The sequence below is a fragment of the Pleurodeles waltl genome, chromosome 3_1, assembly GCF_031143425.1.
Source record: "Pleurodeles waltl isolate 20211129_DDA chromosome 3_1, aPleWal1.hap1.20221129, whole genome shotgun sequence".
NCBI lineage: Eukaryota > Metazoa > Chordata > Amphibia > Caudata > Salamandridae > Pleurodeles > Pleurodeles waltl.
This window is the reverse complement of record NC_090440.1, coordinates 1,900,731,050-1,900,875,228: the sequence shown is the minus strand read 5'-3', so window position 1 is coordinate 1,900,875,228 and position 144,179 is coordinate 1,900,731,050. Positions and strand designations below refer to the sequence as shown.

General features: G+C 45.6%; 1 protein-coding gene and 4 non-coding genes across 6 annotated transcripts; all 5 read left to right on the top strand.

The window, feature by feature from the left end:
• The first annotated feature begins 61,521 nt into the window (after window positions 1-61,521).
• Window positions 61,522-122,246, top strand: NOP58 (NOP58 ribonucleoprotein). Of its 2 annotated transcripts, none has more exons than XM_069226044.1 (15): window positions 61,522-61,805; window positions 67,873-67,949; window positions 68,725-68,777; window positions 69,421-69,545; window positions 70,473-70,609; window positions 78,905-78,969; window positions 80,221-80,355; window positions 89,963-90,108; window positions 91,176-91,302; window positions 96,108-96,271; window positions 102,557-102,691; window positions 102,928-102,989; window positions 117,965-118,113; window positions 118,865-118,977; window positions 121,916-122,246. In XM_069226044.1, exons 1-15 carry the CDS (start codon window positions 61,761-61,763, stop codon window positions 121,970-121,972), a joined length of 1,590 nt encoding a protein of 529 aa, XP_069082145.1. In that variant the 5' UTR covers window positions 61,522-61,760; the 3' UTR covers window positions 121,973-122,246. The 2 variants fall into 2 exon arrangements, with proteins under 2 accessions (XP_069082145.1, XP_069082144.1); XM_069226043.1 differs by having other exon boundaries at window positions 118,862-118,977; window positions 121,916-122,120.
• Window positions 69,005-69,091, top strand: LOC138286301 (small nucleolar RNA SNORD70). Its single transcript, XR_011201955.1, has one exon. It is a non-coding gene; the product is annotated as a small nucleolar RNA SNORD70 (small nucleolar RNA).
• LOC138286302 (small nucleolar RNA SNORD70) lies at window positions 78,709-78,799 on the top strand. Its single transcript, XR_011201956.1, has one exon. It is a non-coding gene; the product is annotated as a small nucleolar RNA SNORD70 (small nucleolar RNA).
• Window positions 79,942-80,025, top strand: LOC138286318 (small nucleolar RNA SNORD11B). Its single transcript, XR_011201965.1, has one exon. It is a non-coding gene; the product is annotated as a small nucleolar RNA SNORD11B (small nucleolar RNA).
• Window positions 90,168-90,245, top strand: LOC138286319 (small nucleolar RNA SNORD11B). Its single transcript, XR_011201966.1, has one exon. It is a non-coding gene; the product is annotated as a small nucleolar RNA SNORD11B (small nucleolar RNA).
• Window positions 122,247-144,179: the final 21,933 nt, after the last annotated feature.

Below are 144,179 nucleotides of genomic sequence, written 5' to 3'. Positions count from 1 at the left end.
CCAGGAATCTTCCCAGAAGCATTCAAGACAGGCTAGATCCTCACACTCTTAAAGTAGTCTACATTAGACAATACTAACTTTGCCATCTACCTCCCATTACTCACGCACCATTCATTGGCAAGATTATTGAAAAGGCAGTCTATGTTCGACTCCAAGATCACATCATTGATAACTGTCTCATGCAACTACCAGTCTGGCCTGAGATCATGCTCCTGGACAGACACCATCACCTCATACATCGTAGATGATGCCCCCTTGACCACAGATGAAGATGACCCCTGCCTCCAGATATTGTTGGACCTCTGAGCTGCCTTGGACAAAGTGAACCATCCCATCCTCATATGCAACCTGGAGTCTCAACTGGGATTCACTGGCAATGCCCTTCACTTGTTCTCCTCCTAGGTTTTCAATCAATACCATTTTTTTCACATTGGTACCTCAAGGTCACAGAAGATCCCTATCATCTGTGTTGTCCCCAGGATTCCATTCTGCCTCTTGCCATTTTCAACCTTTACATGGAGCCACTTGGTGTTTTACTCATAGATGCCGGCATATTTCAACAATATGCTAATGATACACACTTCTACTTGAATGTCTCCTGTGTTTCAGACAACCATCCCTGGATTCACCCTGGCTACCAACCTCACCCTCAAGGAACACACTGCCAAAAAGCACAAAGATAGCCAGTTACCAGCTCTTTCTTCTAAAGAAAGCAAAACTGTTTCTTTAAGAAAGCACCTTCAGAACTGCTGTTCAAGCCCTCATACTCTCACATGTGGATAGTGGAAATACTCTACTCCTTGGCCTCCAGACTCCACAATGACACCCCTTTGGGGCATTACACATGCAGCAGAACGTCTCATCCACAGTCTGAAGAAATATGGGGCCTGATTCTAACTTTGGAGGACGGTGTTAAACCGTCCCAAAAGTGGCGGATATACCACCTACCGTATTACGAGTCCATTATATCCTATGGAACTCGTAATACGGTAGGTGGTATATCCGCCACTTTTGGGACGGTTTAACACCGTCCTCCAAAGTTAGAATCAGGCCCATGGTCTCATGACCCCCCATCTTGATGGACCTCCATTGGCTCCCCTTCTGGTCTACACCATCTTCAAAACCAGCTGCATCATTTGCAAAGCCATCACAGCCTACAATCTCAGTTATCTTGCAGACAAGCTAACCATGTCTGGTGATTCTCAGTGCACCAGCAGCCAGGACACCATCAGACTGCAGACTAAAAAAATTCAAAAAGAAAAAACAAGATGTGGGCCACACTCATCTATGCACAAAGGATCTGGAACAACATCCTTGTGTCCATCAGGACCACTCCAAGATGATTGAATGTAGAAAATAGTTGAAGGCTCACCTCTTAAAAGAACTCATCACAGTGCACTGCCCGTCTACAAGTCAGCTTCCTCGCCTATTACCTTTGCACTTTATGTTTGTCTTTGACCATGTACAGTGATCCACTCCCTTTTAGTAGGTTTGTGCTCTAGAAGTGTACATACACAAATGCATAGTATGGCACAAGCAGCAATTACTTTCCCAGAGAAAACAACGTTATACATAAACAGCAATCCCAAAACAACACTGCCTTTAGAATGATAGTAGCAGTTTTTCTATGGCCAATCCAACTATGATTTGTGTAATTTCCTAAGCACCTCACATCAGACTTCATGCACATTCTCCTTTTGTCCATTAAAGCACCATGGCCCACTTCTTGTCTCATCCAGGTATTGTGCAGAAAAAGTAAACCCATACGGCTTCCTTCTCCAGTTGTATCTAATGACAGAACTGAGCTTGGTGTAGGGTTCAGTTTCTCCCTTCCTACCCCCTTGCACAAACAACTTACTCTGGCCTTCTAGCCCTTTCTAGGCTACATTCTGGCTATCGGGACAAATCTGAATGGACAGAAAAATAGCGACCGTGTGAAAGTCATATTTGAAGCACATAAAATGAAAATTCATTTTGACTAATGAGTTTTATTTTGCTTAAATAGGAATATGCCTTGGGGATTACTTTCTTATATATCGTCTAAATGAAATTATGGGCAAATAGGGTTTTGAAAACTACATGTGCAGACTGACTGCAGCTTTTCTTAAAAAAACATTTTGCCCATGTCATCCCATTTAGAATGTAAGCAGTTGGAGAGAGTACATGATTTAGACACTCAACATGTATGTCTAACTTCGACAGGGCACAGCAACGGGTGACAGACACAGTGCTATGATTTTAAAAAGAAAGAGGTCCAATTTTAGTTTAGAAATCCAAGTTTACACTGCAGTGTTACATAGCTGCTCCCCAGCTCATGTTGCACGGTTTGCTCCTAATGTAAGAGATTAAAACTTTCCCTGCAGGCTCACTTTCAGATTTTGAATTGTAAGCAATTTACGCTATTACAGCTGATGCTTAAAATGTCATATATGCCAGCTAAAGAGCAGAAACGTTTTTACGTTTTGGGGCAAGACACATGAATTTATTATTTCGTTGGTAGATCTGAGCTGCCCAGAAGTCAACACCACCATCTATTGAGTGTACACAAATATGCAGAATTCCAGGGGAAACATGGCCTAACAGATAGATTTCATAAACACATATGAAAAGGAGTATGTATCTCCAGCTGCTTACTCTAAAGGGGTGCAATTCATAACGATCATGAAGAGCACCTGCCCGGAGATAGGGTATACCAGAAAGGATAAACAGGTGAGAAGGGTAGCACAGTGTTTCTGTGCCAGGGATTTTCAACAAACCGGGAATGGCTGGTGTAAGACATTGGCTTGAAGTGAAGATGATGGGCAGCACAGCTCGTCATCCCCTGAAGGCTTAATTGACCTCAACATAAAGAGTACCGTATCCCTGCCTGTCAAGGTACAGCCAGCCCATTAATCACAAACTAATAATACTAGGAAGATGATTCCATCACTGAGATGTTTTGCCACCACACTCACTGAAAAGGCAGGAGTGTCTGCCCGCCGGCTACACTAACTGGAATGGAAGAGGAGTGCGGTAATATAACTGGCCGACCAGTGCTCATAACCTACTAGACACACCAATGAAATGCCAGGACCAGGTACTCATTAAAGGGCATGGGCAATGTTTCTGTTAAAGTCCAGTGTCCAACTGTGCAGGTTAGGTTTCAGCAGATGGTAGGGATCAGCTATGTACGATAGGAGGAACCTCTATATATGAAAGAACTATACCTTGGAAGTGGAGGAACTATACCATCCCATCTGATTACACCTAAGTCCTGGATTTAAGCCACAGAGGGTTGATCCTTATGTGAATGGAGATATGGAATAGTTGGTAACCCTGCAAACTGGTGTATGGTAATGAAAGACTAGAAGAATTGAGTTTCCTTTTCATTAATTCTACAATCAATTTGATTTATCTCATATAAATTAGAGTAATTTAATATGAACTACCTTAATTTCCTGTTCTCTTCACTTTAGGATGCCAACCAGCTACCAACACCCTCTGCACTCCACCTGAGAGGAACAAGTCTGTAACTGGAGACAACAGTGAATATGGTTGTAGTAGAAATGTACACTAAGGATAGATTTAAGCAATTGGCTTACAGTTTTTATTGTAACTGATTGAATTACTAATGATATTCTCATAACAATGGTTTAATAATGCATAATCTTCTCTAAACTACTAATGGCTGAAATACTTACACGTACTGTAACTTCAGATCTTATTACAGTCCTTAGGTTCTCCATTTTTCAGAGACTCGACTGTTAAAGGAGCACTATTGAACTGCATGTTAGGTGTACACATGAAATCAGAAGCTTTCAGGGCCATATTATAATCACCTAGATAGAACGGATTGCTAAACATTTTGAAAATAAAATGTTCAGTACTAAGGTGTCTGGTAAACGGCAAAAAAGTTGGCACTGAGCATTTTTGCAGAAAGCATTTCATCTCTGACAGAAGCAGCATTTTCGGCATGAAAAACGTGTAGCAATCCTGCAGGGATCTTAAATACAGTTAGTGGGTCATTATTTTAGGTCTCGCCTCAGACAGCGCTGCTGCAAGACATTTTGTTGTCTTTCATTGGGCTTACAGACTGCCAATAACAAACCATTGCTTCTCTTCATTGTCGCTCTCATTGACTTGCTTATAATTCTCCAGCTTCCATAGGCATTCCTATTTCTTCTTGTTCTTGTCCCTCCTCTGGAGAATAGATGTATACTGTATTCTTCCGCTTCTCGCTTTTTCAGACATTACTTTTTTATTTTTGCACTCTACAACAGTGCATGTGTTTTCCAGCTGTCTCCTTTATGTATCTCCCCCTCCATGTTACTCCTCATTACCCCCACCCACCCTCTATTGTTTGTGTGCTTACCCTAGGCCCTTCCAACCATCGTTCGTTGTCCAGGTGCTTCCCCCAGCCTCTCCCGCCCACCCTCCTTTGTCATTGTGCTGCTCCGTGTGCTTGCTCCAGCCACTCCAGCCCACTGCCAGATGTACAGCACGTGCTCCATTTCTGTGATCTCCCTAGAACATTTCCGACCCACCCTCAGCCCCGTCTCACCGTTGAAAGAGGACAGATGAGAGAGAACGAGGAGCACACGCTCAACATAATTTTGAAAAAGCGTTAATAAAAAAAACACATTAGCACTGGCCATATCATGGCAACTTTTTCAAACTATTTTTAGCCATGCTGCACAATGCCAGCAATGTTCATGCTGTACAGCGTGAACAAAAGCACCGGCAGAGCCAATAGGTCTCCAAGGTGAGACCTATTAGTTTTGGCAATGCTTGGTTTCAAAAGTAGCTTCATAGCATCGATGTCATATGCAGTTAATGTTTGAAGATAGCCAAGCATGTTGGTAGGTGATCTAATTGTCTGGCAAGATCAGTCTGCATCGGCATTTTTATAGTTGTTTCCAGAAGCGCATGTGAAGTTAGATGCTACAAAATTTAAATTACAATGCATCGTAAAGTGGTAGATCTTTGCTATGTAGTTTTGCCTTCCACAAATTTATTTCCTGAGTATTGTCACTGTTATAAAGTTACCTAGCGAGAAGCCCAAATATTTTCGTGGTTGAAGTTTTAACCATATGTGTCGACAAGCAATGGATCCTTTTATACCCTGGCCACAGAGGCTTCACTCTCCTCTCTTCAACCACATGCATCTGTCTGTACACTAAGGGCCAGTGGCTTGCTGGAGCCTGCTGTGATTCTATTGTGAAATGCTGAAAATACATTTGACTCTAAAAACACAGGCATTGGCATAGCCAATAGGTCTTGTGTAAGAGACAGCTATTGGCTTTGTCGATTTCTTTTTGCTATATTGAACAGCAGAGCGGTTGCTGTGCATCATGGCAAAAAAAAAAAAACACTCTGAAGCTGCCACCACTGACCGCGAGGGGCAGTGATCCATTTTCTTATTATGAGATTATTCTCTGCCTTCACAAAAATAGTTTAATTACCTTGGGGGTTATTACAACTTTGGAGGAGGTGTTAATCCGTCCCAAATGTGACGGATATACCACCAGCCGTATTACGAGTTCCATAGGATATAATGGACTCGTAATACGGCTGGTGGTATATCCGTCACTTTACCGTCACTTTTGGGACGGATTAACACCTCCTCCAAAGTTGTAATAACCCCCTTATGTCCAAACTGAAGTTTGTCGTTTTGGCCTAGCATGAAGACAGTGCAAAAAAGGCCATGTAAAGCTGGGTGTGCAGTCCCGTTTGCATCTTTGTAACACCTTGACACCCGTTGGCATGAGTTTTAGGTGCTATTTTTTGGCGGGACAGGAGGGGCAAGTAACGAAGAGGGAGATGGTGGGGAGTGAATGTGGCAAGCAACAACGGGGGAGGGGCAGACTGGACAAGTAACAATGCAGGATGAGGGTGGGGGACAGGGCAAGCAACAGTGCTGGAAGGGAGAGGGAGAAAGAGAGTGCAAGTTAAACGAAAAAGGGAGGTGAGGGTCAGTGGCGTTGTGAACAACCACTTTCACTGCTTAGCGTGGTGGTGTTGACATATAATTATTTATGATCCTATTCTATCCGCCTCTCTGCAGACAAAAGCTCTCAAAAACAAAGTAAGGGAAAAACATAATAGAGATCAGGAATGTAAAGCGAATCATGGTAAAATTGGCCCAAAAGGTGAAACGATGAGAGCAAGAGAGGGGAAGATGTGGCATAGGCGTAGCTTCAATTGGTGCAGCAGGTGAAGTGGTACCAGGGCCCAGAGCCCTGATTATTGCTATATTTTATAATACAAATAGCAGCTGGGGGCAATTTGTTACGCACATGTTACACTGATTATGCTACTGAGAGTGTGTGAGAGAGAAGGCTAGAAGAAAGAGTGAAATGAAGGACATATGAAAAGAAGAAATAAATTAACAAAAAAGGACAAGTTAAAAGCATAAAAAGATAAATGTAATTGTGAAAGGACTGATGGGTGGAAGTGTAAAACAACATTTGCATGGGTAGGTGAAAGAAAGAATGGCTGGAATGATATAAGGCTTGGTGAAAGAAAGTCTGGATGGATGGGTGAAATTATAAAAGGACAGTGCAAAGATGAATGAAAAGGAATGGATGTATGGAAAAGGATGGGTGTGTGTCTGGAAGTATGAATGGGAGAATAGAAGGCTGGATGAAAGAGTGCAGTGAGGAAAGGGTGTTTAGACAGTATGTTAAAGGAAGGAAGGAAGGATGGATGGAAGCATGAAAAGCTTAAAACATGTTGAGACAGATGTTGAAATAGATGGACGGAAGGTGGGTTGAAGGGAGCTTATCTAGCTTGGATGAAAGTGGGGGATAATTTAATTTTCTGTCTACTCCCTTGGTGAGGGTGCCTTGAGGGTTGTGGGGTGGTTACAGGTAAAGGGAGGTGAGAGTAACTTGAGGATGTGGGTGTGGGTAGAGGTAAAGGGGGATGAAAGTGATTGAGGGTTTGGTGGGAAGAGGTAAGGGAGTCAGGTTGACTTTAGGATGTGAGATAGGTAGAGGTAAAGGGAAGTGAGGGTGACTTGAGGGTTCGGGGCTGGGATGAGATAAAGGGAGGTGAAGGTGACTTGAAGGCTCAGGGATGGGTAGAGGAATGGGTGGTGAGGGTGACTTAGCTCAGGAATGGGTAAAGGTAAAAGGAGTGAGGGTGACTTTAGGGCTCAAGGTTGGAAGAAAAGGGAGGTGAGGGTGAATTGAGTTCTCAGGGGTGGTTAGAGGTAAAGAGAGGCGAGGGTGACATGAGGTCTAAAGGGTGGGTAGAGGTAAAGGGAGCGGAGGCTCACTTGAGGGCTCAGAGTGGGTATAGGTAAATAGAGGGTGACTTAAGGGCTCAGTTGGGTAGAGGTAAAGGGTGGCAAGGTTGACTTGAGGGCTCAGGGCTGGGTAGAGATAAAGGGAGGTGAGGGTGACTTGAGGACTCAAGAGTGAGTAGAAGTAAAGGGAGGTGAGGGTTTTAGGAAAGTGCCCCTTTTGGCATGGTTATCACCCACTTGTTGCCTGATGTTGATGCTAACTTGAATGAGTGTGTGCTGGGATCCTGCTGACCAGACCCCAGCACCAGTGTTCTTTCCCTAAACTGTACTATTGTTTCCACAATTGGCACACCCCTGGCACACAGCTAAGTCCCTTGTAAAAGGTACCAGTGGTACCAAGGGCTCTGTGGCCAGGGAGGATCCCTAAGGGCTGCAGCATGTATTATGCCACCCTAAGGGACCACTCACCAAACACATTCACACTGCCACTGCAGCTTGCGTGTGCTGGCGGGGAGAAAAAGGTAAAGTACACATGCCAAGCCTAACAATCACTGCCTGTGGCATAGATAAGTCACCCCTCTAGCAGGCATTACAGCCCTACGGCAGGGTGCACTATACCACAGGTGAGAACATTGCTGCATGAGCAATATGCCCTACAGTGTCTAAGTCCATTCTTAGACATTGTAATTGCAGTGTGGCCTTATTAAGAACATGGGCTGCAAGTTTGTCATTATGAACTCCACAGCTCCATGATGGCTTCAATGAACACTGAGAAGTTTGGTATTAAACTTCTCAGCGCAATAAACCCACACTGATGCCAGTGTGGTATTTATTGTAAAATGCACACACAGGGCATCTTAGAGATGGCCAACGTACTTCACCCAACCCTTTAGTGTAAGACTGCCCGGTCTGTGCCAGCCTGTCACTAACAAACACGTTTCTGACCCCATGAGGTGAGAGCCTTGGTACTCTCTGGAGTCAGGAACAAAGCCTGCTCTGGGTGGAGGTGCTTCACACAGAACTACAACACTCAAAGGCCCAGGCCTCCTGTTACAGTGCCCCGGACCCTCAAGCTAGTGGAGATGCCTGCCTCCGGACCAAGCCCCACTTTGGTGGCAGGTCCGGCGGAAAAATTAGGAAAAACAAGGAGGCATGACCACTGATGCTGGGACCACCCCTAAGGTGTCCAGAGATGGAGTGACTCCCCTCCTCGTAGAATCCTCCATTTTGCTTTGAAGTAAAGTAGCCAATAGGGATAGGAATGTGCCGACCCTCCCCAGAGGGAGTGGGCACAGGAAGGGTGTAGCCACCCTCAGGGACAGTAACCACTGGCTACTGCTGTCTGAGCCATGTAACTCTCCTAAATTTTATATTTAGGGGCACCCTGAACCTTGCTCTTCAGATTCCTGGCGACCTCAAGAAGAAGAAGGACTGAAGGACCGACCCCAGCAGTGAAGACTCCAGATGGCAATTGACTTGGCCCCAGCCCTACCAGCCTGTCTGTAGCTTCCAGACTCCTGCTACAAAAAGGTGACGCATCCTGCAGGACCAGAGACCTCTACAAACCCCCAGAGGACTGCCTGCCCACCAGAGGACCAAGAACTCCTGAGGACAGCGGCCCTGTCCACAAGAAATATCCAAGAATGACTCCAGAACTGCCACGGATTCGCGAGCCCTGCCCACTCTGCACCCGACGCCCACGGCTCAGGTCCACTAGTCCAGAGTAGGTCCCCAGGCAATTCCGACCACAAGTCCCCCTTGGGTTGACCCTTCCAGGCCAACACGATGATGCCTGCAGCCTAAATCCAGAGGACCCCCTCCTGACCGAGACCTGATCCGACGAAGATTCCTGACACTGAAAGGTACCCCTGCACCCACAGCTCCCTGGCTGTGGGAAATCCAACCGACGGTCCAGCAATGTCCAGCAAGCACCTCTCCTACTTGTCCAGCCTTTGGTTTTCCATAACCGACCCCTGAGACCCGACCTGAAGCATCTTCGTGACCACCGGGGTTTCCCCATTGAAAAGCATTGGCCGCCCAATGCTGTGTTTGCACCCTGCACCTGGCTGCCCCTATGCCGCTGAGGGTGTGTGTTTGGTGCTGACCTGTGCTCCCCTCCCCCCTCCCATGCTCATCTAAACCCCTCAGGTCTGTGCCCTGAAACCGCGGGTACTTACCTGCAACCTGTTTCTTTCCGAATGCCCTCAGTCTTCATAGGATTTAATTGAAAACCCAACTCCAACTTTGACCTCTGCATCCCGCCGGCCCTGTGTTGCTGGTGGTGCACCTTTGGGGTCAACTTAAACTTTGACCTGTGGATATCCTAACTGGGATCGAAAATTGAGTACTTACCTGTTAACAGTGCTAACACTTTTCTTGCACTAGGACTGTATTGGTTCCTATGAGAAATTGCACTGTCTACTTTTGAAATTGAAGTGTTACTTACTTGTAACCTGTTTTATCGGCAAAACCCAAACAAAGTGCATTTAATATATAAGCTTGATACAAACTTACAACTGTACTTACCTGCAACAAAGATTCTTTTGGTTCTAGAAATAAAGTAACAAAATATATTTTTCCCTATATAACAACATTGGTCTGGAGTTAGTCATTGAGTGTATGCCTCATTTCTTGACTGGGTGTGTGCAACAAATGCTTTGCACTGCCCTCTGATAACCCTAACTGCTCAACCACACTATCACAAAAGAGAGCATTAATATTATCCACCTTTGCCTCTTCGGGAATCCACTGTACTGCACAATATACCTCATTTTGATATAGTATATGCAGAGCCAGCTTCCTGCAAGGGTGACTGGTAGAGGTAAAGGGAAGTGAGGGTGACTTTGGGGTTCAGGGGTGGGCAGAGGTAAAAGGAGGTGAGGGTGACTTGATTAGATAATATGATATGGTACAGCCAGCAATTGTACAATATGATATGCTATGGTTTATGCTATGGTATACATGGTATTGGCTGTTATTGTATGGGTTGTTATATGACTTGATATTGTACAGTATTTTATAATATGGTATGAAAAGGTATGCAGTGTCATTGTATTGTATGATATTGCCTGTTACTGGACAGTATGTTATGGTATCAGTTGTTAGTGTATATTACGGTATGTTATGGTCTGTTATTCTGGAGTATGGTATGGTATTTCCTGGTCTGTTTTTCTACAGCATAGTATGGTGTGAGATGGTATGCATGTTATTGAGGCTCACAACCAATGAACTGCTAACAGCAAGCATTCACATGCATTTAGGCAAGCACCAATATCACCAACTGGTACAATTAAAAAATATATCAATTACTTTGGTTTTCTCACATTGAGTAAGAAGGCAGCATTACACGGAATGCAACCAGAAAGAGGATGTGTCATAAAAAAACGCACCCGTATTGAATACTGCAACATGTAAAATTACTCAAATTTAATAAATAGTGTTATACGGCTCAGAAAATACTGGCTGGAGAAAAGCACCTTACTGGATAGTGAAATTTTGAAAAATATGGAAAGTCAACAATGAGCACGGAGAGCGTCAGACTCAAGAGAAAAAAGCAAAAATGAAGGAACGTAAAACACCCACTCACAAAACAAAAGGAAGTGAAGCAACATGCTCAGACACACTCTCACCAATGAAAAAGAAGAAAACAAGACGGACACTGAAGCCAGCCAATGGTAAGTAATGGTTGGGCTAAAGCCCCTATTAAGAGGGTTTTTTTTTCTTCCGAAACACTAGATTTTCGGCTTTGGAGGGCTTTGTATGGGTGTACGAGGAGTTTTAAGTTAATCCTTTTCTCGACAGAAAGTCAGTGGAGGTCTCTTAGGTGATTGGAGATGTGTTTGCAGTGGGGAATGTCCAGGATGAGTCCGGTGGAGGCGTTTTTGATGTGCTATAGTTTCTTCAGGTTCTTCTGGGTGGTGCCGGCGTAGAGGGCTTTGCCACAGTTGAGTCTGCTGGTAACCAGGGTGTGGGTCACAGTTCTGCAGCAGTCCTTTGGGATCCATTTGTAGATCTTCTGGAGCAGTCGGAGAATATGAAAACAGGAGGATGCAACTGAGTTGACTTGGCGGGTCATCGTGAGCGATGAGTCCAGGATGAAGCGGAGGTTGAGTGCGTGGTCTGTAGGGGTGAGGGTGGATGGCCACCAGGAGTAATTCCAGGCTGATGTGGAGGGTCCCAGGATGAGGATCTCGATCTTGTCCGAGATTAGCTTGAGGCAGCTATCCTTCATCCAGACGGCGATGGCTTCCATCTCGTTGTGTAAATTCTTCTTGGCAGTTGTGGGGTTTCGGTCAGAGAGATGATCAGCTAGGTGTCGTTGGCGTAGGAGACGATGTTCAGCCCGTGGTTCCTGACAATGGATGCGAGCAGAACCATGTAGATGTTGAAGAGTGTGTGGCTCAGAGAGGAGCCCTGTGGAATTCTGCAGCTGATCTCCATATGTTCTGACAGGTAAGGTGGGAGTCTGACTCTCTGGGTTCTGCCAGACAGGAAGGAAAGAATCCATTGTAGGCCCTTTCTGCAGATGCCGACTGCATGGAGTCTGGAGCAGAGGGCGAGATGCGAAACCGGGTCGTAGGCAGCCGATAGGTCCAGTAGGATGAGGGCTGCAGTATGTCCGCAATCGAGGAGTGGGCGGATGCCATTTGTGGCAGCAAGGAGGGTGGTCTCCATGCTGTGGTTGCTCCTGAAACCTGACTGGGAGATGTCCAGGATGTTGTTGTCCTCAATGTGCTTTCAGAGCGGAGTGTTGATGGGCTTTTCGATGATCTTGGCTGGGAAAGGCAGCAGAGAGATGGGACGGTAATTCTTGAGGTCCAGAGGGTCGGCTGTGGGTTTCTTCAGGAGCCGGCAGATCTCGGCATGCTTCCAGTCCTCTCGGAAGGTGGCTGTATCTATGGAGCAGTTAAGGGTGTAGTGGAGCTCGGATGTGATGGAGTATTTGGTTTTGTCGAAACTGTGGTGAGGACAGGGGTCCTCCCGAGGGGCTCTGGAGTGGATGCTGCTCATGATGTTGCGGGTCTCGTCCATGGTGAGGGTGGTCCAGCAGTGCAGGATCTGTGATGGTTCAGGGGGTCGGAGGTGGGGGGGCTGTAGGCGGGCTCAGAGGGTCTTGTGGTCCGAAGCGGTCATATAGGTCTTTGATTTTCTGGTGGAAGAAGGTGGCTAGTCTGTCGCAGAGTTCTTGAGATGGAGTGATACTTGCTGTTTCTGATTGGGGTTTGGCAAACTCCTTGACCATGGTGAAGATCTCTTTTGTGTTGTGAGCGGGGCACTGATACGGTCCTGCAGGGCGGCTTTCCTGGTGTCCCTGATGAGGTGGTGGTGGGATTTGGTGGGAGCTCGGAAGGCCTTGAAGTCTTCCGGGGACTTGCTTTTTCTTCATTTTTTCTTAAGCCATCTGCAGGTGCACCTGGAGTGCGTGGGAGAACCAGCTGGCCTTCTTGAGGTGGTGTTTGGCAGAGGTCTTATGGAGAGGTGCTAGGGTGTTGGTGAATTTGGAGATCCATTTGTCAAGCTTAACGCAGCTTAAACCACTCACAGTCTGGGTTGAGCTTGTGGTCGAAATGCTGGTTCAAGGCCACAATGGCAGCATCAAAGTCCGTATCACTACCCGTGTTGGGTAGGTTTTCAAGCAGGTCATACAGTTCCCCCCCTCTGAAGTGAAGCAATAGGGACCTTTTCACTGTGTCATCCATTTCACAAGTGGCGCAGACGTAATGTTGCAGCCATCCAACCCAGAAGTGCCACCATTGTGCAGCAGTCGCCAGGTCCACTAGCTCACTGAACAGAGGCAATGCCGTGACCAACGAGTGGGCATAGGGAGCTGGTGGTGGTGGGGCTGGGTCTTGCTGCCGCTTGGACATCGTGCAAACTTCACCCCATGGGCAGGGGACTTCCCCAAGCTACAGGGCCTGGGCCACTGCACAAAGTAACACTATTTTGGGGTTTGACACTTGAGTCTTCTCTGCTGGCACTTATCTCTCAGCACACTGGGATGTCCAAAACACAGCTTCTCAGTCCCCTTGTCAGCCACCTTTCTGGTGGCCACCAATGTCCTGTCCCATACAGGCAAGATTCTGTGGACGCTCCTCCCTCACTGTGCATGCAAAGGGCTACTCACTACCTGCCACCTCAGGAGCACCTGCGTCAGGCCAGTCCCCAAACATGTTCTCGGGATATGTGCCGATCACCGACATCCAGCAGCAGGCAGTGCGGTGCACCCACACTGTGGGCGCCTGGCGTGATCAACGCTCTGATGGCCCAGTCCCTTTAAGAGAATGGAGTACGTAGCACTTTTAGGGAGTGTGCTGCACCCTGAACAACTGCTCGTCATTCAGGAATTCACACTCACTTCTGTTTCCCCGATTTCTGCCGTTCTGCGTTCCCTGCGGTGCCGCAGGCTCTCTCTTGCAAGTTCCCATTCTACTCCATTCTTCATCTTCGTCCCAGCCCTCCACTTACTAGCGGCCTTCTCGTCTGGCAGCGGGTCTGCTATCTCTTCATTTGCGTTCATCTCGTTCTGCAAGAAAGAAGATAAACATTGATAAGCTGGCACATTGTCTTCAAGGCGGTAAAGTGCTTATAGTGCTAGTATAATTATCTGATGTGCCTCTTGTGAAATCCTGGGAGTCCCTAAAAAACAAAAGAGAGTAGTCATGAACAAGACAATCATGGCTGAACATTAACTTGATGTGTTTCATTTCCTTAATGAACCTGACAATTAAGGTTCCATTAGGTAAATTTCCTGACTCAACTTCCTGTGCCTTGTTCTGGTCCCTGAAAGCAGTGTTTCTCTTCACTTCCAGCATTATATATGGGTAGGTGTAAAGGGTTTAGGCCTGTTTGTTACCTGTTTGTACAATTTAGACATTTTCTTTGAGGGATTTACATTGAAGCTCTTGTATTTGTAGATGCAGTCATCAGGAGCCAGACAGTGTCACAGTAATCTAGCAGAAGGGAGGAAGGACATTACATAATCATTAATTAGGCACTAATTCTGTTGCTTAAAGTTTAGAAACTGAGAAGAAGACAAGGCAGCACAGAAGTCCTCCAGTGGCAGTCCAGTGTCCATCAGCTCGTCCCTTTGTCCCAGTAGGCCAGGCTGGATCATCATTATCTGATCCGCCAGGCCTGCAGGGAAGTTGGGAACTTTCTTTGCATCCATTTCATTCCTGCAAAAACGGTAGGATGGCTGATCTAGCCCACATGATTGGTAATCTACAATATGGGACACAGTCATCAATTAGCACAGAGGTTGAAGCCCTAAAGCATAGATTCTCCGAAACGTTTTCCCTGGGGCCACAAATGATGGTCTGTGGTGAGCCAGAGGGCCGCATTGATGCTAGCAGGATGGGAGTGGGGCTTTGTGGGTGGTTAAATGGTGCATGATACTTTATTTGCTTCTTTTCCTTTACTCCAGTTAGCTTGTAAATAAAAGCTTACTCATTTGTTTAGTATATGTTTAAATGTTAATGATCTTTAAAGTAAACAGCAGCCCAATACTGCTGTTAATCCGGGGGCCGCATGTGAAGGTTAGGAGGGCCACAGGCCGTACTTTGAGTATCACTACTCTACAAGGTATAGTGAACACAACTCCAAACACAATAGGTGTACGCAATTTGCCGCAGCCGGACCCAGTCAGGGAGTTAGCACTCCCGAAATACAAATTAAGGTTCCGTCCACTATACCTCTGGCCCCCTCCTGATCGTTTTTCTGGAGATTCCACGAAATTTGCAACATTTATTAACGAGCGCTAATTGCTTTTTCTGTGTAAGTCTACTTATTCTTCTAGTGACCAAGCAGTGGTAGCTTTTATGGCATCATAGTTACGGGGCACAGCCGCAACTTGGTTGATACCTTTAATTGAAAGAGATGACCCATTATTGTATAACTACCCCGCCTTCAAGGCGGAACTAAAGAAGTTATATGACTGCAAAACATGCATCCAATTCGTGGATACGGAATTGCTTAACCTGAAACAAGGAAATAAGGACTTGTTAACCTATATAACCATGTTCAATAGATTGGTTGCAGAATCTGGTTGACCAGAGAGTAAAAGGAGTTCCTTACTTTATAAGGGACTTCGCGATGATCTAAAGGATCTCCTAGCCCAAGTGGTTGATCCCAAGGAAAATTGCGATGAATTACTAGATTTGGTAGTCAAGTTAGATCACCGATTATCAGAACGTCATCAGGATAAAGGTAGACCAGAAACTAAGGTAGTGATTTACCAAGATAAGAAGTCAGATGCAGAGAAAGGTGATGATTCTGAACTCATGCAGATTGGGAGCCAGAGAAGACCATTAAGTGACAAAGATCGACAAAGACACAGGGTGTTAAAACTCTGCTTATATTGTGGTAATAAGGGGCATTTCGTAAAAAGACGGTCCTATTAAACCCAAGAAATCTGGAGAATCAAGAAACTAGAGTGCCCGAAACCTAAGGAGGCAAGTGTTTCGGGTGAACAACACTATTTAGCCTAAAAAACCTTGGCTCAGACATCTGGTACACAACATAATCAGCAATTTTTTGTGACAGCTTACTTGCTTTGGGATGGGGGCTCAGTATGTTTCCAACTATTGATTGATTCGGGAGGCTACTGGGATTTTCATGGCTCAATTGTTCACTTCATTGTATCAAATTCCTATGGAGCCGAAAGATCAGATGGACAAAGTAAAACTGATTGATGGTAGTGCCTTGGAGTCAGGCCCTATTGCTCATTCCACAGTTACCAAGTGGCTTAACATACAGGACACTCACAAAGAAAAGATCAGGGTTGACTTGATCCAGGCTCCTCAGTTTCAGGCTATTTTACTGATATCATGGCTGGAAACTCACAACCCTGATATTGATTGGAACACTCGCACCACAGGCTTTCATACCATGTGTTGCAAAACTAATTGTCTTCATAAGTCTCCAAATCCTAGCCCTTAGCACATCGCACCACTGACACCAGGTGTTGACTGTTAGTTGACGTCTTTGATAAACAACAGGCAACGACTCTTCTACCATATCGTCCTTATGATTGTCAAATTAATCTGATTCCTGAAGCATGTATCCCATGTAGTAGGATCTATGTCTTGCATGAAAAAGAAAACATCCATCTCAAAGAATATCTAGCTAAAATGCTGTGCATTGGATTTATTAGACAGTCCTCGTCACCAATGTGGTGCCTGCTGCGACACAAACACACAGTTAGGCTGCAGGTACGGCACTGTGGCCAGAGGGGTAAACAGAGGCAGTATACTAGTGTAAGCAGAGTGACCTCGAACAGCCACTCTGCCCTTCATTTACCCCCTTGGACAGAGCCCAGCCCTTGGGGTGAGATGCAACAACAATGTATAGTAGCGGCAGGATAGCACTAGAGGTACTAATCAGGGGCAGCTTTTGCATTATGACTGCGGGATCCACCCCACTAGGGCAGTGAGAATCCACTCCACATCTCAATTTCGTCTGTCTGTCTCTATGAAGATATGTGTGTATGACATGGCATTATGTTGTGATATGGAAATTGTGCCTCACAGTCAGTACAAGGAAAGGCAAGGACAAGCAGGCAGATGCACACTTTCAGTAAGCTGCTGCACAAGTATGCATTAAATTTAGAAAAACTTCTGTAAGTAGGGATTATCTTTCACAAGCCCATCAGAGCTGTACATATGGAAGGACTGTAGTTAAATTCTAGCTGTGCTGACTGAATCCAGCCTCGGGTTAATGGCTGCAGCCCAGCGTAAAACCTATTCATCACTCACCTGCACCTCACTCTTCCCCATCTGTAACACGGTGGGATAAATTACCCCACACTGTGATAAATTGGAAAGGGTGGTGTCAAATGTTGTCAGCATGTAAAGGAGCCCAGTGATTGCTCTGTCAAGAAGAATTCTGTTGTGCTTTCTTGCCTTGCTTCAAATAGAGGCCTGAGCAGGTGTCATATTGAATCTAGATTCTGCATGTCTGTGAAGCAGGAACTGAGATTCCAGTGCGCTATCAGAGGAGATGAGGTATTTACATGGAAGAGCCCACAGTTTACCAAGGCATGCATTTTAATCTGCTGAGCAATAACATGTATAAACAATCTCACTTTTGCTTTTTTGTGTGTCTCTCTACCATCATTTCATTTCTTATTGCTAAACATCTCTCTTCAGTTTAACTCGCTGTTTCCCTTCCTTTTACTCTGACACCAAAAGATGCTCCTTTAGTGCCCTTTCTTCCTTACTTCACTCTTACCCTCTAGCTTTCAGGCAGAGCCGGCCTTTGCTAAAACAGCCACCTGTGCATGGGCGGAGAGAAATTGTTTTGCTTTTCACTAATGACCGAGCTGACAAAAATCTCTGGAATGCACTTCTTAATCCAAAGAAGACATTTATTATCTCACTATGCGAGGTTCCTAAAAGGAGATTAGCATGTTGAAAGCACATATTCAAAAATAGTCACAGCAATGAAAGGAAAACATACCAAAATGATTCTCCACTGCAATATACACAGCAATTAATGTATCTATATTATAATGCAAAGCAAATAATGAATTAAAAATGCATCACCGTAGGGCCTGTCAGGTGCTTCATCTTTCTGCTAAAGAGATCACTACTCTCACAGGAAAGATATCAGGCATCCGACGTCTAGAATCCTAATTGAGGCCACTGACACTCTCACTGTCGCACTGGGTCTTTTTGATATATCTTAAAAACCAAAGGAGCATTATGGAAATACCCCTCATTTTGCAATTCAAACATGCTGTCTAGTTTAGATATGCTTTGAAAATAACATGTTGAGGTGTGGCCACATTCCCAAGATGTCAAGTCAAAACAAGGCCATTCCCTGCCATCTGAGTACATCCTTATCAACCGAAGCCCATGATGAGAAAGCGCAAAAACAAGACAGACTGCAGTTTACAATGTGGTAAGTTACGGGCAGCCTTTAACATGGCAGTGTCTAATGCTACGATAAAGTCAATAGGCAGAATGAATCTAAGGCTAAACTGAATGCAAAATGTAGTCCGTAACTGGTGAACACTGAACAGCTAATCCAGGTGCAAAGTGGTACAACACAAAGCCAGTGGTCAAAACACATATTTCACTACAGAAATGTGGTGCCCTGGCTGATGGTAGTAAATTAATTAAATGAGGCAGCAAGGGGCCTCTTTTAGTGTTCACTGGCCAGTACCTGGATGAGCAGCGACTTGCCCCTGAACACAAACATCCATCGACCCCCCCACCCCCCACTCCCAGCTCACCTAAATGACTTATAGCTTAGCTGAATCACACAGATGAGGGTTTTATGGATGTGTGTCAGCCAGGGTAAGAGGGTGAGGGGAGGGCAAGGATTAGGGCTATGGGAGTGGGGAGGGGTTAAAAACATCACGCTGTACGATAATAAAGAAATAAAACCACATTAAACTGGCAAATCAGACAAAACAAACAGGCAGGGACTATAACAAGGCTAGAGCATGATGAGAAGACCCCTCAAAATATTGGTTCCCTGGGCCTGAGCCCAGCTCGCCCATGCTAAAAGCCAGCCCTACTTTCATGCATTTCTTTGTTTGCTACTCTCTTCTCTTTCAGGCTCTTTCTGTGTACTTTCAATCTGCCTCTCCTCTCTGCCTCCATTTATTTGCTGCACCCTCCTGTATTAACAGGTGGTTTGTCTCTGAATTGGAATTTTAAAAAAATCTAAAATTCAGCCAGCACCCACAATACATACTTCGATGACAAGCTGATAAAGTTTGCTCCAATTCGACACCTTCCTAAAACTCCAATTTGCTCCCTTTTACTTCCCATTCAGCATTCATGCACTGTCCAATCTTTCATAGATTCACCCACATCTACATCACCCTCCAAATAAGTGCTAAATCTTAATTGGCAATAAATGGATCGTCCTCTTAAATGCCCGACTCCATCCGAATTTTGAGGTAAGAGGTTGACAGGTGTGATACTAGAATTATTTTTTCAGCATAAAGACACAGCTGCTGTCAAATCAAAATCTGTATTCATTGAAACCATCATTAGACTGAGCCAGAACCCTGCACTAGATAGAGCTTCTTTTCCTAAAGCTCTTTTTCTGTTGTTCACATATGGTAATCAACAGCAGCGGTGTCAAGCCTGACCTAAAAAACATAACCCAGATTAGTTTTAATGGTGGCATTCCATCATCCACTGCAGTGTCTCCACTCAATCGTATTTATATATCCGTGAACTGCCCTGTTTTGGATGATAAATTATTTTTATTGTGTTCTTGTTTAATTATTGCAATAAAATATTACACCTATCTCCCTCGTCCTCATCCCAATCATTACAAAATGGGGGTTATGTCACCTAATGACAGGAACAAAAAGAGCAGAATACTTGAATTCCAGCCTCATACACCCAACCTGGGTGTCATAAAGTGGGTGGGTACTCTTGGCTCCCCTTGTTTTTGTTTCCTGTAATAGTTGGGGCTAGGATGCGAGAGTTCCCTCCAGGGATTGTGCTGTACTGGGCCTTTGCGTATCTCCCTTGCTGGACCTGGGGGTAAGAGCCTCCTTTGTGGGAGCAGAGTGCCCGTGAGGAGATTTTTCTGTCTCTCTCTCTCTCTCTCTCTCTCTCTTTCTCTCTCTGTCTCCCTCTCTCTCTTGGATGAATGCTTTTCTCTTGTCTCCTCCCGTGTGGTGGCCAGAGGACAATGCACAGCATTGCTGGAAGACGGAGGGAGTTCCTGCTTGCTGTCCTTGCATGCGAGTTGGGTTCTGTGCATGTGTTTTGGGCTGAGACGGCTCCACATAGGTAAGTCCTTTTCTTTTGGACACCAGTGCACCCTTTTTCTACTATATTTAAGGAACGCATGTAAGCGTTTCTTTCGTCTAGTGGTTGAAACTGCGTTTTTGCAGAGGGCCACACCCATAGAGGGTTTAAGGGTCCGGCGCATTAAAAAGCTGCTAAGGCCCTGCAACGGTTTGTCCCGAGGTCCAAGCAACAAGGGAGGGGTAGAAGTGACACCCCTGCCCCTACTTTTTGTGAGGGTGAGGGGTGAAGGGCAAGGCTGTCAAAAGTCAACGAAGTGACGCGAACGGCTGGCCAATGGGAGGCCGAGCGTGTTTTGACTTGTGCCCCCTGGGCACCATGCCCGTATAAAGTAGGGCTAATGAGGGGCCCAGCCACTGGTTTGGGCTGGGACGGTGCTGCTGGACTGCAAGACATAACAACATACCTGCTGCTGAAGTTGGAAGCGGGGAGCCAGGGTTGCAGAGGAGATTGCAGTCGCCTGCTGCATGTGAGGAGCCATCCAGCAGAGGACTTCTACCCAGGTGGTGGCAAGTACACCTAACAAAATAAAGACGGATGCACAGTTCCACAGTAAGTGTGGCTCCTCACTACCAATTCGGGGAGGAGTTATCTAGTCCCTGTAAATGTTCAAAATTGGGAACAAGAGCCCTCACTCACCTTTCAGTGACAAAATTCATCAACGGGCTTTGCTCTTCGTCAGGCCGGCACTGCAATGCCTGACGGGCCCCTCAGGGGGTTCTTTGCCAGAGATCTTTAGGACATCTTTGCCTGTGATGAGTGTGATAATGTGAGATTGGTGAGCCTAAACTGTTAAAATTGACTAGGAGAAACCAAATGGTAGATCTTTATTATAAATGTGGACAACTATCATCCGGTTACTCAACGGAAGATTGGGTTTGATTGTCATCTCTGAAGAAGGAGTTAATTAAGACAATATTACATAGTACAGTCATGACAGAATACCTGAGAGCTAACATTGCCCCTAACGGGCTGAGAGTTACTAATGTACCTCGGATTTATTTTTACAAGATCTACAGTTTAGGAATGATTGGGCAAAAATATCCTGGAAATGTACCAGCAATTGGCTAATCCTTATTATTAATACTTCCAAAAGACTGGCAGACTCCATTACCATACAAATCTCCATGATGGAGACCTCCATTAAGGCAACAATGCAAAGTTCCCAGTTTAAGTCCTGTTTGACAGAAATTAATTCAGAACTCAATGAAGCCAAAGAACATCTCACCCGTACAAAAGATTACTGAATTGCAGAAGGATATAAACAATTCAGCAGGGAGAAAGTGTATGCATACACTAAAGAGGACTACCACTTGGAAGGAGGGGCAGCGTCCTCAGATGAGTCGGGGAGTCTCCCCCCGGAAACCACGAACACACTATTGTAGCTCGAGTTCAGATGGCTGGAGTAGTGACGTGGAGAGGATGAAGAACACAAATTGCAAATATGCACAGATGAACATGGTACCTACGAGCCCGTACCCACAATTCCCCATGTGGCACCAACCTCTGTATCCTTTGCTCCAACCCCACCCACAAATACCTTTTAATCCTTTTTTAGGAAGAGGCCGGGGCACAGGCAGAGGAAGAAACAAAGGAAGAGGAAAGAATTTGTACTGGGAACCAGAAGTGACACAAATGATAACCAGCTGCAGCGGGGCAACATTAAAGAAGACTTAGTTATCAATCTGTCTGGCAAAACGTTGACCCCTACCGAACTGACTTTTTTGAATAAAGGTTTGAGCTTTGTCCCAACACCAAGAGAAAACTTGTTCCGACTTAACTGCAAAATGACTTCCCTATTTCGGAAGATTCGCCTACATTTTTTCTTTAAAGATCGCCCTACTATGGCCTTCACTGGTGACACCATTTTAAGGAACCCATCCACCTTCATGCCTTTTCCTGCATGGTATCCATTGAGGTTTTGACTTTCAAAAATGCAGTGTTGAGATATTAGACACTTACAACCTACACAGACATTCCAGAATCTATCTAAAATTGAAAAGCAGGCAATTCACTTGCTTTATCTGGATCCGGAGTTTACAATTAAACCTGCAGACAAAGGAGGAACCATAGTGATTCTGGACACAACATTTTATAGACAAGAATGCATGAGACTGTTGAGTGACACCTCCTACTATGAGCGCATAATGTCAAACCCTACACAACATTAACAACGCACCATCCAAGGTATGATAGAAGAGGCTGAAACAGCCGGATGGCTCACTCATCAAGAAACTAAATTTCTGGACACAAAGGAACCCCGGATCTCTTACTTTTACTGTCTCCCAAAAATACATAAAGGGGCCCCACCTCCAGGGCGCCCCACATTGTCAGATGTAGGGTCCATTCTTGAACCTATATCCAAATTTTGTAACTTCTTCCTTCATCCCATTGTACAACAGACATCAACTTTCCTTAAAGACACTAAGGATACTTTGATGTTGCTGGAACACATCAATGCTTGTGGCACCACTGATATTTTTATATGCCTTGATGTTGAGGCTCTTTATACCAACATGCCACAGGACGCCACTCTAGAATCACTTGAGGAGATACTTTCCTCCACAACATGGGTCCGTAAGACTCCAATCCGTTTTATTCTAGAATGTGACACTTTAGCTCTAAAAGAAAACTTTGAAGAGCAACTATAGCACCAGATACAGGGGACATCTATGTGGAGTACATTCACTCCCAGCTTAGCCTGTCTCTATATGTATGCTTTTGAAAAACATCACATCTTGGAACCCACACATCCTTTCTTTTCCGATATTTTACTATGGCGATGGTACATAGATGATATACTCATAGTTTGGAAGGGTGTAGGAAAGTAGCTTCTTTTGAGCCTGGTTACTCCCACTTTTGGCCTGTTTATCAGTGTGTTTGACTGTGTCTACTGGGATCCTGCTAATCAGGACCCCAATAGTTATGCTCTCTCCCTTAAATTATGGTTGTTGCATACTATTAACTCAGTATTTCACCCACAAATGGCATACTGGCGCCCCCTTATAAGACCCTAGAATATGGTACCTAGGTATCCAGGGCATTGGGGTTCCAGGAGATCACTATGGGCTGCCGCATATCTTTTGACACCCATAGGGAGACCATGCAAAGCCTTCTACATGTCTGCCATTGTAGCCTGTGTTAAAGGTGCATGCACCTTTTCACTGCCATTTACACTGCACCAGGGGCCAGATGTAGCAAAGGTTTTTACCCATTCTGTGTCTATGGGAAAAAGTGTTCGTACATATGGCCCCTGGTGACTTATAAGTCAGCCCTATAGGAGGCCCTGCAGCCCTGAGGGCAGGGTACAGAGTATCTGTGTGTGAGGGCCCCCCTGCACTAGCAAAGGTGCCCCCACGACCTCCAGGACCATTATCCCAGACTTCATGAGTGCGGGGACACCATTTAACACGTGTACTGGACATAGGTCCCTATCTATGTCCAGCTACATGATGGTAACTCCGAGCATAGGCATGTTTGGTATCAAACATGCTGGAATCATACCCCAGGGGTTTTTCAAGCATTAATTGTATGATTCCATGCACTCTGGAGACTCCTTCAAGGACCCCCTGTATTGCAATTCCAGCCTTCTGAGGTTTTCCAGGCAGCCCCAGCTGCTACCACCTCTCAGACAGATTTCTGCACTTCTGTTGCTTGAGCAGATCAAACCCATGAAGGCAGAACAAAAAATGTCCTTTGGGAGAGGGGTGTTACACACTGGCCCCTTGGAAATATGTGTTACAGGCTTGGGAGGGGTAGCCCCAAGCCACTGGAAATGCTTTGAAGGACACATTTGGTGCCTTCCTTGCATAATCCAGTCTACACCGGTTCAGGGACCCCGAGTCCCTGCTCTGGCGCCAAACTGGACAAAGGAAAGGGCAGTGACCATTCCCCGGTCCATCGCCACCCTAGGGGTGGTGCTCAGAGCCCCTCCAGAGGGCCCCTGGGTTTTGCCATCTTGGATTCCAAGTTGTCAGGGAACTCTGGGAGCATCTGAGTGGCCAGTGCCAGCGGGTGACGTCAGAGCACTCCCCTGATAGGTGCCTACCTGTTTAGCTGACCAATCCCTCTTTCAGGGCTATTTAGGGTCTCTCTCTTGGATGGTTCTTCAGATTCGGATTACAAGACTCCAGCAGGAATCCACTGCACCCTTTACTTTACCTTCTCACCGAAGAAACTGCATCTGGACACTCCAGGAACTCTACAAACTGCAACAAAGAAGCAAAGACGACTTATCCAAAATTATATCTTCAGCTCCTGCCAGCAACTGCAACTGTTTCCCGGTCGTGCATCCTCAGAGGACAGCCTGTCTTCAGCCTCCACCAGAAGAACAAAGGAATCTCCCTTGGAGTGAAGGAGTCACCCCCCTGCTTCAGCAGACACCTCTCTGCATCGACGACCGGCTGCGTGGATCCCCTCTTCTGACGAGTTGCGTGGATCTTGCATCACAGGTGGTGGATTGAAGTGGTCCAACAGTCCTGACGTCCAACTTTGGTGGAGGTAAGAGCTTGCCTCCCCACACAAGACAGTACCCTCGTGCACTATGTGTTTTGCAGTTGCCAAGGCTTGTTGGCATCCTTCCATGACGTTCTTCATGCATCGTGCAGCTCCGGCCCTCAGCACTCTATCCTGCAACGCACAGCTTCCTGAGTGGTTCTCCATTGGCTTGGGATCCTCTGTTGGAGTGCTGCGTGGGCCTCCTTTTGCACCTCCTTTGTCCCTGTGCTGTGGGACTCCTGTGCATGCTGCCTGGTCTTCTGTGGGCTCTCTGAGTTGCTGAGAGCCCTCTCTGGTTCCCCCTGTTGAGTAGGATCCACCAGTTCCCTCCTGGTCCCGGGCAGCATCATTTTCCGCTAACTGCGCGCTTTGCCTGTGACAAGGCTTGTTGGCGGAACCCAGCGACGCAAACCAGACTGCAATCTTCCATCCGGCATGGGACATCATCTGCACCAACCCGGAACCTGTATCCGTCTTCTTGGGTGCAGTACTGACTGTTGTTCTTCACCGGTAGTTCTTCTTTTGCACTTTCATCCAGGTTAGCAGGGGCCCCTGTTCTTCCTGGACTCTTCTGTGCTTCTTGGACTTGGTCCCCCTCTTCCACAGGTCTTCAGGGTCAGAAATCCACTGTTGGCATCTTGCAGACTCTTCTGGTTCTTGCATTATCTTCTTTCTCGTGTTTCTGTGTGTTCTAGGAAAGCTACTGTGATTTACTCCTGCTTTCCTGGGATCTGGGGTGAGTTCTATTACTTACCTTTGGTGTTTTCTAATACTCACAGCGCCCCTCTACACACTACACTTGCCTTTCGCATTCCACTTTCTTAGTATATGGTTTGTATTCCCCCCAGGCCCATTTCTAACTATTGTGATTTTCACTATTTGCACTGTTTTCAAACTGTTTTTACACCTGTTTTTGCATACTAGTGTATATAATGTGTGTATTGGTTACCTCCTAAGGGAGTATAGTCTCTATGGTATTTTTGGCATTTGTGTCACCAAAATAAAGTAGCTTTATTTTTGTAACACTGAGTATTTTCTTTCATGTGTGCTGTGTGACTACAGTGGTACTGCAGGAGCTTTGCATGTATCCTAGATAAGCCTTGGCTGCTCAGCTACAGCTACACCAAGAGAGCCTGGCTTCTTGCTGGTGTTGGTTGCTGCTTTCCTGAGATACATTCGGTTTGTCACCGTTTACTTGCCCTTTTGCCATCCTTGCTGGCGATCCGGCGATGCTTTTTTAGTTTCCTCCAGCTCCTCGCTTCCTTCTCGTTGGCCCCTGCTGGGCTCCCTGCTCTTGCTGCTGTCACTGGGATTTTACGGCGCTGTGTCAACCACTCTGCCCTCCTCTTATCTGGGCTAGCAGGGACTCTTTATTATGCGAAGCAGCTGCCTCTCTTTGCTGCCCTTATTACTTCTTCAATGTCTGGTTGAAGCCGATTGCTTTGTTCCGCTATCTTTACAGACAGGTTGCGTTACCTAGCCAAGATCTGCTTGTGTGAACTGTTTTGCGCCTTTGCTGTCCACCAACAAATGGGGGGCAGATGGACTGGGGGGGGGAGACAAGGCAGCGGCAAGTGATATGGGTACAGCCACACTGCCGGCGGCCAGAGCGAGTGTTAGCAAAGAAGTTTCACCCACAAGCACCACACAAACAGTACCCACTAAAGCATGGGTTAGCAAATCGGGAGCGGAGTCCAAGACAACAGGCTTATTGGAGGGGAACGCTGGGTCATTCATACATAGTAACGAGGGCCACAGTCTTAGCAAGCCTGATACCATTAGCTGTAAAAGAGCACATATGGCGCAAAGGATTTATAGACATCTTTGTGCTCCTGGAAATCCAAATTGAGGGATTATATCTTGCCACGTGCGACAAGAAAGAAGAGGATAGGAGAGAAAGGGCGCAGGTGAAGAAAAAGAGGAATTTTGATAATTGGCTGGATGCCTTCAGTATTTTGGCCTGCATGCCAGGCAAATGTTGAGGTTGGCGGGAAGTGGAGTTACCGGGGACAAGCAAGGCCCAGGAGGACTCAACCCAAGAAGGGAAGCCAGAGGGGACCCTCAGCGAAACAGAGAGCCCACAGCAGGAGGGCAGAAACCTGTCTGAAGGGTGGCAGCAGCTTGGGCTGCCTGGAAAAACCTGGGTAGAAGCAATGCTGGGGGCCCTCTAAGGAGCCCCCAGAGTGCATGGAATCATACTTCCAGTACTGGCAACAGTATTAGGGTATGATTCTGACATGTTTGACTACAAACATGCCCAGGTTCGGAGTTACCATTGTGTAGCTGGACATAGGTAGTGACCTATGTCCAGTACACGCATAAGATGGTGTCCCCGCACTCACGAAGTCCATGTAAATGGCACTGGAGTTTGTGGGGGCACCTCTGCTAGTGCAGGGGTGCCCTCACACCTAGGTACTTGCACCCTGCCATCTGGGCTAGGAGGGCCTACCATAGGGGTGACTTACAGTGACCTGGTGCAGTGACCTGTAGTGAAAAGGGTGCATGCGCCCTTTCATGCGGGCTGCAACGGCAGGCCTGCAGAACAATTTGCCTGGGCTCCCCATGGGTGGCATAATACATGCTGCACCCCATGGGGATCCCTGGTACTCCAATGCCCTGGGTACCTAGGTACCATGTTCTAGGGACTTACATGGGGCACCAGTGTGCCAATGTGGGGTGAAAATGGTACAAGTTACCGAGTTAGTAGGGAGAGAGCATAATCACTGGGGTCCTGGTTAGCAGCATCCCAGCGAAGACAGTCAAACACACTGACAACAGGCAGAAAATGGGGGTAACCATGCCAAGAAAGAGGGTACTTTCATCCATGGAGGTATTCTGGTCAACCTCTCGGTGCCCATGCGCTAGCTGGCTGACAAAAGAGTGAGCACTGGCTTATTTGGGGGAGCTGCCCGGGGACGTAAGCCCACTTGCAGAGTGGCAGTAAAAACAGGTGGCTAATGGAGCTTAAGGAGTTTGAAAAGCCACTGCGGGATGGCAGACCTGGTACTTACCTTGGAATGCCTCACGGCAGGGTAAGGCAGTCAGAGAGGGGAAGGGGAGCACAACACTGCACTCGAAGCCCAGCCAGCCTGTTGGCGGGGCACACGCATAATCCACAGTAGCGTGTTGGGCCTAAAATAAAGAGATGGTGGAATACCGCTCCCCCGCACAAACGGTGAAGCTCCAGCTCAAGGACCTCAGTTATCAGTGATAAACACCGGACAAAGGCATGCGCTAATTTGACTATTAATCATCATTAATGTGCTTGGTCATGTGATTTATGAGTTAATGATCTAATGGACTGATGTATGATTTGATTTATAACCACATGTCAGTGCGGCAGTTTGATTTATGACTTGATGGACCTAAATGCTTAAATGGTTTATGACTTGATTTGTGATTTATGACTTGATTTATGACCTGTTGGCAGTACAGTATTCCCTTGGTCTGTCACTAAGAAATATGGGGATTGTGATAAAAATGTAATAAAACTGTGGCCAGTAACTTTTTTTAAAAACTAATTGTAAACTGCATTAATGAATGAGAATGGCCATGTGCAAAGTTTATGCACTGGTGTGAGGTCAGTTGTCTGTTTTATGTGGCAATGGACAAGCATACATCTAAACAAAGGCTTATTTCCCCATCACCTTTTTTCCTCATCACATTCCGAGAGGCATTCTCCTTCTCCAAAATGCAGGAGACATAAGAAGGAGAGGAGGAGAAAAAGAAGAAGAAGACCAGGATTATCCTCAAAACTTTTGCAACCATTTAGGATTTGTAGGAAGTTGGCTCTGTATGTGCTATTTCAAAGTAAGGAATAGCATGCACAGAGTCCAAGGGTTCCCCTTAGAGGTAAAATAGTGGTAAAAATAGATAATACTAATGCTCTATTTTGTGGTAGTGTGGTTGAGCAGTAGGCTTATCCAAGGAGTAGTGTTAAGCATTTGTTGTACATACACATAGACAATAAATGAGGTACACACACTCAGAGACAAATCCAGCCAATAGGTTTTGTATAGAAAAATATATTTTCTTAGTTTATTTTAAGAACCACAGGTTCAAATTTAACATGTAATATCTTGTTTGAAAGGTATTGCAGGTAAGTACATTAGGAACTTTGAATCATTTCAATTGCATGTATACTTTTCAAGTTATTCACAAATAGCTATTTTAAAAGTGGACACTTAGTGCAATTTTCACAGTTCCTGGGGGAGGTAAGTTTTTGTTAGTTTTACCAGGTCAGTAAGACACTTACAGGGTTCAGTTCTTGGTCCAAGGTAGCCCACCGTTGGGGGTTCAGAGCAACCCCAAAGTTACCACACCAGCAGCTCAGGGCCGGTCAGGTGCAGAGTTCAAAGTGGTGCCCAAAACGCATAGGCTTCAATGGAGAGAAGGGGGTGCCCCGGTTCCAGTCTGCCAGCAGGTAAGTACCCGCGTCTTCGGAGGGCAGACCAGGGGGGTTTTGTAGGGCACCGGGGGGGACACAAGCCCACACAGAATTTTCACCCTCAGCGGCGCGGGGGCGGCCGGGTGCAGTGTTAGAACAAGCGTCGGGTTCGCAATGGAAGTCAATGAGAGATCAAGGGATCTCTTCAGCGCTGCAGGCAGGCAAGGGGGGGCTTCCTCGGGGAAACCTCCACTTGGGCAAGGGAGAGGGACTCCTGGGGGTCACTTCTGCAGTGAAAGTCCGGTCCTTCAGGTCCTGGGGGCTGCGGGTGCAGGGTCTTTTCCAGGCGTCGGGACTTAGGTTTCAGAGAGTCGCGGTCAGGTGAAGCCTCGGGATTCCCTCTGCAGGCGGCGCTGTGGGGGCTCAGGGGGGACAGGTTTTGGTACTCACAGTCGTAGAGTAGTCCGGGGGTCCTCCCTGAGGTGTTGGTTCTCCACCAGCCGAGTCGGGGTCGCCGGGTGCAGTGTTGCAAGTCTCACGCTTCTTGCGGGGAGTTGCAGGGGTCTTTAAAGCTGTTCCTTTGGATAAAGTTGCAGTCTTTTTGGAGCAGGTCCGCTGTCCTCGGGAGTTTCTGGTCGTCGTCGAAGCAGGGCAGTCCTCAGAGGATTCAGAGGTCGCTGGTCCCTTTGGAAGGCGTCGCTGGAGCAGAGTTCTTTGGAAGGCAAGAGACAGGCCGGTGAGTTTCTGGAGCCAAGGCAGTTGTTGTCTTCTGGTCTTCCTCTGCAGGGGTTTTTCAGCTAGGCAGTCCTTCTTCTTGTTGTTGCAGGAATCTACTTTTCTAGGGTTCAGGGTAGCCCTTAAATACTAAATTTAAGGGCGTGTTTAGGTCTGGGGGGTTAGTAGCCAATGGCTACTAGCCCTGAGGGTGGGTACACCCTCTTTGTGCCTCCTCCCAAGGGGAGGGGGTCACAATCCTAACCCTATTGGGGGAATCCTCCATCTGCAAGATGGAGGATTTCTAAAAGTTAGAGTCACCTCAGCTCAGGACACCTTAGGGGCTGTCCTGACTGGCCAGTGACTCCTCCTTGTTATTCTCATTATTTTCTCCGGCCTTGCCGCCAAAAGTGGGGTCCGGGGCCGGAGGGGGCGGGCAACTCCACTAGCTGGAGTGTCCTGCGGTGCTGTGACAAAGGGGTGAGCCTTTGAGGCTCACCGCCAGGTGTTACAGCTCCTGCCTGGGGGAGGTGTTAGCATCTCCACCCAGTGCAGGCTTTGTTACTGGCCTCAGAGTGACAAAGGCACTCTCCCCATGGGGCCAGCAACATGTCTCTAGTGTGTCAGGCTGCTGGAACCAGTCAGCCTACACAGATAGTCGGTTAAGTTTCAGGGGGCACCTCTAAGGTGCCCTCTGTGGTGTATTTTACAATAAAATGTACACTGGCATCAGTGTGCATTTATTGTGCTGAGAAGTTTGATACCAAACTTCCCAGTTTTCAGTGTAGCCATTATGGTGCTGTGGAGTTCGTGTAAAACAGACTCCCAGACCATATACTCTTATGGCTACCCTGCACTTACAATGTCTAAGGTTTTGCTTAGACACTGTAGGGGCACAGTGCTCATGCACTGGTACCCTCACCTATGGTATAGTGCAAACTGCCTTAGGGCTGTAAGGCCTGCTAGAGGGGTGTCTTACCTATACTGCATAGGCAGTGAGAGGCTGGCATGGCACCCTGAGGGGAGTGCCATGTCGACTTACTCATTTTGTTCTCACTAGCACACACAAGCTGGTAAGCAGTGTGTCTGTGCTGAGTGAGGGGTCTCTAGGGTGGCATAATACATGCTGCAGCCCTTAGAGACCTTCCCTGGCATCAGGGCCCTTGGTACCAGAGGTACCAGTTACAAGGGACTTATCTGGGTGCCAGGGTGTGCCAATTGTGGAATCAAAAGTACAGGTTAGGGAAAGAACACTGGTGCTGGGGCCTGGTTAGCAGGCCTCAGCACACTTTCAATTCAAAACATAGCATCAGCAAAGGCAAAAAGTCAGGGGGTAACCATGCCAAGGAGGCATTTCCTTACACAACCCCCCCCCAAACGAAAGAGGATGAGACTAACCTTTCCCAAGAGAGTCTTCATTTTCTAAGTGGAAGAACCTGGAAAGGCCATCTGCATTGGCATGGGCAGTCCCAGGTTTGTGTTCCACTATAAAGTCCATTCCCTGTAGGGAGATGGACCACCTCAACAGTTTTGGATTTTCACCTTTCATTTGCATCAGCCATTTGAGAGGTCTGTGGTCAGTTTGAACTAGGAAGTGAGTCCCAAAGAGGTATGGTCTCAGCTTCTTCAGGGACCAAACGACAGCAAAGGCCTCCCTCTCAATGGCACTCCAACGCTGCTCCCTGGGGAGTAACCTCCTGCTAATGAAAGCAACAGGCTGGTCAAGGCCATCATCATTTGTTTGGGACAAAACTGCCCCTATCCCATGTTCAGAGGCATCTGTCTGCACAATGAACTGCTTAGAATAATCTGGAGCTTTTAGAACTGGTGCTGAGCACATTGCTTGTTTCAGGGTGTCAAAGGCCTGTTGGCATTCCACAGTCCAGTTCACTTTCTTGGGCATTTTCTTGGAGGTGAGTTCAGTGAGGGCTGTCACAATGGATCCATATCCCTTCACAAACCTCCTGTAATACCCAGTCAAGCCAAGGAATGACCTGACTTGAGTCTGGGTTTTTGGAGATACCCAGTCCAGAATAGTCTGGATCTTGGGTTGGAGTGGCTGAACTTGGCCTCCACCTACAAGGTGGCCCAAGTAAACCACAGTTCCCTGCCCTATCTGGCATTTGGATGCCTTGATAGAGAGGCCTGCAGATTGCAGAGCCTTCAAGACCTTCTTCAGGTGGACCAGGTGATCCTGCCAGGTGGAGCTAAAGACAGCAATATCATCAAGATAAGCTGTGCTAAAGGCCTCCAAACCAGCAAGGACTTGATTCACCAACCTTTGGAAGGTGGCAGGGGCATTCTTTAAACCAAAGGGCATAACAGTAAACTGATAATGCCCATCAGGTGTGGAGAATGCTGTTTTCTCTTTTGCTCCAGGTGCCATTTTTATTTGCCAGTACCCTGCTGTCAAGTCAAAGGTACTTAAGAATTTGGCAGCACCTAATTTGTCTATGAGCTCATCAGCTCTAGGAATTGGATGAGCGTCTCTCTTGGTGACAGAGTTGAGCCCTCTGTAGTCCACACAAAACCTCATCTCTTTCTTTCCATCTTTGGTGTGAGGTTTGGGGACTAAGACCACTGGGCTAGCCCAGGGGCTGTCAGAGCGCTCAATTACTCCCAATTCCAGCATCTTGTGGACTTCCACCTTGATGCTTTCCTTAACATGGTCAGACTGTCTAAACATTTTGTTTTTGACAGGCATGCTGTCTCCTGTGTCCACATCATGGGTACACAGGTGTGTCTGACCAGGGGTTAGGGAGAAGAGTTCAGGAAACTGTTGTAGGACTCTCCTACAATCAGCTTGCTGTTGGCCAGAGAGGGTGTCTGAGTAGATCACTCCATCTACTGAGCCATCTTTTGGGTCTGATGACAGCAGATCAGGGAGAGGTTCACTCTCTGCCTCCTGATCCTCATCTGTTACCATCAACAGATTTACATCAGCCCTGTCATGGAAGAGCTTAAGGCGGTTCACATGGATCACCCTCTTGGGGCTCCTGCTTGTGCCCAGGTCCACCAGGTAGGTGACCTGACTCTTCCTTTCTAGCACTGGGTAAGGGCCACTCCATTTGTCCTGAAGTGCCCTGGGAGCCACAGGCTCCAGAACCCAGACTTTCTGCCCTGGTTGGAACTCAACCATTGCAGCCTTTTGGTCATACCAAAACTTCTGGAGCTGTTGGCTGGCCTCAAGGTTTTTGCTTGCCTTTTCCATGTACTCTGCCATTCTAGAGCGAAGGCCAAGTACATAGTCCACTATGTCCTGTTTAGGCTCATGAAGAGGTCTCTCCCAGCCTTCTTTAACAAGAGCAAGTGGTCCCCTTACAGGGTGACCAAACAGAAGTTCAAAGGGTGAGAATCCTACTCCCTTCTGTGGCACCTCTCTGTAAGCGAAAAGCAGACATGGCAAGAGGACATCCCATCTCCTTTTGAGCTTTTCTGGGAGCCCCATGATCATGCCTTTTAATGTCTTGTTGAATCTCTCAACTAAGCCATTAGTTTGTGGATGGTATGGTGTAGTGAATTTGTAAGTCACTCCACACTCATTCCACATGTGTTTTAGGTATGCTGACATGAAGTTGGTACCTCTGTCAGACACCACCTCCTTAGGGAAACCCACTCTGGTAAAGATACCAATGAGGGCCTTGGCTACTGCAGGGGCAGTAGTCGACCTAAGGGGAATAGCTTCAGGATACCTAGTAGCATGATCCACTACTACTAGGATGTACATATTTCCTGAGGCTGTGGGAGGTTCTAGTGGACCAACTATGTCCACACCCACTCTTTCAAAGGGGACCCCCACCACTGGAAGTGGAATGAGGGGGGCCTTTGGGTGCCCACCTGTCTTACCACTGGATTGACAGGTGGGGCAGGAGAGGCAAAACTCCTTAACCTTGTGGGACATATTGGGCCAGTAGAAGTGGTTGACTAACCTCTCCCACGTCTTGGTTTGTCCCAAATGCCCAGCAAGGGGAATATCATGGGCTAAGGTCAGAATAAACTCTCTGAACGACTGAGGCACTACCACTCTCCTAGTGGCACCAGGTTTGGGGTCTCTGGCCTCAGTGTACAGGAGTCCATCTTCCCAATAGACCCTATGTGTTCCATTTTTCTTGCCCTTGGACTCTTCAGCAGCTTGCTGCCTAAGGCCTTCAAGAGAGGGGCAGGTTTCTTGTCCCTTACACAGCTCCTCCCTTGAGGGTCCCCCTGGGCCTAAGAGCTCAACCTGATAAGGTTCAAGTTCCAAAGGCTCAGTTCCCTCAGAGGGCAGAACTTCTTCCTGAGAAGAGAGGTTCTCTTTTTCTGACTGTGTTGCAGTTGGTTTCCCAACTGACTTTCCTTTTCTCTTGGTAGGCTGGGCCATTTTTCCAGACTCCAGCTCTACTTTTTCACCCTGTGCCTTGCATTGTGCTCTTGTTTTTACACACACCAGTTCAAGGATACCCAGCATGGCTGCATGGGTTTTTAGTTCTACCTCAGCCCATGCTGAGGACTCCAGGTCATTTCCAAGCAGACAGTCTACTGGGATGTTTGAGGAGACCACCACCTGTTTCAGGCCATTGACCCCTCCCCATTCTAAAGTTACCATTGCCATGGGATGTGCTTTAGTCTGATTGTCAGCGTTGGTGACTGTATAGGTTTTTCCAGTCAGGTATTGGCCAGGGGAAACCAGTTTCTCTGTCACCATGGTGACACTGGCCCCTGTATCCCTCAGGCCCTCTACACTTGTCCCATTAATAAAGAGCTGCTGCCTGTATTTTTGCATGTTAGGCGGCCAGGCAGCTAGTGTGGCTAAATCCACCCCACCCTCAGAGACTAGAGTAGCTTCAGTGTGGACCCTGATTTGCTCTGGGCACACTGTTGATCCCACTTGGAGACTAGCCATTCCAGTGTTACCTGGATTGGAGTTTGGAGTGGAACCTTTCTTGGGACAGGCCTTGTCTCCAGTTTGGTGTCCAGGCTGATTACAGCTACGACACCAGGCCTTTTTGGGATCAAAGTTTTTACCCTTGTACCCAGGATTGTTTTGTGAAGAGGCTCTGGGCCCACCCTCCTGTGCAGGTTTTTGGGGGCCTGTAGAAGACTCTTTACTATTTTTATTTTTGGCTGTCTCACCACCTTTCCCCTGGGGAGGTTTTGTGACCCCTTTCTTTTGGTCACCCCCTGTGGAAGTTTTGGACACCCTAGTCTTGACCCAATGGTCCGCCTTCTTTCCCAATTCTTGGGGAGAAATTGGTCCTAGGTCTACCAGATGCTGATGCAGTTTGTCATTGAAACAATTACTTAACAGGTGTTCTTTCACAAATAAATTGTACAGCCCATCATAATTACTTACACCACTGCCTTGAATCCAACCATCTAGTGTTTTTACTGAGTAGTCTACAAAGTCAACCCAGGTCTGGCTCGAGGATTTTTGAGCCCCCCTGAATCTAATCCTATACTCCTCAGTGGAGAATCCAAAGCCCTCAATCAGGGTACCCTTCATGAGGTCATAAGATTCTGCATCTTTTCCAGAGAGTGTGAGGAGTCTATCCCTACACTTTCCTGTGAACATTTCCCAAAGGAGAGCACCCCAGTGGGATTTGTTCACTTTTCTGGTTACACAAGCCCTCTCAAAAGCTGTGAACCATTTGGTGATGCCATCACCATCTTCATATTTAGTTACAATCCCTTTAGGGATTTTCAACATGTCAGGAGAATCTCTGACCCTATTTATGTTGCTGCCACCATTGATGGGTCCTAGGCCCATCTCTTGTCTTTCCCTTTCTATGGCTAGGATCTGTCTTTCCAAAGCCAATCTTTTGGCCATCCTGGCTAACTGGATGTCCTCTTCACTGGAGTTATCGTCAGTGATTTCAGAGTTGTTGGTCCCTCCTGTGAGGGAACCAGCATCTCTGACTATTATTTGTGGAGTCAGGGCTTGAGAAGCCCTGTTCTCCCTAAGTAGGACTGGAGGGGGGGAATTTCCCTCCAAGTCACTATCTTCATCCTCTGTGTTGCCATCCTCAGAGGGGTTGGCTTTTTCAAACTCTGCCAAAAGCTCCTGGAGCTGTATTTTGGTAGGTTTGGAGCCTATTGCTATTTTCTTTAGTTTACAGAGTGACCTTAGCTCTCTCATCTGTAGATGGAGGTAAGGTGTGGTGTCGAGTTCCACCACATTCACATCTGTGCTAGACATTATGCTTCTAAAAGTTGGAATACTTTTTAAGAAACTAAACTGGTTCTAGAATCTAATTCAAACTTTTAACAAACTTTTAAACTCTAAAAGAAATGCTAAACAGGATCTAACACAAGGCCCTAGCAGGTCTTTTAAGAATTTAGAAAACTTTTCAAATTGCAAAAATCAATTTCTAATGACAATTTTGGAATTTGACGTGTGATCAGGTATTGGCTGAGTAGTCCAGCAAATGCAAAGTCTTGTACCCCACCGCTGATCCACCAATGTAGGAAGTTGGCTCTGTATGTGCTATTTCAAAGTAAGGAATAGCATGCACAGAGTCCAAGGGTTCCCCTTAGAGGTAAAATAGTGGTAAAAATAGATAATACTAATGCTCTATTTTGTGGTAGTGTGGTCGAGCAGTAGGCTTATCCAAGGAGTAGTGTTAAGCATTTGTTGTACATACACATAGACAATAAATGAGGTACACACACTCAGAGACAAATCCAGCCAATAGGTTTTGTATAGAAAAATATCTTTTCTTAGTTTATTTTAAGAACCACAGGTTCAAATTTAACATGTAATATCTTGTTTGAAAGGTATTGCAGGTAAGTACATTAGGAACTTTGAATCATTTCAATTGCATGTATACTTTTCAAGTTATTCACAAATAGCTATTTTAAAAGTGGACACAGTGCAATTTTCACAGTTCCTGGGGGAGGTAAGTTTTTGTTAGTTTTACCAGGTCAGTAAGACACTTACAGGGTTCAGTTCTTGGTCCAAGGTAGCCCACCGTTGGGGGTTCAGAGCAACCCCAAAGTTACCACACCAGCAGCTCAGGGCCGGTCAGGTGCAGAGTTCAAAGTGGTGCCCAAAACGCATAGGCTTCAATGGAGAGAAGGGGGTGCCCCGGTTCCAGTCTGCCAGCAGGTAAGTACCCGCGTCTTCGGAGGGCAGACCAGGGGGGTTTTGTAGGGCACCGGGGGGGACACAAGCCCACACAGAAATTTCACCCTCAGCGGCGCGGGGGCGGCCGGGTGCAGTGTTAGAACAAGCGTCGGGTTCGCAATGGAAGTCAATGAGAGATCAAGGGATCTCTTCAGCGCTGCAGGCAGGCAAGGGGGGGCTTCCTCGGGGAAACCTCCACTTGGGCAAGGGAGAGGGACTCCTGGGGGTCACTTCTGCAGTGAAAGTCCGGTCCTTCAGGTCCTGGGGGCTGCGGGTGCAGGGTCTTTTCCAGGCGTCGGGACTTAGGTTTCAGAGAGTCGCGGTCAGGGGAAGCCTCGGGATTCCCTCTGCAGGCGGCGCTGTGGGGGCTCAGGGGGGACAGGTTTTGGTACTCACAGTCGTAGAGTAGTCCGGGGGTCCTCCCTGAGGTGTTGGTTCTCCACCAGCCGAGTCGGGGTCGCCGGGTGCAGTGTTGCAAGTCTCACGCTTCTTGCGGGGAGTTGCAGGGGTCTTTAAAGCTGTTCCTTTGGATAAAGTTGCAGTCTTTTTGGAGCAGGTCCGCTGTCCTCGGGAGTTTCTGGTCGTCGTCGAAGCAGGGCAGTCCTCAGAGGATTCAGAGGTCGCTGGTCCCTTTGGAAGGCGTCGCTGGAGCAGAGTTCTTTGGAAGGCAAGAGACAGGCCGGTGAGTTTCTGGAGCCAAGGCAGTTGTTGTCTTCTGGTCTTCCTCTGCAGGGGTTTTTCAGCTAGGCAGTCCTTCTTCTTGTTGTTGCAGGAATCTACTTTTCTAGGGTTCAGGGTAGCCCTTAAATACTAAATTTAAGGGCGTGTTTAGGTCTGGGGGGTTAGTAGCCAATGGCTACTAGCCCTGAGGGTGGGTACACCCTCTTTGTGCCTCCTCCCAAGGGGAGGGGGTCACAATCCTAACCCTATTGGGGGAATCCTCCATCTGCAAGATGGAGGATTTCTAAAAGTTAGAGTCACCTCAGCTCAGGACACCTTAGGGGCTGTCCTGACTGGCCAGTGACTCCTCCTTGTTATTCTCATTATTTTCTCCGGCCTTGCCGCCAAAAGTGGGGTCCGGGGCCGGAGGGGGCGGGCAACTCCACTAGCTGGAGTGTCCTGCGGTGCTGTGACAAAGGGGTGAGCCTTTGAGGCTCACCGCCAGGTGTTACAGCTCCTGCCTGGGGGAGGTGTTAGCATCTCCACCCAGTGCAGGCTTTGTTACTGGCCTCAGAGTGACAAAGGCACTCTCCCCATGGGGCCAGCAACATGTCTCTAGTGTGGCAGGCTGCTGGAACCAGTCAGCCTACACAGATAGTCGGTTAAGTTTCAGGGGGCACCTCTAAGGTGCCCTCTGTGGTGTATTTTACAATAAAATGTACACTGGCATCAGTGTGCATTTATTGTGCTGAGAAGTTTGATACCAAACTTCCCAGTTTTCAGTGTAGCCATTATGGTGCTGTGGAGTTCGTGTAAAACAGACTCCCAGACCATATACTCTTATGGCTACCCTGCACTTACAATGTCTAAGGTTTTGCTTAGAAACTGTAGGGGCACAGTGCTCATGCACTGGTACCCTCACCTATGGTATAGTGCACCCTGCCTTAGGGCTGTAAGGCCTGCTAGAGGGGTGTCTTACCTATACTGCATAGGCAGTGAGAGGCTGGCATGGCACCCTGAGGGGAGTGCCATGTCGACTTACTCATTTTGTTCTCACTAGCACACACAAGCTGGTAAGCAGTGTGTCTGTGCTGAGTGAGGGGTCTCTAGGGTGGCATAATACATGCTGCAGCCCTTAGAGACCTTCCCTGGCATCAGGGCCCTTGGTACCAGAGGTACCAGTTACAAGGGACTTATCTGGGGGCCAGGGTGTGCCAATTGTGGAATCAAAAGTACAGGTTAGGGAAAGAACACTGGTGCTGGGGCCTGGTTAGCAGGCCTCAGCACACTTTCAATTCAAAACATAGCATCAGCAAAGGCAAAAAGTCAGGGGGTAACCATGCCAAGGAGGCATTTCCTTACACAACCCCCCCCCAAACGAAAGAGGATGAGACTAACCTTTCCCAAGAGAGTCTTCATTTTCTAAGTGGAAGAACCTGGAAAGGCCATCTGCATTGGCATGGGCAGTCCCAGGTCTGTGTTCCACTATAAAGTCCATTCCCTGTAGGGAGATGGACCACCTCAACAGTTTTGGATTTTCACCTTTCATTTGCATCAGCCATTTGAGAGGTCTGTGGTCAGTTTGAACTAGGAAGTGAGTCCCAAAGAGGTATGGTCTCAGCTTCTTCAGGGACCAAACCACAGCAAAGGCCTCCCTCTCAATGGCACTCCAACGCTGCTCCCTGGGGAGTAACCTCCTGCTAATGAAAGCAACAGGCTGGTCAAGGCCATCATCATTTGTTTGGGACAAAACTGCCCCTATCCCATGTTCAGAGGCATCTGTCTGCACAATGAACTGCTTAGAATAATCTGGAGCTTTTAGAGCTGGTGCTGAGCACATTGCTTGTTTCAGGGTGTCAAAGGCCTGTTGGCATTCCACAGTCCAGTTCACTTTCTTGGGCATTTTCTTGGAGGTGAGTTCAGTGAGGGCTGTCACAATGGATCCATATGCCTTCACAAACCTCCTGTAATACCCAGTCAAGCCAAGGAATGCCCTGACTTGAGTCTGGGTTTTTGGAGCTACCCAGTCCAGAATAGTCTGGATCTTGGGTTGGAGTGGCTGAACTTGGCCTCCACCTACAAGGTGGCCCAAGTAAACCACAGTTCCCTGCCCTATCTGGCATTTGGATGCCTTGATAGAGAGGCCTGCAGATTGCAGAGCCTTCAAGACCTTCTTCAGGTGGACCAGGTGATCCTGCCAGGTGGAGCTAAAGACAGCAATATCATCAAGATAAGCTGTGCTAAAGGCCTCCAAACCAGCAAGGACTTGATTCACCAACCTTTGGAAGGTGGCAGGGGCATTCTTTAAACCAAAGGGCATGACAGTAAACTGATAATGCCCATCAGGTGTGGAGAATGCTGTTTTCTCTTTTGCTCCAGGTGCCATTTTTATTTGCCAGTACCCTGCTGTCAAGTCAAAGGTACTTAAGAATTTGGCAGCACCTAATTTGTCTATGAGCTCATCAGCTCTAGGAATTGGATGGGCGTCTCTCTTGGTGACAGAGTTGAGCCCTCTGTAGTCCACACAAAACCTCATCTCTTTCTTTCCATCTTTGGTGTGAGGTTTGGGGACTAAGACCACTGGGCTAGCCCAGGGGCTGTCAGAGCGCTCAATTACTCCCAATTCCAGCATCTTGTGGACTTCCACCTTGATGCTTTCCTTAACATGGTCAGACTGTCTAAACATTTTGTTTTTGACAGGCATGCTGTCTCCTGTGTCCACATCATGGGTACACAGGTGTGTCTGACCAGGGGTTAGGGAGAAGAGTTCAGGAAACTGTTGTAGGACTCTCCTACAATCAGCTTGCTGTTGGCCAGAGAGGGTGTCTGAGTAGATCACTCCATCTACTGAGCCATCTTTTGGGTCTGATGACAGCAGATCAGGGAGAGGTTCACTCTCTGCCTCCTGATCCTCATCTGTTACCATCAACAGATTTACATCAGCCCTGTCATGGAAGAGCTTAAGGCGGTTCACATGGATCACCCTCTTGGGGCTCCTGCTTGTGCCCAGGTCCACCAGGTAGGTGACCTGACTCTTCCTTTCTAGCACTGGGTAAGGGCCACTCCATTTGTCCTGAAGTGCCCTGGGAGCCACAGGCTCCAGAACCCAGACTTTCTGCCCTGGTTGGAACTCAACCATTGCAGCCTTTTGGTCATACCAAAACTTCTGGAGCTGTTGGCTGGCCTCAAGGTTTTTGCTTGCCTTTTCCATGTACTCTGCCATTCTAGAGCGAAGGCCAAGTACATAGTCCACTATGTCCTGTTTAGGCTCATGAAGAGGTCTCTCCCAGCCTTCTTTAACAAGAGCAAGTGGTCCCCTTACAGGGTGACCAAACAGAAGTTCAAAGGGTGAGAATCCTACTCCCTTCTGTGGCACCTCTCTGTAAGCGAAAAACAGACATGGCAAGAGGACATCCCATCTCCTTTTGAGCTTTTCTGGGAGCCCCATGATCATGCCTTTTAATGTCTTGTTGAATCTCTCAACTAAGCCATTAGTTTGTGGATGGTATGGTGTAGTGAATTTGTAAGTCACTCCACACTCATTCCACATGTGTTTTAGGTATGCTGACATGAAGTTGGTACCTCTGTCAGACACCACCTCCTTAAGGAAACCCACTCTGGTAAAGATACCAATGAGGGCCTTGGCTACTGCAGGGGCAGTAGTCGACCTAAGGGGAATAGCTTCAGGATACCTAGTAGCATGATCCACTACTACTAGGATGTACATATTTCCTGAGGCTGTGGGAGGTTCTAGTGGACCAACTATGTCCACACCCACTCTTTCAAAGGGGACCCCCACCACTGAAAGTGGAATGAGGGGGGCCTTTGGGTGCCCACCTGTCTTACCACTGGATTGACAGGTGGGGCAGGAGAGGCAAAACTCCTTAACCTTGTGGGACATATTGGGCCAGTAGAAGTGGTTGACTAACCTCTCCCACGTCTTGGTTTGTCCCAAATGCCCAGCAAGGGGAATATCATGGGCTAAGGTCAGAATAAACTCTCTGAACGACTGAGGCACTACCACTCTCCTAGTGGCACCAGGTTTGGGGTCTCTGGCCTCAGTGTACAGGAGTCCATCTTCCCAATAGACCCTATGTGTTCCATTTTTCTTGCCCTTGGACTCTTCAGCAGCTTGCTGCCTAAGGCCTTCAAGAGAGGGACAGGTTTCTTGTCCCTTACACAGCTCCTCCCTTGAGGGTCCCCCTGGGCCTAAGAGCTCAACCTGATAAGGTTCAAGTTCCAAAGGCTCAGTTCCCTCAGAGGGCAGAACTTCTTCCTGAGAAGAGAGGTTCTCTTTTTCTGACTGTGTTGCAGTTGGTTTCCCAACTGACTTTCCTTTTCTCTTGGTAGGCTGGGCCATTTTTCCAGACTCCAGCTCTACTTTTTCACCCTGTGCCTTGCATTGTGCTCTTGTTTTTACACACACCAGTTCAGGGATACCCAGCATGGCTGCATGGGTTTTTAGTTCTACCTCAGCCCATGCTGAGGACTCCAGGTCATTTCCAAGCAGACAGTCTACTGGGATGTTTGAGGAGACCACCACCTGTTTCAGGCCATTGACCCCTCCCCATTCTAAAGTTACCATTGCCATGGGATGTGCTTTAGTCTGATTGTCAGCGTTGGTGACTGTATAGGTTTTTCCAGTCAGGTATTGGCCAGGGGAAACCAGTTTCTCTGTCACCATGGTGACACTGGCACCTGTATCCCTCAGGCCCTCTACACTTGTCCCATTAATAAAGAGCTGCTGCCTGTATTTTTGCATGTTAGGCGGCCAGGCAGCTAGTGTGGCTAAATCCACCCCACCCTCAGAGACTAGAGTAGCTTCAGTGTGGACCCTGATTTGCTCTGGGCACACTGTTGATCCCACTTGGAGACTAGCCATTCCAGTGTTACCTGGATTGGAGTTTGGAGTGGAACCTTTCTTGGGACAGGCCTTGTCTCCAGTTTGGTGTCCAGGCTGATTACAGCTACGACACCAGGCCTTTTTGGGATCAAAGTTTTTACCCTTGTACCCAGGATTGTTTTGTGAAGAGGCTCTGGGCCCACCCTCCTGTGCAGGTTTTTGGGGGCCTGTAGAAGACTCTTTACTATTTCTATTTTTGGCTGTCTCCCCACCTTTCCCCTGGGGAGGTTTTGTGACCCCTTTCTTTTGGTCACCCCCTGTGGAAGTTTTGGACACCCTAGTCTTGACCGAATGGTCCGCCTTCTTTCCCAATTCTTGGGGAGAAATTGGTCCTAGGTCTACCAGATGCTGATGCAGTTTGTCATTGAAACAATTACTTAACAGGTGTTCTTTCACAAATAAATTGTACAGCCCATCATAATTACTTACACCACTGCCTTGAATCCAACCATCTAGTGTTTTTACTGAGTAGTCTACAAAGTCAACCCAGGTCTGGCTCGAGGATTTTTGAGCCCCCCTGAATCTAATCCTATACTCCTCAGTGGAGAATCCAAAGCCCTCAATCAGGGTACCCTTCATGAGGTCATAAGATTCTGCATCTTTTCCAGAGAGTGTGAGGAGTCTATCCCTACACTTTCCTGTGAACATTTCCCAAAGGAGAGCACCCCAGTGGGATTTGTTCACTTTTCTGGTTACACAAGCCCTCTCAAAAGCTGTGAACCATTTGGTGATGTCATCACCATCTTCATATTTAGTTACAATCCCTTTAGGGATTTTCAACATGTCAGGAGAATCTCTGACCCTATTTATGTTGCTGCCACCATTGATGGGTCCTAGGCCCATCTCTTGTCTTTCCCTTTCTATGGCTAGGATCTGTCTTTCCAAAGCCAATCTTTTGGCCATCCTGGCTAACTGGATGTCCTCTTCACTGGAGTTATCGTCAGTGATTTCAGAGTTGTTGGTCCCTCCTGTGAGGGAACCAGCATCTCTGACTATTATTTGTGGAGTCAGGGCTTGAGAAGCCCTGTTCTCCCTAAGTAGGACTGGAGGGGGGGAATTTCCCTCCAAGTCACTATCTTCATCCTCTGTGTTGCCATCCTCAGAGGGGTTGGCTTTTTCAAACTCTGCCAAAAGCTCCTGGAGCTGTATTTTGGTAGGTTTGGAGCCTATTGCTATTTTCTTTAGTTTACAGAGTGACCTTAGCTCTCTCATCTGTAGATGGAGGTAAGGTGTGGTGTCGAGTTCCACCACATTCATATCTGTGCTAGACATTATGCTTCTAAAAGTTGGAATACTTTTTAAGAAACTAAACTGGTTCTAGAATCTAATTCAAACTTTTAACAAACTTTTAAACTCTAAAAGAAATGCTAAACAGGATCTAACACAAGGCCCTAGCAGGTCTTTTAAGAATTTAGAAAACTTTTCAAATTGCAAAAATCAATTTCTAATGACAATTTTGGAATTTGACGTGTGATCAGGTATTGGCTGAGAAGTCCAGCAAATGCAAAGTCTTGTACCCCACCGCTGATCCACCAATGTAGGAAGTTGGCTCTGTATGTGCTATTTCAAAGTAAGGAATAGCATGCACAGAGTCCAAGGGTTCCCCTTAGAGGTAAAATAGTGGTAAAAATAGATAATACTAATGCTCTATTTTGTGGTAGTGTGGTCGAGCAGTAGGCTTATCCAAGGAGTAGTGTTAAGCATTTGTTGTACATACACATAGACAATAAATGAGGTACACACACTCAGAGACAAATCCAGCCAATAGGTTTTGTATAGAAAAATATCTTTTCTTAGTTTATTTTAAGAACCACAGGTTCAAATTTAACATGTAATATCTTGTTTGAAAGGTATTGCAGGTAAGTACATTAGGAACTTTGAATCATTTCAATTGCATGTATACTTTTCAAGTTATTCACAAATAGCTATTTTAAAAGTGGACACAGTGCAATTTTCACAGTTCCTGGGGGAGGTAAGTTTTTGTTAGTTTTACCAGGTAAGTAAGACACTTACAGGGTTCAGTTCTTGGTCCAAGGTAGCCCACCGTTGGGGGTTCAGAGCAACCCCAAAGTTACCACACCAGCAGCTCAGGGCCGGTCAGGTGCAGAGTTCAAAGTGGTGCCCAAAACGCATAGGCTTCAATGGAGAGAAGGGGGTGCCCCGGTTCCAGTCTGCCAGCAGGTAAGTACCCGCGTCTTCGGAGGGCAGACCAGGGGGGTTTTGTAGGGCACCGGGGGGGACACAAGCCCACACAGAAATTTCACCCTCAGCGGCGCGGGGGCGGCCGGGTGCAGTGTTAGAACAAGCGTCGGGTTCGCAATGGAAGTCAATGAGAGATCAAGGGATCTCTTCAGCGCTGCAGGCAGGCAAGGGGGGGCTTCCTCGGGGAAACCTCCACTTGGGCAAGGGAGAGGGACTCCTGGGGGTCACTTCTGCAGTGAAAGTCCGGTCCTTCAGGTCCTCGGGGCTGGTGATCAGCGGTGGGGTACAAGACTTTGGGTCCTACATTGGTGGATCAGCGGTGGGGTACAAGACTTTGCATTTGCTGGACTACTCAGCCAGGCGTCGGGACTTAGGTTTCAGAGAGTCGCGGTCAGGGGAAGCCTCGGGATTCCCTCTGCAGGCGGCGCTGTGGGGGCTCAGGGGGGACAGGTTTTGGTACTCACAGTCGTAGAGTAGTCCGGGGGTCCTCCCTGAGGTGTTGGTTCTCCACCAGCCGAGTCGGGGTCGCCGGGTGCAGTGTTGCAAGTCTCACGCTTCTTGCGGGGAGTTGCAGGGGTCTTTAAAGCGGTTCCTTTGGATAAAGTTGCAGTCTTTTTGGAGCAGGTCCGCTGTCCTCGGGAGTTTCTTGTCGTCGTCGAAGCAGGGCAGTCCTCAGAGGATTCAGAGGTCGCTGGTCCCTTTGGAAGGCGTTGCTGGAGCAGAGTTCTTTGGAAGGCAGGAGACAGGCCGGTGAGTTTCTGGAGCCAAGGCAGTTGTTGTCTTCTGGTCTTCCTCTGCAGGGGTTTTTCAGCTAGGCAGTCCTTCTTCTTGTTGTTGCAGGAATCTACTTTTCTAGGGTTCAGGGTAGCCCTTAAATACTAAATTTAAGGGCGTGTTTAGGTCTGGGGGGTTAGTAGCCAATGGCTACTAGCCCTGAGGGTGGGTACACCCTCTTTGTGCCTCCTCCCAAGGGGAGGGGGTCACAATCCTAACCCTATTGGGGGAATCCTCCATCTGCAAGATGGAGGATTTCTAAAAGTTAGAGTCACCTCAGCTCAGGACACCTTAGGGGCTGTCCTGACTGGCCAGTGACTCCTCCTTGTTATTCTCATTATTTTCTCCGGCCTTGCCGCCAAAAGTGGGGTCTGGGGCCGGAGGGGGCGGGCAACTCCACTAGCTGGAGTGTCCTGCGGTGCTGTGACAAAGGGGTGAGCCTTTGAGGCTCACCGCCAGGTGTTACAGCTCCTGCCTGGGGGAGGTGTTAGCATCTCCACCCAGTGCAGGCTTTGTTACTGGCCTCAGAGTGACAAAGGCACTCTCCCCATGGGGCCAGCAACATGTCTCTAGTGTGGCAGGCTGCTGGAACCAGTCAGCCTACACAGATAGTCGGTTAAGTTTCAGGGGGCACCTCTAAGGTGCCCTCTGTGGTGTATTTTACAATAAAATGTACACTGGCATCAGTGTGCATTTATTGTGCTGAGAAGTTTGATACCAAACTTCCCAGTTTTCAGTGTAGCCATTATGGTGCTGTGGAGTTCGTGTAAAACAGACTCCCAGACCATATACTCTTATGGCTACCCTGCACTTACAATGTCTAAGGTTTTGCTTAGACACTGTAGGGGCACAGTGCTCATGCACTGGTACCCTCACCTATGGTATAGTTCACCCTGCCTTAGGGCTGTAAGGCCTGCTAGAGGGGTGTCTTACCTATACTGCATAGGCAGTGAGAGGCTGGCATGGCACCCTGAGGGGAGTGCCATGTCGACTTACTCATTTTGTTCTCACTAGCACACACAAGCTGGTAAGCAGTGTGTCTGTGCTGAGTGAGGGGTCTCTAGGGTGGCATAATACATGCTGCAGCCCTTAGAGACCTTCCCTGGCATCAGGGCCCTTGGTACCAGAGGTACCAGTTACAAGGGACTTATCTGGGTGCCAGGGTGTGCCAATTGTGGAATAAAAAGTACAGGTTAGGGAAAGAACACTGGTGCTGGGGCCTGGTTAGCAGGCCTCAGCACACTTTCAATTCAAAACATAGCATCAGCAAAGGCAAAAAGTCAGGGGGTAACCATGCCAAGGAGGCATTTCCTTACAGGATTCATCTGCTACCTCCATGAAGAAAAAGCCTGAAACAATTTCTGATACAGGAGACTGATACAGCAGATAAGCCTCCTAGTTCCAATATTTAAGAAGCAAGTACTTGTCTGCGGCTATATTAGTGGAATATTGCCCCATATTAGGGAAAACATCCTGCTTTTGAGAAGTAGTAAACGCCAGGTGGTGCTCTACTGTGGCAATTCCAAAAGTCTTCTAATGTGGGGTTAGTGATTCATCAATTCATCATGGAAATTGTACAACAAGAGGGGAAACATCATGATAGAATCATGTGACCCAGATTTATGAGCAAGATCTATCCTCTGGAGAACATGGACACAATGATGCAAGATAATGTTTATGTTGATGCTGTTGTGGCAAGTCTTGAAGACTGTTCATTCATGGCAGAAGAAAATATTCTGAAGGACCCACAGGTTAAAAGGACAACACTGCAATTAGGAAAGTTTTTTTTCCCCCAGGACCCATGCTTCAATTAGAGGAGGTTTTTATGGAGCTTTTACATTCCAGTCACTGATCATAAATTTCAAACATCTGTTTTCTGCTATTCAGAAAGTGTAAGGAAATGCCTCCTTGGCATGGTTACCCCCTGACTTTTTGCCTTTGCTGATGCCAAGTTATGATTTGAAAGTGTGCTGATGCCTGCTAACCAGGCCCCAGCACCAGTGTTCTTTCCCTAACCTGTACTTTCGTTTCCACAATTGGCACACCCTGGCATCCAGGTAAGTACCTTGTAACTGGTACCCCAGGTACCAAGGGCCCTGATGCCAGGGAAGGTCTCTAAGGGCTGCAGCATACCTTATGCCACCCTGGGGACCCCTCACTCAGCACAGACACACTGCTTGCCAGCTTGTGTGTGCTAGTGGGGATAAAATGACTAAGTCGACATGGCACTCCCCTCAGGGTGCCATGCCAACCTCACACTGCCTATAGGTATAGATAAGTCACCCCTCTAGCAGGCCTTGCAGCCCTAAGGCAGGGTGCACTACACCTTATGTGAGGGCATATGTGCATGAGCACTATGCCCCTACAGTGTCTAAGCAAAACCTTAGACATTGTAAGTGCAGGGTAGCCATAAGAGTATATGGTCTAGGAGTCTGTCATGCACGAACTCCACAGCACCATAATGGCTACACTGAAAACTGTGAAGTTTGGTATCAAACTTCTCAGCACAATAAATGCACACTGATGCCAGTGTACATTTTATTGTAACATACACCCCAGAGGGCATCTTAACCGACTACCAGTGTGGGCTGACTAGTTTTAGCAGCCTGCCACACACCAGACATGTTGCTGGCCACATGGGGAGGGTGCCTTTGTCACTCTGTGGCTATTAACAAAGCCTGTACTGGGTGGAGGTGCTTCTCACCTCCCCCTGCAGGAACTGTAACACCTGGCGGTGAGCCTCAAAGGCTCACCCCCTTTGTTACAGCACCCCAGGGCACTCCAGCTAGTGGAGTTGCCTGCCCCCTCCGGCCACGGCCCCACTTTTGGCGGCAAGGCCGGAGGAGATAATGAGAAAAACAAGGAGGAGTCACTGGCCAGTCAGGACAGCCCCTAAGGTGTCCTGAGCTGAGGTGACTCTGACTTTTAGAAATCCTCCATCTTGCAGATGGAGGATTCCCCCAATAGGAGTAGGGATGTGCCCCCCTCCCCTCAGGGAGAAGGCACAAAGAGGGTGTAGCCACCCTCAGGGTTAGTAGCATTGGCTACTAACCCCCCAGACCTAAACACAGCCCTAAATCGAGTATTTAGGGGCTCCAGAACACGGCAAGATAGATTCCTGCAACCTAAGACGAAGAAGGACTGCTGAACTGAAAAACCTGCAGAGAAGACAGAGACACCAACTGCTTTGGCCCCAGCTTCACCGGCCTGTCTCCCCACTTCAAAAAACTGCTCCAGTGACGCTTTCCACAGGGTCCAGCGACCTCTGAAGCCTCAGAGGACTACCCTGCATCTAAAAGGACCAAGAACTCCTGAGGACAGCGGCTCTGCTCCAAGAAAGAAGCATCTTTGCAACAAAGAAGCAACTTTGAAACAACACACGTTTCCCGCCGGAAGCGTGAGACTTTGCACTCTGCACCCGACGCCCCCGGCTCGACTTGTGGAGAACAAACACTACAGGGAGGACTCCCCGGTGACTGCGAGCCCGTGAGTAGCCAGCGTTGACCCCCCTGAGTCCCCACAGCGATGCCTGCAGAGGGAATCGAGAGGCTCCCCCTGACCACGACTGCCTGCTTCAAAGACCCGACGCCTGGTAAGGACACTGCACCCGCAGCCCCCAGGACATGAAGGATCCGACCTCCAGTGCAGGAGCGACCCCCAGGTGGCCCTCTCCCTTGCCCAGGTGGTGGCTACCCCGAGGAGCCCCCCCCCCTTGCCTCTCTGCATCGCTGAAGAGACCCCTTGGTCTCCCATTGGATTACATTGCGAACCCGATGCCTGTTTGCACACTGCACCCGGCCGCCCCGTGCCGCTGAGGGTGAACTTTTTGTGCGGACTTGTGTCCCCCCCGCTGCCCTACAAAAACCCCCCCTGGTCTGCCCTCCGAAGACGCGGGTACTTACCTGCTGGCAGACTGGAACCAGGGCACCCCCTTCTCCATTGAAGCCTATGCGTTTTGGGCACCACTTTGACCTCTGCACCTGACCGCCCCTGAGCGGCTGGTGTGGTAACTTTGGGGTTGCCCTGAACCCCCATTAGTGGGCTACCTTGGACCCAACTTTGAAACCTGTAGGTGGTTTACTTACCTTCAAAACTAACAAACACTTACCTCCCCCAGGAACTGTTGAAAATTGCACTGTCTAGTTTTAAAATAGCTATATGCCATTTGTGTGAAAACTGTATATGCTATTTTGCTAATTCAAAGTTCCTAAAGTTCCTAAGTGAAATACCTTTCATTTAAAGTATTACTTGTAAATCTTGAACCAGTGGTTCTTAAAATAAACTAAGAAAATATATTTTTCTATACAAAAACCTATTGGCCTGGAATTGTCTTTGAGTGTGTGTTCCTCATTTATTGCCTGTGTGTGTACAACAAATGCTTAACACCACCCTCTAATAAGCCTACTGCTCGACCACACTACCACAAAATAGAGCATTAGAATTATCTATTTTTGCCACTATCTTACCTCTAAGAGGAACCCTTGGACTCTGTGCATGCTATTTCTTACTTAGAAATAGTACATACAGAGCCAACTTCCTACAGAAAGAATTAGATTGCCTGCCTTTGTTGAAGGGTATGGAGTCTCATATAGAATTTCTATCTGGTATTTCATTTGAAGAGATAAAGTCAGCAGCTCTTGAAGGGGGAGTTTTCACAGCAGCCAGGAGGAATATGTACCTTAATGAATGGAACACTGACGCTGCTCAGACAGCAATGGCACAAAAAATGCCCTTTGAAGGTTCCAGATTACTTGGTGTTGAGCTAGAGAATAAAGTGCATATAATTTTCAAGGAAATTAAGCATTTCTCTAACTTCCACAGTCAACCTTCAAGGGATCTGAGTTCTTCAAGGTAAAATTCCTCATGTTGTCAACCATCTAGAAGGCAACAGAACCAGGAAAAACCTTCTAGGTCGCAAGGTAAATCATTTTCCTTTGAGTCCTATATAAAACACAAGCAGGACGCAGGTATGAAGAATCAGCGTTCGAGACTACGACGTAATGGATGACTCTTCATTAAGGGTCGGAGGGAGGACAGATTCAACAATTAATTTCTCAATGGAACTGATAACAACAGATTGGTGGGTTCTTGAAGTCATCAGGAAGGGGTGCCTGTAAGGAAATGCCTCCTTGGCATGGTTACCCCCTAACTTTTGCCTTTGCTGATGTCAAGTTTTGATTGAAAGTGTGCTGGGACCCTGCTAACCAGGCCCAAGCACCAGTGTTCTTTCCCTAAACTGTACCGTTGCTTCCACAATTGGCACAGCCCTGGCACTCAGATAAGTCCCTTTTAACTCGTACCCCTGGTACCAAGAGCCCTGATGCCAGAGAAGGTCTCTAAGGGCTGCAGCATGTCTTATGCCACCCTTTGGACCCCTCACTCAGCACATGCACACTGCCTCACAGCTTGTGTGTGCTGGTTGGGAGAAAATGACTAAGTCGACATGGCACCCCCTCAGAGTGCCATACCAACCTCACACTGCCTGTGGCATAGGTAGGTCACCCCTCTAGCAGGCCTTACAGCCCTAAAGCAGGGTGCACTATACCACAGGTGAGGGCATATGTGCATGAGCACTATGCCCCTACAGTGTCTAAGCAAAACCTTAGACATTGTAAGTGTAGGGTAGCCATAAGAGTATATGTTCGGGAGTTAGTCAAACACGAACTCCATAGTTCCATAATGGCTACACTGAAATCTGGGAAGTTTGGTATCAAACTTCTCAGCACAATAAATGCACACTGATGCCAGTGTGCAATTTATTGTAACATGCGCCCAGAGGGCATCTTAGAGATGGCCCGTGAATACCAATCCAACTTCTAGTGTGGGGCTGACCAGTTTCTGCCAGCCTGCCACAACCAGACGAGTTGCTGGCCACATTAGGAGAGTGCCTTTGTCACTCTGTGGCCAGGAACAAAGCCTGCACTGGGTAAAGGTAATTCACACCTCCCCCTGCAGGAACTGTAACACCTGGCGGTGAGCCTCCAAGGCTCACCCCCTTTTGTTACAGCACCACAGGGCATCCCAGCTAGTGGAGATGCCCGCCCCTCCGGCCACTGCCCCTACTTTTGGCGGCAAGGCTGGAGGAGATAATAAGAAAAACAAGGAGGAGTCACCCACCAGTCAGGACAGCCCCTAAGGTGCCCTCAGCTGAGGTTATCCCTGCCTTTAGAAATCCTCCATCTTAGTTTTGGAGGATTCCCCGATAGGATTAGGGATGTGCCCCCCTCCCCATAGGGAGGAGGCACAAAGAGGGTGTAGCCAGCCTCCAGGACAGTAGCCATTGGCTACTGCCCTCCCAGACCTAAACACACCCCTAAATTTAGTATTTAGGGACACCCAAGAACCCAGGAAATCAGATTCCTGCAACCTGAACCAAAGAAGAAGGACTGCTGACCTACAAGCCTGCTGAGATGATGGAAGACGACAACTGCTTTGGCCCCAGCCCTACCGGCCTGTCTCCTAAGTCGAAAACCTGCAATAAGTGACACATCCAACAGGGACCAGTGACCTCTAAAGCCTCAGAGGACTGTCCTGACCCCCAGGACCAAGAAACTCCCATGAGCAGAGGCTCTGCACAACATCCTGCAACAAACTTGCAACTTTTCTACAACTTTAAAGACTTCACATTTCCCGCCAGAAGCGTGAGACTTCACACTCTGCACACGATGCTCCCGGCTCGAGATCTAGAGAACCAACACCACAGGGAGGACTCCCCGGCGACTGCGACCCCGTGAATAGTCCGAGACGACCCCTCTGGACCCCCACAGCGACGCCTGCAGAGAGAATCCAGCGGCTCTCCCTGACCGCGACTGCCTGTAACAAGGGACCTGACGCCTGGACCAAGCACTGCACCCGCAGCCCCCAGGACCTAAAGGAACCGAACCTCAGTGCACCCCCAGCCGACCCTCTGCCTAGCCCAGGTGGTGGCTGTCTGAGAAGCCCCCCCTGTGCCTGCTTGCACCGCTAGAGTGACCTGCAGGTCCCTCCATTGTTTCCTACCTAAAACCTGACACCTGCTTTGAACACTCCACCAAGCCGCCCCTGTGCCGCTGAGGGTGTGTTTTCTGTGCCTACTTGTGCCCCCCCCCCCCAGTGTTCTACAACATCCCCCTGGTCTGTCCCCGAGGACGCGTGTACTTACCTGCTGGCAGACTGGAACCGGAGCACCCCTGTTCTCCATAGGCGCCTATGTGTTTTGGGCACCTCTTTCACATCTGCACTTGACCGGCCCTGAGCTGCTGGTGTGGTAACTTTGGGGTTGCCTTGAACCCCCAACAGTGGGCTGCCTATGCCCAGGAACTGAGCTTGTAAGTGTTTTACTTACCTCACAATCTAACCATTTCTTACCTCCCCCAGGAACTGTTGATTTTTGCACTGTCTACTTTTAAAATAGCTTTTTGCCATTTTAACAAAAACTGTATATGTTATTGCTCTAATTCAAAGTTCCTAACTTACCTGTGTGGAGTACCTTGCATTTTATGTATTTACTTCAAATCTTGAACTTGTGGTTCTAACAATAAATTAAGAAAATATATTTTTCTCTATAAAAACTATTGGCCTGGAGTTAAGTCTTTGAGTGTGTGTTCCTCATTTATTGCCTATGTGTGTACAACAAATGCTTAACACTACCCTCTGATAAGCCTACTGCTCGACCACCCTACCACAGAGGATTAGAATTATCTATTTTTGCCACTATCTTACCTCTAAGGGGAACCCTTTGACTCTGTGCACACTATTTCTTACTTTGAAATAATATATACAGAGCCAACTTCCTACAGTGCCTGACAGAGGTCTAGTCAGATCCAATTTACATTGGGACCATAAGTACTCCACTGCCTCCAACTCAAACATTAGGCCTTGCTGGAGGGACTTTTAGCTCTTCAGAATAAAGGAGCCGTAACTCCAGTCCCCATGAAGGAAGTGGGACAGAAGGTGTACTCACTTCTCTTTCTAGTTCCAAAGTCCTCAGGGGATTGGTTAACAATTGACATAAAAAACCTCAACAACTTTAACCAGACTTCAAAATGGAAACCCAGCAGAAAATAATTCCTCAATATCGGAAAATCATTTTCTTAAAACCTGGGATCTCATGGATGCTTACCTGCATATTACGATTACAAAATGTCATCACATGTTTTTGAGGTTTCTTGATAGAGGACCACCATTGGCAATTAAAGGTTCTCCCCTTGGCCCAAAAATCGACCCAAGATGTTTACGAAAATGATGGTTCCAGTGATTGCTCACCTACATCTCCTGGGGAGGCTTGTCTTCCCATACCTGGATGACTGGTTACTATTTGAATCAGATCTGGACCACATCTGGTTGTTTTGGGAACAAACCAAAGCAGCCATTTCTATTTTGGACCTTCTCATGAACATCCCCAAAGACCAGCTTTCTCCATCCAAGGATTTAGTGTTCATTGGGGGTTGGTTTAGGGTGGATCTGGGGAGAGAATTTCTTCCAGAAAAGAGGGTCTTCCTTCTTGAGTCTGTGATTCTTGATCTTCTATCAAAGAAATAAGCCCCTGCCAGGCTATTATTAGAAGTTCAGGATCACATAGCGAAACTGTTCATAGAGTTCAGTGGGTGAGACTTCATTGTCGACCTCTCCTATGAAATCTCAACAGTCACTAGCCTTCATCAAATCATTAGACACGATTGTTCCTATAGCTCCAGAAGTCAGACACAGCCTTCTATGGTGGTTAGATGTACGTAACCTTTCCAGTGGAGTGAAGATGCACCTAAATTCCACAGCCGTTTCAACTATGGATGAGAGCAGTCTTGAATGGGGAGCAACACTACTAAATAAAGCATGTCAATTCAAACGGTCAGTTTTGGAAAATCACAGTTCTTTGAATTGCAGAGAACTCATGGGCATATTCTTAGCCATGCAGTTTTTTATAGCACCTTCACCTCCACAAAAAATGTGCTAATCTAGACAGACAACACAGCTGCAGTCTCTCATACATATCATCAAGGGATCGCTTGTTCCAGGGCTCTCAATTTAAAAGCAGCCCTGTTAGACACCTCAGCAGAGAAGAACTTGTTAAGTCTGGCAGCTCTCCACATCAAAGGAACAGACAATGTGATAGCTGACTGCCTCAGCTGGAAGTTTCCATTCTCCCATGAGATTATAATGTCTACAATAACCTTTCAGAGGCTATGCAAACATTTCAGAAAACCTTATCTGGATGTGTTTGTAACAAGGGAGAATACTCACATTTGAAGATTCTGTTCAGATTTTCAGAGGAGTAAGCCTGGGCCGTGGACACTAATGTTGAGGTAGCTGAATCATCTTCTCTATGCCTTTCTACCCCTTTGCTGATACACAAGGTTCCCTCTCTCCTAGTTCCAGGAGGAGGAGGAAGATCTGATTTTTGTGGATCCTTAATAGCCCCAGGTACTTTCGAAGTCTCCTTTATCTTTTAAGATGCCTGCTCTGTCTTTCTGACTTCAACTCACTCTGTAAGTTTGGAGGTTGAGAGGCCAAATCCCCTAGCAAAGTGTCTATACTCATCTTTGTTGGAGGTAATTCAGAACTCTAGAAGGCCTTCCATATTAAAATCTTACTCAAGACAGTGGAAGTCTTTTGACACTTGGTGTTCCTCACACAATATTTCAGCCACTATTTGTGAGTTATCTGCTGTTCTGCACTTTTTTCTGGAAAGTTTTCATTTAAACCTCTTTCTTTTGATTCTGAAATCTCAAAGATTTGCTATAAAGGATTTCAGAGAATTTTTTTAAATGTCTTTTGTGGTGCATTTTCATTTCCAGACTTTTTAGGAACTTCTCTGTGGTAAGGTCTGTGGCTAATCCTGTCCTATTGCTTGGGATCTTCCTGCAGTTCTAAAGGGTATACTGTCGCACACTTTTGAGCCTTTGAACAGAGTACATTTAATATATCTATAGTTAAAGTTATTTTCTTGGTAGCTATTGCCTCACTTGGGAGGATTGATGAACGGAGGGCCTTAAGGTGTCATCCTCACTTTATCCAGTTTATAGAAGATGGACTCATTCTAAAACTTGATCCTATGTTTGTCTTTAAAGTTAATTCTGTATTTCATAGATCTCAAGAAATACTACTCCTTGCGTCTACCCTTCTTCCTCTAATGCAGAAGAATGTTTGTTGAACACACTGGATTTTAAAAGAGCTCTTTTGATTTATGTAGGCAGGTCTCAACAATACAGGGAAACTAGTTATTTGTTTTTTTAGGCAGTTTGTAAGGAGTAAGAAGGTGATTGCTAACACTCTCAACAAGTGGATTATATCTACCTTCCTGTTGGCTTTGCAAGACAATCCTGGAGATCTGCTGATTCAAGGGAGATCTGCAAGGGGGTTGGGTACTTCCATGGTAGAATTTCAGGAAACAATAATCCAGGAGATTTGTAGGATGATGTGAGGTTTATAAATGTACAAATGTAGTTGTGTTCTTTTGTGGAATGCATGGGTGGAACAGCATGTTGGGAGGGGAATATCAACAGTTGTTCCAGGGCAGCTGAAGGCTGAGGTGTTTCCAGTAAACTCTCATTTTGTACTTACCTTGTCTTGGATTTACTAGAGTGTAACCACCTTGTTGCCCTGGCGACCGGGAACCTTCTGGATTAAGGAAGGAACACCTCAGCATGGAGGGTGTGCTTTGTAGTCAGGTTGGACGCTTTGCAATAATTTCAAAGAAATTGGCCCTACAGTAGTGGGCGCTAATCTGGTCAGACAGAAAATAAACTACGCAACACATATCTATTTCGGCAGCATGTCCTTGCGCCACGTTTTGAGGCTCCTACTGTGCAGACGTGTAGTAAACCGCATTTGCATTCCATGGTTGGAAAACATGCTCAGAAGCTTTAAAACAAGCATTTGCAATGCAGTGGGTCTTGCGTTTACTCGGGTTAGAGCTACTAGTGTTGTAAATTCCTAACTGGACTTTTCTTGCCACATAAATTGAAAATGAAAAGTAAATCAGTTAACATAATAAGCAAGCCGATTCAAAGCGTCACGGCCGCCATGAGCATGAGCGCGAAGGAGAGACACAAAAAGAATAAGAAGTTAGCTCGCAGTCAAACGTACCGGCGAATGTGCAATTATCGATGTAACAGGGTCAATGGCCAAGGCAGTAACAAAACTGCCCCATGAAGGGATAAACGTAAAGCATTTATCAATGATAACAAAGGATTTTTGAAAGGCAAGCCCATGGACGAGTGACAGTGATGGGCATGCGGTGGGTGTGGTTAAAAGCCCACAGATAGATTTCAACAGGCCAGAGTGCTTGCACGCTCAACCTAAACAGATGCAGAGCCACACCGGGTATAGAGAAAATAAGTGCAACCTCATGTTGAAAACAAAAGCATGGTACATCTAGGCAGCCATTTTGAGTCTTTGGGAACAATCCCATAAACTATCAGAGAAATTGTGTTGGGGCGAGTTGACCGTAAGAGAAAGTTTCAAATTTTGACGCGTGCAGGACCAGCTGCACCAGTGCATAGTGTGGAGTCGTATAGAGTGGCATACACTATAGTGGCATAGAATACAGTGGACTGGTGCAGAGTGCAGTGGTGTAGAGTGATGCAGATTATAGTAGCATGGAGTGCAGTGGCACTGAATTCAGCAGCATACAATGCAGTGTCATGGAGTAGTGCAGAGTAGAATGGCGCCGAGTAAAGTGGTGCAGATTAGAGTAAAGTGGCATAGAGTGCAGTGGCGTAGAGTAGAGTGGCGAAGAGTGCATTGACACAGAGCAGAGTGGTACAGGGTAGAATAGAGAGGAGTAGAGTACAGTGGAGTAGAGTGGTGTGATGCACAGTGCAGTGATACACAGTGCAGTGGCATGGATAGGTGCGGAGTAGAGTGCAGTGGTGTGGAGTGGTAGAGAGTAGAGTGGAGTAGCGTAGAGTGGAGTATTGATGGTGTGGTAGCACACTGCCATTACAAACAACACATTTTCAATTGAAATGACCATTACATTTGCACAGACATACAGTTTTACTAATAAGACTATATAGCGGACATACGAAAATGTGTGAAAAAGAAAAGTAAACAAGTGCCCTTGGAAGACAGTGTCTGGCATTTGACCTTAGTCTTTAAATGCACAGCAAATGTGATAACATAAGAACTACATTTACAAAACCATTTACAGAAAATGACCACTTAGAAGGATTCAGCGAAGAATGTTTTGGCAAGCGAAAGACTGAATTCAAGCTCACCAGCCTAAAACAAATAAACCCAGCAAATGGAAAGCAACAAAATGTGAGTTACAACCCAGAAATCCAATGGCAAGCAACGGGCAGAATGGATTCCTAGATCAACTTTCTGAATGTTCCCAAGGTGTCTTTAGCAGACCAACCAGCTCTACTGCCTGGCAGGCTGCAACCTAAAAAAGTTGCATTTCAAATGTTGCAGGAATAATACAAAAATAAGGGAACAAAAGTGAGAAGTAAAAATACATTTCTCACAAGATAGTACTTAGATTAACAACCATTGTAATTATAATCCAAGCAATGTAGTGAAAGTTGATAGGTTGGATTTACTTATGAGATTCGATTCGTGCTTGCATCTTACTTTAGTTTCTAAAAGAACATATGAGATTTTTTTGTGAAAGTTATGCACCATGGATGTTTGTCCTGGGTGTATTGTGAGCAATCAATACAGACGTTGTGATGTTTTTTATAAATGTTTTGAGTTGGCTATTTAGGTCATCATAATGTGGAGAAGATGTCACACCTAAAGGTGAACTCACTGATACCAGAGTAAAGTTAAAAGAACCTGAGTCTAAGGAAGAAGTAAGTTTTGAATACTATGGGAGGTTAATGCAAAATGTAGCAGATAAATCTGTACATTTAAAAACTCTGCTTAAGAAAAGATTAGAATTTGAGTGAAATTTGGGGTGCCAAGATGAGTTTGACACATTGACAGAGGAACTGAAACATGCTCCAAATTTGCAAGCATATGTACAAATTGAAGAAACATTTATTATTACAGGTGATCCTGAAGAAATTACTCTGTGATTGACAGAGAACCTCTTGCTATCTTTTGGGCTTTGGAGAAGTTTAAGAACTGCGTGTGGGACACACCATTTAGAGTTTGTACTTGTCATAACCCCTTTATTGAAGTATTAGAACATGGGTTGTACTTTATTTCAACTGGGATTAGGAGATGGATGGTTGCCCTGCAAGAGTTCAATTTTAAAGTTGAATATGTACCTGGAGTTAATAATTTGTTAGCAGATTGTCTTTCTCAATTGTATCTGAACCAAATCAAGATAATATTCTTGATGAATTGGTAGAGGAAGAGTTTGATGTGTGTGAAATAACCTTGGGAGTTGTATTTGAAGAAGAATGGGAAAGTGAAATAGGAAAAGATCCTGAACTGCTGGAAGTTATAAAAGTTGTACTCATTAATAAATTTGACAAAGTGCAAAATTGTTGGTCTTTACTTAAAAATGAGTTATCTGTAGCTGGAGGTTTGTATTGAAGGAACCAGGTTAATTCCTCCTATAACTTTAAGGAGTAAACTTTTAGCACAGTCTCATATTGGACATATTTGTATAGCTACAAAGAAAGAAAGTCTGGGAGCTTATTTTTGGTTGCCTCGGATAGTTTTGGAGGTGGAGCGGGCTCTGAGGTAGTGTGTAGAATATGTGTGTGTATTGGCAAAATTCTAACTTCTCATCAGATGCTTATGATTTGCAGAATATTACCAAATCATCCTTGGGAAGACAATTGCTGTAGACATAGTTGAACCATCAAAAGGTGAACATCAAACACCTTATCTGTTAGTTTTAAAGGATTTACATTCAAGGTTTGTGGAAATTGCATATGTACGGCATATTTCATCTTCAAATGCCATTAAGTGTTGGATGAGGTGTTCAAGAAGGAAGGTTTCGCAAAATAAATTCAGTCGGACAATGGTCTGTGCAACTTTGTTCCAACAAGATAACAGTGTATTTTATTCTGTGTGGTATTCTACACAAAAAAAGGTACATTTATCATCCTGAAACTAATGGGGCAGTAGAGAGATATAATAAACATTAAAGGAGAGCATTCAGTTGTCCACGGCAAATTGTTAAAATTGGAAATCGGAGGTACAACAGAGAATTACTGCTTACTGCATGTCTCCCCATTCTTCTAAGGAGAAAACTCCATTTGGGCTTTTTAAAGGGAGATCACCTAATACAATCTTATGTCCTGGGTGGATGAATTGAGATAAAGGAGCGAAGTTTAATGGAATTGCCATTTGGAGAGATCATGAGATTAGCATGCAGGACAAAAGAAAGGAATACTTTGACTCAACAAAGAATGTTATACATGTACTTGTCTAAGTGGTACACTGGGTTAAAATAAGGGCACCTGCAGGTTGTGCAAGGTGGTGTAAGTTCACAAGCGTCCAAAAAGTTTTTAAAATCTTCAAGAATACAAATAAAACCACTGATGGAAGAATCTGGAATAATAGATGGGTTCCTTTTCTTTGTTTTTATTTGTCCAACTTTCAAGGAACTGGTTCATTGGACACAAATGAAATGTTGTTCCAGGAAACATTGATTCTTCCACAAATAATGGGATTGAATCATCTGTGGATTGTGGAATTGCCATCAGGAAAAGGCTCAGAATGTGTAAACGACCTGAGTATTTACCTGATTATGTTAGCAAATTATTATGTATGCTATAGTTTCAATGTAGTTACTTGTTTATTTGTTAAAACTGTAATTCTAACAGTGTTCATGTTTAATTATTATTAGAACATTGGAATGCTGGAGGCTCCATTGAAAATAATGGAGTGCTGCGGGCTTTTACTGGCCGGTAAAAGCCCGCAGCACCAACATTCCAATGTTCGCTTTGTTCACAGCAACAGCTGTGAACAAAGCCTCACGGAGCCCGAGGGGATTTAAATCCCCTCGGGCTCCGTGATTTTTTTTTTTTTTTTAATAGAACATTCTGCCCTGTGTGGCAGAATGTTCTAATAGCCTTAGAACCCGCCGTAGCGGGCTCTACCGGCTATTAAAGTCGGGGAGCGGGCCTTTAATAGCCGGTAGAGCCCGCTACGGCGGGTTCTAAGGCTATAGGAAGAAATGTGTGACATTTATAAATGTACCAATGTAGTAGCGTTCTATTGTGAAATGCCTGGGTGGAATGGAATATCGAGAGGGGAATATCAACAGTTGCTCCAGGGTTGTTGAAGGCTGAGGTGTTTCCAGTAAAGTCTCATTTTAAACATCTTGTTACGTACAGCTGCTCCATACATACCAACACTTTAGAAGAGAAAAGTGGGCGATTTTCATAAACGAATCGGGAGAATGTATTTCCACCACTGACTTCTATTGGGGCCCGAATCAGGTTACAGTTATGTATGGGATTTGCAAGGCTGGTGCTGCAGGATCGGATATCAGGTACGCAAATGTACGTTTTTTTTCTTTCTTACCTGTCAGGAGCATGGAAAAAGTGCTATGACAGACAAGCAAATGCCGCGCACTGGCCTGCAGGAGCAGGTTACCTGGCAGTGCATACTCCGAGATACAGAAGACCAGGCCATGTCAGCTGAACATCGCAGATGAATCAGGTTTATACATGCAGGGGGTGGGGGACTAGCCTTGAAATCGGCAGTCTCCTGCCTGAATCAGGAGGGTTGGCATGTATGCTACTTGGGCATCCAAACATAGTTTAATTTCACATTATCGCCTAAATAATGTCTTAAATTCACATCTGAGTTTATGACTGGTGTTTTGATCTCTACATTATAATTTAGTGAATTTTACACTTCTGTTTGGTGTTTTGGCATGTATTATATATAAATTGAAGTTGATAGTTCGTCAAAGGGCTACAACTTGGGTATACCTCACTATGTAATGACGAGAGACGTAGAGGTAATGCTTTGGTTATTCACCGGTAATTGCACTATTACTAGTGAAGGGTAAACTGTTACATAACCTAAATTTTGAGTTATCCGTTCCCCTGTCTTTGTGCTCCGTTCGCGCTACACAAATACCACGTGTATAGAAATATTCATATCCGACGATCAACTCACTTCGTTCTCATAATATCAATCGTCTGTGGTAATAGCACTCCGTAATAAAACGCTGCGTATCTCAGTTATATTGCTTTCTGTGCTGTTAGACTGTATGTCAGTGACGTTTGCCTGCCTACCTCCAACATGGCTACTGCGGGCCCGTGAGTTGAATTCTACGAGCGCGCACTACGTTTCAGCTACGACTCTTCGTTTGTTCGCATCGCACAAACAGCCCCTCCCGTGAGATTTCTGTGAGGACGTTGTCCGCGCTTGCCAAGTACATACGGAAGTGACGTGAGAGCTCTTTTTCGAGGTGCTGCTGGAGGAAGACGCACGCGGTCTCTGAGTGAGGAAGATAGTGAGTCGATTACGTGTTCAGAGCGGCGCGCGGGGCTAAAAGCCCCGGGCAGTGATCACAGTGGGTCTTACCTGTGCACCAGACGAAAGTTGACGTCCTCCGCAGGATACTGAGCGTTCCACGGACGCCCCGGTTCTCTTTGAACCCTCTCGGTGCTGTCTCCGCCATGTTGGTGCTATTCGAAACGGCGGCGGGGTACGCCATATTCAAGGTGAGGAAGGGGTGGGTGAGACAAGGAGGCATGCACACCGTGATTACCGGGAGCACCCAGCGCTCAGGAGCTGGTATGCAGCTTTTAAGACCGCCTCCTTCTCGAGTAGAAAAAAGCCAAAAGGCATACTACCTAACGTCCCGGTGCGCTATTTTTTTTCTAGCGCCACGTGTTTGTTTATTGCGGACAGGTCTGCTCTCTCTCTTCCCCCCCCCCCCAACCGCCCCTCCAAGTTTAGGAAAGGGCTGCGCTTAATGTTTCTGATATCTTGGAACTAAGTATTTAAGTATTTGAAGTAAATTCACTCAAAAGTCGGTCACAGGGTATTTGAACACGTGCCGAAAATGAGTGTTGGCTCTATTCGAATTAACGTAACTGGAGTGGGCCCATGTGTCCACGGAGGTTAGACCACATATTCAGGTGCCTAAACATAATTTTTTTTTTTTGTGTTACTATTTTCATATCATAGGGAGAGCAGACAGTTCATCACGTTGATATTCGATGTAACATATACATCTTTATTTTTCACAGCGGTATATTTCATTTTAGATGTGCCATATACGGCAAGACAGAAACATAAGTTCTTCCTCGTATTATATATGACAAAGTGTGTCCGGTCACCAGTGAGACTTGTATTTCAGCAACCATTGGTTACTCAGGAGATCTTTACACAGTGTATCAGTTCGTAGTTAATTTTCAATGTACAGGTTGTGAATGTCCTTGTAGTTGATATGTGCTTGGTTCAGAATGACGGGGAGAGTTGGACTCTGGTAAGTCTTTCTAAGGCCGTAAGATTTAAATTTGTTATCTTATATAATGTGTTTTCTGAGAATATTGGAGTTGGGCATTCCCCTTGGTGGTGTTGGAGCACGGTCCCCTTCTTCCAACTTCAGATTCAGATTGAAATAGGGGTGCCCCGGTTCCAGTCTGCCAGCAGGTAAGTACCCGTGTCTTCGGAGGGCAGACAGGTGTTTTGTAGGGCACCGGGGGGGGGGGGCACAGGCAGGCACAGAAAGTACACCCTCAACAGCACAGCGGCAGCCAGGTGCAAAGTGCAAACAAGCGTTTCTAATAGGAATCAATGGGGGGGGGTCTCTTCGGCGATGCAGGTACGGGGGGCTCCTTGGGGTAGCCACCACCTGGGCTAGGCAGAGAGTCACCTGGGGGGTCGCTCCTGCACTGGAGTTCCGTTCCTGGGGGGCTGCGGGTGCAGTGTGGTTTCCAGGTGTCCGGTTCCTTGAAGCAGGCAGTCACGGTTAAGGGGAGCCTCTGGGTTTCCTCTGCATGCGTCGCTGTGGGGGGTCAACTCTGGCTACTCACAGGCTCGCGGTTGCTGGGGAGTTCTCCCTGCAGTGTTGGTTTTCCGCAGGTTGAGCCGGGGGTGTCGGGTGCAGAGTGGAAAGTCTCATGCTTCCGTCAGGAAACGTGTTGTCTTTAAAAGTTGCTTCTTTGTTTCAAAAAGTTGCAGTTTCTTGAACAGGGCCGCTGTTCTCTGGAGCTTCTTGGTCCTTTAGATGCAAGGTAGTCCTCTGAGGCTTCAGAGGTTGCTGGACCCTGTTGGATGTGTCGCTGTTGCAGTTTTCTTCAAAGTAGGGAGACATGCCGGTGGGTCTGGGGTCAAATCAGTTGTCGTCTCCGTCTTCACTGCAGGGCTTCAGGTCAGCAGCCCTTCTTTAGGTTGCAGGAATCTAGTTTCCTAGGTTCTGGGGTGCCCCTAAATACTGAATTATGGGGTGTGTTTACGTCTGGGACGGCAGTATGGGAGGGGGCACATCCCTATTGGGGGGAATCTTCCAAAACCAAGATGGAGGAATTCTAAAGTCAGGGGTTAGCTCAGGGCACCTTAGGGGCTGTCCTGACTGGTGGGTGGTGACTCCTTGTTTTTCTCATTAAGGGCCATATGTACGAACACATTTTCCCATAGACACAGAATGGGTAAAATCCTTTGCTACATCTGGCCCTACCTCCCCTGGACTTGCCGCCAAAAGTGGGGGCTGTGGCCAGAGGGCGGGCATCTCCACTAGCTGGAGTGCCCTGGGGCATTGTAACACAAAGCCTGAGCCTTTGAGGCTCACTGCTAGGTGTTACAGTTCCTTCAGGGGGGAGCTGTGAAGCACCTCCACCCAGAGCAGGCTTTGTTTCTGGCCTCAGAGGGCACAAAGGCCTTCACCACATGGGGTCAGAAACTCCTCTCTCAGCAGCTGGCTGGCACAGACCAGTCAGTCCTGCAATGAAGGATTGGGTAAAATACAGGGGGGGGTGGGCAATCTCTAAGATGCCCTCTGTGTGAATTTTTTAAATAAATCCAACTCTGGCATCAGTGTGGGTTTATTATTCTGAGAAGTTTGATACCAAACTTCCCAGTATTCAGTGTAGCCACTATGGAGCTGTAGAGTCCGTTTTTGACAAACTCCCAGACCATATACTTAATATGGCCACACTGTACTTACAATGTCTAAGAATAGACTTCGACACTGTAGGGGCATATTGCTCACGCAGCTATGCCCTCACCTGTGGTATAGTGCACCCTGCCTTAGGGCTGTAAGGCCTGCTAGAGGGGTGACTTGCCTATGCCACAGGCAGTATTTTGTGGGCATGGCATCCTGAGGGGATGTGATGTCGACTTTGCCTTTTTCTCCCCACCAACACACACAATCTACAATGGCAGTGTGCATGTGTTAGGTGAGGGGCCCCTTAGGGTGGCACAACATATGCTGCAGCCCTTAAGGACCTTCCCTGGCCACAAGGCTCTTGGTACCACTGGTACCTTTTACAAGGGACTTATCTATGTGCCGGGGGTGTGCCAATTGTGGAAACAATGGTACATTTTAGGTGAAAGAACACTGGTGCTAGGGCCTGGTTAGAAAAAGCTAACGGATTGGCGTTTGCCACAGTTATCCAAGACAAAGCCTGCCTAGATCCAGAGCACCCCAGTAAGTAAACGAGCAAAGAGTAGAAATTGGGCAGTGGTATCCAAAGCCTTCAGGAAAGCTTTTGACTCTATACTCGGACACTTACTGCTTTGCTTACTAGAGCACGAGCTTCAAGTCCCACTTTTTACAATATCAGTGTTCAACTCTAGGCCATGGGCAAAGGTCAGTATGGACAGGGAGTTGTCCCTGGAGTTCACCAGTAAATGGGAGCATGCAACGCGGCAAAGATGTCCCTCCTTTTTGTCCTAGTGATGGAACCTCTGGCAGAAACGAGACACCTTGCTTATCGGTTTCAGTTGGTCAGGGAGGAGAGCCACAGAAGTCAGGGTCTCTTATGCTGATGTCGTAGCCTACATCGGTGAAGTATATGCAGAGGGGTCTGAATTAAAAGTAAACTGGACCTAAGCTACATACATTACTCTAGCCAGGGTGCACAGTGATAGTCCCACAAATACCAATTTGCAAGGGGTTGACCACCACTCTAAATACTTTGGCATGTGCATAGCACCCACCAGAGGGAAGGCATGGGCAATCAACGTTGCACCTATGGTCTCTTAAAATGTGATAGGACATGGACACTTACGAAAAACTCCCTCTGAATATATAGCAGGTTGGGGAGCACTTAAAATGATACCCGTACCACTAACTGCTATATACTCTACAAAACATACCCCTCACATTCTTCCATTCTTTACAGTCTGCTGTCGTGAAGTTCCTATCAACCTCAGATTACTTTCCACAAATTTGTGTTGAGTCCATGTGATGGGGTTTTGGGATCGCAGACAATTAAGCTATTGGGCTAGCCATATAGTGACAATCACTGATTGGGTGTTCGCTGATTGCACCGATTCAGCAATAGCTGCAGAGCTCCAGGCCCTTGAACAGTATAAAGTGTCCGACTTCATTTACACACCGCTTTACCATGCTGACCCCGAGTGACATTGACTTCGCTATCCTGTTGGCATCAGGTGTTGATGTGGATTGAGTGGCACAGTATGCAGACTAAGGAAACACTACTATGGATTGCAAGATGGCTCAGACACAAAGTAACCTTACGAGGTTTCAAGCCTAGTACAACTTTGGGGTCTCCAGACTAGGTGACCTGGGAGGGCAGCTCAGTGCGCATACTCCAGTATCTCAAGGATATGTATGAAATGCATAAGACTCAAAATGGTTCACAGCACCTTCTTCAGGGCATATATTTTGTAACCAAAATGTTTCAGAATCTGTGATTGCATCAGTGATTCAGGAAATATCTTATTTGATACACTACTGTCTTATGATTTGGCTTGACATTTCGCAAGGAGGTATTGTATCTAATAAGATTCTCTTCGTTTATGGAACGACTAATAAAACAGTCTCCATGCAGCCTTTAATTAATGGAAACCGATGCAGGCATTTGCAATGCAATGGGTCTTGCATTTGAGCTATTAGCGTTGTAAATTCCTCACTGGACTTTTCTTGCCACATACATTGAAAAGTAAAACAGTTGATATAAGCCAGCTGATTCAAAGCACCATGGCCGTCATGAGTATGACCGCAAAGTAGAAACAAAGAAAAAGCAGTCTGTAAGGCGGTACCAAAACCGCCACAAGGAGGGACAAACGTAAAGCATTTACATCGTCATTTTTGAAGGGCAAGCCCACAAACGAGTGAAAGTGATAGACTTGCAGTGGGTGTGGTTAAAAGCCCACAAAACTCATGACGGATCAAAGCGCTTGTGTGCTCGACCTAAAAACCCTTCTAGTGTATTGATAAAGAGTATCTACCAATGACAAAAAAGTGGGCACTCTAGAATACCAGAAAAGAGAGACGAGGATCTAATGCCTCTCAAGTAGAGGATTTTTATTAAAAGGGAGTTGCACCAAGTAACTCTAGACACTACAGTCCATGTCCTGGTATTCAAAGGAATGGGCTCCTATTAGCTGACCGATTCAAAGTACAATCATTACTGATATTTTCCTGAATCATATATGCAATAATGGATTTTGAGGACAACTGTTTTAAAATGTGTCCTGAGATGTGAACCATTTCGATTTCCACTGAAACGCTGCTTTGTCAGATTCTTTTAGATATTTTTTTTGTTTTAGTTTTTTAAACTGGTGCAATTGTTTTAAAATGGAGAATTAATAGTGCTTGAATATTGTGTGATGTCCTTTTTAACTAATGAATGTGGTTTTAACATTTATATGTTGTGTATATTTTTGTCTACATCATAATAAATTAAAATTATTAGAACTATGAGACAGCATGTGGTTTCCTAAAGGTGTTTATTGCTCCAAATGTATACTCCTTTGCATATGGCGGTGATGTGTCTAACGGAGGTATAAGCGATTAGCAAGCCCGATTGGGACATCGTTTTAGTTTTCGTTGTTAACCACCCTGGCCCTTTCGGCAGTTAAGGGTGATTTCTTTTTGTTTGATGGATTTCAAAGACGTACCACACACTACTGAACAACACTCCAGATCCCTTAATAGCACTAAGTGCAAGACATGGGATGATTGGGTGGAAGCTAGGATGGCCCACATTCTTCCCATACCGTAGGGAAATGTCCTATCAAACAGACGTAGTGGCGCATATTTGTGACACACTTTCTCTGTTGGTAGGAAGACCGGAGATACCGGAGTCCAAAATGTTGGGTTTGATGGACGACTTGGAAGGCTTGGGAATCACTAAATTGCAAAGTGTCAGTGGCTACCTTCTTGCAATAAAGAATCTAACGAGACACTGGAGAGCGAAGAATGCGTCCTATGTGAGTGGTTAAGTGGAATGGACTACTGCTGAACGACCTGTATAAATCTGAGCTGCCCTGAAAAACACAATACAATCTGGGGTTCCTGGACAGGCTCATTCAACAAACTTTACAATTTGACTGAAGAACATCAACCTTGTAATAGTACGGGAGAACGAGACTGGTTGTGTCAAACACAGTTAAAAAAAAAAAAAAAGTAGGAATTATTGTTCTGAGGATTGCTAGTTATAACGAGTTAATTCAGTTGCCGCCATGCAAAAAACATACTTCCAGATTCCCCCTGTGTTGGAACATTCAAGGTCTAATGTTAGTATTTATTGTATGTAACGTGCTCAGTCCCCCACTAATCCACACAAAAAGTAATTCCGCTCTTTTTGACAGGTAGTGGATGAGAGGAAATTGCAGGAAGTGGACAGTATATGGAAAGAATTTGAAACGCCTGAAAAAGCTAATAAAGTGTGAGTATTAAACTTCCTTTTTTCAGTTTCCCATGCTAACCCCATCATGCAGTTGACGCGTATCAGTGGTAGGTGGCTCTGTCTTCACTGTATGTATAGCCATTGTTGTGATGTGACACCTGCTTGTACGTTAAGCCGTTATCAGTCTTGGAAACGAAGTTTAAATCTAAGCAACCAGGAAAGGCGAGGCAAGCATCTTCCACGTGGCTTGACCACATATATTAAAAATTAATTGAATTGGGCGTTAGAAAATTAAAATGTAGCTTTTAAATAAAAAAAATAATGGAATGTCTTTATTCTCGGGTTTACCGTATACATACCGTGGAGCTTCTTGAAGCTCAACCTAATGGTACTGTACATTTGCCATTTAACGAGTCATTGGAAGGCGACTTCTCATTCGGGACCTAAGTTAACAGATGCTGTTTGTTAGCATGTTCTCATGGCCTTAGTCTGTAAAGTTTGTTTAATAGCAGGTGATTCAACCTCCATCGACACTTCAAGATTACAGTGCAAAAATGCCATTAGACTGCTTGTGCGGTGTACACAAAAGCAGACACGTAACTCAGATGCAGTAATCACTTAAAGTACAGCGCCTAACAGTCCTATAGTTACCATGTTGGGGTTAGGCAAGACTCCTCTGATACGCAGAACTTGCTGGTCGTTGTTAAGTCTACATACAAACAGACTGACAGCGGGCATTAATATGTAAAAATATTTGCGGTGAGGAAGGGGTTTTACCTGTCATTAAATTTGTTTTGCGGTTTTTATTTTTTAGAGTTAAACTGAAACATTTTGAAAAGTTCCAGGACACAACAGAGGCTCTAGCAGGTATGCATTGTAACACAAGTTTTCAGTTGTTTCCTACCTTTTGCAGGGCACTTTAACGCATGCAGACAGGCTCGGTATTTCCCCCTATTATTAATATATAAACATGGTTAAGTTTTACTTCGCGGGAGTCCACTGTGAGCTCATAATGCATTAAACTCGACCACATCACTGTGTACTTAGCCGAACACAAGAATGTGTATTAATTTACATTTACGTTATGAGCTCAGTTGTCTTGTCAATGATGTATACTTGTTGAAAATGAGTTCTAATGATTGAATTCAACATTTCGTCACTACCACTGAGACAAGACATAACGATAAGTACTTTTAACAGTGTTTGACTCTCCGTGCTACGCAGTCATTTTGCTATGGTTTTGCTTCATGATGAACGTGCCCACCTTGAGTAAGAAGCTCTATGAAAGAATAGGAAGGAGTTAATATTGCAACATTTCTCTTTGGCGAGAAATATGGACTGTTCTATAGAAGTAGTGTGTGGGTTTTTCCCCCCCACAAGTTTGCGGTCACTTTAAAATGGCTGACTTTGGTGCGTTGTTGATTTATTTTGGGGTGTTTCCTTTTATCATAACAGGTTGGGGTACGGGAGTAGAATGTAATTTCAGTTAGATATTGCTTTCTTTTCACAGCTTCCACTGCCCTGGTGGAAGGCAAGCTCGGCAAAAAGTTAAAGAAAGTTTTGAAGAAGATAGCGGCAAAGGAAGCTCACGAGCAGTTGGCGATAGCTGATGCAAAATTGGGAGGTGTCATCAAGGTAAATATTTGTTGTGCCCCAATGGGTGAAGCCGAATGGCTTCCTATTAAGTAGTGAAGTTTATATTTTGTGTCGACCAAACCCTCCGAGTCAGTCACACTGCAAAAACAATGGCTTGTCGGTATTCCCAGCAGCGAATTAATCTTCCCCGCTGCTTTTTCATGGATATGTAACGTAAAGGCACCAAACTGCACGCATGTTTATTGTTGCATTTCACACCCAACATGCAAAAAAGGATGAGTGCTGCCTCAGTAGAACAGATGTCGTTTTGTGGTCAGGACCATTATGCAATCAAAGGTTAAAGTCGAGTTGGATCGGACTGAAGGTTATAGATAGCTGGTGACATACTATTAGAATCGTGGGAGGTAGTGTTTTTGTGAAAGCTAAATTTGTAGTATTGACCTTGCTAATATTTTCAGGGGTTTTGTTGGAGAGAAACAGTCATCTTGAGGCAGGTTTTCTGCATGAGTGTGTCCCAAAAAAAAAGATAGGTGGGGTCAATCATTGATAGGCCTGTAGTAGTGCATATGTCGATGGACAAAGCGTTTATTTCTGCTTCGTGTGTTCAGGATGCGGTGGGAAGAGCAATCCCGGCAGTCTTGAGTACAGAAGGGAGTTTGGTGAATTTTAAAGTGTACACAATTTTAAAGGGTGCAGTGTATTACTGAAGGAGGATGATTCGATTAGTTCAGTGGGATAATGTTGGGGCTCCCTGATTAGGCTGCTTATCTTCCCCATCCAAATCCTTGTCCTTGGGAATTATTACAACTACTACTACTTCTCTTTGAAGAAGCTAATGGTGAGGAATCGTCCCCTTTCCCATTTGCAATCTTAAACTTTTTTTAAAATGTGAACTTTTTCTGCCCTGTTTGAAGCTCTTGTTTTAAATTAGTGAATGCGTTGATGCCTTGTTTTTCACTCTTGTAGGATAAATTGAACCTTAGCTGTATCCACAATGCCGTTGTTACCGAACTGATGCGAGGCATCCGTACTCAAATAGAAGGCCTACTAACTGGACTTCAGCCAAGGGAAATGGCAGCTATGTCGCTTGGACTGGCTCACAGGTGAGTTTTTTTTTTTTTTTTTTTTTTTTTTTTTTTTTTTTGTGTGTGTGCTTTAATAGTGCAGATTGGGTTGCATTTTTCTATGTAATTTTTCGTGCACGGTTATAGCATGTATCCACCACGTTCAGGTAGATTTCTGAGTGACAGTATTTTTTTTTTGTGAAATGCTGAAGCCTGAAAGAAAACTTAACTTTTAAGCATAAGCTGGGCTACCGGTACTCACACAGCGGTGCTTCTCACCAGTTGGACTGTTCTGGAGTCTGTTTTGCTCACCTAAATCTCAGGTGAGTATTTAAAAAGTCTGCCAATATACTGACGTCAGTATCCCGTCTTTAAAATACTCTATTCTCCTGCTGTACATAAGCACTTCAGCCCTGCCGTTAAAGGACGCCTCTTTCTGTGGCTAGATGTTCCCTTGCTGATGGTAACACAAGAAAACACATTTTCACTTTGTCAGTTGAAGTTGCTGCTTAAAGAGACTGCACAGTCACATCCGTTGAAATGGCAGCATGATACTGGTGCTGTCGCCATCAATACGTAAACCACAAGAGTGTGTGTGTGTGTGTGTATATGTATGTATATATGTTCGATGGCATGTGTAGCTGCAGATACACATGCTGTGCACAACCCGCCATCTAGTGTTGGGCTCGGAGTGTTGCAAGTTGTTTTTCTTCGAAGAAGTCTTTTCGAGTCACGAGATCGAGGGACTCATCCCCTTTTGGCTCCATTGCGCATGGGCGTCGACTCCATCTTAGATTGTTTTCTTTCCGCCCTCGGGTTCCACATGCTGTGCATATGGATTCTGACATGCCCTGTTGGGCTAGGAGTGTTACAAAATAAATATATATTTTTTTTAAATTACTGCTGGGTTCAATAAAATGAAGTATTTGTACTTCGTGATAGTAAAGTGAAAGCGGTTTCCATATATTTCTCCTCTGCCTTCTATTTTTTTTATTTTTTGAATAGTGTTTTGGATTACTTGTATGGTTTGCTGCCACCATTACTGCTTTTCTTAAACAGCAGTCAATTATTTTCCTAGATCTAATGTACAAATTCTTTTAAGGTTGAGCCATGTAGGCAGCACATGCGCTGTTTATTGCAAGACCTATTGTAGGCTTATCAAGAACATACAGGGGTTTAAAGCCAGACCTTGCTTACCATAATTTTGGCTTCTGTGTCTCATTTATCTGTTTCCTACTAGTGACTAAGTTTGCCAACCATATTTGGCCCTCCATGGAGCATTGCCCTTTTACCATGTTTTGATTGCCTGGCATCTGTGCTTCCACTGCTTGCTTTTCACGCTCAACTTTTTTTGTTTTGTTGGGGGGAGGTTAAGCTCTCCAGATGAGTACATATGTTCCAGCTGTCTCCCTTGTGTACTTCTCTCCTGCTGTTGCTCTGTCGCCTTTGTGCTATGTCCCCTCTCCTTCCATCTTGCACTGGTCCTCATTTACTTTAACCAGCTCCTGCCCCCCAGTAGCTGTCATGCCCCTCTGCACCCTCCACTTGCTGCCTTCCTGCTTTCCTCCACCTGCGCCTCCTGTTGACCCTGTGCCCTCTACTTTCTCATCCCTGGTTTGACCCCAACCGCTATTTGAATTAAGAAAAAAAAAATGCTTTTGTATCTTTTTTTAAAAAGTTTTTTAGTTATTGACCTAACTTTGATCGGTCAGTAAAATGACGAGCAAGAAAAAAGGCAGCCACTGTAATCCTAAAGAATGACACAGCTAGACGTGTCAAGGTGCTTAATTTTAAATCGTTAGCTTGCATGACTAAAAACCATTCGCACAGTCCGTATGTCCCATAGAGAAAATGTAACCAGCATTAGCAAAGCCAATATGTAAGTTAGATATGAAAATAAATATTTATTGTAGTTGACTGCACTGTGGGGAGCGAATGACATACTTGACCCTTTGCTCCGTTTTTTTTAAATTATATATATGTTCGGTGGCATGTGTAGCTGCAGATACACATGCTGTGCATAGTCCGCCGTCTGGTGTTGGGTCGGAGTGTTACAAGTTGTTTTTCTTCGAAGAAGTCTTTTCGAGTCACGAGACCCCTCCTACTTTGGTTCCATTGCGCATGGGCGTCGACTCCATGTTAGATTGTTTTTTTTCTGCCATCAGGTTCGGACGTGTTCCTTTTCGCTCCGTGTTTCGGGTCGGAAAGTTAGTCAGAATCAACGGAAAATTTGTCGGTATTGTTTCGTTCGGTATCGGGTTAGATTGGAATCAACACCGAATCTTGCAGAGCTCCGGTAGCCCTTCGGGGTAATTTCGATCCCCCGTCGGGGCCTGGTCGGCCCGACCGCGTGCAACATCGAGACTGATGGAACGGACCCCGTTCCGATTCTGTCCTAAATGCCACAGTAAATACCAACATTTGGTCTGTAACTTGTGCCTGTCACCCGAGCACAAAGAAAAAACGTGTGAGGCCTGTCGAGTGTTTCGGTCGAGAAAAACGCTCCGAGACCGAAGAGCCAGAAGGTTGCAGATGGCGTCCACGCCGACAGGACAACAACGGTTCGAGGAAGAGGGAGAAGAAACATTCTCCATCCACGAATCCGAAGAATTCGACGTCGAAGAAACCGTGAGTAAGACGTCGAAACAAGCATCACACAGAAAAAAGGACAAAGCCCAGGGGACGCCACTGCCGACAGGCCATGGCTCAACCCATAAAGTAGGTGACTGCCCATCGGCACCGAAAAAGGGCGAGCTGGTGCCGAGATCGTCCGACTCAGGTCGAGACACAGGCACACAGCAATCTCGGAACGAGATACTGCAGCAGAAAAGGGTCGACAACGAGACCGCGGCACCGAAGCTGCTCGGCACAGGGATAGCGGCACCGAAGATGGTCGACGCCAAGAAGGTACGACACCGAAAAAGAGGAAAATCTCTTCGGAGCCGAAAACAACAAAAGACACGGTTTCGGTGCCAAAACGCCCAGCAACCGAACCGAAAGCCAGTTCCTACTCAGAGGAACAATCACTGTCCTCCCAACTTCAAAAACACAGGTTTGAGGAGGAATTACAAACAACAGCTGTAGATCACACGCAAAAGCGGATCTTTATACAAAGTGGTACAGGGAAGATCAGCACCCTTCCCCCAATCAGAAGAAAAAGGAAACTAGATTTCCAACAACAAGAAAAAACACCACAAGCAAAAGTGGTGAAGAAGGTAACTCCACCACCGGCAACTCCTATATCACCGGCACAGACTCCGTCACAATCACCAGCTCATACCACCATGAGCCAAGATGACCAGGACGCATGGGATCTCTGACGCCCCAGTATCGGACAATAGCCCTGAGTCGTACCCCACTAAGCCCTCACCACCTGAGGACAGTACAGCGTATGCTCAGGTGGTAGCTAGGGCAGCAGAGTTTCATAGCGTATCGCTACATTCAGAGCCTATCAAGGATGACTTCCTTTTTAACACCCTGTCCTCCACCCATAGCAATTATCAAAGCCTTCCTATGCTCCCTGGAATGCTAAGGCACGCTAAACAAATCTTTAAGGAGCCAGTTAAAAGCAGAGCAATAACCCCAAGGGTGGAGAAGAAATACAAGGCACCACCCACAGACCCTGCTTTTATTACATCACAACTGACACCAGATTCAGTTGTCGTAGGAGCAGCTCGTAAAAGAGCCAACTCGCACACATCAGGCGACGCACCACCTCCAGACAAGGAGAGCCGAAAGTTTGATGCAGCCGGGAAAAGGGTTGCAGTACAAGCTGCAAATCAGTGGCGCATCGCCAAGTCGCAGGCACTCCTAGCGCGATATGACAGAGCCCATTGGGACGAGATGCAGCATCTCCTCGAGCACCTCCCCAAAGAATTCCAAAAACGGGCAAAACAAGTGGTTGAAGAGGGACAAAACATATCCAACAACCAAATCCGTTCTTCTATGGATGCAGCAGATACAGCTGCAAGAACTATAAATACTGCTGTAACGATAAGGAGGCACGCATGGCTGCGCACATCCGGCTTCAAACCTGAGATACAACAGGCAGTGCTCAATATGCCGTTCAATGAACAACAATTGTTTGGACCAGAAGTGGACACTGCAATTGAAAAATTAACGAAAGACACTGACACAGCTAAAGCCATGGGCGCACTCTATTCCCCGCAGGGCAGAGGCACATTTGGCACATTTTGCAAAACTACTTTCAGAGGAGGGTTTCGAGGTCAAGCCACACAAGCCAGCACCTCACAAACAACACCGTCTACCTACCAGGGACAGTATCAAAGGGGAGGCTTTCTGGGCCAATACAGAGGGGGCCAATTCCTAAGAAACCGGGGAAAATTTCAAGGGCCCAAAACCCCTCAAAACAAGCAGTGACTCACAAGTCACTCAACCCCTTCACACAACACCAGTAGGGGGAAGACTAAGCCAGTTCTACAAATCTTGGGAGGAGATAACAACAGACACGTGGGTCTTAGCAATTATCCAACATGGTTATTGCATAGAATTTCTCCAACTCCCTCCAAACGTCCCACCGAAAAAACACAAGATGTCCAAACAGCATATAGACCTTCTAGGACTAGAAGTTCAAGCATTACTGCAAAAAGACGCAATAGAATTAGTACCAAAAACACAAAAGAACACATGAGTTTACTCACTGTACTTTCTAATACCAAAAAAGGACAAAAGTCTGAGACCAATATTGGATCTCAGAACACTAAACACCTACATCAAATCAGACCACTTTCACATGGTCACGTTACAAGACGTAATACCACTACTGAAACAGCAAGACTACATGACAACGTTAAATCTAAAAGACGCGTATTTCCATATACCGATGCATCCCTCGCACAGGAAATACCTAAGGTTCGTATTCGAAGGAATACATTACCAATTCAAAGTGTTGCCATTCGGAATAACGACAGCACCAAGAGTCTTTACAAAATGTCTAGCAGTAGTAGCTGCACATATCAGGAGGCAGCAAATACACGTGTTCCCGTACCTAGACGATTGGTTAATCAAGACCAACTCGCTAACAAAGTGTTTACACCACACAGATTATGTTATACAAACCCTTTTCAAACTGGGTTTCTCCATCAACTATGCAAAGTCACACCTTTTGCCGTGTCAAACACAGCAATACTTAGGAGCGACAATCAACACAACAAAAGGGATAGCCACTCCAAGTCCACAAAGGGTTCAAAATTTTCACAAGGTGATACAAGCTATGTATCCAACACAAAAGATACACGCAAAGATGGTCTTAAAACTCCTAGGCATGATGTCCTCATGCATAGCCATTGTCCCAAACGCAAGATTGCACATGCGGCCCTTACAACAGTGCATAGCATCACAATGGTCACATGCACAGGGTCACCTTCTAGATCTGGTGTTGATAGACCGCCAAACATACATCTCGCTTCTATGGTGGAACAGTACAAATGTAAACAAAGGGCGGCCTTTCCAAGACCCTGTGCCACAATACGTGATAACAGATGCTTCCATGACAGGGTGGGGAGCACACCTCAATCAACACAGCATCCAAGGACAATGGGACGTACATCAAAGAAAGTTTCATATAAATCACCTAGAATTGTTAGCAGTATTTCTAGCGTTGAAAGCATTCCAACCAATGATAACCCACAAATACATTCTTGTCAAAACCGACAACATGACGACAATGTATTATTTAAACAAACAGGGGGGAACACACTCGACACAGTTGTGTCTCCTCACACAAAAAATATGGCATTGGGCAATTCACAACCACATTTGCCTAATAGCACAGTTTATTCCAGGGTTCCAGAACCAGCTAGCAGACAATCTCTCTCGGGATCACCAACAGGTCCACGAATGGGAAATTCACCCCCAAATCCTGAACACTTACTTCCAAATTTGGGGAACACCTCAAATAGATCTATTTGCAACAAAAGAAAACGCAAAATGCCAAAACTTCGCATCCAGGTACCCACACCGGCAATCTCAAGGCAATGCTCTATGGATGAATTGGTCAGGGATATTTGTGTACGCTTTTCCCCCTCTCCCTCTCCTTCCATATCTAGTAAACAGATTGAGTCAAAACAAACTCAAACTCATACTAATAGCACCAACATGGGCAAAACAACCTTGGTATACCACACTACTAGACCTGTCAGTAGTACCTCATGTCAAACTACCCAACAGGCCAGATCTGTTAACACAACACAAACAGATCAGGCATCCAAACCCAGCATCGCTGAATCTAGCAATTTGGCTCCTGAAATCCTAGAATTTTTGACACTAGAACCTCACACAAGAGTGTATGGAGGTCATAAAACAAGCTAGAAGGCCATCCACTAGACACTGCTATGCAAGTAAATGGAAAAGATTTGTTACTGCCATAATAATCAAGTCCAACCATTGCATGCATCTCCAAAAGATGTAGTAGGATATTTACTACATCTACAAAAATCAAATCTAGCTTTTAATTCCATAAAAATACATCTCGCAGCAATATCTGCTTACCTGCAGATTACTCATTCAACTTCCCTATTTAGAATACCGGTCATTAAAGCGTTTATGGAGGGCCTAAAGAGAATAATACCACCAAGGACACCACCTGTTCCTTCATGGAACCTCAACATTGTCTTGACAAGGCTCATGGGTCCACCTTTCGAACCCATGCATTCTTGTGAAATGCAATACTTAACGTGGAAAGTTGCATTTCTCATTGCCATTACATCTCTAAGAAGAGTAAGTGAAATTCAGGCATTTACTATACAAGAACCATTTATTCAAATACACAAAAATAAGGTAGTTCTAAGAACCAACCCAAAATTCTTACCAAAGGTCATCTCACCGTTCCACTTAAATCAAACAGTAGAATTGCCAGTGTTCTTTCCACAGCCAGACTCAATAGCTGAAAGAGCACTACATACATTAGACATCAAAAGAGCACTAATGTACTACATTGACAGAACAAAACTAATTAGGAAAACAAAACAACTATTTATTGCATTTCAAAAACCTCATACAGGAAATCCAATATCAAAACAAGGTATAGCTAGATGGATAGCTAGGTGCATCCAAGCCTGCTATCTTAAAGCAAAGAGACGGCTGCCTATTACACCAAAGGCACACTCAACCAGAAAGAAAGGTGCTACCATGGTCTTTCTAGGAAATATTCCAATGAACGAAATATGTAAGGCGGCAACATGGTCTACGCCTCACACATTTACTAAGCACTACTGTGTAGACGTGTTATCTGCACAACAAGCCACAGTAGGTCAAGCTGTACTAAGAACTTTATTTCAAACTACTTCCACTCCTACCGGCTGAACCACCGCTTTTGGGGAGATAACTGCTTACTAGACTATGCACAGCATGTGTATCTGCAGCTACACATGCCACCGAACGGAAAATGTCACTTACCCAGTGTACATCTGTTCGTGGCATTAGTCGCTGCAGATTCACATGCGCCCACCCGCCTCCCCGGGAGCCTGTAGCCGTTTGGAAGTAATCTTCAACATTTGTAAATATATTACTTTAACCTTCATTTTGTACATACTTAGTCATTCCATTTCATGGGCACTATTACTAACATACACAACTCCTACCTCACCCTCTGCGGGGAAAACAATCTAACATGGAGTCGACGCCCATGCGCAATGGAACCAAAGTAGGAGGAGTCCCTCGGTCTCGTGACTCGAAAAGACTTCTTCGAAGAAAAACAACTTGTAACACTCCGACCCAACACCAGACGGCGGACTATGCACAGCATGTGAATCTGCAGCGACTAATGCCACGAACGGATGTACACTGGGTAAGTGACATTTTCCTTATATATATATATATATATATATATATATATATATATATATATATACCGTTTTGGCATAGTTTTGCGATAACTTAAATGCAGCAGAGCATGTCGGCCATTTCCTATGGGTTTTGTGGAGTGCCCCTACTATGCCTAAATGCGGCCTATACGTTCCTCCTAGTTGCTTTTCTGAGTTGTTCCTGTCTTCAAATTGTTATATGCAGGATTTTTCTAGGTATGCAGAATATGGCAAATGTATTAAACTACAAGTCCCAGGTGATTGGTGGTAGTTCTAACTTCTGCTGCTTTCACTGAGAGAATACTTGGAGTTGCTACTCCTGTTGTCAATGATGGATACTTGTTGGACTGATGCATAATGATGTTTACTTACAACATTTCGTCACTACCACTGAGACAACAGAATGGAAGGCTACTATATGGTGTCTTTTGAGTTTTGTTCTGAGTGTTGGACTAAGTGCATCTTCCCGTGTTCCTGTTGTAGGAGTTAACACCTGTCTGTATGCTTGCAGCCTCTCCCGTTATAAGTTGAAGTTCAGCCCTGACAAAGTGGACACAATGATCGTTCAAGCAATCTGTAAGTACTCTAGGGTGGTGGTTTTGAATTTTATAATTTTAGGAAAGCATATTTCTTTGCGTATAGTCCGTTACCAAGGACTTTAATTATCTGTGCTTTAAGGAATTGTGTTTTAGTGAGTACTGGCTAATGTATACTTTTTCAGGCTAGAGGGTGAGAACTTTAACGTTGTGTTACTTATATTGTTTAGAGAACTGTTTCCAAGTACTCAAGCTGGCCTTCAATAAATGGCTCTCAGTAACTAGGATGAGCTATTGTCGGCAAATTACTGGTGGGACTTGCAAGCTCTGGCCAAAATAAGCATGACACAGATAAGTGTTTTGTTTTAAGCAGAAACATGTTATTGCATTTTAAAAAAGGCAACAGTGCTTAACTGCAACGTTTAAATATGTCTACACATATTTAAACATTGGCAACTTTATTTTTTTTAAAATTGTGAAATTCTGAGGGAGGGCAATAAATTATATTTTTCAATTGGGGGCACGGCATTAAAAAGTTTGGAGAGCACTGCTGTATGCTATTTGCAATTGAATGGGAGTTTGTTGTAGGAAACTAAAATAAGCATTTACATCTACTTGAAACCAGGTGGAGAGAATGGTTTCTTTGTCATGTAAATATTTTATTTTGCTAATCGTGGCAGGTAATTTTTTTCCTAGTTTTGTTATCAAGCCAGGAGCTACGTCATCGGGGCACATTTAAATTCCTCTGTTTTAAAATGGCACTTCAGATGTCCATAGACGAGATGTGGGCGTTTCCTGAAACTCAACCTCGCTCTGTATTAATTTGGAAAAATCTACTTTAATGAATTAACGTGTAGAATGCTCAGTACTTGTTTTTGGTTGATCACACAGCATACTGTATGTCTTATCTTGAGTGTTGGCCGTTTTACAGCAGTTTACAAATTGCAAGTCTTGCTGAATTTGGCTAGCTGTCCTGTAAAGTGAATGTTCTTTGGTGTGGCAGTGGTGCCATTGATAGCTGTGATGATGATCACATTGTTGCTTTCCTGAATGCAAACATGTGGGTGCACAGTCACTACCTCATCTGATGCTATCTTTGCTCACTTAAACCACAGGTGAACTATTGAGTTACTTCACTAGTTTTGCATAATGAACTGGTGTAATACGATTTGTTGAATAAACTTGTGTTGCGTTTTACTCTGCTTTCTACCCCTGACCTATTTAGTTTAAGTTACTTGGTACGTTGAAGTTGAACTGATATTTTGGTGTTGTCTTGTGTTGCATGATGTAGCCTTGCTGGATGATTTGGACAAAGAGCTGAACAACTACATAATGCGCTGCAGGGAATGGTATGGCTGGCATTTCCCTGAACTAGGCAAGATCATCACCGATAACTTAACATTCTGTAAATGTGTAAGACAAGTGGGTAAGTAGCGTCTTGTTTGAATGTACAGCAGTAATAGCATGTTGGCTTTTGTTGTTTAATTTGGTATATTAGAAAAAATGAGCATGGGGTGTTACATTTCATGTGGAATCAACAGCACTGACCTAGGCCATTCTCTATGTAGAGAGAGAAAATGTGTTTTCTGGGCTGGCTGTGGGGTCAACATTCAGTGTACTTGATGTTTAAACTTAAGATCTTTTTGTTTAAAAGGCAGTTACACAAGTAGTCAAATTGGAGGGGGTGGGTGCTACAGGTACTGGGAAGCAGTACGCACTAAAGATAAATGCTAAGATTGATTATCCTTTTGGCTGGAGGTCTCTCGAAATTCACAAGCTTCTTGTGATCTCCATGCCTAGGGTCATGTTTTATGGTCTCTGACATTGCACTTTTCTCTAACATGTAGTTCCTGAAGCTTTTCTTTTTGCAAGCGTTCCCTTTGTAGCCAAGAAGACGCAAATTCAAGCACAGTTATCCTTTTGTTCGATGGCATCTGTCGCTGTAGATACGCATGTTCTGCAATAGCTCGCCATCTGGTGTTGGGCCGGAGTGTTACAAGTTGTTTTTCTTCGAAGAAGTCTTTCGAGTCACGGGACCGAGTGACTCCTCCTTTTGTCTCCATTGCGCATGGGCGTCGACTCCATCTTCGATTGTTTTTTTTCCGCCATCGGGTTCGGACGTGTTCCTGTCGCTCCGAGTTTCGGAACGGAAAATTAGCTAATTTCGGAAGATTTTCGTCGGTATTGTTGCGTTCGGGATCGGCGTACTTAGATTCCACACCGCATCGAAGATCGAAGAGCTCCGGTGCCCTTCGGGGTAGTTTTTCGATCCTCCGTCGGGGCCTGGTCGGCCCGACCGCGTGCTGAAGAACGCCGATGGAACGGACCCCGTTCCGTTTCTGCCCCAAATGCCACAATAAATACCCTTACACAGACCAACACTTGGTCTGCAACCTGTGCCTGTCACCTGAGCACAGCGATGACACCTGCGAGGCCTGTCGTGCGTTCCGGTCCCGAAAAACACTCCGAGACCGTCGAGCCAGAAGACTTCAAATGGCGTCCGCACCGACAGCCCAACGGGAGTTCGAGGAACAGGAAGAAGAAGGTACCTTCTCGATCCAAGACTCAGACTCCGAAGGATTCGACGACACACAAACCGTGAGTAAGACGTCAAAAACCACACAAAGAAACATTTACAAGGCCCAGGGGACGCCACTGCCACCAGGCCATGGCTCGACCCATAAATTCGGTGACCGACCGTCCGCACCGAAAAAGGCCCAAACAGTGCCGAGATCGTCCGACTCCGGTCGAGACACCGGCACGCAGCCTTCTCGCGACCGAGAAAGTGCTGGAGACAAGCCTCGACACCGAGATGCCGGTGTGGACACGGCTCGACGCCGAGACAGCGGCACCGAAACAGATCGACGCCGAGAGGTTTCGGCACCGAAAAGGAAAAAAGTCACCTCGGAGCCGAAAAAACACGCAGACAAAGTTTCGACGCCGAAACAAACTGCAAGCGACCCAGCTTCAGGCTCTTATACAGAAGAGCACTCGCTAACCTCCCAAATGCAAAAGCATAGGTTTGAGGAAGAGCTACAAGCAACTGATGTGGACCATACGCAAAAGCGTATCTTCATTCAGCAGGGGACAGGAAAAATAAGCACCCTTCCCCCCATTAGGAGAAAGAGAAGGTTGGAGTTCCAAACGGAACAAGCACCACAACCAAAAGTGGTGAAAAGAGTTACACCACCACCCTCTCCTCCGCCCGTGATTAACGTTTCACCAGCACAAACTCCATCTCACTCCCCAGCTCACACCACCATGAGCCAGGGTGACCAAGATCAGGACGCATGGGACCTATACGACGCCCCAGTGTCAGATAACAGCCCGGAGGCATACCCTACAAAGCCATCTCCACCAGAAGACAGCACCGCGTACTCTCAGGTGGTGGCTAGAGCAGCACAATTTCATAACGTAAGTCTCCACTCAGAACAGGTCGAGGATGATTTCTTGTTCAACACACTCTCCTCCACCCACAGCTCCTACCAAAGCCTGCCTATGCTCCCTGGTATGCTCCGGCACGCAAAAGACATATTTAAGGAGCCGGTCAAAAGTAGGGCAATCACACCAAGGGTGGAAAAAAAGTATAAGCCGCCTCCTACGGACCCGGTTTTCATCACTACACAGCTGCCACCAGACTCTGTTGTTGTAGGAGCAGCTAGGAAAAGGGCCAACTCTCACACATCTGGAGATGCACCACCCCCAGATAAAGAAAGCCGCAAGTTCGATGCAGCTGGTAAGAGAGTCGCAGCACAAGCTGCAAACCAGTGGCGCATCGCGAACTCCCAGGCACTACTTGCGCGCTATGACAGAGCCCACTGGGACGAGATGCAACATCTCATTGAACATCTGCCCAAGGACTTCCAAAATAGGGCAAAACAAGTGGTTGAGGAGGGACAGACCATCTCCAACAACCAGATACGTTCCTCCATGGACGCTGCAGATACAGCTGCACGGACAATTAATACATCTGTAACTATCAGAAGGCATGCATGGCTCCGAATGTCTGGATTTAAACCAGAGATTCAACAAGCAGTTCTCAATATGCCTTTTAATGAAAAAGAACTGTTCGGTCCAGAAGTGGACACAGCGATTGAGAAGCTCAAAAAAGATACGGACACTGCCAAAGCCATGGGCGCACTCTACTCCCCGCAGAGCAGAGGGAATTACAGCACATTCCGTAAAACGCCCTTTCGAGGGGGTTTCGGGGTCAAAGCACACAAGCCAGCACCTCACAAGCAACACCGTCCACTTACAAGGGACAGTATAGAGGAGGTTTTCGGGGACAATATAGAGGAGGGCAATTCCCTAGAAATAGAGGGAGATTTCAAAGCCCCAAAACCCCTACTACTAAACAATGACTCACATGTCACTCACCCCCTCCACACAACACCAGTGGGGGGAAGAATAGGTCATTATTACAAAGCATGGGGGGAAATCACTACAGACACTTGGGTTCTAGCAATTATCCGACATGGTTATTGCATAGAATTTCTACAATTCCCTCCAAACATACCACCAAAAGCACAAAATTTCCTGGAGATAGAAGTGCAGGCACTATTGCAAAAGAATGCAATCGAATTAGCGCCAAACACACAAAATAAACACAGGAGTTTACTCACTGTACTTTCTGATACCAAAGAAGGACAAAACGCTGAGACCAATCCTAGACCTCAGAGTAGTGAACACTTTCATCAAATCAGACCACTTCCACATGGTCACACTACAAGAAGTATTGCCATTGCTAAAACTACACGACTACATGGCAACTTTAGACCTCAAGGATGCTTATTTCCATATACCAATACACCCATCGCACAGGAAATACCTAAGGTTTGTATTCAAAGGAATACATTACCAATTCAAGGTACTGCCTTTCGGATTAACAACCGCACCAAGAGTCTTTACCAAATGTCTAGCGGTAGTCGCTGCACACATAAGAAGGCAGCAAATACATGTGTTCCCATATTTGGACGACTGGCTAATCAAGGCCCATTCGTTCATACAGTGCTCAAATCACACAAATCAAATCATACAAACCCTCTTCAAACTCGGGTTCACCGTCAATTTCACAAAATCCAAAATTCTGCCACGCAAGGTACAACAATACCTAGGAGCCATAATAAACACATCAAAGGGAGTAGCCACTCCAAGTCCACAAAGAATTCAAAATTTCAACACCATCATACAACGCATGTATCCAACACAAAAGATACAGGCAAAGATGGTATTACAACTCCTAGGCATGATGTCATCATGCATAGCCATTGTCCCAAACGCAAGACTGCACATGAGGCCCTTACAACAATGCCTAGCATCACAGTGGTCTCAAGCACAGGGTCACCTTCTAGATCTGGTGTTAATAGACCGCCAAACTTACCTCTCGCTTCTGTGGTGGAACAACATAAATTTAAACAAGGGGCGGCCTTTCCAAGACCCAGTGCCACAATACGTAATAACAACAGATGCTTCCATGACAGGGTGGGGAGCACACCTCGATCAACACAGCATACAAGGACAATGGAACGTACATCAAACAAAACTGCATATCAATCACCTAGAACTTCTAGCAGTTTTTCAAGCACTAAAAGCTTTCCAACCAATAATAGTTCACAAATACATTCTCGTCAAAACAGACAACATGACAACAATGTATTATCTAAACAAGCAGGGAGGGACGCACTCCACGCAGTTAAGCCTGCTAGCACAAAAAATTTGGCATTGGGCAATTCACAACCAAATTCGCCTAATTGCACAGTTTATACCAGGGATACAAAATCAACTCGCAGACAATCTCTCTCGAGATCACCAACAGGTCCACGAATGGGAAATTCACCCCCAAATTCTGAACACTTATTTCAAACTCTGGGGAACACCTCAGATAGACTTGTTTGCGACAAGGGAGAACGCAAAATGCCAAAACTTCGCATCCAGGTACCCACACAAACAATCCCAAGGCAATGCCCTATGGATGAACTGGTCAGGGATATTTGCTTACGCTTTTCCTCCTCTCCCTCTCCTTCCTTACCTGGTAAACAAACTCAGTCAAAGCAAACTCAAACTCATATTGATAGCACCAACTTGGGCAAGGCAACCCTGGTACACAACGCTGCTAGACCTATCAGTGGTACCCTGCATCAAATTGCCCAACAGGCCAGATCTGTTGACACAGCACAACCAAAAGATCAGACACCCAGATCCAGCATCGCTGAATCTAGCAATCTGGCTCCTGAAATCCTAGAATTCGGGCACTTACAACTTACCCAAGAATGTATGGAAGTCATAAAACAAGCAAGAAGGCCATCCACCAGGCACTGCTATGCAAGTAAATGGAAAAGGTTTGTTTGCTACTGCCATATTAATCAAATACAACCATTACACACAACTCCAGAACATGTAGTGGGTTACTTGCTTCACTTACAAAAATCTAACCTAGCTTTCTCTTCCATTAAGATTCACCTTGCAGCAATATCTGCATACCTGCAGACTACCTATTCAACTTCCCTATATAAAATACCAGTCATTAAAGCATTCATGGAGGGCCTTAGGAGAATTATACCACCAAGAACACTACCTGTTCCTTCATGGAACCTAAATGTTGTCCTAACTAGACTTATGGGTCCACCTTTTGAACCCATGCACTCCTGCGACATACAGTTCCTAACCTGGAAGGTGGCATTTCTCATCGCCATTACTTCCCTAAGAAGAGTAAGCGAGATTCAGGCGTTTACTATACAGGAACCTTTTATACAACTACACAAAAATAAAGTTGTCCTAAGGACCAATCCTAAATTTTTGCCAAAGGTTATTTCACCGTTCCATCTAAATCAAACAGTGGAACTTCCAGTGTTCTTTCCACAGCCAGATACCGTAGCTGAAAGGGCACTACATACATTAGATGTCAAAAGAGCATTGATGTATTACATTGACAGAACAAAGAACATCAGAAAGACTAAACAACTCTTTATTGCATTTCAAAAACCTCATGCAGGAAACCCAATTTCAAAACAAGGTATAGCCAGATGGATAGTTAAATGCATCCAAATCTGCTACCTTAAAGCTAAACGACAGCTGCCCATTACACCAAGGGCACACTCAACCAGAAAGAAAGGTGCTACCATGGCCTTTCTAGGAAACATCCCAATGCAAGAAATATGTAAGGCAGCCACATGGTCTACGCCTCACACATTCACCAAGCACTACTGTGTAGACGTGTTATCCGCACAACAAGCCACAGTAGGTCAAGCCGTATTAAGGACATTATTTCAAACTACTTCCACTCCTACAGGCTGATCCACCGCTTTTGGGGAAATAACTGCTTACTAGTCTATGCAGAACATGCGTATCTACAGCGACAGATGCCATCGAACTGAAAATGTCACTTACCCAGTGTACATCTGTTCGTGGCATCAGTCGCAGTAGATTCGCATGTGCCCACCCGCCTCCCCGGGAGCCTGTAGCAGTTTGGAAGTTACCTTCAATTATTTATATATGTATCATCTCAACCTTAAATAGGTGCATACTTAGTCACTCCATTGCATGGGCACTATTACTACAATTCAACTCCTACCTCACCCTCTGCGGGGAAAAACAATCGAAGATGGAGTCGACGCCCATGCGCAATGGAGACAAAAGGAGGAGTCACTCGGTCCCGTGACTCGAAAGACTTCTTCGAAGAAAAACAACTTGTAACACTCCGGCCCAACACCAGATGGCGAGCTATTGCAGAACATGCGAATCTACTGCGACTGATGCCACGAACAGATGTACACTGGGTAAGTGACATTTTCATTCTCCTCTGTCTTGGTCTTCCCCCATCACAGCGAGCAGAGTTTCCTTTTTACTTTGATCAGCTCAGGTTACTCTCAGAACAGGGGTAGCCCTTTCCTGTAGCCGCATTTTTCAAGTTTTCATGGTTTGGTACCTGTGTATTTACACTTCTCCATCCAAATTCATTGTCTGTCTTGACTTTCCGTGGCTAACTGCGGAAGTAAGGCGATTGTGGATGTACTTTCAGTGAGCCCAAAGTGCAGCTTGATTTGGCATAATTTTGGTGTCTAAAATAGTCAATTCTAGTCTAGTGAAAGAAGTTAATGTAAGAAGGAAACCTGCATAGACATTTAGTGCCCCTCATCTCTCCACAACACCTCACATGTGTTTCATCCGTTATATTGGTTATAGCGCTACTCATACCAGTGTAGGTGTGTTTAGAGCACTTTACATCACACACCCATTATACAGAGACAATTAATTATACCGAGGACTACAAGTTATGAGTCACTTGTCATCCACAAGGCTAGGTTTTAAAAGTGCTTGGTCTGGAGAAGCACACGTTTAAGTATTTTTAAACACACGGGGTTTTGTTGACCTTATTAATAAGAGTGTATTTTTGCCCAAACAAACCCTTTTTAAACAACATTCGGATAATAACATACTGGGGAAAAATTATAAGATTCTGACCTATACAGTGCAGTTTTCATTCAGCTCTTTGACAGTCCATAGCTCATTGTGCTATATTATGACAGTGACTTATGAAATGCAAGCAACAAAAGGCTCTGTGACAAAAGCAGTAACCCACTGAGCTATCCACATAAAATACATTTCTGTGATCTGCATCTACGTTAATAATTTTACATTAAAACTCACTAAAGACAACTCCACAATCTCTCTGTTTTAGTTTAACATTTTTGCCAACCCTCTCCCCCACCCCCCAAAAAAAAGTCAGAGCCTTGGAACATCTGTGCTGGTTGCACCGCCCTAAAGCCAGCGCTGCTTGTAGTTACTGCCCGGCTGAATTGGGGGGCTAAGACAAGTGTCTGCACTCTGAAAGCAATTACTTGCGGCTTTAACTCACTAAACAGGTTATTTACTAACTTTTACAGTGCGGACGTTTGAACTTGACAGATTACCTACATGGAGGCGCATAAATAAAGAAATTTCTTTTGAGTGATGTTTCCTCATTTATTTCTTTAATTATATCGTCTCCAATATAGAAATCTGTGATCTAAGCCAGTACAGAAACACTGAAGTCCTGTCCTAAAACAGTCACCAACAATAGATTATCTTAGCTGCTTCTTTAAACTTGAATTGTTTTTCTAATATTATATCACCCAACCAGTTGTTAGTTATATTTGGTTCTCCGAAAGACAGTCCAGATCAGGGTAGGTTGTTACGTCTTAAATTTTGATTTTACAGCTTTATTGCTTAATTAGTATGTGGCACTGATAACTGAATTGGTTTAATGAAGAGCAGATTGTAATACTTGTCAGATTCATTTTGTAATGAGACTAGACAATTTCATGTTGTGGTATGCGAACATTGCTCAGTTATGCTGAGACAGCAAAGTTGTAGGAAATACAAAATGTTTGTTTTGGCATCTTGTTTTAAGAATTAATTTACTGCACACAACTTCAGCCCACTTATGGTGTTGCAATGTAGAGGGCACCAGGTCTGTGAAGAAGGTGACTTCAGACAGAGGTTGCTTTCATGAGTTGCATGGTGTAAGGTTTGTGATATTGAAGTTTGACCTTCCAGCTATAGACTTAGAAGCCGCATTTCTATTCGTCAAGCCCTACATTGGCAAAATCTTGCAGGCCCTACCACCTGCAATTTTAGTGCAGTGTTTTTCTGTTAGCTGTAGGAAGCTGGCTCTCTATGTAGTGCATTAAAATGCAGTACACTGTGCAGAGGGGTCCAGTGTATTCCCCCCCCAACACGATGTCGGGTGCCTAATGCTATCCAGTGGAGACTGTCTAAGGTAACTGTACTGGCTTTGACCGTCGGTGCCCACACTAGGAGTTAGGTTTTCAGGGGGCAACTCTAAGGTACCCTCTTAGTGCATGCATTATTTAAATTCACCACTGGAGTCGGTGAGGGTTTATTAATACAAGATGTTTGATACTGAGCATTGCTATTGTCAGCGAAGCCATCATGTAGCTGGGGAACTCGTGATGACCCGTGTCCAGCACATGTACTTAAATTGGCTTCACTGTTGACTTAATATGTCTGAGAATCGACAAAGACATAGCAGGGGCATATCTACTCATGCAGCTATTCCCTCACATGTAATATAATTAGTCTCTGCCTGGGGTGACCATGTCAAGAGGCACTTTCCTACCGTAGCAAATACTCTATTTACCCAAGGTACTTGCTTTTCATGGATATTTTGTTTTGGTAATTGGGTGAATCAACTAAATCCCAGACACTTATTGGTGATTCTTTATCCAATTAGCATCCTCAGGTGGATGGTCACCTTTCCTACAGTTCTTGTTAGCGCCTCAAGTTACTTAGAGAATCGGCAAAGTAGAGAAACGCACTCTTTTTGAATTTTGGAGGGCAGGTCCTGCTTCCCTACGAGGTACACAAAAGGTGGTTTCAAAAGGATTTACCTTGGTAAACCTTTAACAGTGACTATCAGGTACATCTGCTTATAGAGTGCCTGGCCTTCATATCTCAGTCTCTGAAAACCTTTAATTGTCATTGTTTTGTCTCATAGTAAGGAAATAGTTGCTGTCCTCTTGACAACGGTTCTAAATGTTGCTTTGTGTGTGGAATGGCTCCATTGATAGTAGTTTATTAATGAGCTTCAGTTTATTTTGGGGGTTCTATAAAAGTTAAACCCTATTCTGTGCCTGATCACTAAAGGTAATCTCTTGCTTCACACTTGACCTAAAAAAAAATATCCTCGGCATTTAGGGTCATATTGTCTCCCTGGAAATGCTTTTTCTGAGCCTTTTTAGAAAATATTTGTTTTGTAAAGAAGGGTCGGGCTCATTGGCTCAGTGATATGTGCTCTCTCTTCGTTGGGAGAAAAGTTGATGGAATCATCTCTCCCAGGAAGGAAATATTAAAATATTAAGTCATAAGTATGGTGAGTTGATTTATTATTTTTTTTTTTTTTTTGTTATTTTATTACTACCAATAAATATGTAACCCTACCTACGCAACTTTATACTTGTTTGTCGTCACATTTTAGTCCCACCTTATGTGTCTACTTTTGACCAGGGATTTTTTTATTAATTTTTCACTCGTAGGGGATAGAACAAACTTTGCCAGTTTTGACCTTTCTGAGATACTCCCCGAAGAGATAGAGGTTGAAGTAAAAGCTGCAGCTGAAATCTCTATGGGAACCGAAGTGTCAGAGGAGGATATCAGCAATATCTTGCATCTTTGTGACCAGGTCAGTATATATGTGATCGTTAACCTTCACGTTCATCTTTTTTTTTTTGTCATGTGCTATGACAGCTGTGATGATTCTTAAATTGCATTCTTGATAAAACATGAAGGTGCAAGTCACTACCTCATCTGATGCTGTCTAGGCTAATAGGTCATTAGTCCTGGGTGGCAACATCTGTTTAGCCCTCAAATGCGCTTAGATGTCTGTATTTGTAAAGTTATAATTTAGCTGTCGCTATAAAAACACACTGTGCATCCACAGTGGTACCAATATGGATCGGACAGCAATGTACGTTTAAGTTGTGTGCGTGTGTTTTTTTTAATATTTTTTTTATTTATTTATTTTATTTTATATATAACACTCCCTTAAAGAGTTTCTGGCGTGAGTAATGACTGTAGCCTAGCCAAAAGTTGTGTTCAAAGGTGTGTGAAGCTCAATTGCATGCCCGGCAGGCTTTGGTTTTTTACAGCCGAAAAATATTTAACATGGTGCATCGGTGTGTGTTTTGCCATATGCATTTTTCGTGGATTTGTGCTCTTTCAGCCTACATAAATAACTGCAAGATCGTCTAAGCAATCAATAAAAGCTCCGATGTCCTGCCTAGTGCTGTAGATGGTCAAATAGATTTCATCTAAATTATGTTCTTTAGGTTTCGGCCTCCGTATGCATTCTTCTCCCTAAAGAACATGATCCTCGAGAAGCCCACACACCCACCCCACCCCCATCAGGAGTGTCCTAACAATATTTGGACTAAATCGTGAGGGCAGATTAATTATATACCTTAGTTGAATTGGAAGCACGTGCTTTTCAAATTATTACTCCCTATTATTGTCCGGAAGTTTAAAAATCCTATAACATGTTAACTGTGAAATTAACCTTTTTAGTAGTAGTAAAATTGATAAAGTGAACGCATTTTTTTTGGGTGAGACCTCTCATTAAATCCTTCATTCCCAAAGAGTTTGTACCTAGTTGGTAATATGGTATTTAAGGGAGTTAACTCAACAATGTTATGGATAGTTTCTATTCGATGATGAGTATTGACTCGTTACTTGTCCGTCTTAATATTCCAGGTGATTGAAATTTCAGAATATCGTGCTCAACTGTACGATTACCTGAAAAACCGTATGATGGCTATTGCACCAAATCTTACTGTCATGGTGGGAGAGCTGGTCGGAGCCAGACTCATTGCTCACGCAGGTATGCTTTCTGTTTTTTTTACACTGCACTTGAGGGTTTGGATGTAGAATTGATATTGTGTACTGTGTGTCCTTGGAGAGGTTCATCTCTGTCTTTGTGCTTATCATAGGTGTGACTTTTGTTTCCCCTGCCAAAAGCACCTTGTAGGAAGTTGGCTCTGTATGTACTATTTCAAAGTAAGAAATAGCATGCACAGAGTCCAAGGGTTCCCCTTGGAGGTAAGATAGTGGCTGGCATGTCACCCTGAGGGGAGTGCCATGACGACAGTCATTTTCTCCCCACCAACACACACAAGCTGGCAAGCAGTGTGTATGTGCGGAGTGAGGGGTCCCCAGGGTGGCATAAGACATGCTGCAGCCCTTAGAGACCTTCTCTGGCATCAGGGCCCTTGGTACCAGGGGTACCAGTTACAAGGGACTTACCTGGATGCCAGGGTGTGCCAATTGTGAAGACAAAGGTATTTTCAAAATAGCTTGCCATTTTTGCCAAAACTGTACATGCTATCTTACCTCTAAGGGGACCCTTGGACTCTGTGCATGCTATTTCTTACTTTGAAATAGTACATACAGAGCCCACTTCCTACAGTACATATTAGTGTTTAGTTACCTCCAGTTAAGTTATTGCCTATACAGTATTTTGAGATTAGCGTTACCATAATAAAGTACCTTTATTTTTGTGACAGTGTCGTTCTTTCATGTGTGCAAGTGCTTTGTGGCTACAGTGGTATTGCATAAGCTCTGCATGTCTCCTAGGTAAGTCTTGACTGCTCATCCACAGCTACCTCTAGAGAGCCCTGTCTTCCTAGGCACAGACTACACCTCACTAATAGGGGATCCCATGACCTGGTATAAGGTGATAACACCACAGGTGCTCACCATACACCAGGTCAGCTTTCTATGCCTCCCCCCAAAAATCTGACATTAACCACACCACTTTTGCCACTTATCAGCTTAAAAAGAGGCTTGCTTTGTGATGAACAAGCCAATCAGTTAAGAATACCCACACAACAAGACTGTGCACTCTGCATTTTTCCCATTGGAAGCATTCAATTCTTCATTAAAAACCTTTGCTCATGTGGCATTACATTCTGAACCATTAATTATTTTCCCGGCAGCATGCTGTCAAAGTATGAAGCATCTGCATACAGATCCTTCAGTATTATTTACAAACATGACTGAGACCACTGCAATTAGCCCTTTTGCTGCTAGGCCATTTCCCCTAGAATGTTAAGCCCTTTTATGGCTATTTGGGGCAGTTCGCTCGTAGGCCTCCATGACTTTCCACCCCCCACATAAGTAATCCACTCCAAATTTGTGTCCTTTTTTTTTTTTCCCCCCAGGAACTTGGTATTTTTAAGGGTACCCAAGGTTTGTGGATAGGACTGAGAAAATAGGCAAACTGTAGCTAAATGTTTTTTTTGGGGGGGGGGGGGGGGGGGGGGGGGTCGGGGAGAAGAGTGCTCTGCACAAAAGTGCCCAGGGACCGGTCTGGCCAATCCCAAGGTAAGGCTGGAGGGTCTCAGGAACTTACTAGCACCGTTCATTCACTTCAACTGACTGGGGAGCTCAGGTTGAGTGGTGCTTTTAGGTATCTGGTTTATGTAGTCTGGGGCTCTCACGATTCTTGGGTGCCTGCTCGGGAGTAGCTCCACTAAGTGCTGGCAGTCCTGCTAGGCTTTTGGCAGCAGAGTAGCTGCGGGACAAGGCAACTTTGGTGCAATTGGCGAGGACAGTAGCCAGGGCAATAGGGTTAGGACCAAGTTAGTCGCTGGTCTTCAGGTTTGAGGCTCTTCGGTGTCCTGCTCTGGTGCTCCCCTAAATACAGCATTTAGGGGAGTTACAGGGAGTGAAGGGTAGTAGCCAATGGGATACTTACTCTTGGGATGACTATATACCCCAGCCTTCCTAATTCTGGTATCACCAAGATGGTGAAATTTTTCTACAATGGGGCACATATGGTGCTCTTATGGGTGTGTCGGACCGGAGCATAGCTCCTAATAGCATAGCTAATCTCCCACCTGTCCTGGTGCCAAATGGGCCTCGGGCAGGGGAAGGCATCCTGAAGGTCTGGCGGTTGCCAGGGTCACATATCAAAGGTGGCGGGACTTCAAAGTTCCTGACCTTGATATGCTAAATTACTAGCCATCCTGCTTATAGGAGCTGTGAACACCTTTCTCTGGAGCAGATATTGTTTCAGGCTCTCATCTGCAGTACCTCTGAAGTACCCTCTGGGTGCAAGTGTTAATAAAAACATCAATGGAATCAGTGTGGGATTACTAAGGGTGTCTGATACGAAACATCATAGGTTTTAGTGAAGCCATTACTTAGCAGGAAAGCTCCTTTTGACCACTGCCCAGTACATACCTTAGGAAGTCTTCCCTGTTCACTTGTAATGTCTTAAATTGATCTAGATATGCAGATATGTATTCACATGTAGTATAATGCACCCTGCTTTAGGTCTGTAATGCCTACTGTAGGGGCAGCTTACATAGTGCATGTAGTGTTTGCTGGCATGGCACACAAGATGTGTGCCATGTGGTGTTTTCACTTTTGTCTGCAGTATGTCACACAGTTTGCAATGGCAGCTTATACTAGTGTTGTGAGGGGTCCCTTAGGTGGCACAATACAAGCTGCAAGCCCTTAGGGCCCTCATTAGTACCCATGACCTAGGTACTAGGCATACCATTTCCTGAGCACCTATAGGAGTGCTAAAGGTATTGCCAACTGGGGTATAACTACAGTTAAGGAAAGATCTGGCACTGGAGACCTGGTTAGCAGAAACCTAGTTCACATCTGCCAACATTGCATCAAATACCAGGCAAAAAGAGGGGGTGAAAGTGTCTAGAGTGGGCACTTTCACACAGGCTCCAAAACACAACATGGACACATCACATTCTGTGAGTTTTTGAGCCTTCGCTTAGCCAGCACCTAGGGAAACCTAACAAACTCGCACATTTTTGAAAAATAGACACACATGGTATTCCATGGCAGGGTGACTTGCATGGCTCTTAAACAGAAGCCCCTTTCAAATATCACACTGACAAAAAAAAAAATTAAAAAGACAATTTATGTGATGAAAAGTTCTGGAGTCTGTACAGAGCCGGGAATGTCCTACCAGCTAGTATTCCTTTAAGTCTACCAATAAAAATGCTACCTCACTTGTAAGGGTAGGGCTGGTACCTGCAACAGGCAAAGGCCCGAAAAACACAAAATGGACGTACCACATTTTTTTCCTGTTAAAATTGACCCCTTTTTATTTTTTATTTTTTATGTAGAGGTTGGTGTTGGTCCTTAGCTCAGCCAACACCTAGGAAAACCTGTACATTTTTTAAAACTGGATACCCAGGGGAATCCAGATTGGGATGACTTGTGTAGTTCTCACTAAGTTTTCTTACCCAGGAGTCCATGCAAGCCTCAAACTTTGAATGACAATGTCTGCGTCATTTCCGTGATGGAAAGCGTTAATCTGTGGAGAGAACTTTTCAGTCGCATTGCTTTTTCTCCAAATAAAAAAGGTACTTTACTTGTGTGGGTAAGCCTAGTGCGCACAACAAGGGGCTAAAAATGCAATGTTAAGACATCAACATTTCCAGAAAGAAAAATTACCTTTTATGGCAATGGATGTTGGTACAGTTTTTTGGGCCAGGACTAAGCAGCCACCCAGGGAAATCCATCAGAGCCAGACAGTTCTGAAAACTAGACAACCATGGGAGTCCAGGTTAGTGAGCCACCCAAATTGTTCTCCAATTTAACTCCTCCTTAGAAAATGTTTGAAATGATCTACTTAGAAACCTGACCACACATTTTCTGTAGAATCTGGATCTGAAGGTATTGACCGGTGCTAAAATTATACAGTCATGGACCGGCCAATGGTCGGTTAGTACCTTGTTTTACTATTAGCATACACCCAAAAAATAAAGACTTTGTCAGCTCCCTGCTTTTTCCTATCTGTAATGATTTATGGGCAAGTGAAAGACCTTCATGTCTTTCTCGGGGAGACTAAAAATCTATTGTTACAAAGCATAACTCAAACAATTGAAGTGTAAAGGGCCTGCATATTTCAGACAGCTGACACCCAAGGATTGATTATGATCAGGGCCAGTCGATTTTAACAAAAATGTGTTCATTGTTCAAATGGATCAAGCGTTCTTCCAATTGTGGCGATCAGTGTTGCTGCGTAGAGGAGAGCTTTTATACAAAGGTAGACCAGTCATCTTTTAGTTGCTTATTTCTGTATTTGTATGCCAAACTGGTACTAATGAGGTGAAACTTCTGCGCAGTGCTAAAGAAAAATGACAATTATGAATTAATACTGTCACAAAATGTGACGCATTGGGTTGCATGATTTGCCTTTTCTTGCTGCATGATTTAGTCAACCCTGTCGCATAATTTGGGCTGTCCGTGCTGCGTAATTCCAGTTGCCAGATTGTGATCTACAAAAGGACTTGCATTGCTCGGTTTTCCCCAGTACTATTTAAAAAAAGTACCAAAATGTAACCCATTTTGTTGCTTAACCGTACATTTACATATGTTAAATAACCGTACTCACGTCATGGTAAGTGTAATGCTGTAGGCTTGTTTTCAGAAGCTAATAATGACCTATCTTAAATGAACAGGGCTTTAACAGCTCTTTTCCATTTACCAGTTTTTCACACGTTTAATTGGAGGTTTAGTGGCGTTAAGTGCGTTGTTCAAGCAGCATTATTTTTTTTCTTTTGCCAAATGCATATATTTAGGACATGTTTTTTTTACTATACTACTATTGGCAATGGTGTTTTAGGAGTTTAACAAGAACGTTTCCTTTAGGTTCTCTGCTCAACTTGGCTAAGCATCCAGCTTCCACTGTTCAGATACTTGGTGCTGAGAAAGCCCTCTTTAGAGCTCTGAAGACGAAAAAAGACACTCCAAAGTATGGCCTGATTTATCATGCATCCCTAGTCGGACAGTCAACCGCCAAGAACAAAGGAAAGGTGAGCGTAAAAGCGTGTATTTTCTTCCTATCCAACTTAATCTCTTCAGTAAGGCGCCCAGGTCAGCCCTGTATAGCGGGTTTTGGTTTTGAAATAACCCCTAAAGTCTGGATTGCCCATCATTAGTAATGTGTAAAATGCTTTGTGGCAATCACCTGCTTCTTGCTCTTTTTTGGTTAATCTTGTTGAGCTGCATAATTTGGTGTTAAAACAAATTTATGTAACTCCCCATGTTAGTAGTGGGATAGTGATGTCCTCTTATAAGTAATTTATTTGAGATCCATTGTTTTTGATAACTTTTGAATTTACTTTTGGGGTAGGTGTATGTATGTAAAAAGTCAGTTAAGAGCATTTCTTTCATATGTGCCTTTTATGCCATGGTGTTTGTCTTGTCTGAATGAGCATGCCACTTCAGTGTATTAAGGGTGTTTGATTGTTATGCTGCATTACGACTGGGCTGGTATCCCCTTTGTAAATTGTACTCGCTGTCATTGTTTTTTTTTTTTTTAATCGTGCATAAGTGAGTAGGTTTTAGGCCAGGACTTCTGAGCTTGGTCCCGTATCCTTCATCCACCGCACTGATTAGTAACTTGGGCTCTTGGTCAATGCTTTCCTCCTCACATATACTCAAATAAAGCTATCTTAAGTTCCTTACATTGTTAGTATGTTGAATGGTCAAGTTTTTTTTCCCTTCTGGACTAATAGAATAGTATCTACGAGGGGATTTCTACCCCATTGAATAACCCATTTTTAGGGGATTCAGAATATCGTCCACCTTCTCTAGCTTCAAAAAATGAAGGTTTTGTTTATTCTTTATTTCAAACAAAGTAAAATCTTGGTACTAAACTAGTGATAGTACATTTTTGTGTTCCTGAATTTTGACTTGCTCGGTGGTGGAAGGGCTTTGAGAATCTAGATCACAAAGCTGTCTCACTAGTACGACCTGCTTCAAGATTACCTGAAATTCCACAGATGCATTAAAACATGCCTATTTTCAGTCATGTTAGCGATATCTTACATTTCTGGCTTCTTCACTACTAATTGACAATGAAAGTGAACCTTTTTGTGCATACAGCACTATTCAGATACACAGTAATAAAATGAGGAGTTTTTTACCTTTCAGAATCTCTTGTAAAGAATCTTAAGTGGAGTTAGAGCTGACCCCTTACTTAACTATACGTACTAGTGGTTGACTCCCACGGCCAACAGGTTTCCTTTTCTTCCTATAGGTCAGCGCAGCCTCTTGCTTTTCTCCTGGGCTCTGAGTCTTGGTCCCTGCACCACGGGACTAAGTACATACTTTCTGTGGGCAGAATCCTTACACTAGCTGCAGGCTCCCTTCGCTCCAGCTCTCCTCTTTATCTATGTGTATTGAAAGGGAAGAGGGCGAATACTGCCTCAGAATGTGCGCATCTTCTCTTTTTCTCGACGCACAGCTACTCCTGAGCTGTGAATCGCGCAGGGCAAGCAGGCCTTGGCCTCTGTTGCTCAAAGCATCACCCTGCGTGGATCAAAAAATGCTGCTCCAATAAGCAACCTCCAAACGGATAAATTCAGAAAACAAGAACTATTTGAATATTCCTTTCCCCTAAAGAGGTGACTTAACATCTGACATGGTGAATGGTAATCATCTCATCAGGTCTCCTTAACACGCCACCAGCCTCTGAATCTGCTGTACATCGGTGCTTATATGGGTTAAGTTGTAACATTTCACAAGGACATTCTCTTTTTAAAAAAAAAAAAAAAGAGGAGAAAAAAGACACAAACCCACTCCTGATTAAAGCGGCAAAACGCAAAGCGCTTTAACAGTAAAAAAGAATAATCAAACTGAATTTGTATAGCGCTGCTAATCACCCAGTAGAGTGGCCAAGCTCTTCTGTCTTGGTAAAGGCAACATCAGTCACATTCCACCGCTGAGACAAGCCCGTGCTGGTGTTGGCAAGATTCTATATTTAAAATTAATTTCTATGAGGAGCAGATATTATGATGCTGCTACTAAGGGCTTCAAGAAAGGGGAGTGCTACACGAATAACAAACTGTCATCCTGACGAAATCACCATATGCACTAGTAAATCGGTTCAAACCTGGGAGAAGTTACAAATCTCTGAAGCAAAAAAAAAAAAAACTCTCAAAATGCTGATACGTCGTTGGCCATGCCACAGTGCTGTTTTTTCTTTTCGATTTTCCTTTTAAGCCATGTTGAACAGCAGCAAAAACATTGTAAATCTCGCTTAGGCCAGTGGTTGTTAGGGGTCAACTATGGAATCTAATCAGGACATTATGAATGAGCATGAGTTTGATTTCTTGGTTATTTACCATAACCAATGCACCCTGTGCACAAGATGCATTTGCCAAGAGTCCTGAAAGAAAGGTGCAGTCAAACAACGTAACTGTTACTACAGGCCAGCAGTTGAAGCTCTCCGTTTTGAGAATTGTTTCTAATCGATGCACTAAGCTCTCATTCTTCCTTCTTAACTCTTCTTCAAGGTGTCTTACTCTGTATGAACTGCACATTTGCCTTTCACAGTATAAAATAGAACTGTGACAGGAACTTCAGCTGTCCTAATTTCTTATGTGAACCATTTTGTAACTTCAGTCATAGACCTAACGACAATAATAAAGGCTCAATTATAGGAAGTGATGTAGTAATCATCAAGGCTACACTGAAGTAACAGGTGCATGGGCTTAAATAAGCCTTTTAAACTGCTGCTGCTTGCACAAAGCTGTGGTCAAAGGGTCCTACGCTTTAACATTTAAATTGCCTGCTGCTAGAACTATGTACAGCCTTGAAAATGCTCTGCATGATCTAGACAGCTTACCGAATTCATGGCCTGAAATATCTGTATATGTGAATCCATTTGTACAAGCCAGCCTGCTACCAAAGATGGGTGTTTGACGACAGCAGCAGAACTCTAGTGTTCCGTAATAAGATGCTGTAGCAGTGCTGCCCCTTGGAGTAAAATGAGCCCATTCCTTTGCACTAAGATCGTTACAGGTTTCAGTAGGAGCTGAAGATGTAAATTCTTGGCCAGGTTTTCTCACCCTAAAAACCAATCCGGAATGCTCCTTTGTGACAGAATTCCTCGAATTTTAAGATTGTCCAGGAAAAATTAGTCCATTTTGTATTGCCTCCTGGACAATCTGCAGAGTTTAGCATTGCTTCTTCACCTGAGCTCTCTGCAGAAGAATAATGAATCAGCCAGATTAAAAAAGCATGGAGCTGGAATGCAGCTGAGAGTTCTTAAGTACCTGTCAGTTCTTACCATAGTCTTACTTGTCTCCTAGCTTTCCTCACCAACCTTGCTTCTTCAAAACTGTGATGGTGCCAAGGAAGCAGAGTTAATAAATCCCCTTTTATAGATGCACGATTGACCTGATTTTACATGGTCTTCCATAATTGTACCTCACAAAAAGCCTTGATGCTTTAGTTCCTTAGGCCTAAAATTCCCTGTCTAAAGGTGTAATATCCGGTCTCCTGCTTGCTTCAGTTCACTCACCTAGGAAAAGCATGGGGGGGTGACCGTGGCAACATTTTCTGAACAAATGAATCCCCATCTTTGCACTATTCCACTGAATGTTGTAGTTACAAGGTAGTACAGTTTAAAATCTGGTAGTCCGACTCCTCCCAGGACACTGTCCAATTTTAACATTTGCAAGCTCATCCTACTCATTTTCCCTATCCAGAGTAATTTATAAATGGGTTATTTAATTTCTCAGAAGTAGCTTGCAGAAATGGACAAAAGTAATTTTGCAACACTGACACTGGGGTAAGAACACCATAATGGTCGTTACTATCTTTACTACAAATGGTAAGGAGAGCGTGCTCCAGAATTGGATTGCTCCTTCTAGGTCTTACATCGCTCTGCCTATATTGTATTATGTTGCTTTACTGTGGAGTGGGTAACCTGGATGCCCATATAATGAAAAGTATCAATTTCTCTTTTCCTTATCTCCTAAAGAGGTTGATCACTTTTACGGCTTAACCTCATCCAGTCTTTTTTTTTTTTATTGTGGTTTGTAGGCTACTGTTTCAAATTGATTGATCAGCCTCATATGATTCCGGTACTACTTAGTCTTCCAATATTTTCATTCGATCCATTGGAGTGTCACCTCCATTTCTTCACTGTCCTTATACGTGGGGTCCAATAGCATGGCTAGTATACTACCTTCCTATGTCATCTCCACAGCAAGGGTACCATCCTATTGTACCATAATCCTGCCTCGAGTTTTGGGAACGGTCCATTGTCTGGAGCATTGCACCTGTAGGCTGACCAGATGGATGGGCCAGCCCCTTTCGGTCGCATGTCTTGTGTGCAGGCTCTGGCCGCACTCTATCCAGCTCTGCAGCTCAATGTATGCCATTTCCACACATCATCTGGAGAGGTAAAGAAGTGAAATTGTCTCCTACATAATTCAGAGTTTTGCAGGAAACGCCAACATTTATTTTAAGTTAATTGATCTGAGTTTGCTTGTCAGTCCGATGTTCGCCTAGGTTCTGTACTCGGAGAATTAAACAGGAAAATTAGTATGCTTTTTTTAATCCGGATGTTTACCATCTTGCACCTAGAGTGCAGTGCTAAAGAATGTCTGTCCTTAACATTAAGGATTCTTGCTCTTATTGCCCTTGGTGTGGCGCCATGGAGTTCCTTAGCGCTATGAGCCCGTTCCACTATAAATATTGCTGGCGGTCCTGCCATTTCCAGCGAGCGCTTGATCCATCATTCAATATAATGTCCAGGTCCAATACACACTCTGTTCTGAAAACCCTACAAATCTCAAGGCACTACGACGGGAATGGCCTTCTGAGACTTCAGTGCAGCTGCCTAAAGCCCTGGACCTCGTCTGTCCCGGGCTCTCAACCGTGATTTGAGTTCTGCTATTTCTAGTCTCGGCAAACAAACAAGTGGAATTACTATCTATTTCCAGGGATATTTCATTAACCTTTTGGCGATCGTACCGCAAAAAGGTTACCTCAATGGATCTGCTGTGTATTATATTCTCCAGAGTTTGCCTAGTGTGCTCTATTGCTCGTAGGACTTGTGTTCCTCTTGGCTTACTCTAGGGCTGTTCAGTAATTTGGTTGCCTGTTGATCATGAACTGCTGCACCGTTTCGCCTTCCAGTTTACTCTGAATTCTCTTTTGTTAATTTGCTCTGAGCTGTCCCTCTCCTCACCTATGGCAGACACCCCACCCTTCTATTGTGGTCTGCCCATGCCTGTTGCAGGAGGATCTTCATTGTTTCTGTTGTCTAAGAGCCCACACTGGGGGGAGAGATATGTCTTTGGTAGGTGTCGCCCGGATTCAGGGCTTCCTACCTGTTCCACCGTCCTGTTGATCAGGGAATCATGCGCTTTATATCTGAGCACTGTTTCTAAATCTCTCCAAGGGCACTCCCAGGCCCTTGCCGATGGGTGACTCCCCAGCTGAACTCCGTTCTTTGAGAAAATCATTCCGAACCACCCAACCATGTTCCCCATTTTACCCCGCTTTCCCCTTTATGGCCGCTGCCCCCGGCTCCACAGAACTGCTCTTTAGTTCTTACAGGTTTCTGTCCTTCACCACCTGAGTTGCTGGTTATCGGACCGCTTAGCCTCTCTTGGCCTCTTGGAGAGTGCGCCCAGCTTACTGCATGCGATCTAACTCCAGTCAGTCGAGCTACAGCAGGAGCTCTTGCCATTTCACATCACTTCAGGGGTCCAGAGGGACCTCGAAAGAGCTCACTGCTAAAGTGTCCTGCTATTGCCATCTTGGCTTAGACTCCCCCCCCCACCCCCAGCCAATTTGGGTGTAGTGTGAGAAGTTTCTAGTGATTAGCAGATCGGTGAATGCTGTTAGACTGTCAGACTAACTTTGTACCTTTGCTTGAAGAAAAAGAAAAAACACCCTACAGATGTACAATTTTTTTTTTTTTTTTAAACCTCTTTTTTTAATATATGGCTGAAGTGAAGTGCACCTGATGGATGTCTCTTGGAGACCCAATTTTGATCCTGAAGAAAGTGCTTTGTGAAAACGGGCTAAAATTGGTAACCGTTGTCTCAATGGAGACCCTCAAATAATGTTCTTACATTGGACCGCCGCTTCTAGGACTATACCCTTAGAGGTGTTCACTGTTTTCTTTATTACCCAGCTTATTACAAAGGCAAAAGCTTTAGCTCAATGAGGATTACAACCATTTGACTTTAAATAATGTGTCCGATTTGTTGTCTAAAATGCACAGTGGTTTAATTTCAAGTTTCAGGCGTTCGGAGTTAGAAATTAATCTACTTTCCTATCCATGCAAACAGATTTCTCGCATGTTAGCATCAAAAACCTCCCTTGCCATCCGATACGACGCTCTGGGTGAGGACACCAATGCAGAAATGGGAATTGAAAACCGGGCAAAACTGGAACTTCGGCTACGACGCTTGGAAGATAAATCGGTATGTAAATTACTGTTCTGGTTTTAATCATGTAACTAGTACTTCCTTGAGTAGCAGCCATGTATTTCCTCATTCATTTTCAGCCACTGATCTGAAACAGTAGGCCTTTTCGTTTTTAGCTCTAATTGTTATCGCATTTGTGTTATGTTCGGCATGCTAGTATGACTGCTTCAGTTCATGTCATATAATTTTTATGATGAGTCATTTTTACACTTTGATATCTGCTTCTCCTATAGATAAAGAGAATAAGTGGCACAGGAAAAGCCTTGGCTAGAGCTGAAAAATACCAGTTCAAGAGGTGGGTTACTTTCCATATAGCAGAATTCAGTGTTCGATGGCATATGTTGCTGCAGATACACATGTTTGGCACAGTCCGCTGCCTGGTGTTGGGCTCGGAGTATTACAAGTTGTTTTTCTTCGAAGAAGTCTTTTTGGTCACGGGACCGAAGGACTCCTCCCTCCTCGGCTCCATTGCGCATGGGCGTCGACTCCATCTTAGATTGTTTTTTTCCGCTGTCGGGTTCGGACGTATTCCTTTTCGCTCCGTGTTTCGGTTCGGAAAGTTAGTCAGAATCTCGGAAGAAAGCGTCGGTATTGTTCCGTTCGGTATCGGGATAGTTGGGTACATCGACACCGATCATCGGAAGACTTTGGGGTAGTTTCGATCCCCCATCGGGGCCTGGTCGGCCCGACCGCGTGCGACATCGAAGCCGATGGAACGGACCCTGTAGGAAGTTGGCTCTGTATGTGCTATTTCAAAGTAAGGAATAGCATGCACAGAGTCCAAGGGTTCCCCTTAGAGGTAAAATAGTGGTAAAAATAGATAATACTAATGCTCTATTTTGTGGTAGTGTGGTCGAGCAGTAGGCTTATCCAAGGAGTAGTGTTAAGCATTTGTTGTACATACACATAGACAATAAATGAGGTACACACACTCAGAGACAAATCCAGCCAATAGGTTTTTATATAGAAAAATATATTTTCTTAGTTTATTTTAAGAACCACAGGTTCAAATTCTACATGTAATATCTCATTCGAAAGGTATTGCAGGTAAGTACTTTAGGAACTTCAAATCATCAAAATTGCATGTATACTTTTCAAGTTATTCACAAATAGCTGTTTCAAAAGTGGACACTTAGTGCAATTTTCACAGTTCCTAGGGGAGGTAAGTATTTGTTAGGTTAACCAGGTAAGTAAGACACTTACAGGGCTGAGTTCTTGGTCCAAGGTAGCCCACCGTTGGGGGTTCAGAGCAACCCCAAAGTCACCACACCAGCAGCTCAGGGCCGGTCAGGTGCAGAGTTCAAAGTGGTGCCCAAATCACATAGGCTAGAATGGAGAGAAGGGGGTGCCCCGGTTCCGGTCTGCTTGCAGGTAAGTACCCGCGTCTTCGGAGGGCAGACCAGAGGGGTTTTGTAGGGCACCGGGGGGGACACAAGTCCACACAGAAATTTCACCCTCAGCAGCGCGGGGGCGGCCGGGTGCAGTGTAGAAACAAGCGTCGGGTTTTCAATGTTAGTCTATGAGAGATCTCGGGATCTCTTCAGCGCTGCAGGCAGGCAAGGGGGGGATTCCTCGGGGAAACCTCCACTTGGGCAAGGGAGAGGGACTCCTGGGGGTCACTTCTCCAGTGAAAGTCCGGTCCTTCAGGTCCTGGGGGCTGCGGGTGCAGGGTCTCTCCCAGGCGTCGGGACTTTAGGTTCAAAGAGTCGCGGTCAGGGGAAGCCTCGGGATTCCCTCTGCAGGCGGCGCTGTGGGGGCTCAGGGGGGACAGGTTTTGGTACTCACAGTATCAGAGTAGTCCTGGGGTCCCTCCTGAGGTGTTGGATCGCCACCAGCCGAGTCGGGGTCGCCGGGTGCAGTGTTGCCAGTCTCACGCTTCTTGCGGGGAGCTTGCAGGGTTCTTTAAAGTTGCTGGAAACAAAGTTGCAGCTTTTCTTGGAGCAGGTCCGCTGTCCTCGGGAGTTTCTTGTCTTTTCGAAGCAGGGGCAGTCCTCAGAGGATGTCGAGGTCGCTGGTCCCTTTGGAAGGCGTCGCTGGAGCAGGATCTTTGGAAGGCAGGAGACAGGCCGGTGAGTTTCTGGAGCGGCCGGTGAGTTTCTGGAGCCAAGGCAGTTGTCGTCTTCTGGTCTTCCGCTGCAGGGGTTTTCAGCTGGGCAGTCCTTCTTCTTGTAGTTGCAGGAATCTAATTTTCTAGGGTTCAGGGTAGCCCTTAAATACTAAATTTAAGGGCGTGTTTAGGTCTGGGGGGTTAGTAGCCAATGGCTACTAGCCCTGAGGGTGGGTACACCCTCTTTGTGCCTCCTCCCAAGGGGAGGGGGTCACAATCCTAACCCTATTGGAGGAATCCTCCATCTGCAAGATGGAGGATTTCTAAAAGTTAGTCACCTCAGCTCAGGACACCTTAGGGGCTGTCCTGACTGGCCAGTGACTCCTCCTTGTTATTCTCATTATTTTCTCCGGCCTTGCCGCCAAAAGTGGGGCCTGGCCGGAGGGGGCGGGCAACTCCACTAGCTGGAGTGTCCTGCTGGGTTGGCACAAAGGAGGTGAGCCTTTGAGGCTCACCGCCAGGTGTGACAATTCCTGCCTGGGAGAGGTGTTAGCATCTCCACCCAGTGCAGGCTTTGTTACTGGCCTCAGAGTGACAAAGGCACTCTCCCCATGGGGCCAGCAACATGTCTCGGTTTGTGGCAGGCTGCTAAAACTAGTCAGCCTACACAGATAGTCGGTTAAGTTTCAGGGGGCACCTCTAAGGTGCCCTCTGTGGTGTATTTTACAATAAAATGTACACTGGCATCAGTGTGCATTTATTGTGCTGAGAAGTTTGATACCAAACTTCCCAGTTTTCAGTGTAGCCATTATGGTGCTGTGGAGTTCGTGTTTGACAGACTCCCAGACCATAGACTCTTATGGCTACCCTGCACTTACAATGTCCAAGGTTTTGTTTAGACACTGTAGGGGTGCCATGCTCATGCACTGGTACCCTCACCTATGGTATAGTGCACCCTGCCTTAGGGCTGTAAGGCCTGCTAGAGGGGTGTCTTACCTATACTGCATAGGCAGTGAGAGGCTGGCATGGCACCCTGAGGGGAGTGCCATGTCGACTTACTCGTTTTGTCCTCACTAGCACACACAAGCTGGCAAGCAGTGTGTCTGTGCTGAGTGAGAGGTCTCCAGGGTGGCATAAGACATGCTGCAGCCCTTAGAGACCTTCCTTGGCATCAGGGCCCTTGGTACTAGAAGTACCAGTTACAAGGGACTTATCTGGATGCCAGGGTCTGCCAATTGTGGATACAAAAGTACAGGTTAGGGAAAGAACACTGGTGCTGGGGCCTGGTTAGCAGGCCTCAGCACACTTTCAATTGTAAACATAGCATCAGCAAAGGCAAAAAGTCAGGGGGCAACCATGCCAAGGAGGCATTTCCTTACAGACCCCGTTTCGTTTCTGCCCAAAATGTCACAGTAAGTATCCTTATACAGATCAGCACTTGGTCTGTAACTTGTGCTTGTCCCCCGAGCACAAGGAGGATACCTGTGAAGCCTGTCGAGCCTTCTGGTCCAGAAAAACACTCCGGGACCGAAGAGCCAGGCGTCAACAAATGGCGTCCACGTCGACAAAACAACGTTTCGACGAGGAAGAGGAAACATTCTCGGTTCCGGAATCAGAATCCGGAGACTCCGACGTCGAACAACAGCAACAAACTGTGAGTAAGACGTCAAAGTAAATCCATCGACAAACCGAAAGCCCAGGGGACGCCACTGCCAACAGGCCATGGCTCGACCCATAAAGCAGGCGACCCGTCGAAGGCGTCGAAAAAGGGCACGCCCATAGCGAAGACACCCGACTCCGGTCGAGGGACCGCCATGGAGCAACCTCGGAGCCGAGAAAGCGGCTCCGAGAGACAAAAACAAGATACTGGCACCGAAAAACATCGGCACCGAGAATCCATGCCGAAAGGAACAAAAATTCTGTCGGTGCCGAAACCGAAAAAAGATTCTCTCTCGGCGCCGAAACATACCACACCTTCATCCTACTCAGAGGAACAAGGAATAAGTGGCCAAATGCACAGATTTGGACAAGAGCTCCAAAGTGTAGAATCGGACTACACACAAGAGACTGTACATCCAGCAAGACACAGGGAAGATATCAACCCTTCCCCCAATCATGAGGAAAAGAAGGATCTGACTTCCAAAGGATGACGCACAACCACAAGCCAAAGTGGTTAAAAAAGTCACGCCTCCGCCCTCTCCACCACAGGCATCGCCGGCACAAACACCGCCACAAATGCACTCACCAGCGCAAACTACCATAAGTCATGACGATCAGGATCAAGACGCTTGGGACCTGTATGACACCCCAGTGCCGGACAATGATCCCGAGTCATACCCCACAAAGCCGTCACCGCCAGAGGACAGTACCTCATACTCGCAACTGGTGGCTAGGGCAGCAGAATTCCACAATGTCCAACTGCATTCCGATCCTATAGAGGATGATTTTTTATTTAACACCCTCTCGGCTACACACAGCCAATATCAATGTCTCCCAATGCTACCAGGGATGTTACGGCACGCAAAACAAATTTTTGAAGAGCCCGTAAAATCAAGAGCCATCACCCCAAGGGTGGATAAGAAATACAAACCACCACCCACAGACCCAGTGTTTATTACTTCGCAGTTACCACCTGACTCCGTGGTAGTAGGGGCAGCTCGCAAGAGAGCAAATTCACATACATCTGGCGACGCCCCACCTCCGGTCAAAGAAAGCCGAAAATTTGATGCGGCAGGGAAAAGAGTAGCATCACAGGCAGCCAACCAGTGGCGCATCGCAAATTCACAAGCGCTGCTGGCCAGATATGACCGCGCACACTGGGACGAGATGCAACTTCTCGTAGACCATCTTCCCCAGGAATACCAAAAAAGGGCGCAGCAAATAGTGGAAGAGGGACAAACGATCTCAAACAATCAAATCCGCTCTTCACTAGACGCAGCCGATACTGCAGCAAGAACAGTCAACACTGCTGTCACCATAAGGAGACACGCTTGGCTGCGCACTTCAGGCTTCAAACCTGAAATCCAGCAGGCTGTCCTTAATATGCCCTTCAACGAGAAACAACTGTTTGGCTCTGAAGTGGATACAGCCATTGAAAAACTTAAAAAGGACACAGACACGGCCAAGGCCATGGGCGCGCACTACTCCCCGCAGAGCAGAGGCTCTTTCAGAAAAACTCCATTTAGAGGGGGGTTTCGTGGCCAACCCACAGACACCACCAGCCAACAAACAAGAACCACACCATATCAGGGTTCCTTCCAAAGGGGAGGTTTCAGGGGATATAGGTGGGGTCAATTCCCAAGGAGTAGGGGAAGATTCCAGACTCCAAAAACACCTCCACCTAAACAGTGACTTTCAAGTCACGCAACCCCTTCACTCAACACCAGTGGGGGGAAGACTAAGCCAATTCTACCAATCTTGGCAACAGATTACAACAGACAATTGGGTATTAGCAATAATCCAACATGGCTATTGCATAGAATTCCACAACTTCCCACCAAACATCCCCCCCAAAACACGCAAAATGTCACCACAACATTTAGAACTTTTAGGACTAGAAGTTCAAGCACTACTGCAAAAGGATGCAATAGAGTTAGTACCAGTACAACAAAAAAACACAGGAGTTTACTCCCTGTACTTTCTAATTCCAAAAAAAGACAAAACATTAAGACCAATATTAGATCTCAGGACACTAAATACCTACATCATATCGGACCATTTTCACATGGTCACACTACAAGACATCATTCCACTGCTCAAACAGCAAGATTACATGACCACATTAGACCTAAAGGATGCGTACTTTCATATACCAATACACCCTTCTCACAGAAAGTACCTACGGTTCGTATTCAAAGGAATACATTACCAATTCAAGGTGTTGCCATTCGGAATAACAACTGCACCAAGAGTGTTCACAAAATGTCTAGCAGTAGTAGCCGCACACATCAGGAGACAACAGATACATGTGTTCCCTTACCTAGACGATTGGCTAATCAAGACCAACACAGTAAAAAAATGCGCAAACGACACCACATTTGTCATACAAACCCTTCTCAAACTGGGGTTTTCCATCAACTATACAAAATCACACCTAGAACCGTGTCAAACACAACAATATCTAGGAGCAACCATCAACACATCAAAAGGAATTGCCACTCCAAGTCCACAAAGAGTGCAGGCATTCCACAAGGTAATAAGTGCTATGTTTCCAAACCAAAAGATACAAGCAAAATTTGTGCTAAAACTTCTAGGCATGATGTCATCATGCATAGCCATTGTCCCAAACGCAAGACTACACATGCGACCCTTACAACAGTGTCTAGCATCACAATGGTCACAGGCAAAGGGTCAACTTCAAAATCTGGTGTTGGTAGACCGCCAAACATACCTCTCGCTTCTATGGTGGTACCGCAAAAATTTAAACAAAGGGCGGACATTTCAGGACCCAGTGCCTCAATACGTTATAACAACAGATGCTTCCATGACAGGGTGGGGAGCACACCTCAATCACCACAGCATTCAAGGACAATGGGATATACACGAAACAAAATTTCATATCAATTACCTAGAACTGTTAGCAGTATTTCTAGCGTTAAAAGCCTTCCAACCCATAATAACACACAAATACATTCTTGTCAAAACAGACAACATGACAACAATGTATTATTTAAACAAACAAGGAGGAACGCACTCAACACAATTGTGCCTCCTAACACAAAAAATTTGGCAGTGGGCGATTCACAACAACATTCGCCTAATAGCACAATTTATTCCAGGAATACAAAACCAACTAGCAGACAACCTTTCGCGAGACCACCAACAAGTCCACGAATGGGAAATTCACCCCCAAGTTCAGAACAAGTACTTTCAAATTTGGGGAACACCCCAGATAGATTTGTTCGCAACAAAAGAAAACTCAAAATGCCAAAACTTCGCATCCAGGTACCCACACCGCGAATCACAAGGCAATGCTCTATGGATGAGTTGGTCAGGGATATTTGCGTACGCTTTTCCCCCTCTCCCTCTCCTTCCATATCTAGTAAACAAGTTGAGTCAAAACCAACTCAAACTCATACTGATAGCACCCACATGGGCAAGACAACCTTGGTATACAACTCTACTAGACCTTTCACTAGTACCGCATGTCAAACTACCCAACAGGCCAGATCTGTTACCACAACACAAACAACAGATCAGGCATCCAAACCCAGCATCATTGAATCTGGCAATTTGGCTCCCGAAATCCTAGAATTCGGACACTTAGACCTCACACAAGAATGCATGGAGGTCATAAAACAAGCTAGAAAACCTTCCACTAGACACTGCTATGCATCTAAGTGGAAAAGATTTGTTTACTACTGCCATGCCAATCAAATACAACCATTACATGCCTCTACTAAAGACATAGTAGGATACTTACTACATTTGCAAAAAAGCAAATCTCGCTTTTTCATCTATAAAAATACACCTCGCAGCAATATCTGCTTACCTACAAACTACTCATTCATCGTCTCTATTTAGAATACCAGTTATTAAAGCATTCATGGAAGGGCTAAAAAGAATTATACCACCAAGAACACCACCAGTTCCTTCATGGAATCTTAACATCGTCTTAACAAGACTCATGGGTCCACCTTTCGAACCCATGCATTCCTGTGAAATGCAATATCTAACCTGGAAGGTCGCATTTCTCATTGCAATCACATCCCTCAGAAGAGTAAGTGAAATACAGGCATTTACCATACAAGAACCATTTATTCAAATACACAACAATAAAATAGTTCTAAGAACACATCCAAAATTTCTGCCAAAAGTAATCTCACCATTCCATTTAAATCAAACAGTAGAATTGCCAGTGTTCTTCTCACAACCAAATTCTGTGGCTGAAAGGGCACTGCATACATTAGACATCAAAAGAGCACTAATGTATTACATTGACAGAACAAAGCTAATCAGGAAAACAAAACAACTGTTCATAGCTTTTCAAAAACCACACATAGGAAATCCAATCTCTAAACAAGGCATTGCTAGATGGATAGTCAGATGCATTCAAACATGCTATCTTAAAGCCAAAAGAGAATTGCCTATTACACCAAAGGCACACTCAACCAGAAAGAAAGGTGCTACAATGGCCTTTCTAGGAAACATTCCTATGAGCGAAATATGTAAGGCTGCAACCTGGTCTACGCCTCATACGTTTACTAAACACTACTGTGTAGACGTACTAAATGCACAAGCTACAGTGGGCCAAGCTGTACTAAGAACATTATTCCAAACTACTTCAACTCCTACAGGCTAAACCACCGCTTTTAGGGGAGGTAACTGCTTTATAGTCTATGCCAAACATGTGTATCTGCAGCAACATATGCCATCGAACTGAAAATGTCACTTACCCAGTGTACATCTGTTCGTGGCATTAGTCGCTGCAGATTCACATGTACCCTCCCACCTCCCCGGGAAGCCTGTAGCCGTTTAGAAGTAGATCCTAAATCTTAAACATCTGAACATTTGTAAATAATTATTAGAAACTCTTATCGTACATACATATTCACTCCATTGCATGGGCACTATTTATACCAAACAACTCCATCCTCACCCTCTGCGGGGAAAACAATCTAAGATGGAGTCGACGCCCATGCGCAATGGAGCAGAGGAGGGAGGAGTCCTTCGGTCCCGTGACCAAAAAGACTTCTTCGAAGAAAAACAACTTGTAATACTCCGAGCCCAACACCAGGCAGCGGACTGTGCCAAACATGTGAATCTGCAGCGACTAATGCCACGAACAGATGTACACTGGGTAAGTGACATTTTCATTACTGATCATTACATATGAAGTACAGCTTCAGATATTTCACATTGCTGTAGCCCAACAGTCTACTCGTGGAGAGTACGTTTTGTGTTAACCTTTATCTCTTTGTTTGAATTTGCCTTGTTTCGGTGGGTTGAGGGTTTCTGCAATTTTTTGTATTTTTTTTTTTTTCATAAGCATTTTCACTTTTCACAGAAATGGCCTCCTTATAATTAGTTTGTATTCGGTAAACCTGTTCATGGATTGTGCTACTTATGTCCTACCACCATTTTTTTTTAGGTCGAGCGCACAAGCGCTCTGGTCTGTTGTAATCTATCTGTGGGCTTCTAGCCACGCTCACTCGTTCATGGGCTTGCATTTCAAAAATCCATTATCATTGGTAAATGCCTTACGTTTGCCTCTCCTTTGGGCAGTTTTGTAACTGCCTTGACCATCGACCCTCTTACTTGGATAATTGCATGTTTGCCAATACGTTTGACTGCGAATAAACTTATTTTTCCTTTTGCGTCTCTCCTTCGTGCTCATGACACTTTGAAACGGCTTCTGTTTTAATTAACTTTCCAATTTATGTGGCAGGAAAAGTCCAGTTAGAAATTTACAACGCTAATAGCTCAAACTCGAGCAAGCACGAGGCCTATTGCACTGAAAATGCTTGTTTGTGTATTGATTACATTTTCACATGTATCTGAGCTACAGGTCTTTAATCCTGGCCACATTCCATCTCTTGCGCCCACTGTCTTCCAAACGGGGTCAGCCTTCTGCAATTCAACCTCGTTTTTGCAGTAAGAACAGTCTAGCCAAAAATGCCAGGCCAGTGAGACTGTAGGACTGTTAAAAGTAGGCTCGGGAGTGGGTTTTGTGCTTCGAGTTCTAAAGGACTCGAGGTTCACCTCATTATGGCCCAATAGCAGTTGATCTGGTCTGCACCTGCTCCAGACTCGACTCCCTCGTTGCACTCGACACACGAAATCTGCAGGTTGAGAGCAAGCCAGTGAATTCAAAGAAAATGTTAAGGAAATGCCACATTTGGGAATTGGGGGGGATGAAATTGGTTAAGGTATAGTAAGCATGTTTTGAATGATGAAATTGAATAGAACTGTAAAATGGATGTAGGAAGCTGGCCTGGTGTGTGGCGGGTACCCATGGTACTTACACCAGGTCCAGGTATCCCCTCTTAGTGAAGTGTAGGCAGTGTCTAGAAGCCGGCTCTCTAGAGGTACCTAAGAATGACCAGCCAAGGCTTATCTAGGAGACATGCAATACCACTCAGTTGTACAAAAATAAAGGGACTTTATTTTTGGAACAAATCACCAGAAAATACTAGACAGGCAACCCACCTATAGGAGGTAAGTAATACACTAAATATATACACTAGCAATCAGAAATAGGCTTAGAAAACAGTGCAAAAATTAATAACCAATAGTGACCCTAGGGGGAGCACAAACCATATACTTAAACGAAATGCGGACAAGGTACCCCCACCTAGGTAAGTAAACTGTGTAGAGGGAAGCTGGGGGTATTAGAAAACCACAAGGGTAAGTAACACTGCACCACCCCCCCCCCCCCCCCCGCCCCAGCGACCAGGAATGCAGGAGTAAAACACTGTATTTTCCCCCAAACTATCCAGAAGATTCCAGAAGATGGGGGGGGGGGGGAGAGGGGAGAGACACTCGAAGAAGACTACACTGAAGATGCAGGAGTTGGTCAATGGTGAACAACAGGTCAGCACTGCAGCCCAGAAGCCGGAGAAGAGTTCCTGATGGATGCAGATGATGTCCCACGTTGGAATGAAGATTGTAGACGGGTGTCAGTGCAGGAATTCCACCAACAAGCCTTGGCAAAGGCAAATTTGCGGCTGGAGGAAAAGTGCTGCCAAGGACCAGCAAGGCCCACGAGGGGAAGCCACAGGGGGACCCTCGGCATTGCAGAGACTCTGCAGAAGCAGCACCCCCAGAAGTCCCATCGGACGAGGACACAAGGTGCAAGAAGGAGCCCACGCCTCAGGAGAACCTCGGAGGAGGCCTGGATTTGCAGGAAGGGGTGCTGGGAAATGGAGCTGCACATCGCCTGAAGATCCTTTGGAGAAGACTCAAACAAGCCTTGGCAGCTGCAAGAGACACAGTGCACGGGGGTACTGTCCTGCGCGGGAAGGCAAAGGTTTACCTCTACCAAAGTTGGACAGCTGGCAGAGAGGCCCAAGAGGTCTACTCCGGACCACCACCTGGGATGCAGGATCCATGCTGCTCAGCAGGAGAGGGGGATCCATACAGCCAGTCATCGCTTGTAGATGCCTGCGGTTGCTGGGGTGTGACTCCTTCACTATAAGGGCAATTCCTTCTTGCGCAGGCTGAAGAGTTGCAGTCTTCTGAGGATGTATGGCAAGGGAACTGTTGCAAAGCTGGCAAGAACTCTGGATAAAAAAACAGTGCAGAGCGGGTTGGCTGCACCAACTCAAAGACCCATTGTAAGGAAATGGCTCCCTGTTGCGGTTACCCCCCACTTTTTGTCTGATACTGACTTGACTGAGGTGTGCTGAGACCCTGATAACCAGGCCCCAGCACCAGTGTTCTTTCACCTAAAATGTACCATTGTCTCCACAATTGGCACAACCCTGGCACCCAGGTAAGTCCCTTGTAACTGGTACCCCTGGTACCAAGGGCCCTGATGCCAGGGAAGGTCTCTAAGGGCTGCAGCATGTCTTATGCCACCCTAGGGACCCCTCACAGACACACTGCTTGCCAGCTTGTGTGTGCTGGTGGGGAGAAAATTACTAAGTTGACATGGCACTCCCCTCAGGGTACCATGCCAACCTCACACTGCCTGTGGCATAGGTAAGTCACCCCTCTAGCAGGCCTTACAGCCCTAAGGCAGGGTGCACTATACCACAGGTGAGGGCATAGGTGCATGAGCACTATGCCCCTACAGTGTCTAAAAAAAACCTTAGACATTGTAAGTGCAGGGTAGCCATAAGAGTATATGGTCTGGGAGTCTGTCAAAAACGAACTCCACAGCTCCATAATGACTACACTGAATACTGGGACATTTGGTATCAAACTTCTCAGAATAATAAACCCACACTGATGCCAGTGTTGGATTTATTAAAAAATGCACACAGAGGGCATCTTAGAGATTCCCCCTGTATTTTACCCAATTGTTCAGTGCATGACTGCTGCTGAGAGAAGAGTTTCTGACCCCAAGTGGTGAGAGCCTTTGTGCTCTCTGAGGACAGAAACAAAAGCCTGCTCTTGGTGGAGGTGCTTCACACCTCACCCCTGCAGGAACTGTAACACCTAGCGGTGAGCCTCAAAGGCTCAGGCTTCGTGTTACAATGCCCCAGGGCACTCCAGCTAGTGGAGATGCCCGCTCCCTGGACACAGCCCCCACTTCTGGTGGCAAGTCCAGGAGAGATGATGAGAAACAAGGAGGAGTCACTGGCCAGTCAGGACAGCCCCTAAGGTGTCCTGAGGTGACTCTGACTTTTAGAAATCCTCCATCTTGCAGATGGAATATTCCCCCAATAGGATTAGGTGTGTGCCCCCATACCCTCAGGGAGGAGGCACAAAGAGGGTGTAGCCATTGGCGCTTAACCCCCAGACCTAAACACACCCCTAAATCGAGTATTTAGGTGCTCCCAGAACACAGCAAGATAGAGTCCTGCAACCTAAGAAGAAGAAGGACTGCTAAGCTGAAAAACCCTGCAGAGAAGACGGAGACACCAACTGCTTTGGCCCCAGCTCTACCGGCCTGTCTCCCCACTTCTAAAGGCACTGCTCCAGCGACGCTTTCCACAGGGACCAGCGACCTCTGAATCCTCAGAGGACTGCCCTGCATCTAGAAGGACCAAGAACTCCAGAGGACAGCGGCTCTGGTCACCAAAGACTGCAACTTTGCAACAAAGAAGCAACTTTGAAACAACTCGTGTTTCCCGCCGGAAGCGTGAGACTTGGCACTCTGCAACCGACACCCCCGGCTCGACTTGTGGAGAACAATCACTTCAGGGAGGACTCCCCGGCGACTGCGTGACCGTGAGTAGCCACAGTTGTAGCATCCCCCCCCTGAGCCCCCACAGCGACGCCTGCAGAGGGAATCCCGAGGCTCCCCCTGACCGCGACTGCCTGCTTCTAAGAACCCGACGCCTGGTAAAGACACTGCACCCGCAGCCCCCAGGACCTGAAGGATCCGACCTCCAGTGCAGTGGTGGCCCTCTCCCTTGCCCAGGTGGTGGCTACCCCGAGGAGCCCTCCCACCCCCTCCCCACCCCCTTGCCTGCCTGCATCGCTGAAGAGACCAATTGGTCTACCATTGCTTTCTATTACAAAACAAACGCTTGTTTGCACACTGCACCCAGCTGCCCCGTGCCGCTGAGGGTCTACTTTCTGTGTGGACTTGTGTGTCCCCCCTCCCCCCCCCCCCCCCGGTGCCCTAAAAACCCCCCTGGTCTGCCCTCCGAAGACGCTGGTACTTACCTGCTGGCAGACTGGAACCGGGGCACCCCCTTCTCCATTGAAGCCTATGCGTTTTGGGCACCACTTTGACCTCTGCACCTGACCGGCCCTGAGCTGCTGGTGTGGTAACTTTGGGGTTGCTCTGAACCCCCCCACGGTGGGCTACCTTGGATCCAAACTTGAAAAACTAACAAACTCTTACTCCCCCTAGGAACTGTGAAAATTGCACTGTCTAGTTTTAAAATAGCTATATGTGATTGATGTGAAAAACTGTATATGCTATTTTGCTAATTCAAAGTTCCTAAAGTACCTACCTGCAATACCTTTCATTTGAAGTATTACATGTAAATCTTGAACCTGTCGTTCTTAAAATAAACTAAGAAAATATATTTTTCTATACAAAAACCTATTGGCCTGGAATTGTCTGAGTGTGTTCCTCATTTATTGCTTGTGTATGTACAACAAATGCTTAACACTACTCCTTTGATAATCCTACTGCTCGACCACACTACCACAAAATAGAGCATTAGTATTATCTCTTTTTGCCACTATCTTACCTCTAAGGGGAACCCTTGGACTCTGGGTGTAGGAAGTTGGCTCTGTATGCACTATTTCAAAGTAAGGAATAGTATGCACATTCAGACACTCATTCACCCATGTGTAGAATCACTAGGATCCTCACACCGACACTGGTTGTCTGAGTGGGTCTGTGAGTGGATGCGTGAGGGTGTTTGAGTAGGTGTGTGAAGGTCTGAGTGGGTGCATGGTGTGAGTGGATCGGTGTTGGGTGAGTGTGAGTGGCTCTGTCAGTAGCTGCATGAGTGTCTTGAGTGCTACCATGAGTAAATTAGTGTATGAATTTTTTTATTTTTTATTTTTGCCACTACGTCGCAATGTTACATGGGGAGGCCGCGCTGGGCATCGTGAATATCACACAGCGTAAACAATGTTTTTAAGGGTATAATGTGACCCTCCGACGATCCCTCTATCACTACTTCCTTTGGGGGAAGCTAGGGGGTGGGGGGGTCAGGGTATCTCCACCCTGACCCTTATGCCACTAATGTGTTTTTTTTTTTTTTTGCTTCTGCCCTGGGGACTGTGTCCCGTAACATAAAATGGTGGCTGCAACTTTCTTGTCCGGTTGCGGCCAGCCAATCGCAGCATTCCTGGTGATGCACGCTTTTGCGAATTTGCTGCAAAAACATCGTTGGATCTGTGGACCTAGATATACATATTAATTTTCCCTTTTAATATCTCAAACTACTTAACGGATTTACACCAAATAACCAAAAGCAGTCTGTGGAACATAATCTGGCTTTCTGCCAAATTTGGTGCAATTCCGTCCAGTGATTTGGGCTGTAGTCGTATTCAAAAATCCTATGGGAATTACCATGGGAAATGCACACTTGTTGTTTGTTTGTTTGTGTTTTATTTTTTATTTTTTTTTAACTCTGCCCCCACTTGACGGATCACCCCGAAACTTCCCATGCAAAACAATCATGGTAAACTTGGAATTTGCGTGAAGATTCTTTAAACGATGTCAGATATAGATAGGCAAGGCAAAAAATGCTTTTCCATTGAAAAGTTGTTCCTAACTATAATTACCTACTGGTGACCACCGGTAGGTAATGTGTATGTGTGTATATATATTATATAATAATGTGCGTGTGCATTTCGAGTAGCCCTGGAAATTTGAGTTCTGATACCTTCACAAACTGTTACTAGCAATAGACACTCTTTCCAAATCATAAGACGTGCTCATTTCAAAATATCTTGATTAGCATAAAACTTTTTTCTCAGTTTTTCCGAATTGCTTAAATAAGTTAGGTTCCCCCCTTGACATCGAGTGATACTATTATTTCACCTTAATAAGACACACCTGGGTAAAATACTGTTAGATTTTTCCAGTTTGGGCTTCATCATGTATATTTACCTATGCTGACTTGCTCTCCGTCTTTCCACTGCAGTGAAGTAAAAACGTACGATCCCTCTGGTGATTCGACACTGCCTTCAGTTCCAAAGAAACGCAAGTTTGAGGAAGTTGAAGCAGAAGAGGAGGAGCAACCCGTGGTTAAAGAGAAAAGAGCAAAAAAAGCTAAAATTGCAGAACCTACAGGTGTGTTCCACTTGCATAGTTACTTGTGCTCAAACCGTTTTTGATGGTAGTGAGTTTTTCTACGTGTTTAACGTTTGGATGAATTACTTACTAGGGTACCTGTACAGTACATCTAATAAATGAATCTTTATGAAGATATTAGTGCACAGCATGGTAGCAAATTGAAAAGACCGAATCTTGAGCATAAATCTTACTTTCCTCCATCTACACCAGTGATCCAGACCAGGGAGGCCAAATGTTAAAAATGCATGTTTGAGCAATCAATCTTGTGACTCTAGGGAGTTTTACACTAGAAAACTGATTTAAAATTATCATTGGTCCAAAATATGGAGGACTAAATATTGAATATTGAAAAAAAGTTACTTAATAACTTGGGTTTGAAAATGTTCTTATTAAAATGAAGTTCAAACGTGTTGTCAACCAGCTGTTGTACTTGGTTAAACCACGCTTGCCAAACACTTTTTCACCGATGTTGTCTGTCCTCATATAAGTGAAAAAGGTGTGCAAAGACTTAAAACTTTGTGTGAACAGTTGATCTAAGTGCCATACCTTTGGACTTAATCTGATCACTGATACACATTTCAAAATACTGAGAGACCTGTAATTCTAAAGTTTTTGACTCTAGTTTTCTTTATTTTATTCTTATAACGTTATAAGTCTTATGGTGGCATACATAACCTAATATTGTACCTACTTGCATTAAATGGCAGCCTTATTTAACTACTTATGTTGGAATATTTGTTTTCAGCAGAAATTCCAGAGGAGGAAGAGCACGTTGAGGAACTGCCAGTGAAAAAGAAAAAGAAAAAAGTAAAAGTAGAGGTTGTAGAAGAGGAAGAGCCCTCCACAAGTGCAGCAATTGAGGTCAGTTAATTTCTCTGTTCATAATCATTAAGATAATTTTGTGTTTTTTACGTGCCTTCAAAGTTCCTTGGTGGACTGTTTCATTGCATTAGCCATTGCTTGTTCGCATTGAACATTGTACCTCAGCTAGTAGGATACTGGAATCCTTGTAGTGCTCGGGCTACTTTAAAACTAAGTGAGTTTTTTGCTACATCAAGGGGTTCTCGTCACCTGGAAACTGACGCAAAATAGCCAATGGTTTTCGAATGTCAATAAACTCATTAGCAGCATAGGGCCATATTACAGGTTGCTCGTTATGTATTATTTATATTACTTGTTTGTTTTGGTTCTGTCAGTTTGAAAAAAGCGCTTTTATACAGACAGGGAAGTGTTTAGCGTAAAAAAAAAAGTGAACAATTTGTCTGTAGTGACGTGTTGCATCATTACTAATGTAGGGTTTAAAAAAAAGAGAAATATTGCAAGGGCCAGCAAACATTGGACTGGGCCCGATTGCAGTTAACTGCTCAGGATTTGGTTACTCTCTGTAAAAGGCTTCAGTACTATCATTATCGAAGTGCACTGTCCTGCTCCACGACTTACTAAATGATTCGAAAGAAATGATGCAGAGCTGAATGAAATCTGTATTTCATAGAAATATCTCATCTGAAAAAACTCTGAAATTTGCCATTTGATAGACTTTTAACCCCAGGTTCTTAAGTTTTTGAATATTCCCCTAGGTGTCGGGTTGGATACGGAACATTTTCAACAGTTCCCTTGTTGTTCGGTTCCGAAAGTGTGGTTTGGAGCTGTAAGTAGGTGCCACCCATGTGTCAGTTACTGCATTTCTGGTCCTGGTGACGTAGATCCTGAGCTAACACGTGTCTTTTTGAGACATATGGCTCGTCTTTTTCTCTTCATTATGCCTCTGTGGGACCTGAATTTGGTTCTTAAATTTTTCATGTTATCCCTTTGAACCTATGCACAGCTGCTTATCAGGACAGCCTTCCTCATCACCAGAACTTTAACACGGAAGGTGAGCAAGCTGTGAGCTGTCTGTCAGCCTGCCATGCACAGGGCCACTGGAATAATGTTGCAAGGGTGTACCAAATTGTGCGGCAGGGTTCACTAAATCTTGCGACACAGAATGGCAAATTGTGCAGCATGATTGCCACATTTTTTAAATATATTCTATAATAGTTTGTCATTTTTACACTACTTGGGCAAAGATTTCTCCTATTTATTTTATCAGTTTAGCCACCAACTGCAAAAATAGGCAACTGAAAGAGGATCTGTTAGCCTTCACGAAGGGTCTTCGTCTGCATGCGAACACGTTGCCACGTTTTTAGTAACTTGATTTGCTAGAGTGCCAATTTTTTTTTTTTTTTTTTTTTTTTTTTTAAATCTGCAGATTATGCAGCAGACTAATTATGCAGCAAATTCATAATTAAATGTAATAAAGCTGTGGCCACAGGATCCCATAATTTCAGTGGTTTTAGCCATATAGCATGTTCCACACAGACAAGCTAGGTTTCAGAACGCAAGCCTCCTTTTTTTTTTTTTATGAAAATGGGGATTACTTTTCGCGTTAGCAAAACATCACTGTCCTGTAGTTCTTCACTTCACTTCTCTGAGAAGAAACTCAATTGGTTCGATCCGAAAAGAGCCTTTCATTTTTTTACATCAGTTGTGCCAAAAATTACCATGTAGATGATCTGCCCTTTATTAGATACTCTGGAGCAAAGAAGGGCAAGGCATTGCAGAAGAGGGCCATATCTCGTTGGATCGTACTCTGCATTTAAAAAAAAAAAAGACAGTGGCATTAAAGCAATCTCCGAAGGGATCAAGTCCTCATTCCACCAGAGCTAAGGCAGCTACCATGGCATTGTCACACGGAGTGCCTATTCTGGACATTTGCCAGTCCGCTGCATGGGTGTCGCTCCATATTTCCAAGAAGCATGTCTGTGATACAGCAGATTATCAGTTCATTGTTCCGAAATCTGTAGCCAGCCACAAAAATGATACCACCCAGTGTTTCCACACTGAGAAAGTAATTATTAGTTGGAGTGGCTGAGAGACCTCACCTAGTAATGTTACTATTATGTATCCGGTCCTGGAAGGTTACTTCTAACTTCAACCTTGGCTTGTCTTGGGAAGCTGTGGCACAGAGTAGTCGGGCTTAACTCAAAGGTATGAGTGTAAACCGTTTCAGTGCAAAAAACGTCAATAAGTCAAATGTAACACAAGAATAATCTCACTCAAAAGTTGTAAAAAATAATATAAATTCACTGAGCCAGTAGACAACCAAGCCAATCAAATCGGATCAGGGGAACCGGAGGTGTGATTTTCAAGAGTTTGAGTTTTCTAGTGCAAGAAAAGTGCAAAGCGCCAGTCACGGGTATCTGGTCACGCTAGTCAATCATAAGTTAAGACTGCCCACGATCCAGCGTGGGTGGGCTTACAGAGACCAGGTTTGTCCTGGTGAAAAGTTTACCTTCTGTCATAGCCTCTCTTTTTAGACTGGTGGACTGGTGGAACACTTGGACTCAGGCTGTAGGCATCTGGTGCAGAAAGGACAGGGCTTGCGGATCTGGGGTTTCTTCTGCTTGGCATGCAGTCCTCTGGGGTTTTGTTGAGGTTGCATAGTTTTTTATTTATTATTTTTAAAAACAATGTTATCTATATGTGTAAGGAAAGGATTTGCCACATTTGGAAACCGGATGTACTTGTCATTTTTATACTTAAATTGTGATGCAATTTATATGCCTTCAACCTTAATTATCCTGCTGTTATACATTTATGATATATTTTTGAATTAATTAGTGATGTAACACAACTTTTTTATTTTAGATTTGAGCAATATTATTTTAGTTTTTTATAGTTTTAAGATATGGTTCTTTTGTGCTTTATCCTATTTGAAACTGAATAAAGATTGATATTTTGATTTATATTTTTTTTACAGCAACCAAAGAAGAAAAAGAAGAAAAAGAAGATCAAAGAAGAGTCTACAGAGGATTAATTGAAATATCTACTCTGGACTTAGTTCTTTAATCTTATACTCTGGACACTTTGTGAATTTCATCGCTGAATATCCTTGTAGAAAGTTCTGTATGGCATGAGAGATGTTGGAAAAAAGGGTTAAGATTATTCACCCTGAACTGAAGATCATGAACCTTATTTTTCTACTCGGACTAATGGAGATAACATTAATTGGAAGGAAGATCATTGCCAATTTCAGTTTCTTGTATTTTTATTATATAAATCTTATTAAAAAAAAAGTTACTTATTTTAAAGATTGGTTTACTTATTTAATTGAAGTAGTAAGAAGTTATTTTATGTCCTTGAGTGCTGAAACCATTGATTTGCTATTTTGTGCGGTTCACTTAAGCCTTCATGACTTAACCACAAAAGGCATTGAGTCTTTTTTTTTTTTTTTTTTGTGCAAAGCATCTTTTCCATCCTTTTAATTGGACAGCAGTGTCTTTTCCACTGCTTACATTTAGGGGACTACTTGTTTGTGGCTGTAGATACATGTGATGTGCATAATCCTGCCATTTAGTGTCCTGCCCGGATGTGTACAGTTTGTTTTTCTTTAAAGAGACTTTTGAGTCGCAAGGCATTGTGACTCCTCTTGCTGGTAATGTGCATCAACTCCATAATTTAAATGTTTTCTTCCTCCGTTGTGTTGAGACGTGTGCTCTGGTTTAACTCAGTTGTGGTGCACTCATGGTTTACATGGTTTTGCAGCATGAATCTTCTCTGGATTCACATGCTGTGTATTTCGCCATCTAGTGATTGGGACCGGAATTCTCCAAAGCAGTAGTCCTTTTTATTTTTCTACTTTATTTTTTAAGGGCCGACATGTAAGTGCACGCGTCTTTTGTGAGACTGTTGTGTACAGTAAAAGGCTTGGAGCCTGCCCGTTTACTTTTCTTTGCAGCTGCGTAATTCATCACTGCAGGCCAAGCATTTCTGTTCCCCTTTGTGGAGCAGCGACCAAGCACTGATCAATTCAACTTGTTTGCCTGTCTGCTACTCCATATGTGATTGAGATACCTTTTTGTCCTCTAACTTCTAGCGCCCTGCAAACAGAAGACTTGTGACTGGCAAAAACGTGCCCAGCAGGACAAACAAAATTGCAAAGACTTTTTATTTTATATAATTATTTCTTTTATTTTGCCAAGTTCTTTTCTTGCTTCGCACTAGTGTTTTCTTTCATCTTTGCTCGTGGGCGCTGTACTGAAAAGATGACGCTTAACTTAATCTAAATATTGCAAAGCAGCATTGATTTTGTGTGTAATTTATGTTTAAGCATTTCAGAATCATTCAGTCCAACCCGCCCTATTATAATCCACCCAACACCAATCCAAACCACTTGCCCCAATCCTCCCAACCAGTGTAACTTCTGAAACGCTTCAGCACATAATAGTCCAGTATACTCCAATCCACCCCACTACAATAAACTCCAGTTCACCCTACTCCTCCCAACCCACTCAATCTAATCTGCCCCAGTCCAATCAAAAACAATATCCCTGTCCAGTCTGCCTCACTCCAATCCATTTCTATCTGCCCCATTTGAATCCCCCCAAAAAATCTGCCCCGCTCCAATCTGGTGTAGGAAGTTGGCTCTGTATGCACTATTTCAAAGTAAGGAATAGTATGCACAGAGTCCAAGGGTTCCCCTTAGAGGTAAGATAGTGGCAAAAAGAGATAATACCTAATGCTCTATTTTTTGGTAGTGTGGTCGAGCAGTAGGCTTATCAAAGGAGTAGTGTTAAGCATTTGTTGTACACACAGGCAATAAATGAGGAACACACACTCCGACAATTCCAGGCCAATTGGTTTTTGTATAGAAAAATATATGTTCGATGGCATCTGTCGCTGTAGATACGCATGTTCTGCAATAGCTCGCCATCTGGTGTTGGGCCGGAGTGTTACAAGTTGTTTTTCTTCGAAGAAGTCTTTCGAGTCACGGGACCGAGTGACTCCTCCTTTTGTCTCCATTGCGCATGGGCGTCGACTCCATCCTCGATTGTTTTTTTTCCGCCATCGGGTTCGGACGTGTTCCTGTCGCTCCGAGTTTCGGAACAGAAAAAATAGTTAATTTCGGAAGATTTTCGTCGGTATTGTTGCGTTCGGGATCGGCATACTTAGATTCAACACCGCATCGAAGATCGAAGAGCTCCGGTGCCCTTCGGGGTAGTTTTTCGATCCTCCGTCGGGGCCTGGTCGGCCCGACCGCGTGCTGAAGAACGCCGATGGAACGGACCCCGTTCCGTTTCTGCCCCAAATGCCACAATAAATACCCCTACACAGACCAACACTTGGTCTGCAACCTGTGCCTGTCACCTGAGCACAGCGAAGACACCTGCGAGGCCTGTCGTGCGTTCCGGTCCCGAAAAACACTCCGAGACCGTCGAGCCAGAAGACTTCAAATGGCGTCCGCACCGACAGCCCGACGGGAGTTCGAGGAAGAGGAAGGTACCTTCTCGATCCAAGACTCAGACTCCGAAGGATTCGACGATACACAAACCGTGAGTAAGACGTCGAAAACCACACAAAGAAACATTTACAAGGCCCAGGGGACGCCACTGCCACCAGGCCATGGCTCAACCCATAAAATCGGTGACCGACCGTCGGCACCGAAAAAGGCCCAAACAGTGCCGAGATCGTCCGACTCCGGTCGAGACACCGGCACGCAGCCTTCTCGGGACCGAGAAAGTGCTGGAGACAAGCCTCGACACCGAGATGCCGGTGTGGACACGGCTCGACGCCGAGACAGCGGCACCGAAACAGATCGACGCCGAGAGGTTTCGGCCCCGAAAAGGAAAAAAGTCACCTCGGAGCCGAAAAAACACGCAGACAAAGTTTCGACGCCGAAACAAACTGCAAGCGACCCAGCTTCAGGCTCTTATACAGAAGAGCACTCGCTAACCTCCCAAATGCAGAAGCATAGGTTTGAGGAAGAGCTACAAGCAACTGATGCGGACCATACGCAAAAGCGTATCTTCATTCAGCAGGGGACAGGAAAAATAAGCACCCTTCCCCCCCATTAGGAGAAAGAGAAGGTTGGAGTTCCAGACGGAACAAGCACCACAACCAAAAGTGGTGAAAAGAGTTACACCACCACCCTCTCCTCCGCCCGTGATTAACGTTTCACCAGCACAAACGCCATCACACTCCCCAGCTCACACCACCATGAGCCAGGGTGACCAAGACCAGGACGCATGGGACCTATACGACGCCCCAGTGTCAGATAACAGCCCAGAGGCATACCCTACAAAACCATCTCCACCAGAAGACAGCACCGCGTACTCTCAGGTGGTGGCTAGAGCAGCACAATTTCACAACGTAAGCCTCCACTCAGAACAGGTCGAGGATGATTTCTTGTTCAACACACTCTCCTCCACCCACAGCTCCTACCAAAGCCTGCCTATGCTCCCTGGTATGCTCCGGCACGCAAAAGACATATTTAAGGACCCGGTCAAAAGTAGGGCAATCACACCAAGGGTGGAAAAAAAGTATAAGCCGCCTCCTACAGACCCGGCTTTCATCACAACACAGCTGCCGCCAGACTCTGTTGTTGTAGGAGCAGCTAGAAAAAGGGCCAACTCTCACACATCTGGAGATGCACCACCCCCAGATAAAGAAAGCCGCAAGTTTGATGCAGCTGGTAAGAGAGTCGCAGCACAAGCTGCAAACCAGTGGCGCATCGCGAACTCCCAGGCACTACTTGCGCGCTATGACAGAGCCCACTGGGACGAGATGCAACATCTCATTGAACATCTGCCCAAAGACTTCCAAAATAGGGCCAAACAAGTGGTTGAGGAGGGACAGGCCATCTCCAACAACCAGATCCGCTCCTCCATGGACGCTGCAGATACAGCTGCACGAACAATTAATACATCTGTAACTATCAGAAGGCATGCATGGCTCCGAACGTCTGGATTTAAACCAGAGATTCAACAAGCAGTTCTCAATATGCCTTTTAATGAAAAAGAACTGTTCGGTCCAGAAGTGGACACAGCGATTGAGAAACTCAAAAAAGATACGGACACTGCCAAAGCCATGGGCGCACTCTACTCCCCGCAGAGCAGAGGGAATTACAGCTCATTCCGTAAAACGCCCTTTCGAGGGGGGTTTCGGGGTCAAAGCACACAAGCCAGCACCTCACAAGCCACACCGTCCAGTTACCAAGGACAGTATAGAGGAGGTTTTCGGGGACAATATAGAGGAGGGCAATTCCCTAGAAATAGAGGAAGATTCCAAAGCCCCAAAACCCCTACTACTAAACAGTGACTCACATGTCACTCACCCCCTCCACTCAACACCAGTGGGGGGACGAATAGGTCATTATTACAGAGCATGGGAGAAAATCACTACAGACACTTGGGTTCTAGCAATTATCCAACATGGTTACTGCATAGAATTTCTACAGTTCCCTCCAAACATACCACCAAAAGCACAAAATTTAACAACACACCATTCCAATCTCCTAGAGATAGAAGTGCAGGCACTATTGCAAAAGAATGCAATCGAATTAGTGCCAAACACACAAATAAACACAGGAGTTTACTCACTGTACTTTCTGATACCAAAGAAGGACAAAACACTGAGACCAATCCTAGACCTCAGAGTAGTCAACACTTTCATCAAATCAGACCACTTCCACATGGTCACACTACAAGAAGTATTGCCATTGCTAAAGCTGCACGACTACATGGCAACTTTAGACCTCAAGGATGCTTATTTCCATATACCAATTCACCCATCGCACAGGAAATACCTAAGGTTTGTATTCAAAGGAATACATTACCAATTCAAGGTACTGCCTTTCGGATTAACAACCGCACCAAGAGTCTTTACCAAATGTCTAGCGGTAGTCGCTGCACACATCAGAAGGCAGCAAATACATGTGTTCCCATATCTAGACGACTGGCTAATCAAGGCCCATTCGTTAATAGAGTGCTCAAATCACACAAATCATATCATACAAACCCTCTTCAAACTAGGGTTCACCGTCAATTTCACAAAATCCAAAATTCGGCCACGCAAGGTACAACAATACCTGGGAGCCATAATAGACACATCAAAAGGAGTAGCCACTCCAAGTCCACAAAGAATTCAAAATTTCAACACCATCATACAACGCATGTATCCGACACAAAAGATACAAGCAAAGATGGTATTACAACTCCTAGGCATGATGTCATCATGCATAGCCATTGTCCCAAACGCAAGACTGCACATGAGGCCCTTACAACAATGCCTAGCATCACAGTGGTCTCAAGCACAGGGTCACCTTCTAGATCTGGTGTTAATAGACCGCCAAACTTACCTCTCGCTTCTGTGGTGGAACAACATAAATTTAAACAAGGGGCGGCCTTTCCAAGACCCAGTGCCACAATACGTAATAACAACAGATGCTTCCATGACAGGGTGGGGAGCACACCTCGATCAACACAGCATACAAGGACAATGGAACGTACAGCAAACAAAACTGCATATCAATCACCTAGAACTTCTTGCAGTTTTTCAAGCACTAAAAGCTTTCCAACCAATAATAGTTCACAAATACATTCTCGTCAAAACAGACAACATGACGACAATGTATTATCTAAACAAGCAGGGAGGGACGCACTCCACGCAGTTAAGCATGTTAGCACCAAAAATTTGGCATTGGGCAATTCACAACCAAATTCGCCTAATTGCACAGTTTATACCAGGGATACAAAATCAACTCGCAGACAATCTCTCTCGAGATCACCAACAGGTCCACGAATGGGAAATTCACCCCCAAATACTGAACACTTATTTCAAACTCTGGGGAACACCTCAGATAGACTTGTTTGCGACACGGGAGAACGCAAAATGCCAAAACTTCGCATCCAGATACCCACACAAACAATCCCAAGGCAATGCCCTATGGATGAACTGGTCAGGGATATTTGCTTACGCTTTTCCTCCTCTCCCTCTCCTTCCTTACCTGGTAAACAAACTCAGTCAAAGCAAACTCAAACTCATATTGATAGCACCAACTTGGGCAAGGCAACCCTGGTACACAACGCTGCTAGACCTATCAGTGGTACCCTGCATCAAATTGCCCAACAGGCCAGATCTGTTGACACAGCACAACCAAAAGATCAGACACCCAGATCCAGCATCGCTGAATCTAGCAATCTGGCTCCTGAAATCCTAGAATTCGGGCACTTACAACTTACCCAAGAATGTATGGAAGTCATAAAACAAGCAAGAAGGCCATCCACCAGGCACTGCTATGCAAGTAAATGGAAGAGGTTTGTTTGCTACTGCCATATTAATCAAATACAACCATTACACACAACTCCAGAACATGTAGTGGGTTACTTGCTTCACTTACAAAAATCTAACCTAGCTTTCTCTTCCATTAAGATTCACCTTGCAGCAATATCTGCATACCTGCAGACTACCTATTCAACTTCCCTATATAAAATACCAGTCATTAAAGCATTCATGGAGGGCCTTAGGAGAATTATACCACCAAGAACACTACCTGTTCCTTCATGGAACCTAAATGTTGTCCTAACTAGACTTATGGGTCCACCTTTTGAACCCATGCACTCCTGCGACATACAGTTCCTAACCTGGAAGGTGGCATTTCTCATCGCCATTACTTCCCTGAGAAGAGTAAGCGAGATTCAGGCGTTTACTATACAGGAACCTTTTATACAACTACACAAAAATAAAGTCGTCCTAAGGACCAATCCTAAATTTTTGCCAAAGGTTATTTCACCGTTCCATCTAAATCAAACAGTGGAACTTCCGGTGTTCTTTCCACAGCCAGATACCGTAGCTGAAAGGGCACTACATACATTAGATGTCAAAAGAGCATTAATGTATTACATTGACAGAACAAAGAACATCAGAAAGACTAAACAACTCTTTATTGCATTTCAAAAACCTCATGCAGGAAACCCAATTTCAAAACAAGGTATAGCCAGATGGATAGTTAAATGCATCCAAATCTGCTACCTTAAAGCTAAACGACAGCTGCCCATTACACCAAGGGCACACTCAACCAGAAAGAAAGGTGCTACCATGGCCTTTCTAGGAAACATCCCAATGCAAGAAATATGTAAGGCAGCCACATGGTCTACGCCTCACACATTCACCAAGCACTACTGTGTAGACGTGTTATCCGCACAACAAGCCACAGTAGGTCAAGCTGTATTAAGGACATTATTTCAGACTACTTCCACTCCTACAGGCTGATCCACCGCTTTTGGGGAAATAACTGCTTACTAGTCTATTGCAGAACATGCGTATCTACAGCGACAGATGCCATCGAACTGAAAATGTCACTTACCCAGTGTACATCTGTTCGTGGCATCAGTCGCAGTAGATTCGCATGTGCCCACCCGCCTCCCCGGGAGCCTGTAGCAGTTTGGAAGTTACCTTCAACTATTTATATATGTATCATCTCAACCTTAAATAAGTGCATACTTAGTCACTCCATTGCATGGGCACTATTACTACAATTCAACTCCTACCTCACCCTCTGCGGGGAAAAACAATCGAGGATGGAGTCGACGCCCATGCGCAATGGAGACAAAAGGAGGAGTCACTCGGTCCCGTGACTCGAAAGACTTCTTCGAAGAAAAACAACTTGTAACACTCCGGCCCAACACCAGATGGCGAGCTATTGCAGAACATGCGAATCTACTGCGACTGATGCCACGAACAGATGTACACTGGGTAAGTGACATTTTCATTTCTTAGTTTATTTTAAGAACCACAGGTTCAAGATTTACATGTAATACTTCAATTGAAAGGTATTGCAGGTAGGTACTTTAGGAACTTTGAATTAGCAAAATAGCATCTACAGTTTTCATATAAATCACATATAGCTATTTTAAAACTAGACAGTGCAATTTTCAACAGCTCCTGGGGGAGTAAGAGTTTGTTGGTTTTTGCAGGTAAATAAACCACCTACGGGGTTCAAGTTTGAGTCCAAGGTAGCCCACCGTTGGGGGTCCAGAGCAACCCCAAAGTTACCACAGGGCCGGTCAGGTGCAGAGGTCAAAGAGGTGCCCAAAACGCATAGGCTTCAATGGAGAAGGGGGTGCCCCGGTTCCAGTCTGCCAGCAGGTAAGTACCTGCGTCTTCGGAGGGCAGACCAGGGGGGTTTTGTAGGGCTCCGGGGGGGACACAAGTTAGCACAGAAAGTACACCCTCAGCAGCACGGGGGCGGCCGGGTGCAGTGTGCAAACACGCGTCGGGTTTTCAATGGAAATCAATGGGAGACCAAGGGGTCTCTTCAGCGATGCAGGCAAGGGTGGTGGCTCCTCGGGGTAGCCACCACCTGGGCTAGGGAGAGGGCCTCCTGGGGGTCACTCCTGAACTGGAGTTCTGATCTTTCAGGTCCTGGGGGCTGCGGGTGCAGTCTCTTTACCAGGCATCGGGATCTGGGAGTCAGGCAGTCTCGGTCAGGGGGAGCCTCGGGATTCTCTCTGCAGGCGTTGCTGGGGGGGGCAACCCTGGCTACTCACGGTCTCGCAGTCGCCGGGGAGTCCTCCCTGAAGTGTTTCTCCACAAGTCGAGCCGGGTGCGTCGGGTGCAGAGTAGCAAGTCTCACGCTTCCGGCGGGAAACGCAGTTGTTTTAAAGTTGCTCCTTTGAAACAAAGTTGCAGTCTTGGGTGAACCGAGCCGCTGTCCTCAGGAGTTCTTGGTCCTTCTAGAGCAGGGCAGTCCTCTGAGGATTCAGAGGTCGCTGGTCCCTGGGGACAGCGTCGCTGAAGCAGTGTCTTTAGAAGTGGGGAGACAGGCCGGTAGAGCTGGGGCCAAAGCAGTTGGTGTCTCCGTCTTCTCTGCAGGGTTTTTCAGCTTAGCAGTCCTCTTCTTCTTAGGTTGCAGGAATCTGAGTTTCTAGGTTCAGGGTAACCCCTAAATACAGAATTTAGGAGTGTGTTTAGGTCTGGGAGGGCAGTAGCCAATGGCTACTAGCCCTTAGGGTGGCTACACCCTCTTTGTGCCTCCTCCCAAGGGGGGGGGGGGGGGTCACATTCCTATCCCTATTGGGGGAAATCCTCCATCTGCAACATGGAGGATTTCTAAAAGTCAGTCAGCTCAGGTTGCCTTAGGGGCTGTCCTGACTGGCCAGTGACTCCTCCTTGTTTTTCTCATTATCTCCTCCGGCCTTGCCGCCAAAAGTGGGGCCGTGGCCGGAGGGGGCGGGCAACTCCACTAGCTGGAACGCCCTGGGGTGCTGTAACAAAGGGGGTGAGCCTTTGAGGCTCACCGCCAGGTGTTACAGTTCCTGCAGGGGGAGGTGATAAGCATCTCCACCCAGTACAGGCTTTGTTACTAGCCACCGAGTGACAAAGGCACTCTCCCCACGTGGCCAGCAACATGTCTCTAGTGTGGCAGGCTGCTAAAACCAGTCAGCCTACACGGGTTGTTGGTTAAGGTTTCAGGGGGCGCCTCTAAGGTGCCCTCTGGGGTGTATGTTACAATAAAATGTACACTGGCATCAGTGTGCATTTATTGTGCTGAGAAGTTTGATACCAATACCATATACTCTTATGGCTACCCTGCACTTACAATGTCTAATGTTTTGCTTAGACACTGTAGGGGCACAGTGCTCATGCACTGGTGCCCTCACCTATGGTATAGTGCACCCTGCCTTAGGGCTGTAAGGCCTGCTAGAGGGGTGACTTATCTATACTGCATCGGCAGAGTGAGGTTGGCATGGCACCCTGAGGGGAGTGCCATGTCGACTTGCTCGTTTTGTCCTCACCAGCACACAAGCTGGCAAGCAGTGTCTGTGCTGAGTGAGGGGACCCCAGGGTGGCATAAGATATGCTGCAGCCCTTAGACCTTCCCTGGCATCAGGGCCCTTGGTACCAGGGGTACCAGTTACAAGGGACTTACCTGGATGCCAGGGTGTGCCAATTGTGGAAACAAAAGTACATGTTAGGGAAAGAACACTGGTGCTGGGGCCTGGTTAGCAGGCCTCAGCACACTTTCAAATCAACACTTAGCATCAGCAAAGGCAAAACGTCGGGGGGTAACCATGCCAAGGAGGCATTTCCTTACATCCGGACAACCCACTCCAATTCAAAACAATCTGCTCCAATCCACCACAGTCCACCTCCCATCAATCCAGTCCACCCCACACCAATCTAGCCCTGTCAATCTACTCCACTCTAATCCATTACACATCACCCCGGTCCACCCCACTCCAAACCACCCCAGTCAAGTCCACCGCTACCCAAACCACCTCTCTAATTCAGTCCACCACCCCAATCCATCCCACTCCATTGCAATCAACTTTAATCCACACGCGCCCCACTCCAATCCAAATCACCCCACCACTACTCCAGTCTGCCCCACTACTCCAGTCCCACCCCCGCAACTCTGACACTGAACTCTGCTCTCCCACTCCCTGCCACTAACTTTTAGCCATGCTGAATGGCAGCCACACTGGCGTACAACATGGCAAACACATTGCCAAAGCCAATGTCTCTTGTATAGACAAGACCTCTTCGTTTTGCCAATGCTAGTCTTTTTGTGCATTGACTACCTCCATTTGTTGCCGGGACCCTCTTGTGACATCATATGCCCTCCCCTCAGCCTTCCTGTTGGTTATCTTCAGATTGTTTTGATTGTCTTTTCCGCTGTTGTGACTGGAAGCATTGCCGAAGGCTTTTCGACCTACGAATTAAAGGAAAAGTATTGTCATCAAAAGAGAAGGAAGCTAACTGCTAAATACTGGGGTAAGAAAGTTGATTGGGTATGTAGAAATAGTGAGGAGGATTCTCAGACAGTGGGTTCCCTGTTCGGGTTGAGATGGAAAAAATGCCATTTCAGTTTTGTCTGAAGTGTCATAAGTTTGCCCAAAAGGAGTGCAACTAGTTTTAGCGCTTGACCACAACTGTCGTCTGTGCGGCCTATGCAGACTTTAAACTTAACCTTAAGAGCAAGAGACCAAGGCAGGTGCGCTACGCCATGCAGGGGCAAAAGACATCACCATTCCTAAAAGACTTAGGACTACCCAGCGATGAAGTAGAAAAAGCTGCGGGGGGGGGGGATAGTAGGCTGACAACACTGGACTCAAAAAGGGGCCTCAATGTTGAAGAAAAATCGACTGGGATCAAGATAAAATTGTAAGTACCCCTCAGGTCCCAGGGAAAGATACAGCAGGTGATCAACCTCCCGAGAAATAAACTTTGAAAGACAATCTGAGTCGAAGAGAAAAGAGATCCAAGCAGAGACTCTTGAGTTGAAGAGAAAAGAAGGGCGAAACGTTGAATAAGGCTTAGAAAGAAACTGTCAAAGAAAAACATCCTCTGTTCTTGACATCCAGAAAAAAGCTGCCGACATAGGAGGGAAGAAGCGAAGCCTGGAAGCAGAAATAGCAACTATTTTACAGAAAAAGGGATTTCGATGAACTCCTTAAGGAATTTAGAATTCCTCACAAACCGCCAACACAGGAAGATAGTGGCATGGGGAAAACTAAAGAGCTAGAACCTCCAGCAACACCAGAGCCACAAGAAGAATCACTAGAACTGGAGTTCTTCTATGAAGAAGAGGTAACATTGGAAAAGTTACTGGAAGGGTCAGAATACGAGAGTCAATGACCATACATTGAGACCGAGTCCCTTGAAGAGGGTATTGACACCTACCCACCAGAAGCTTCTCCCCCTGATGACAATGCTATATACAATCGCTTCATTACAAAAGCAGCTGAAAAATAGTGTTAGGCCCAGTCCTGCTTCTAACTTGAAATGCTAATACCATCGCAAACCGAAAATCAGTTTCTGCCAGTGCTCCCCAACATTCTAGATCAAGGCAAAGAGACATTTTAAAGAACCGGCTAATTGCATAGCTGTAACCCCCCGAGCTGAAAAGAAGTATTGACACTCCTCAAAAGACCCTCTATACATTAAAGGAACAGTTCAGGCAAATTTCATCATTGCAGCCACTGCATAAAAAAAATGGGCCAATATTCCATCAACATCTGGTCCTCTGCCAAATAAGGAAAGCAAGAAAATAGATCTGGTGGGAAGAAAATTGGAGACCGAGGCATCAAGTAAATAAATGGAGGATTGCAAACTCCAGTGCTTTATTAAATCAGTACGCTTATCAGTGGGACGAAATGACGGAGCTCATGAGATTTACCAGAGCAATACAGAAAGAGCTGCAGCATTGACTGAGGAAGGTAAGAACATTGACAATACTTGTTTCAAATCGGCTCTGGATGTAGCATATAAGCTGTCAGATGATCGTGGAAACAACTTTGATAACCTGCTCTAAGGGTGCTGTGATTTAAACCTGAAGTACAGGCAAACATCCGTGCCCCATTTGGTGGAGGTCATCTCTTTGGAACTGCTGTAGACAACGCCTTACAGCAACTAAGGAAAGACAACAAGACTGCAACATCTGTGGGTGCTCTACAATTTAGAGGAAACCTAAGACGTGCAACTCATCAGAAAACCAATAGGAAGAGGGCGCTTTTCTAGTACAGTTTCACATCAGGGATTTCAAGTGATAGGTCTGCCAGTCAACCCCTCAAACTTGGCAATTTTGCAAGCGCAGCAGTCCTTTCAGGAATATGCAAGGGGAAGAGCACAGCCTCAAAAGAGGAACAACTTCCTCCAATAAGTGACTACCATACAACAAAACCTCTCGGATACAACACCTGTGGGAGGAAGAAAAAAAAAAAAAAAAAAAAACTTTCTTTGGGAATTGAGAGAACTTCAGGCAATTGGATCATAAAAATCATAAAATATGGATCCCTTATAGAAATAATACCACCAGCGTGGGGGCCAAAGAAAACGTTCCTCTCAAAAGAAGACATCGTGACTAATCAAAGAAGTAGTAGATGTTTTTGTAAAAAATCTTTCTAGGGGCAAGATTAAACATTATAAAGCAGAAAGCATGTCCCTGTTTTTTTTTTGTTTTGTTTTTTAAACCTCAATACTTTGAGAAACTCCTTGTATGAGAAGCCTCTGACAGTGAGGACTGTGGGGGAAATTATTGGGGAAGATGTCCTCATGCATCCCGCTCATCCTCAACGCTTCATATGAGACCAATTCAAGAATGGCTACAAAACCAACGGTAACCAGCAACAGGGAGTTTGGAAGATCTAGTGGTTGTCATGCAAAAAGAGATGGTGTGATGAAACAGAGCAGTTGATAGCAGGAAGACCTTTTGCACATCCAACTCCTACAGTGACCATTACAGCAAATGCCTCACAGATAGGTTGGGGAGCTCATATGGGATCACTCAATGTAAGGGGTGTATGGGCAGAACAGGAAGCAGTTCAACACATCAATGCACTGGACTTAAAATAGTGTTCCTGGCCTTACAAGCTTTGGGGAAAATCCATACTAATATAAATAAAAAACACCACAACACCAATGTTTTATACTAACAAGAAAGGGAGGGGGGTGGCAATTCAGAGACCGATTTACCACTCGGCAATCAATCTTCTTTTGGAAAGACAATGTCCAAGCAGATAGATAAGCAGACTCATCAATTACATCAGTACTCATAAACTGTTATTCAAAAGTTGGGGCACAGCAAAAATAGATCTATTCGCAACAATATACAATGCAAAATGGCAAAAGTTTGCATCTAGACATACACACCACCATTTGTTAATGTCCTGTTGATAAACTGGTCAGATATTTGCATATGGTCTTCTCTCTCACTCTCTCTCTCCCCCCCCCCCCCCCCCCAGACTAATTCTTATTGCGACAAGACACTTGGTACTCAGAACTTAAAGAAATAGAGAAAATAAACCTCCAGAAGTTACCAAAAAGACACAAGGTTCAAGTTCTTTATCTGAAACCAGAAACATGGCTCCTGAAGACTTAGAATTCACATGCATATGCCAGGAAAAAACAATGGTGGTGCTCAGAGAAACCTGAAGGCCAATAACAAGGACATGTTATACGGCAAATTGAGAAAGATGCATTCATTGGTGTAAGTGATGGGATCTTCTTAACCAGAACAGAAAGGAGACTACAATACTAAGGTATTTCACTCCTTTGGATTGCAAACTATCATAAGCTTCTTTAAAGGTACATCTAACAGCCATCATGACCTATACGAGGGGACAATTATGGAAAAGTCTCTTTACTTCTCCTGTAATTGAAATATTCTTGGGAGTTAAAAGAATAGCACCACCCAGTAGGGTACCTACTCCAGGACCAGGTGACCAAGACTTCCACAGGGGGTGACCAAAAGAAAGGGGTCACAAAGACTCCCCAGGGGAAGAGTGTTGAGACATCCAAGGGAAAAAGTAAAGAGTCTTCTACAGGGACCCAAAAACCTGCTCAGGAGGGAGGGTCCAAAGCCTCTTCACAATCCTCATTTGGGTACAAGGGTAAAAACGTTGATCCCAAAAAGGCCTGGTGTCGTAGCTGTAATCAGCAGGGACACCAAACTGGAGACACGGCCTGTCCCAAGAAAGGTTCCACTTCTACTACTAATCCAGTTAGCACTGGAATAGTCAGTCTCCAGGTGGGATCAACAGTGTGCCCAGAGCAAATCAGGGTCCACACTGAAGCTACATTAGTCTCTGAGGGTGGGGTGGACTTAGCCACACTAGCTGCCTGGTCCCCTAATATGCAAAAATACAGGCAGCAACTCTTTATTAATGGGACTAGTGTAGAAGCCCTGGGGGATACAGGTGCCAGTGTCACAATGGTGACAGACAAACTGGTTTCCCCAGGACAGTACCTGACTGGACAAACTTATCCAGTCACCAACGCTGACAATCAGACTAAAGTACATCCCATGGCTATGGTAACTTTAGAATGGGGAGGGGTCACTGGCCTGAAACAGGTGGTAGTCTCCTCTGCTATACCAGTAGACTGTTTGCTTGGAAATGACCTGGAGTCCTCAGCATGGGCTGAGGTAGAACTCAAAAACCATGCAGCCATGCTGGGTATCCCTGAACTGGTGTGTGTCAAGACAAGGGAAAAGGAAGGAAGACTGGGAACCAGCTTCAACACAGCAGAAGAAAAAGAACCTCTCTTCCCAGGAAGAAATTCTACCCTCTGAGGGAACTGAGTCTATGGAGTTGGAACCTTATCAGGTTGAAATCTTAGGCCCAGGGGGACCCACAAGGGAATAGCTATGTAAGGGGCAAGACACCTGTCCCTCTCTTGAAGGCCTTAGGCAGCAAGCTGCTGAGGAAACAAAAGGAAAAGTCAGTGGAACACACAGGGTCTATTGGGAAGATGGACTCCTTTACACTGAGGCAAAAGATCCCAAACCTAGTGCCACTAGGAGAGTGGTAGTGCCTCAGGAGTTTAGGGAGTTCATTCTGACCTTAGCCCATGACATTCCACTTGCTGGGCATTTGGGACAAACCAAGACATGGGATAGGTTAGTCAACCAATTCTATTGGCCCAACATGTCCCAGAAAGTCAAGGAGTTTTGTGCCTCCTGTGCCACCTGCCAAGCCAGTGGTAAGACAGGTGGCCATCCAAAGGCCCCTCTCATTCCACTTCCAGAGTTGGGGGTCCCCTTTGAAAGAGTGGGAATGGACATAGTGGGTCCACTTGAACCTCCCACAGCCTCAGGGAATCAGTATATCCTAGTTGTAGTGGATCATGCTACTAGGTTCCCTGAAGCAATTCCCCTTAGGTCCACTACTTCCCCTGCAGTAGACACAGCACTCATTGGTATATTTACCAGAGTGGGATTTCCTAAGGAGGTGGTTTCTGACAGAGGTACCAACTTCATGTCAGCATACCTTAAACACATGTGGAATGAGTGTGGGGTGACTTACAAGTTCAGCACATCATACCATCCACACACCAATGGTCTTGTTGAAAGGTTTAACAAGACATTGAAGGGAATGATTATGGGGCTCGCTGAAAAGCTCAAAAGGAGATGCGATGTCCTCTTGCCATGTCTGCTTTTCACCTACAGAGAGGTGCCTCAGAAGGGAGTAGGGTTTTTCCCCTTTGAACGTCTGTTTGGCCATCCTGTAAGGGGACCACTAGCTCTTGTGAAAGAAGGCTGGGAGAGACCTCTTCATGAGCCTAAGCAAGATATAGTGGACTATGTACTAGGCCTACGTTCCAGGAAGGCAGAGTACATGGAGAAGGCAAGTAAAAACCTTGAGGCCAGCCAACAACTCCAGAAGATGTGGTATTACCAAAAGGCTGCTATGGTTGAGTTTCAGCCAGGGCAGAAAGTCTGGATTCTGGAGCCTGTGGCTCCCAGGGCACTTCAGGACAGATGGAGTGGCCCTTACCCAGTGCTAGAGAGAAAGAGTCAGGTCACCTACCTGGTAGACCTAGGCACTAGCAGGACCCCCAAAAGGGTGATCCATGTGAACCGCCTCAAACTCTTTCATGACAGGGCAGATGTAAACATGTTAATGGTTACAGATGAGGACCAGGAAGCTGAGAATGAACCTCTCCCTGATCTCCTCTCCACTGACCCTAAAGATGGCTCAGTAGATGGAGTGATCTAGTCAGACACCCTCTTTGGCCAACAGCAAGCTGACTGCAGGCAAGTCCTACAACAGTTCGCTGAGCTCTTTTCCCTAAACCCTGGTCAGACACACCTGTGTACCCATGATGTGGACACAGGAGACAGCATGCCTGTCAAAAACAAAATCTTTAGACAGTCTGACCAAGTTAAAGAAAGCATCAAAGTGGAAGTCCACAAGATGCTGGAATTAGGAGTCATTGAGTACTCTGACAGCCCCTGGGCTAGCCCAGTGGCCTTAGTCCCCAAACCTCACACAAAAGATGGCAAGAGAGAGATGAGGTTTTGTGTGGACTACAGAGGACTTAATTCTGTCACCAAGACAGATGCCCATCCCATTCCAAGGGCATATGAGTTAATTGACAAATTGGGTGCTGCCCAATACTTGAGTACCTTTGACTTGACAGCAGGGTACTGGCAAATCAGAATGGCAACAGGAGCAAAAGAAAAGACAGCATTCTCTACACCTGATGAGCACTACCAGTTTACTGTGATGCCCTTTGGCTTAAAGAATGCCCCTGCCACCTTCCATAAGTTGGTGAACAAGTCCTTGCTGGCTTGGAGTCCTTTAGTGCAGCTTATATTGATGACATTGCTGTCTTTAGCTCCCGCTGGCAGGATCACCTGGTCCACCTAAAGAAGGTTTTGCAGGCCTTACAAGCAGCAGGCCTCTCTATAAAGTCATCTAAATTTCAGATAGGTCAGGGTACTGTGGTTTACGTGGGACACCTTGTAGGTGGAGGCCAAGTTCAGCCATTCCAACCCAAGATCCAGACTATTCTGGACTGGGTAGCTCCAAAAACCCAGACTCAAGTCAGGGCATTCATTGGCTTGACTGATTACTGTAGGAGGTTTGTGAAGGGATATGGATCCATAGTGACAACCCTCACAGAACTTACCTCTAAGAAAATGCCCAAGAAGGTAAACTGGACTGTAGAATGCCAACAGGCTTTTGACACCCTGAAGCAAGCTGTGTGCACAGCACCAGTTCTCAAAGCTCCAGATTACTCTAAGCAGTTCATTGTGCAGACTGATGCCTCTGAACATGGGATAGGGGCAGTTCTGTCCCAAACAAATGATAATGGCCTTGACCAGCCTGTTGCTTTCATTAGCAGGAGGTTACTCCCCAGGGAGCAGCGTTGGAGTGCCATTGAGAGGGAAGCCTTTGCTGTGGTCTGGTCCCTGAAGAAGCTGAGACCATACCTCTTTGGTACTCACTTTGTAGTTCAGACTGACCACAGACCTCTCAGATGGCTAATGCAAATGAAAGGTGAGAATCCTAATGTAAAGAAATGGCTCCCTGTTGCAGTTACCCCCCACTTTTTGCCTGATACTGATGCTGACTTGACTGAGAAGAGTGCTGGGACCCTGCTAACCAGGCCCCAGCACCAGTGTTCCTTCACCTAAAATGTACCATTGTATCCACAATTGGCACACCCTGGCATTCAGATAAGTCCCTTGTAACTGGTACTTCTAGTACCAAGGGCCCTGATGCCAAGGAAGGTCTCTAAGGGCTGCAGCATGTCTTATGCCACCCTAGAGACCCCTCACTCAGCACAGACACACTGCTTACAAGCCTGTGTGTGCTAGTGAGAACAAAATGAATAAGTCGACATGGCACTCCCCTCAGGGTGCCATGCCAGCCTCTCACTGCCTATGCAGTATAGGTAAGACACCCCTCTAGCAGGCCTTACAGCCCTAAGGCAGGGTGCACTATACCATAGGTGAGGGTACCAGTGCATGAGCACTGTGCCCCTACAGTGTCTAAACAAAACCTTAGACATTGTAAGTGCAGGGTAGCCATAAGAGTATATGGTCTGGGAGTCTGTTTTACACGAACTCCACAGCACCATAATGGCTACACTGAAAACTGGGAAGTTTGGTATCAAACTTCTCAGCACAATAAATGCACACTGATGCCAGTGTACATTTTATTGCAAAACACACCCCAGAGGGCACCTTAGAGGTGCCCCCCTGAAACTTAACCGACTGTCTGTGTAGGCTGACTAGTTCCAGCAGCCTGCCACACCAGAGACATGTTGCTGGCCCCATGGGGAGAGTGCCTTTGTCACTCTGAGGCCAGTAACAAAGCCTGCACTGGGTGGAGATGCTAACACCTCCCCCAGGCAGGAGCTGTAACACCTGGCGGTGAGCCTCAAAGGCTCACCCCTTTGTCACAGCCCAGCAGGGCACTGCAGCTTAGTGGAGTTGCCCGCCCCCTCCGGCCACGGCCCCCACTTTTGGCGGCAAGGCTGGAGGGAACAAAGAAAGCAACAAGGAGGAGTCACTGGCCAGTCAGGACAGCCCCTAAGGTGTCCTGAGCTGAAGTGACTCCAACTTTTAGAAATCCTCCATCTTGCAGATGGAGGATTCCCCCAATAGGGTTAGGACTGTTACCCCCTCCCCTTGGGAGGAGGCACAAAGAGGGTGTACCCACCCTCAGGGCTAGTAGCCATTGGCTACTAACCCCCCAGACCTAAAACACGCCCTTAAATTTAGTATTTAAGGGCTACCCTGAACCCTAGAAAATTAGATTCCTGCAACTACAAGAAGAAGGACTGCCCAGCTGAAAACCCCTGCAGCGGAAGACCAGAAGACGACAACTGCCTTGGCTCCAGAAACTCACCGGCCTGTCTCCTGCCTTCCAAAGATCCTGCTCCAGCGACGCCTTCCAAAGGGACCAGCGACCTCGACATCCTCTGAGGACTGCCCCTGCTTCGAAAAGACAAGAAACTCCCGAGGACAGCGGACCTGCTCCAAGAAAAGCTGCAACTTTGTTTCCAGCAGCTTTAAAGAACCCTGCAAGCTCCCCGCAAGAAGCGTGAGACTTGCAACACTGCACCCGGCGACCCCGACTCGGCTGGTGGCGATCCAACACCTCAGGAGGGACCCCAGGACTACTCTAAGACTGTGAGTACAAAAACCTGTCCCCCCTGAGCCCCCACAGCGCCGCCTGCAGAGGGAATCCCGAGGCTTCCCCTGACCGCGACTCTTTGAATCCTAAGTCCCGACACCTGGGAGAGACCCTGCACCCGCAGCCCCCAGGACCTGAAGGACCGGACTTTCACTGGAGGAGTGACCCCCAGGAGTCCCTCTCCCTTGACCAAGTGGAGGTTTCCCCGAGGAACCCCCCCCTTGCCTGCCTGCAGCGCTGAAGAGATCCCTAGATCTCCCATTGACTTCCATTACAAACCCGACGCTGGTTTCTACACTGCACCCGGCCGCCCCCGCGCTGCTGAGGGTGACATTTCTGTGTGGGCTTGTGTCCCCCCCGGTGCCCTACAAAACCCCCCTGGTCTGCCCTCCGAAGACGCGGGTACTTACCTGCAAGCAGACCGGAACCGGGGCACCCCCTTCTCTCCGTTCTAGCCTATGTGTTTTGGGCACCACTTTGAACTCTGCACCTGACCGGCCCTGAGCTGCTGGTGTGGTGACTTGGGGTTGCTCTGAACCCCCAATGGTGGGCTACCTTGGACCAAGAACTAAGCCCTGTAAGTGTCTTACTTACCTGGTTAATCTAACAAATACTTACCTCCCCTAGGAACTGTGAAAATTGCACTAAGTGTCCACTTTTAAAACAGCTATTTGTGAATAACTTGAAAAGTATACCTGCAATTTTGATGATTTGAAGTTCCTAAAGTACTTACCTGCAATACCTTTCGAATGAGATATTACATGTAGAATTTGAACCTGTGGTTCTTAAAATAAACTAAGAAAATATATTTTTCTATATAAAAACCTATTGGCTGGATTTGTCTCTGAGTGTGTGTACCTCATTTATTGTCTGTGTGTATGTACAACAAATGCTTAACACTACTCCTTGGATAAGCCTACTGCTCGACCACACTACCACAAAATAGAGCATTAGTATTATCTATTTTTACCACTATTTTACCTCTAAGGGGAACCCTTGGACTCTGTGCATGCTATTCCTTACTTTGAAATAGCACATACAGAGCCAACTTCCTACATTGGTGGATCAGCGGTGGGGTACAAGACTTTGCATTTGCTGGACTACTCAGCCAATACCTGATCACACGACAAATTCCAAAATTGTCATTAGAAATTCATTTTTGCAATTTGAAATTTTTCTAAATTCTTAAAAGTCCTGCTAGGGCCTTGTGTGTTAAGTCCCTGTTTAGCATTTCTTTTAGAGTTTAAAAGTTTGTAAAAGTTTGAATTAGATTCTAGAACCAGTTGTAGATTCTTAAAAAGTATTCCAACTTTTAGAAGCAAAATGTCTAGCACAGATGTGACTGTGGTGGAACTCGACACCACACCTTACCTCCATCTTAAGATGAGGGAGCTAAGATCACTCTGTAAAATAAAGAAAATAACAATGGGCCCCAAACCTACCAAAATACAGCTCCAGGAGCTTTTGGCAGAGTTTGAAAAGGCCAACCCCTCTGAGGGTAGCAACTCAGAGGAAGAGGATAGTGACTTGGAGGAAAATTCCCCCCTACCAGTCCTATCTAGGGAGAACAGGGTCCCTCAAACCCTGACTCCAAAAATAATAGTCAGAGATGCTGGTTCCCTCACAGGAGAGACCAACACCTCCGAAATCACTGAGGATAACTCCAGTGAAGATGACCCCCTGTTAGCCAGGATGGTCAAAAGATTGGCTTTGGAAAAGCAGCTCCTAGCCATAGAAAGGGAAAGAAAAGAGATGGGCCTAGGTCCCATCGATGGTGGCAGCAACTTAAATAGGGTCAGAGATTCTCCTGACATCCTAAAAATCCCCAAAGGGATTGTAACAAAATATGAAGATGGTGATGACATCACCAAATGGTTCACAGCTTTTGAGAGGGCTTGTGTAACCAGAAAAGTAAACAGATCTCACTGGGGTGCTCTCCTTTGGGAAATGTTCACTGGAAAGTGTAGGGATAGACTCCTCACACTCTCTGGAAAAGATGCAGAATCTTATGACCTCATGAAGGGTACCCTGATTGAGGGCTTTGGATTCTCCACTGAGGAGTATAGAATTAGATTCAGGGGGGCTCAAAAATCCTCGAGCCAGACCTGGGTTGATTTTGTAGACTACTCAGTAAAAACACTAGATGGTTGGTTAACTGGAAATGAAGTGTGTGACTATGTTGGGCTTTATAATTTGTTTATGAAAGAACACATTTTAAGTAACTGCTTCAATGAAAAGTTGCATCAGTATCTGGTAGACCTAGGTCCAATTTCTCCCCAAGAATTGGGAAAGAAGGCAGACCACTGGGTCAAGACTAGGGTAACCAAAACTTCCACTGGGGGTGACCAAAAGAAAGGGGTTACAAAAACTCCCCAGGAGAAAGTGGGTGACACTAGAAACAAAGAAAAAGAGTCCTCTGTAGGCCCCCAAAAACCAGAACAGGTGGGTGGGCCCCAAGACACAACCCAAAACAAAGGTGGGTACCAGGGTAAGAACTGGGATGCCACTAAGGCATGGTGCCACAACTGTAAACAGTCTGGGCACCACACCAAGGACACTTCTTGTCCCAAAAACAAACCCCAGAACAAAATTCCAGGGGTAACCAGTGTAGCCATGGGAGATGACTCCTCAGATGAGGAGGTCTTCATAGCCTTCAACTGGAAACAGGGCCCAACAGGTGAGTTGGAGATTCCAGAGGGAAGCAGACACTTCCACCACCTACTGGTGAATGGAATCCCAACCACTGCCCTGAGAGACACTTGTGCCAGTCACACTATTGTGCATGACAGGCTGGTGCTCTCAAACCAGTACATCCCA

Coding starts and splice junctions, on each gene's coding strand:
- NOP58 (XM_069226043.1), top strand. CDS start 61,761: ATGTTGGTGCTATTCGAAACGGCGGCGGGGTACGCCATATTCAAG. Junction 68,778..69,420: donor CACAACAGAGGCTCTAGCAG/GTATGCATTGTA, acceptor TTCTTTTCACAG/CTTCCACTGCCCTGGTGGAA. Junction 69,546..70,472: donor AATTGGGAGGTGTCATCAAG/GTAAATATTTGT, acceptor TCACTCTTGTAG/GATAAATTGAACCTTAGCTG.